Source organism: Sapajus apella, unplaced genomic scaffold (genome assembly GCF_009761245.1).
Source record: "Sapajus apella isolate SASKATOON/1434 unplaced genomic scaffold, GSC_monkey_1.0 scaffold12, whole genome shotgun sequence".
Taxonomy (NCBI): Eukaryota; Metazoa; Chordata; class Mammalia; order Primates; family Cebidae; genus Sapajus; species Sapajus apella.
Genome location: NW_022436952.1, coordinates 35,185,923 through 35,319,580, shown reverse-complemented (window position 1 = coordinate 35,319,580; position 133,658 = coordinate 35,185,923). Strand labels below are relative to the sequence as shown.

Sequence of the window (133,658 nt, the reverse complement as noted above, 5' to 3'; positions counted from 1 at the left end):
CCTTTTTTTTTTTTTTTTTTTTTTTTTTTGAGACGGAGTTTCGCTCTCATTACCCAGGCTGGAGTGCAATGGCGTGATCTCGGCTCACCGCAGCCTCCGCCTCCTGGGTTCAGGCAATTCTCCTGCCTCAGCCTCCTGAGTAGCTGGGATTATAGGCACGTGCCACCATGCCAGCTGATTTTTTGTATTTTTAGTAGAGACGGGGTTTCACCATGTTGACCAGGATGGTCTCGATCTCTTGACCTCGTGATCCACCCGCCTCGGCCTCCCAAAGTGCTGGGATTATAGGCGTGAGCCACCTCGCCCGGCACCCATTTCTTGATGATTAAATTGTTTCCTAGATTTTATTCTTGCAATTACGCTATTAATATCTTCCTGCATATATAGCACCTGTATGCTTTTTGAACCAAACTAGACATTTTACAGAAGAATAAACTGAAGCCTAGAGAGGTAAGTGGCTTGTTCCTTGTCTTACAGTTATGGAGGAATAAAGCTTGAACCAAATCTTCCAACTCCCAGTGCAGTGTGTCTTCTGCCACCCATGCTTTGTTACACTTTTGTCCTCAGTTTCCTTTCTCTGTACAACGAGATCCTATCATCCTGTAAAAATTTGTGCAAATATCACTTGCTTCACAAAGCCATTCCTCAGTCATCCACTTAAAAGAAATTCATCCTCTTCAGTGTCCTTATCTGCAGCTCTTTTTTTCTTTTTCGTTTTTTACCTTAGATGATAAAGGCAATATGCACAGTGGTTAGAATTTTCGGCCCTGCAACAGTTTGGAGTTCTAATTTCAACACCACATCCTTGCTATGAGAACAGGGGCAAGATACTCAACCTCTGGGCTGAGTTTTCTCATCTTTTTTTTTTCTTCTTTAAGACGGAGTTTTGCTCTTGTCCCTCAGGCTGGAGTGCAATGACGCGATTTCAGCTCACTGCAACCTATGCCTCCGGGGTTCAAGCGATTCTCCTGCCTCAGCCTCCTGAGTAGCTGGGATTACAGGTGCCTGCCACCATGCTCAGTTAATTTTTGTATTTTTAATAGAGACGGGTTTCACTATGTTGGCCGGGCTGGTCTCGAACTCCTGACCGCAGATGATCCACTTGCCTCAGCCTCCTAAAGTGTTGGGATTACAGGCGTGAGCCACTGCACCCAGCCATTTTCTCATCTTTAAAATGTGATTAAGTGAGATGCTAAACATAAAACACCTAGCACAATATCTGGTACACAACATGTAATTACTTTCTATTGTTTTTGTTAATACTGTTGTTTTTATTAATAATTCTTAGCAAGATGCTGAAGAACCAGATCTAGGCCAGGTGCAGTAACTAATTCCTGAAATCCCAGCACCTTGGGAGGCTATGGCAGGAGAATCACTTGAGTCCAGGAGTTTGAGACCAGTCTGGACAACATAGACACCTCGGCTCTGCAAAAAAAAAAAAAAAGATAGTGCACCTGTAGTCTTATCTACTCAGGAGGTCAAGGTGGTAGGAGATTCCTTGAGCCAAGGAGCTTGACACTGCAGTGAGCTGTGATTGTGCCAGTGCACTCCAGCCTGGGTGTCAGAGCAAGACCCTGTCTCAGAAAACCACAAAAACAACCAGATCTAGTGTTTGAGTACAAAGTGGGCTCAATATTTGGTAAATGAACAAAATTGATATTTCAGGTATGTAACCTCCCCAAATACTTAAAATAATGAAATAATGATTGGTTTATAAGAGGAGCTGACTAAATGTTTAATATGACATTGCTGGAACTCTTCCAGGTAATAATTCAAACTCACTTTGCTGTCAGCCATCCTAACTAGAAATATCTTGTCCATACTGCTTAACCACTCAAAACCCACCATCTTGGGATTGTATATGTTATCCTAATTGGACATTTCTGGTTGAGACGTAACCTTCATGAGGCTAACAGATGAAAATTTGGCTTTTGGATTTGATTGAGTGGAACATTTATTACTGAGTTGGTTGTACGTGGTCTTATTTTTGTAATCTAGTGACCAGTCTCTTAGTTTTTTTTTTTTTTTTTTGAGACGGAGTTTCGCTCTTGTTACCCAGGCTGGAGTGCAATGGCGTGATCTCGGCTCACCACAACCTCCGCCTCCTGGGTTCAGGCAATTCTCCTGCCTCAGCCTCCTGAGTAGCTGGGATTACAGGCACACGCCACCATGCCCAGCTAATTTTTTGTATTTTTAGTAGAGACGGGGTTTCACCATGTTGACCAGGATGGTCTCAATCTCTTGACCTCGTGATCCACCCACCTCGGCCTCCCAAAGTGCTGGGATTACAGGCTTGAGCCACCGTGCCCGGCCCAGTCTCTTAGTTTTAACTTGACCAATAAATTTGGATCTGAGGTAGATTTATTTTGTTGATTTTTGAAAAAATTAACAGTTTTGTACCATGAATCTAGGTCATTGTTTTAAAGTTTAAATGTTTTCAGGTAATTGACAAGAAAAAATAATGTTGAACTTGCCTTTAATAAAGCTTTGAATTTGTATTCACCTTTCTGTATGCAAATTGGTTCTTTCTTGAAGAGTCAGGCAGATTTCTGTAGTTTGCCATTTGTGAATGAATGTCTACTCCTAATAATAAAAATATAGAACTAAGGCTGGGTGTGGTGGCTCATACCTGTAATTCCAGCACTTTGGGAGCCGAGGCCGGTGGATAGCTTGAGCTCAGGACTTTGAGATCAGCCTGGGCAGCATGATGAAATTACATCTCTACAAAAAAAATACAAAAATTAGCCAGGAACAGTGGCACGTGGCTATATCGCAGCTACTTGGGAAGGCTCGGATGGGAGGATCACTTGAGCCTGGGAGGCCAAGGCTGTAGTGAGCCATGTTCACCACTACATTCCAGTCCAGCCTGGGCAACACAGCGAGACCTTACCTCAAAAAAACAAAAACAAAAAGTAGAGCATAGCACTGAAATACTGAAAGTTTAAGTTTATGAATCTTCTTATTGGTGATAGGGTCTAATGCTACGAATGCATGACCGACTTGTGTAGCTCCTGTCTATCTAATCTCCACACCTGGGAACACTTAGTCTCAACCTCAGAGTTAGCTAAAACTTCAGGTTCTGGACTTATTCCCTGCCCTCAGCTGTTGTGCCCATTCTGAATTTAGTGTAATTTTAGTATGTGACCCCATGGCTTATTTCCACCTTTTCTGTCATACTCCAGTTTTCAGAACCGACCCTTATTCTTGTGCCTAATATCAAGCTCATTAGGGACTGCTTTGCTCCGACAGTGCTGTGAACCCCCACGGCCCAGCTGTGGGTTTCATCGTCTACTGTCTTGTCTTGTCTTTTCTCTCTCTCCCTTTCTTTCCTTCCTTCCTTCCTTCCTTCCTTCTTTCTTTCTTTCATTCTTTCTTTTTCTTTTCTTTTCTTTCTTTCCTCTTTTTCTTTCTTTCTCTTTCCTTCTTTCCTTTTCTTTTCTTCTCTTTCTTTCTTTTCTTTTTTTTTTTTTTGCTATGTTGCCCAGGCTGGATTCAAACTCCTGAGCTGGGCTCAAGAGATCCTCCTGCCTCAGCCTCCTTAATAGCTGAAATTACAAGCACACACCACTACACCTGGCTGATTTTTAAATATTTTTATGGAGATGGATTCTGTGGTGCCCAGGCTGGTTTTGAACTCCTGGCCTCAAGCAATCATCCTGCCTCAGCCTCTCAAAGCACTGGGATTACAATTGTGAGCCACTAGGCCTGGCCCTATAATCCAGTAATGATTTTTTTTTCTTTCTTTTTTTTTTTTTGGAGACAAGTTCTTTCTTTGTTGCCCAGGCTGAAGATCAGTGGCACAAGAATCACGACTCACTGCAGCCTTGACCTCCTGGGCTCAAATCCTCCCACCTCAGCCTCTTCAGCAGGCACATACCACCATGCCCAGCTAAATTTTTTTTTTCTAGAGTTGAGGTCTCACTATGTTGCTCAGGCTGCTTTCCAATTCCTGGGCTCTAGCAATCCACTTTCCTCAACCTCCCTAAGTGCTGGGTTTACAAATGTGAGCCAACACATCTGGCCCTAAAATGATTTTTTTTTTTTTGAGACAGGGTCTTGCTCTGTTGCTCAGGATGGAGTGCAGTGGCATGATCTCAGCTCACTGCAGCCTCCACCTCCGAGGCTTGAACAATCCTCTCACCTCAGGTTCCCAAGTAGCTAGGACTACAGACATGTGCCACCACACCCAGCTAATTTTCTCATTTTTTGGTAGAGATGGGGGTTTTACCGTGTTGCCCAGGCTGGTGTCGACCTCCTAAACTCAAGTAATCCACCTGCCTCAGTCTCCTAAAGTGCTGGGATTATAGATGTGAGCCACTGCGCCTGACCTCCCTGTAATGATTCTTATTGAACGGTTAAACTTAGTTTCCACGTATGACAAAGGACGAACAAATCAAAGAGACACAGATTGAAGCAGACTGAAGTTAATATTTGTGTACCCCCCCCACAGGACTGCCTTCCCTGTACATTATTGAACAGCTGCTATTTCTTCTGAGATGAGGCCCTTCTACCAAATATTACATCACTTGTTTTTTCTCACAAGCTCATTAGATATGACTGAATGCTTCATTTTACACCTTCTCTTCTGGTTCCAATGAATCCACAGAAAATTTTAGGATGCTGGCAAGCAAGTGATTGAAATGATGTGAAATCTTTTATTTTTCTTTTATTGTTTGTACATGGCAAGAGCTTCTGTGAAATTCATTTCCTGTATCAGAATTTGGCTCTTCCTTGCTTCCATGACTTCACTATTTATTTGCTCCTGTTATAATAAATATATAGTAAAGGGAGAAAACAAATTTAAAAGAAAAAACTTAATTTTTTAAAATTATAAAATATATTCCCATTTTTATAAAATGCAGAAATGATATATGACTTCTTATTGAGATGTTATTTATTTTTATTTTTTTTAGAGACAGGGTTTCACCATATTGGTCAGGCTGGTCTTGAACTCTGAACCTCAGGTGATCTGCCCGCCTTGGCCTCCCAAAGCACTGGGATTACAGGCGTGAGCCACCATGCCCGGCTCTATTGAGATGTTAAAGTGAGTTCATACTTCAACACAATTCCTCTGTCTCAAATATGTAGCAATACACAAATAAATGTTTTAAAAGGAAAAATGAATATGTGACTAAAAATAGAAGAGAGGCCGGGTGCGGTGGCTCACGCCTGTAATTGTGGCACTTTGGGAGGCTGAGGCAGGTGAATCACCTGAAGTCAGGAGTTCGAGACCAGCCTGGCCAATATGGTAAAACCTGGTCTCTACTAAAAAAATAGAAAAATTAGCTGGGTCTGTCATCCCAGCTACTGTGAGGCTGAGGCAGGAGAATTGCTTGAACCCAGGAGGCAGAGGTTGCAGTGAGCTGAGATTACACCACTGCACTAGAGGCTGAGTGACAGAGCAAGACTCCATCTCAAAAAAAAAAAAAAAAAAAAAAAAAGAAAATGGAGAGAGAGAAAGCTCTAGTGGCAAGTGAGGCTGATGGTGAGACTGAGGCTCTGGGTGGAGAATCAGTGTTGGCTGGGACTTTGACCTCTTTCCTTAAAACAGATCCCCATTAGAACTCCATGGCAGAGACTCCTGAAGCTGGGAGTATTGCTGAAAGCCAGGGCCTGGGATGGGTATTAGCTTGTGAAAGCAGGCTGATAGAAGAGTTGACTGTCTGGGACTGTTGCTTTGTAAGAAAGTGGGCCTAGTGAGGGTGAGGGAGAAAAACATGGCTTTTTGACCAAAAACAGCGAAGTAGCCTGTCCACTCAAGTGACTGAATCTGTAATTAGTTTATCAGCACAGAAGGTTCGAAACATCGTTAAGTCCTAGATCTTGATGGACAGCTCTGGAGGAACAGGTGGAGGCAACTGCAAAAGTAGGATAAGAGAAAGAAAAGGGAGAGAGTTAAAAAGTAAGCAGACAATTGGCCGGGCGCGGTGGCTCAAGCCTGTAATCCCAGCACTTTGGGAGGCCGAGGCGGGTGGATCACGAGGTCAAGAGATTGAGATCATCCTGGTCAACATGGTGAAACCCCGTCTCTACTAAAAATACAAAAAATTAGCTGGGCATGGTGGCACGTGCCTGTAATCCCAGCAACTCAGGAGGCTGAGGCAGGAGAATTGCCTGAACCCGGGAGGTGGAGGTTGCAGTGAGCCGAGATCACGCCATTGCACTCCAGCCTGGGTAACGAGAGCGAAACTCCGTCCCAAAAAAAAAAAAAAAAAAAAAAAGTAAGCAGACAAAACCTTAACTTTTCAAAGATATTGAAAAAATGCTAAGAAAGGAATGACAGATCACATTTGAGAAGATAATCACTGAAGATTTTCTAGAATTCAGACCAGGGGTGGTGGCTCACATCTGTAATTCCAGCACTTTGGGAGGTTGAGGCAGGTGGATTGTTTGTGCTGGGAGTTCGAGACCAGCCTGGGCAACATGGAAAAACCCTATCTCTACAAAAAATTAGTGGGACGTGGTGGTGCTCGTCTGTAGTCTCAGCTATGCAGAAGACTGAGGTGGGAGGAACGCCTAAACCTGGCGGTTGAGGCTGCAGTGAGCTAAGATTGCACTACTACACTCCAGCCTGTGTGACACAGTAAGACCCTGTCTCAAAAAAAAAAAAAAGTTATTAAAGTGTATAACTCTGCAAGAAGAAAAGTGAATCTAGAGGGAAAGCGTGGGCATTAAGAAGCAAAAGATAGTTTCTATAATGGAAGGAATGGTCGACTTAAAAAAAAAAGTAATGTGACTATGGTAATTAATTTAGCAGGTCAGTAAGTTTAAATTATTTATTGACTCAACACTTTTTTGTGATTAAAAGCCAAAATACATATACTTTTGGAGATAGGGTATTACTCTGCAGTGGCATGATCATGGCTCACTGCAGCCTCAACCTCTGGGGCTTGGGTGATCCTCCTGCCTCAGTCTCCCTAGTAACTGGGACTACATGCGCACCCCATCACACCTGGCTAATTTTGTCTGTTTTTGATAGAAATGGGGTTTTGCCATGTTGCCCAGGCTGATCTCAAACTCCTGGCCTCAAGCAATCCTCCTGCCTTGGCCTCTCAAAATGCTGGGTTTAGAGGTATGAGCCATTATGCCTGGCCTAAAATGAATTTTGTTTTTTTGAGACAGGGTCTCACTCTGTCACCCAGGCTGGCATGCAGTGGCACGATCTTGGTCACTGCAACCTCTGCATTCCAGGTTCAAGTGATTCTCCTATCTCAGCCTCTCAAGTAGCTGGGATTACAGGCGTGCACCACCACACCTGGCTAATCTTTGTATTTTTAGTAGAGACAGGGTCTCACCATGTTGGCCATGCTGGTCTTGGACTCCTGACCTCAAATGGCCCACCTGCCTTGGCCTCCTAAAGTGCTGGGATTACAAGTGTGAACCACTGTGCCCAGCCCTAAAATAAAAATTTAAACCAAGACAAAATTGTAATGAATGGCATTATTTGTACATTTTTGCAGATCTCTTTAATGTGTGGCTTAATAGAGGTCAGCTGGATTCTCATATATGCTTCTGTGTTCAGTCTGTTGCAGTGTTTTCTGGGTTGAAGTACCTGAAGAAAATCCACCCTCACACAGACAAGTAGTTGGGAAAGGGAGTATTTTTTTTTTTTTCTGAGGCGGAGTCTCGCTCTGTTGCCCTGACTGGAGTCCAGGGGGGCGTCTCAGCTCACTGCAACCTCTGCCTCCTGAGTTCAAGCGATTCTCCTGCCTCAGCCTTGAGTAGCTGGGATTACAGGCGTGCACCACCATGCCCGGCTAATTTTTGTGTTTTTAGTAGAGATAGGGTTTCACTATGTTGGTCAAGCTGGTCTTGAACTCCTGACTTCGTGATCTGCCTACCTCAGCCTCCCAAAGTGCTGGATTACAGGCGTGAGCCACCGTGCCTGCCTGGGAAAGGCAGTATTTTAATAGCTTTTTCACTTGAAAGTGTCAATGTTTTCTGTTAGAACAAACACTGAGTTGTTTTTCTTGAAGTGACAGGGTTACTTCATTTTTGAGGAGTATCTGCCACATACCCACGTCTGTAGACCCGTGGTTGTCTATCAGTTATTCTTGCAAATAAAAATGGTATTCCATGAAAATGGCCAGCTCAGCTCAACTCAAAGAATTGTACAAATGTTTTTTTTTTATGAGACAACTCTCGTATTTCTGTGTGTGGAAGTGCTTTATGCATGCTTCCAATGTTATCACTCACAACTTTTAAAAGATGTGTATTCATAGGTCAAAGATTTATAAAATTAACAATTTTTATTCTCTCATCTGGGGCAATCTTAAGTGAAACAAACTGGCTTTTCTTATTCTGTGAGTGCATGATGAAGAATACAGTGACTACTGGGAGAGTTTGATAATACTGCCTAGATTCATACTAAGGCACCAGCTCTTTTACCCATCCTCAGGTTTTTTTGTTTTGTTTTGTTTTTGAAATAGAATCTCACTCTGTCACCCAGGCTGGAGTGCCGTGGCGCGATCTTGGCTCACTGCAACCTCCGCCTCCTGGGTTCAAGCGATTATTGTGCCTCAGCCTCCCGAGTAGCTGGGACTACAGGCACCCACCACCATGCCCAGCTAATTTTTTTGTGTTTTTAGTAGAGATGAGGTTTCACCATATTGACCAGGCTGGTCTCGAATTCCTGACCTTGTGATCCGCCCACCTCGTCCTCCCAAAATGCTAGGATTACAGGTGTGAACCACTGCACCCAGTCCAAGAATTTATTTTTTTGAAAACATTTACATTTTTTTTGCTCCAAATTCTCCTATGGCAAAAATACAGAGTTCTGCCCTGAGGACTTTTCACACCTCTGGTTCCTTCAGCCTATCATGGACTTTCTTTTTTTCAGAGACAGACTCTTATTCTGTCACCCAGGCTGGAGTGCAGTGGTGCGATCTCAGCTCACTGCAACCTCCATCTCCCAGGTTCAGGTGCTTCTGTTGCCTCAGCTTCCCAAGTAGCTGGGACTACAGGTGTGCACCACCACACCTGGTTAATTTTTGTATTTTTAGTAGAGACAGGGTTTCACTATGTTGGCCAGGCTGGTGTTGAACTCCTGACTTCAGGTGATTCACCCACCTCAGCCTCCTAAAGTGCTGGGATTACAGGCATGAGCCACAGTGCCTGGCGTTTATACATTTTTTATTGCAACCTTAGTTATAAACAAAGTAGAAGTATTTATTTTTATTTTATGTTATTATTACTATTATGATTTTGAGATGGAGTTTCACTTTTGTTGCCCAGGCTGGAGTGCAATGGTGCCATCTTGGCTCACTGTGACCTCTGCCTCCTGTGTTCAAGCGATTCTCCTGCCTCAGCCTCCTGAGTAGCTTGGATTACAGGTGCCTGCCACAACACCTGGCTAATTTTTTGTATTTTTAGTAGAGGTGGGGTTTCACCATATTAGCCAGGCTGGTCTTAAACCCCTGACCTCAGGTGATCCACCTGCTTTGGCCTCCCAAAGTGCTGGGATTACAGGTGTGAGCCACTGTGACCAGCCTATTTATTTATATTTTATTTTATTTTGAGATGTAATCTTGCTGTTGCCCAGGCTGGAGTACAGTGGTACAATCTTGGCTTACCACAACCTCTGTCTCCCTTCAAGCAGTTCTCCTGCCTCAGCCTTCCGAGTAGCTGGGGCTATAGGCATGCACCACTATGCCCAGCTATTTTTTGTATTTTTAGTAGATACTGGGTTTCACTATGTTGGCCAGACTGGTCTTGAACTCCTGACCTTGTGATCTGCTAGCCTCCCCTCCCAAAGTGCTGAGATTATAGGCGTGAGCCACTGTGCCCGGCCAATAAATATCTGTCTGTCTATCTATCTGTCTATCTATTTACTTACTTAACATAGAGACAGGATCTGGCTCTGTCACGCAGGCTAGAGTGCAGTGGTGCCATCTAATCATAGCTCACTGCCGCCTCAAACTCCTGAACTCAAGTAATCCTCCTGCCTGAGCCTCCCCAGTAGCTGGGATTACAGGCATGTGCCACCATGCCTAAATTTTTTTGTAGACCAGGTCCCGTGGCTTACACCTGTAATCCCAGCACTTTGGGAGGCCGAGACAGACAGATCACCTGAGGTTGGGAGTTCAGGACCAGACTGACCAACATGGAGAAACCCTGTCTCTACTAAAAATACAAAAAAGTAGCACGGTGTAGTGGCACATGCCTGTAATCCCAGCTACTTGGGAGGCTGAGGCAGGAGAATTTCTTGAACCTGAGAGGCAGAGGTTGCGGTGAGCCGAGTTCACACCATTGCACTCCAGCCTGGACAAGAACAAAACTTCGTGTCAAAGAAAAAAATTCTCTCTCTCTCTCTCTCTCTCTATACATATGTGTGTGTGTGTGTGTGTGTGTGTATGGTAGAGACAGGGTCTCACCATGTTGCCCAGGTTGTTCTCAAACTTCTGGGCTCAAACAATCCTCCCACCTCAGCCTCCCAAAATGCTAGGATTACAGGTGTGAGCCACCATGCCCGGCCTACTCAATGTCCTATCTAGGAAAATGCTATCTGTATCCGGTGGTAATATGTAATTTCCAATTTTTTTAAAATTTGTTTTGTGATGTTTTTTAAGGCTCTTCCTCTTTGTATAAAATAAAGATGTATTTATAAATAAATGCTACTGGGCGTGTGTGACTCAAGCCTGTAATCCCAGCACTTTGGGAGGCCGAGGCGGGTGGATCATGAGGTCAAGAGATCGAGACCATCCTGGTCAACACGGTGAAACCCCGTCTCTACTAAAAATACAAAAAATTAGCTGGGCATGGTGGCACGTGCCTGTAATCCCAGCTACTCAGGAGGCTGAGGCAGGAGAATTGCCTGAACCCAGGAGGTGGAGGTTGTGGTGAGCCGAGATCGCGCCATTGCACTCCAGCCTGGGTAACAAGAGCAAAACTCCGTCTCAAAAAAAAAAAAAAAAAAATGAACCACGAAATTGGTTCATTTCCATCTTTTTAAAAGGTAGTCAAAAATAATTGTAAGATGCAATGAGATATAGTCAGATGAGCTGCATAGGTAAGCTATAAGCAGTGTACAACGTGGGATGAAAATGCCTCTTTTCATACTTTTTTTTTTTTGAGACTGAGCTTCACTCTTGTTGCCCAGGCTGGAGTGCAGTGGCGCAATCTCGGCTCACCGCAACCTCTACCTCCCAGGTTCAAGCCATTCTCCCGCTCCAGTCTCTCGAGTAGCTGGGATTATAGGCATATGCCACCATACATGGCTAATTTTTTTTGTATTCTTAGTTGAGACGGAGTTCACCATGTTGGCCAGGCTGGTCTCAAGCTCCTGCTCTCAGGTGATCCTCCCATCCTGGCCTCCCAAAGTACTGGGATTACAGGTGTAATCCACCATGCCCAACCCACTTTTCATACTTTCTAAAACAATATTTAGGGATTTTTGTGTTAGCCACTCTCCTATCTCATTTCTCCAGTTGAAGTACTGCAGAAACCTTCCATTCTCTTTATTCTCTCATTCTTGGATAGAATGAATGTCTATAATGAATCAATAGCCTTCTCAGATTTGTTCTGAATTTTGACAAATATTTGTGTAACTCTGCAGAAAACTTTGTTTCTCTTTTCCCTTTAGAGGGAAAAACAAATGGTAGATATGACAGCTTACCTTCTAGTGTTGTTGTGAGGTTTGGCTGGCACAAGATAAAGTTCTGTGTAATTACTCTGAAACGTTTGTATTTAATAAAGAAATGACTTGTAGGCAGTTTGTCAGTAGAAGCCACTATGATTTGGAAATGTGGTGTTTCAATAATAAAGACTATATACTTTTAAAAACGAAAAAAATCAGTTCTCTCCAAATTATAAATTAAATGGTACATCTAATGATTTTCCTTAGAACTTGAAAAGCTTAACCCAAAATTTATATGAAAAGGCAATAGACTGAAATGGTTAAGAAAACTTTAAAGAAGAATAGGCCAGGTGCGGTGGCTCACACCTGTAACCTCAGTACTTTGGGAGGCCGAGGCAGGAGGATCACAAGGTCAAGAGATCAAGACCAGCCTGGCCAACATAGTGAAACCCCGTCTGTCCTAAAAATACAAAAAGTTAGCCTGGCGTGGTGGCAGGTGCCTGTAATTCCAGCTACTTGGGAGGCTGAGGCAGGAGAATTGCTTGCACTCAGAAGGCGGATGTTGCAGTGAGCCGAGATTGTGCCATTGCACTCCAGCCCAGGTGACAGTGTGAGACTCTCTCAGAAAAAATAAAAGAATGTGAGGCGGTTTACTCTCATAGCGACCACAACTATAAAGCCATAGTTGTTCTCAAGCCTAGTATAGTGCCGGACACAGACAGTAGTCTATGAATGTTTGCTCAGTATGCTGATGGGTGAATGAATGAACAATGAGTTGCTTGGGGGATATGTAAAGTGCAGGTTAACCCTGGGTCTTTCATGTCCTTTTGTAACTTCTGTTTTTTGTTTTTTTTTTTGAGACAGACTCGCACTCTGTTGCCAAGGCTGGAGTGCAGTGGCACAATCTTGGCTTACTGCAACCTTTGCCTCCTGGGTTCAAGTGATTTCTGGCTAATTTTTGTATTTTTTAGTAGAGATGGGGTTTCACTATGTTGGCCAGGCTGGTCTCGAACTCCTGACCTCAAGAGATCTGCTTGCCTTGGCCTCCCAAGTGCTGGGATTACAGGCGTGAGCCACCGTGCCGGCCCCTTATATTACTTCTTCTCTGGTGTCAGGATTAACTCTGGAAGTTGTGGGAAGGGCTGAACCTGAAGATTAGGGTGACTCAGAACTGCAAGGACCAGGGAAGTTGAGCTCTGAGAAAGGGCAGGACAGAGAGCTGACTAATTTGTTCCATTTGTGTACAGATACCCTTAAGCAAATTTTATCTTCTACAATTTGAGTATGGGGTTTGTATTTGCTTAAAATTCAGCAAGCCTTCAACAGGAATGTACTCAGTATTAAGTGTGGTGTCAGGTTGGCTGCAGTGTAGGAAAGCTTTTATTCCATGGAAAAGAAGTTCATGATTTTTGTAACTATCTATTATGCAGTTATGTTGCTTTAGATTTAGTTATTTGGATCTCATGATTGGAATAGTATTTTAAATTGGGAGCATCTTACTGTTTGGGAGAGGTTGTTTAGAAATGACAGGTGAAGAATAAAATTATCAGAGTCAAATTTGGCCATATGTAATATGGGCATTAATCATCCAGTGATTTACATATGCCAGTAACAGAATTTACAGAGGTCAGCCAATGGTGAGGTGCTGTTCTCTGGTGGCATTCTGGTAATAATCAGCTCCTGTATGGTGCTTGACAGTTTCCAAAGTACTTTTGTGTTTATATTATTTGTGCCTCCAAAGTATGTAAAGGAGGTTTATTTCAATTCAGTGACCATTTATTGAGCAGGTTTTGTGCCAAGTTTTGTACTAGATCTTGGGAAACCAGCAATAATACAAAGACCTTGACTCCAAGTTGACGTAGACAGATAATATTGGGATTTACGTACAACCAGACGTATAAGTTCGGAAGCAATAATTGAGGGAGACACATATGATTAGGATGTGGTAATGGTAGGTAGTGATGGCTTCCTAGGCTTTGTTATATTTTTTGTTTCAAGGAAGAATTGTGTTTTACATCACTTTGAAACTATATTTCATAATTTACATACGATAAAAAAAAGCTGATAATATACTTTTTTTTTTTTTAGACATAGTCTAGCTCTGTCGCCCAGGCTGGAGTGCAGTGGGATGATCTCAGCTCACTGCAACCTCCTCCTCCCACATTCAAGTGATTCTTCTGCCTCAGCCTCCCAAGTAGCTGGGACTACAGGCACGCACCACCACACCCAGCTAATTTTTTGTATTTTTTTTTTTTTTTTTTTTGAGACGGAGTTTCACTCTTGTTACCCAGGCTGGAGTGCAATGGCGCGATCTCGGCTCACCGCAACCTCCGCCTCCTGGGTTCAGGCAATTCTCCTGCCCCAGCCTCCTGAGTCGCTGGGATTACAGGCATGCACCACCATGCCCAGCTAATTTTTTGTAGTTTTAGTAGAGACGGGGTTTCACCATGTTGACCAGGATGGTCTCGATCTCTTGACCTTGTGATCCGCCCGCCTCGGCCTCCCACAGTGCTGGGATTACAGGCTTGAGCCACCGCGCCCGGCCCTAATTTTTTGTATTTTTAGTCAAGACGGGGTTTTATCGTGTTGGCCAGGCTGGTCTCAAACTCTTGACCTCAGGTGATCTGCCTGCCTTGGCCTCCCAAAGTGCTGGGGTTACAGGGGTGAGCCACCACGCCTAGCTTTGATGATACACTTTTGAAAATTATATTACATTTTCCACAGTTGCACTGTCTTTCCTCTGAAAAGTCTGGATGATCTGTTAGAACATTTAACCTAAGAAAGCCAGGCCCCATGTTGATGCCTGCAATCCCAGCACTTTGGGTGGCTGAAGCGGATGGATCACCTGAGGTCAGGAGTTCGAGACCAGCCTGGCTAACAGGGTGAAACCCTGTCTCTACTAAAAATACAAAAAATTAGCAAGGAATGGTAGCGCATGCCTGTAGTCCCAGCTACTCGGGAGGCTGAGGCAGGAGAATCACTTGAACCCAGGAGGCGGAGGTTGCAGTGAGCCGAGATTGCGCCACTGCACTCTAGCCTGGGTGACACAGCAAGACTCCATCTCAAAAAATAAAAAATAAAAGTACTGCATTTGTATTAATTACACAGACATAATTCTGTATACCAAAGAAAAGTATCCACATTTACTGCAGATTCTTTTGTAGGTTTTGTAGAATGTCTTACTTCATATGAACTTGACCTTGTAAACACTGTAACAAAAACTTTGTTAGAGGTTGGTTTCCTTTTGGAATGGGATCCCTTTATTCTGATAATTGATTCTAACAGAAGACTTCTACTCAATGTGGTAATGGAATGATTTCGGGCAACTCTACTATCCAGCCAGGGAAAGCTAGCTTCCGTGGTGATCCAGAGGTTCTGCTATCACCTTACAAAGCCAAGACATGATTTTTCACTAGGGCTGGCCTTTGTATGACATATATGTTCCATAACGACGCCTGGTGGGAGGCATGTGTTAACATGGCCTAGTGATTTTCTCTGTTTGGTTTTGTGGAATTCAGATACCGGTTTTATCAGTGACTAACCATGACGTGTGGGGACATTGTAAGGTAATTGGTAAGTTTTAGAAAATCTCACAGTGGCTGGGTAATCCGACTTCCTTTTTGTGTAGGATCTGGGGATGAGAATGGCATCCTCCTCCTCCTCCTCTTCCTCCTTCTCCTCCTCCTTTCTTTTTCTTCTTCTAAAAGATGGAATTTTGCTATGTTGCCCTGGAGCAAGAGAGAGCAAGGTGCCACACTTTTATTTTTAACACACACACACACACAATTTTTTTTTCTTTTTTTGAGACAGAGTCTTGCTCTGTCACCAGGCTGGAGTGCAGTGGCACCATCTCAGCTCACTGCAACCTCTGCCTCCTAGGTTCAAGTGATTCTCCTGCTTCAGCCTCCCGAGTAGCTGGGACTATAGGCACGTGACACCACGCCCAGGGAATTTTTGTATTTTTAGTAGAGACAGGGTCTCACCATGTTGGCCAGGATGGTCTTGATCTCTTGACCTTGTGATCCACCCTCCTTGGCCTCCCAAAGTGTTGGGATTGCAGGCATGAGCCACTGTATCCAGCCCATTATTTTTATTTATTTTTCATTTTATATTTTTTGAGACTGCTCAGCCTCTCGAGTAGCTGGGATTATAGGCGCCCACCACCACACCTGGCTAATTTTTGTATTTTTAGCAGAGATGGGGTTTCACCATGTTGGCCAGGCTGATCTCGAACTCCTGGCCTCAAGTGATTCACCTGCCTTGGCCTCCCAAAGTGATGGGATTACAGGTGTGAGCCACCATGCCCAGCTAAGGTGCCACACTTTTAAACAGCCAAATCTTGTGAGAAGTCACTTGTTTATCATGAGGACAGCACCAAGGGATGGTACTAAACTATTTATAAGAAATTGACCCCCATGATCCAGTCACCTCCCTCCAGGCTCCACCTCCATCCAATACTGGAGATTACAATTTAACAGGAGATTTGGGCAGAGACACACATCTAAAACCACATCAGGGATTAAATCATATTATCTTTGTAGTGTAGAAATTCCCCAAAGTCTGTAAACTAACATAAATGTAGTTATGAACCCATGATACTGAAATGCGTTTGCAGAAGCAAACACTACCCAGATCTCCTAGGAATAACAAAGATAAAACCCCATTGAAGATGAGCTCATAATCCATAATTACAAACACACGAGAAAACAATCCTGTAGGAGGGAGAGTCAGCAGACACAACAAACTGTAGGATCAGGCTCCCAAGAGCAGCAATAATGATCAGAAACAGATTAGAGACTTTGTTTTAAAGAATTAAAAACACAAAAGAAGGAACACAAAGCATAAGAAAATAATATGATACTTTGAAAAAGGTCAGCTTTAGAGAAGGACCAAACCAAACTTGCAGGAATGAAAAAAATATCTTTTATTTATTTTTTTCTTAAAATTTTTATTAATCATTTATGAGTAACAAAAGCCCAATATGTGTTAACATAAATAATTTTTTTTTTTTTAAAGATGGGGTTTCACCATGATGGCCAGGCTGGTTTTGAATTCCTGACCTCAGGTGATCCACCCACCTTGGCCTCCCAAAGAGCTATGATTACAGGTGTGAGCCACCGCGCCCGGCCATAAATAATTTTTTTGAAAAATAGCTATTTTTGGCTGAGGGCAGTGGCTCACGCCTGTAATCCCACCACCACTTTGAGAGGCTGAGGCAGGCAGGTCACTTGAGGCCAGTAGTTTGAGACAAGCATGACCAACATGCAGAAACCCCGTCTCTACTAAAAATCCAAAAATAGCCAGGCGTGGTGGTGCATGCCTGTAATCCCAGCTAGTTGGGAGGCTGAGGCAGGAGAATTGCTTGAACCTGGGAGGCAGAGGTTGTGGTGAGCTGAGATCGTGCCATTGCACTCCAGACTGGGCAACAAGAGCAAAACTCCATCTCAAAAGAAAAAAAAAAGAAAAATAGCTATTTTTTTCACATATTAAGACTCATGAAAAACGACTATTTTTCTAAACAACAAAAATTCTTTAGTAAGAAGAGTTGCACTGCTTTACATTTTTGCAAATATCTTTAATTTCTGACAGTAGAAGAAAGCTAGATTCTCATATCTGCTTCTATATTTAGCCTGTTACAATATCACACCAGATAGCTTTTCAAAAATTTCTCTGCATACTCAAGAACAAATGAGAGTGGAGGCCAGGCGCAGCGGCTCATGCCTGTAATCCTAGCACTTTGGGAGGCCAAGGTGGGTGGATCAACTGAGGTTGGGAGTTCGAGACCAGCCTGACCAACATGGAGAAACGCAGTCTCTACTAAAAATACAAAATTAGTTGGGTGTGGTGGCTCATGCCTGTAGTCCCAGCTACTCCGGAGGCTGGGGCAGGAGAATTGCTTTAGCTCAGAGGCAAAGGTCGTGGTGAGCCAAGATTGCACCATTGCACTCCAGCCTGGGCAACGAGAGTGAAACTCTGTCAAAAAAAAAAAAAAAAAAAAAAAAAAGAGAGAGAGTGGAAAAGGCAAATTTTGTGTTAGTATTATAAAAATAGTTTTTACCTAGAATACTCTTGAAAGGCTCTCGAGGGCCCCCAGACAATACTTTGAGAACTATTGCTCTAGATGAATCTCCTCGTTTTACATATAGGGACCCTGGGCCTCAGAGACAGTAAGTGAGAGTCGGGCGTGGTGGCTCACACCTGTAATCCCAGCACTTTGGGAGGCTGAGGTGGGCCGATCATGAGGTTAGGAGATGGAGACCATCCTTAGCTGGGCAAGGTGGTGCGCCTATAATCCCAGCTACTCAGGAGACTGAGGCAGAACTGCATTAGGCTGTGAGGCAGAGGTTGCAGTAAGCCAAGACTGGGCCACTGCACTCCAGCCTGGCGACAGAGAGTAAGTGAGAAATCACTCTCACAGCCTGCTAATGGTAGGATATTAGATGGTTTATGTCACTTCTCTTGGTTTAGGTTCTCAATTGGAAACTTGGGAAATACACCCCAATGGCCTGTCCTATTCCCTGTAAGTTGCAAAGACTGTCATAATATATTACCCCCCACCCAATTTTTTTAAATAAAAGAGGTACATCAACAAACTTGGTAAATTTTGCAACAGGCAGACTGTGTTTGAATCTAAACTACAATATTTGAATTTGGATTTCTATTTGAACAGAACACTAAGGCAAATTCGATAGCATCCTATTCCATGCAAGCTAGTAATGACAAACTGCACAGTAAATGTCATAGATAAACATGGAAAGCAGATTACCCATAAATAACATATTATTTATCATATATTCTGTGTCTGAAATACAATTCAATTACATATTTCAAAAAAATATTCTCAAGTACTGGCTGAAGGGGTGGTGGGTACATCAAGAGACTGGAAATAAACTGGTGATCACAAGAACTTTTATAGATAAAATGGAGTTGTTCCGAAATGCAGATATTTTTCATTCTCTAACCCGACCTTATTTTTGTCTTTTAAAGAAAATCAAGAAATCTTCTCAGCCCCCTAGAGATGATTTCCTTTGCATCCTACCAGATGGTTCAGATCTTCTTTAAATGGATCATAGCCTTGTTCTTTCAAAGAACACAGGGCCCAGAAAAGCTGGTCTAGTGGAGGAAATTCTTCCCAGGGAACCTCCTTCCAACTTTCATTTTTTTCAGGCTCTACACTCTCTGGTTCTGAATCATGAGTCACGTCTACTTCTCCTTTCATTAATATAGTAACATAATGGTAATTTTCCTTCCCAATGAGAGAAGTTACAACTGAGGCAAAGCGAACATGTATCAGGTGAAGAGCTTCTTCCCACGTTTCCCTTCGAGCACATTCTTCCCAGCTCTCACCAAACTCCAAATGACCCCCAGGGAGCTGGAAACTGCCAGCTCCGAAAGACCCTTTCCTCTTCTCCAGGAGGACGCAACGCGAATACTTGCAGCTGGTCACCACGACTCCGACTCCGGACCGCCACCCCTGCGGCTCCGTGCTGGGTGTCACAGTCCGAGGGAGGACCAAAAAATATGTTTTAATTTGATTAACACTAAAGTTTAGTGAACGGACCGGGTGCGATGGCTCACGCCTGTAATCTCAGCACTTTGGGAGGCCAAGGCTGGCGGATCTTAAGGTCAGGAGCCGGAGACCAGCCTGACCAACATGGTGAAACCCAGTCTCTACTAAAAATACAAAAATTAGCCAGCTGTGGTGGTACACGCCTGTAATCCCAGCTACTCAGGAGGCTGAGGCAGGAGAATCGCTTGAACTTGGGAGGCAGAGGTTGCAGTGAGCCAAGATTGCACCATTGCACTCCAGGCTGGGCAACAGAGTGAGACATAGTCTCAAACAAACAAACAAAAATTAGGCGTGAGGGTGTGCGCTTGTAGTACCAGCTGCTCAGGAGACTGAGACCAGAGAATCGCTTGAACCCAGGAGGCAGAGGTTGCAGTGAGCCGAGATTGCGCCATTGCACTCCAGCCTGGACAACAGAGCGAGACTCTGTCTGGAAAACAAAACAAAACAAAACAAGTTTAGCAGATGGATTGAGTAGCAGATTAGAAAGAGTTGATAATATAATCCAGTAAACAATCAAATGAATTTAGGAAAATTCCTTGTAATGTCGTATGGAGAGACAAGGAGATAGAAAACATAAAAGATATGGAAAAGAAAAGCAGATAGTCTTACACAGTCCAACAGAAATATAGTATGAGATACATACATACATATATAATTTAAAATTTTCTAGTACCAACCTAACAGAAAGTAAAAAGAAACACATGAAATTAATCCAAAATATTATTCCATCATGTGATATAAAAATCATGAATAAATATTTTATGTTCTTTTTTCCCACTGTCTTTGAAACCCAGTGTGTATTTTGCACTTATACCACACACAGCTCAGTTGACAGCCATGTGTGGCTAGTGACTATTGTCCTGGAGAATGCAGATCTAACTTACATGTCAAAAGATTTCCAAGAGGAAAGGGAGACAGAGAAGGCAATACTTGAAGAGATAATGGTGGATAATTTTCCAGGATTACTGGGAGGCAGGAATCTTGAGATTCAGGAAAGCCGGTGAGTCCTGATCAGGATGTAAATATTTTGTAGGGAAGCCTATAAAAGCCGAAAACAGAAAATGTGTTAAAACTAACCAAGGGGAAAGATAAGACTACCTACAATGGAACTTCAATTAGACTGAAGACAGTCACCTTTAGTATCTTTAAAATGTTGACTGAAAAGTTACAATGTAAGAATTTTACACCTACTTGAACTATCAATAGTGAAAGTAAAATCAAAGACAAGGTTATCACAACAGACTTTCACTAAAAGAGAACTGTAACACAATTCAAATACAATAAGGTGACTGGAAGTCTGTGGAAATGTGGCAATGTGTGAGAGAAGGGTTCCCCAAAAGAGATAAAAATATAATGTATCTTTTCCTTGTTTTTTAGTATTTTTCCCCCTCTCTAGAGCTTGAATGGCAATGAACGTGTTGAGTTATGGAGTCAGCACTAGTGCAACCTTAACTCCTTGTCATAAGTGTTAGGGAAGCAGGAGCCTAGGAGAGCCAGAGTAAGGCCATTTTAAAATCAACTCCATCTTTTTTTTTTTTTTTTTTGAGGTAGAGTCTTGCTCTGTTGCCCAGGCTGGAGTGCAGTGGTGTGATCTCAGCTAACTGCAACCTCCTCCTCCTGGATTCAAGATATTTTCCTGCCTCAGCCTTCTGAGTAGCTGGTATTACAGGCGCCTGCCACCACACCTGGCTAATTTTTGTCCTTTTAGTAGAGACAGTGTTTCGCCATGTTGGCCTGGCTGGTCTCGAACTCCTGACCTCAGGTGATCTGCCTACCTTGGCCTCCCAAAGTGCTGGGATTACAGGCGTGATCTACCGCACCCAGCTAATTAACTCCGTCTTTTATTTACTTATTTATTTTGAGACGGAGTCTTGCTTTGTTGCCCAGGCTAGAGTGCAGGGGCATGATCTCGGCTCACTGCAACCTCCACCTCCCGGGTTCAAGCAATTGTCCTGCCTCAGCCTCCCAAGTAGCTGAGATTATAGGTGCCTGCCACCATGCCTGGCTGATTTTTGTATTTTTACAAAATTTAGTAGAGACGGGGTTGGTTTCACTATCTTGGCCAGGATAGTCTCAATCTCCTGACCTCGTGAGCCACGCGGCTCGGCCTCCCAAAGTGCTGGGTTTACAGGCGTGAACCTCCGTGCCCTGCCAACCTCATCTCAAAACTAGCAAGGCACATTCCTTGCTAGTGATGACCCAAGGTCATAAGATCTTTATAGTTGAGGAAAGAGCCTAAAGATTACCTGCAAGGACAGACTTCTACAAAAACAGAAAGTCCAGATGTCCCAATACCCATAACAAGATTTGCTTTCAAGATAATTATGCTTTTTTTCAAGTTACTTATGCTTTGATGTACTCACACAGTAGAATGTCAAGGATAGATTTCTTTAAATCAATACCATAATAAATTTGGTCATGCTGTCTGCTCTTCTGCACATAGGCACAGCTTAGTTTAGTCTTTGTATAGGCAAGATACTTATATAAGAAAAACTTAAAGACTGTGTGTTGGCCGGGCGCGGTGGCTCAAGCCTGTAATCCCAGCACTTTGGGAGGCCGAGGCGGGTGGATCACGAGGTCAAGAGATCGAGACCATCCTGGTCAACATGGTGAAACCCCGTCTCTACTAAAATTACAAAAAATTAGCTGGGCATGGTGGCGCGTGCCTGTAACCCCAGCTACTCAGGAGGCTGAGGCAGGAGAATTGCCTGAACCCAGGAGGCGGAGGTTACGGTGAGCCGAGATCGCGCCATTGCACTCCAGCCTGGGTAACAAGAGCGAAACTCCATCTCTCAAAAAAAAAAAAAAAAAAAGACTGTGTGTTCCTCCACTTGCTTTCTGAGAACGCTCTATTCTATAATGAGGTAGCTTTCAATAAACTATCCCTTCTCACTGCACTCTGATTCTCCTTGAATTCTTCTCGTGTGAGACCCAAGAACCTTCTCTTGGTTCTGTACCAAGACTCCTTTTTCCAGTTACAATAAGGTAGGAGAGAGAAGAGAAGGAGGAGCATATGTTCTTTTATTAGCAGGATAGTACATCATAGTATTCCTTTATTTGTTCAACTTTGGGATACAAAATGTTTAGAAAGCTCAGTGAACAATTAAGAGTTACACAGAAAAAAGACATTGTTTTGGAATATAGGGTAGCATAGGGAAGATAGGGATTAGTAGCGTGTTTGGGGTTGTATGAGGACAAGAAAAAGCATGACAGGGTGAGGAGGGAGGCAAGACTGAGGATGAGGAAGCCTAAATGGGAAATAGAATTGACAATTGATCACTACTCTATTACTATAAAAATTACCTATTAAAGGCTGAGCACAATGGCTCACGCCTGTAATCCCAGCACTTTGGGAGGCTGAGGCAGGTGAATCGCCTGAAGTTGGGAGTTGAAGACCAGCCTGATCAACATGGAGAAACCCCATCTCTACTAAAAATACAAAAATAGCCAGGTGCGGTGGTGGGCATACGTAATCCCAGCTACTTGGGAGGCTGAGGCAAGAAAATCACTTAAACCTGGGAGGTGGAGGTTGTGGTGAGCCGAGATCATGCCATTCCACATCAGCTCGGGCAACAAAAATCAGAGTCGGTCTCAAAAAAAAAAAAAAAAAAAAAGAAAGAAAGAAAGAAAAAAAAGATGGGAAATCGAACTGACAATTGATCACCACTCTATTACTATGAAAATTACTTATTAAAGATTCATTTAGCCCTCCAACTGGGCTCCCTGAGGAAGGGGAGTAGGGGGTGCTAATTAGCTAATTTAATCAGCAACTTAATTACAATTTTAATAACTGCCATTGATTGAATACTTATAAATGTCAATCATAGCTCTGAAGTGTTCTAGTGTCTTTAAAAATTTAAGCTTCAAAGCTGGGCATGGTGGTGTTTACCTGTAGTTCCAGCTACTTGGGAGACTAAGGCAGGAGGATGGCTTGAATCCAGGAGTTTGAGTCTTGCCTTGGCAACACAGCAAGACCCTGTGTCTTAAAAAAAAAAAAAAAATTAAATGTCAACAAATCTGTGAAGTAAATTTTTAAAAATTGTGGCAAAATGTAAATAACATCAAATTTACCATTTTAGCCATTTAAAATTATACAGTTCTGGCCAGGTTCGGTGGCTCATGTAATCCCAGCATTTTGGGAGGCTGAGGCGGGCAGATCACTTGAGGTCAGGAGTTCATGACCAGCCTGGCCAACATGGTGAAACCATTTCTCTACTAAAAATACAAAAATTAACAGAGTGTGGTGGCGCATGTCTGAGCAGTCCCAGCTACTCAGGAGACTGAGGCAGGAGAATCACTTCAACCCAGGTGGCAAAGGTTGTAGTGAGCCAAGATCTTACCACTGCACTCCAGCGTGGGTGACAGAGTGAGACTCTGTCTCAAAAAAAACAAAAAAAAAGAAAGAAACAAACAAAAAAACCAATTCTGTGGCAATAAAAACATTTACACTGTTGTACAAATCAAATGAAGTAGATTTTTAAAATAGCTTTACTGATGATCAAACTTTGTATCAGACAGTTTAAGTAATTTGACTGTTGGTAGCAGAGTGAAGATTGAGCTCCTTCTTTGTCTGACTTCAAATTCTGTGCTCATTTTCTTTTTTTTTTTGAGACGAAGTTTCGCTCTTGTTGCCCAGGCTGGAGTACAATGCTGCCAACTTGGCTCACCGCAACCTCCACCTCCAGGGTTCAAGCAATTCTCCTGCCTCTGCCTCCCAAGTAGCTGAGATTACAGGAACCCAAAACGATGCTTGGCTAATTTTGTATTTTTAGTAGAGACGGGGTTTTCTCCATGATGGTCAGGCTGGTCTCAAATTCCCGACCTCAGGTAATCTGCCTGCCTTGGCCTCCCAAAGTGCTGTGATTACAGGTGTGAACCACAGCGCCTGGCCTCTATGCTTATTTTCTATAGCATAGACCTGCAACCTTTTGGAGGGAGATGAGATTTAAACAAGTGAAATAGGCCGGGCACAGTGGCCCATGCCTGTCATTCCAACACTTTGGGAGGTTGAGGTGGGGGGAATCCTTTGAGGCTAGGAGTTTGAGACCAGCCTGGGCAACGTAGCAAGATCTTGTCTGTTAAAAAAAATCAGCCAAGCATAGTGGTGCATGCCTGTAGTTCCAGCTACTCAGGAGGCTGAGGCAGGAGAGTCACTTGAGCCCAGTAGTTCAAGGCTGCAGTGAGCTATGATCATGCCGCTGCTCTCCAGTCTAGGCCACAGAGCATGACTCTGTCTCTAAAAACTTTTTTTTTGTTTGTTTGTTTGAGATGGAGTCTTGCTCTGTCACCCAGGCTGGAGTGGCGCCATCTTGGCTCACTGCACCCTCTGCCTTCTGGGTTCAACTGATTTTCCTGCCTTAGCCTCTGGAGTAGCTGGGGTCACAGGCGCCTGCCATCATGACCAGCTAATTTTTGTATTTTTAGTAGAGATGGGGTTTTGCCATGTTGGCCAGGCTGGTCTTGAACTCCTGACCTCAGGTGATCTACCCACCTCGGCCTCCCAAAGTGCTGGGATTACAGGCGTGAGCCACTACGCCCAGCCTGTCTCTAAACAACTTAAAATTAAAAATAAATAAATAAAAATTTATAAATTAAAATTCAATAAAAACTAAAAACATTTAAAATTGATGTAATAAAATCACAGACTGTCTTAAGCTCTAGGAAGGAAATAGAGTGATATGACGGTTACTGGACTGAAGGCGTAAGAGATTACTTAATGGGATACAGAAGGCCTCTTTGTGGAAATGACCTTTGCACTGAAACTTTTGAGGGGGAAATATAAAGGCTTTGAAGTGAGAAGGAATGTGGCATGTCTGAGACAAAAAAAAAAAAAAAAAAGGCGGGGGGTTTAGCTGAGTAAAGTGTGTAAGGGGCAAAGTGATTTAGAAGAGAATTTCACTGAGTGACTTTCATTTTGGTAATACTTACGTTAGGGAGATTGTTAAGCTATGGATGCAATCAATGACAGGCGACTACTGAGCAGTAGTTCTCGATCCCTGTAATATACAGTCTCAGTGTTATGTAATGAAGATGACCTTCCAAAGTGCTGGAATTACAGGTGAGCTAGATTTTATTTTCCCTGCTTTATAGATGAGAAAACCAAAGATCAGAAAAATTAAGAAACATGTTAAAGTTATCAGCTACTAAGTGGCTAGCCTACTCAAAGGCAAATTTTGGATTTTTCTTCCTTTTCCCTGGAGACTCTGTGGGCAAATCTCCTAAATCTCTTTTTTTTTTTTTTTGAGGTGGAGTCCCGGTCCATCACCCAGGCTGGAGTGCAGTGGCATAATCTCGGCTCACTGCAACCTCCGCCTCCTGGGTTCAAGCACTTCTGTCTCAGCCTCCTGGGTAGCTAGGATTACAGGATTATTTTGTACTTTTACTAGAGACGGCATTTTGTCATGTTGGCCAGGTGGGTCTCAAACTCCTGACCTCAGGTAATCCGCTCACCTCGGCCTTCAAACGTGCTGAGATTAAAGGCGTGAGCCACTGCACCCTAAATCTTTTATGCCATTTATAATGATTGAAAGTCTAGTCTAGTTTAAATAAAAACTTTTAATTTCAGATGTAACTTAACGCTTCTCCCCTAAGTCTCAGGCAGTTGAAAATTTGTGTTTGGTTTACAGTTTCACTCTTTTCATTCTCCATCCTCTCACTCTGCTGTTTCTGGGTCTCCTCCAGGGTAGAGTAAGTTTTGGTGAGAGTAGAGAAGTAGGTGGAATTAAAATAAGTCAAGGTCTCCTCTCTTCATGACTGTTGACATCAGAGGCAGAGACCGGGGTGCTGGTTCTTTCTTGTTGGGAGTATTTACATGTTCTTGTGTTCTTTGGAGGATCTACCTGTGGACCTCAAGACTCCCATCAGTGACTGCCTCCTGAAGTTCATACTTCCAGCCTCTTATTACTGGGTCTCCTCACACTAGCATATGGCCCTACTGAATAGGTCTCTTTAAGAAGGTCCAGGATGATCTACCTTTTCAGCATCCACTTGGTCCTTAAGAACCTTGCCATGTCAAACACAGGGAGTGGAAGCTACCCCATTGCTGCCCTCTCTCCTTGTCTTGTTGTAGAGTATGCCAGCCAGCTTTCCTAATTCAGAATTCTGTAGGCTAGAAGTGGGTGATCATCGTCATGAATGTGCACAAATGCCAAACTCCTCAAGAGACATGTCTAGTTAACCTCAAAACGTTCCCCATGGTGATCACACAGGAATGGGCTCACGTTTCCACAGTCAGCAAGAGTTACTAGCTTGGGAGAAAGATCTGGCAGACACTCCTAGTCTATTACAGGAAGGGTCTGCAACCCTGGGCTGTGGACAGCTGCCAGTCAGTGGTCTGTTAGGAACCAAGCCCCACAGCAGGAGGTGAGCAGCTGGGGAGCCAGCATTACCACCTGAGCTCCACCCCTTGTCAGATTACCTGAAGCATTAGATTCTCATAGGAGGCAAACCCTATTGTGAACTGAGCATGCCAGGGATCTAGATAGTGTGCTCCTTGTGAAAATCTAATGCCTGATGATCTGAGGTGGAAGTTTTATCCCAAAACCATCCCTTTTCCCCACATCCGTGGAAAAATTTTCTTCCACAAAACTGGTCCCTGGTGCCAAAAAGATTTGTGTCCACTGTTTTTACAGTACCCTCTCTTTGTAGTGAGTCCAGCACTCTATCCTCTCCTATGATTTCTTCTTTTTTTTTTTCTTTTTTGAGATGGAGTCTTGCACTGTCGCCCAGGCTGTAGTGCAGTGGTGCGATCTCGGCTCATTGGAATCTCCACCTCCTGGATTCAAGCAATTCTCCTGACTCAGCCTCTGGAGTAGCTGGGACTACAGGCGTGTGCCACCATGCCCAGCTAATTTTTTTGTATTTTTAGTAGAGACAGGGTTTCACTATGTTGGCCAGGATGGCCTTGATCTCCTGACCTGGTGATCTGCCTACCTCGGACTCCCAAAGTGCTGGGATTACAGGTGTGAGCCGCCGTGCCCAGCTTTCTATGATTTCTTCTAAAGCCTCCCACCTCAGCCTCCCAAGTAGCTGAGACTACAAGGTGCACCACCACCATCCTCGGCTAATTTGTGTATTTTTAGTAGAATCAGGGGTCTCTCTGTGTTGCCCTGGCTCAAGCAATCTGCTCGCCTCGGCCTCCCAAAGTTCTGGGGTTACAGGCGTGAGCCACCTCACCCCGCCAGAAGACATTTAATCCAACTCTCCATCAAAGTCATGAGTCCTGTTTACAACAACTTGAGATGTCATCTGCTTTTCATGTGAACACACCCAGGAATTAGGAAGGCAGTCCCTAACTGGCAGCTCTCAGTTCTCTCAATCACGATTTGAGCTTCATCAAATAACTCAAATCCCCTGTTTCCTCCCATATTAAAGGGGAGTAAATATCTTCCTCACAAAACATTTTTGGGAGAATAAAAGTAGATGAATATTAATGGGCTAATCTATTTACAGAGGAAGGTGTGCAACGTTAGTTCCCTTTATGGATCCTTTTATTTTTTTGAGACAGAGTTGACCTGGCACGGTGGCTCACACCTGTAATCCAAGCACTTTGGAGGCCAAGGCGGGCAGATGACCTGAGGTTGGGAGTTCAAGACCAGCCTGACCAACATGGTGAAACCCCGTTAATAAAAAAGCACAAATAAAGAAAAAAAAAAAGAGACAGAATTTCGCTCTTTTTGCCCAGGCTGAAGTGCAATGGCATGATCTCGGCTCACTGCAACCTTCGCCTCCTGGGTTCAAGCGATTCTCCTGCCTCAGCCTCCCAAGTAGCTGGGATTACAGGCATGTGACACCACGCTTGGCTAATTTTATATTTTTAGTAGAGATGGGGTTTCTCCATGTTGGTTAGGCTGGTCTCGAACTCCCGATCTCAGGTGATCCTCCCGCCTCCGCCTCCCAAAGTGCTGGGATTACAGGCGTAAACCACCGAGCCCAGCCTACGGGTCCCTTTATGGGACAGGACTTTCCAGCTTCGGATTGTCATCACCTAGAGAAAGGTCTTCCTTATATTGAATTGTCTTTGTACCCTTTTGGCACCTTTCTTAAGTTTAACCCTAAGAGGTCTCATAGAATGTCATTTTTCTGTCCACACGACATCTTCACTGATATCTCTGACTTTAGTTGAAGGGACTGAAGATATTGGGAAGAAAAATTGAATTTTTCTTCTTTTTATTTTTTGAGCTGGGGTGCTGGGTGAGTCTTCTGTGGATTCCCAAGGGGTGTTTGTGGCGTGAATGGAGCACAGGTGATGTTTCAGTTCATCACGTCCAGCGCTGTCCCAAGATGAAACGCGCGCGTGGGAAGGACCGTTTTCTCCGGCCCTGGCAGGTCTGCCCTCCTGCCCTGCTAGCACGCTGTGGGAGTCAAGCCTGGAAAGCGTGTGTGCGGCGCACAGGCTCCAGACACTGGAACGCTTTCGAATGGTGGCATTGTCTGCCACATAGCGAGCACTTTATAAGGTCACGTATCGCCCTGAATGAATGGTTAAATCGTGGAAGCTGCAAAAAAAGCCACACAGCTGTGACTGAACACCTAGCCCGGTACTCAAGAACCCCTCTCAGGGGTGCGCGAGAGGGGCCAGAATCAAGAAGCCTCTTTTGGAGTGGGCGGGACCGACCTTGGGCTCCCCCTGCGGGGCACCGCCTCTTTTCCTCTCCGCCCGCCCGCTAGGCGGCGCCATGGAGCTTGCAGCCCACCTGCGAGGCACTCCCGCCCTCCCCACCCCTCAGCCCGCGCCCGGCGGAGAGACTACAACTCCCGGGGTGCTCTGGCAGCGGAGCCGCCGCGGGAGCTACGGGCGGAGGGACGCGAGGGCGGGCTTTCCGGGTGTGTGTTTCCGGCGTTGGCGGCCGTGGCCGGGGACGGTGTGAGAGCGGTAAGATGGCGGCGGCGGCGGTGGTGGAGTTCCAGAGAGCCCAGTCTCTACTCAGCACCGACCGGGAGGCCTCCATCGACATCCTCCACTCCATCGGTAAAGGTCGCCGCGCCGCCTCCCGGGCCCTGCCGGCCCAGCTCGGCTTCTGTCGGTCGGTGGCAGCGGAGAGGGGCTGGGCTAGTCGGCTGTGGTGCTGCTGACTCACTGTGTGTGTGAGGGGGGCCGGGCCGGGGGCGCAGGCCGCTCCGATCTCCCCGGAGCCCCCCGGGTCCCACTCTTGTGGGAGGCCTTGAAGCAGCCCCCGGGTTCCCTTGCTGGCTGCTGACTCACGGGGGGTTCAGCGTGGGGTGGGAGAATGGGCCGAGCTGGGCCCCCACCCGTCCCTAGCCTCGTCCCCGGCTCTGGCCCGCACGAGCTGGTCTGGGACCCGGAGCAGTGCCGGGCTGCGAGCTTGTCACGGGCTGGTCCGAGAGTCTCTAGTTGAAAGGCCTTGGCGAAACCAGCCCAGGACGGGCATTTCCCGCCGTTGTAATCAGCACAGCCTGCTCCGGGTGGGAGCGCGAGCGCTTGCTCTTCTCTAGGAGTTTCCTTCCACGGGACGCGGGGAGCTGCTCCCTCTCCCCGCCCAGCCCCACGGCGGAAAGCTCCACTAGAGGAGGGTCTCTTTCAGAATGTGAGAAATGCAGGGGTGACACACACCTCAGATTGGCATTTGGTTTGTGGAGGTGGCCGAGACGCTCATCTGCGCTGTGTAGAGTGTAAGAGTGAGGTGTTGGAGTGGGACCGCCCGGCTACAGGAGGTGACTAATCTTTTCAGACTCCCTGTAGAGGGGTTGGAAGTGAGTTAAGGGAGTTAGTTGTCAGCCGCGGAGTTCAGGGAATGCTTTGCAACGGGTCGGCTGCATGTTGCCGGAAAAATTAAAGACATTTTTCTTAACACTGTATGATGGTCTACACCTGCACACAACAGGAAAACTGAAATGGGAATCCCAGACGGTCGCTTCCGGCAGCTTTCTATTGGGATTCAAGTGTGAACAGAAATTTGTGATGACAGAGGAAGACTTTAATGTTCAACTCATAAAGGATTCAGTTAGGGCATGGACCAGCTCTTCACCGCATGTGATGGGATCTTTTTAGTGTAGCTTGAGAAGATCTGAATTGGCTCAACAAGTAGTATGAGAATGCACCTGTATGTTGGACTGGGAAGATGTTGGCATGTGACTTATTTAGTGTGTTGAATTTTGGTGTTCCAGACCTGCACGGAGAAAGGACAATGACAAGATCCTGATACTTTGTCATCGGGGATACTAGAGAAGGAGAGGAAGTGGTTAAGATGTATCTTTGAATGAATTATGTTAGTAAAAGGTGTTTCATGTTAAAAGTTCTGATCTTGACTTAGGTCAGTTACTTTTACGGAACCGGAGTCATGTCAATCACCGTTCCTTGTGTATTTTATTATGGGTACGCTTAGAACTTACGTGAGGAGCATGAATTTTAGTTTTCTGTGCCTAGTGCCTAATGTTTTGGCATTCATAAAGTAGAAATTATGTTAAACATTACAATTAGAGTATTTCCTGTTTGCCCATTATACTGGGGGAGAGTTCCCTGAAAACTTCACTGTTAGAGCAAGCTTGAGGCATGATGGTTGATGGTCTTACTTTTTCTGGACTCCATCATGGAGTATCAAAATCTTGGTTTTTGTCAAGTCATGATGCTTTGTAAGAGTAGTAGTAACTAGTGATGATCACTACAAACTTGGAGAGACTATTCCACGTTTGAATGTTAAAATAGTTATTAACTGTTGAAAATAGGACAGATAGCACAAAGTTCTTTTCACAGACCTCAATGCATTAAAAAACAGCAGTCTCTCCTAAGTGTAGCTGTGCAGGATCACACTGGGGCTTTGATAGAGTTGTTTTTCTTGAATGGCTTTATAGAACTGCTTATCCCTAACACACCCATCAGCTGAGGCTTTTCACAGACCTAAAGTTTATTGAAAGGCTTTTGACTTACAGTCATCAATAACTTGGTCATTTGATTTTAGTTAGTGGCATAAACGACAGGCATGTTTAATATCTTCACATAACATAGTGACTAGCATGGATCTTGGCATCATAAGTATGAAGGATTTGTTTTGTTTTAATTTTGCTTTAACCACAACAGAAACTCAGTGTATGTAGATAAGCAAAATTCTAGTGGATAGAATGAAGAGACACATTTAAAATCAAAAGAGAATAATACTTTTTTTTTTTTTAATGATTTACATGGAGCATGTCCTACATATATATGATCATTTTTTTTTCCTGGCTTAGAGGTTTTTTTTTTTACTCGCTAGAATTTGTCTTTTGGTAAATATGAATTTGTAATGGGCCTTATGAGGGTGAAATTTCCTTCAGTCTTTACTTTTTGGTCAGGATTTTAAGAGGGTTTGTGTTTTTCTCTCCCAGTGAAGCGTGACATTCAGGAAAATGATGAGGAGGCAGTGCAAGTCAAAGAGCAGAGCATCCTGGAACTGGGATCTCTCCTGGCGAAGACCGGACAAGCTGCAGGTAAGTGCTACACATGGATTGCACCTCAAATGCTGAATGAAATTCCTGTCTTTTACTGGAGTAAAGAATCATGGGACTCCATTCACAAACTAAATTCAGCTTTATTTTCTTGGCAACTTTTTTTTAGCAGGAAATTAAGTGGTCTTTAAACTCAGTTCTTTCATGGCAATTTTGTTTTGCAAATGAGTGACAGTCTTATTTTTTTGGGATATAGTGATCTCTGATTTGTTTCTGGTTTTTGAATTCTCACTGTATTCCCTTACATAGAGGCAGCAACAGTCTTCAATAATTTCACTGAGCAACTCTGATGTATTTAAGATAGATAGCGTCTTAAGCACTTGATTTAAAAATGACCAGGGAGTTTGTATCCAAGTGACTCACTGCTTTTTTTTTTTTTTCTTTTGCTAATTAAGAATGAGAATGAGTAAGACATTAAATGTAGCCTTCCCAAGGCTTCTCCAATAGTACCTAGGACTTTGGGCACATCATTGCTCAAACATTCTAGTTGTAATTGAACCATTGACTGATTAGATTTGACATAATAGTCTGATGGTGGGTGTGTCCTTGGAATGAGAAGAGAGTCCTTTTGACCAGGAAGGACCTTTCATTGGTAAAGTGATTAATAGTATTTAGAGAGGAATCTGTTTAAACTTAAAATGGGTGATTTTTGTCAAGTTTAAAATGAATTTAGAACACATTTGATTAGAATGAATTAACCTCTGGTAAGTGACCTCATGAATTATTTTCCCTAAAATTATGTTGTTCAAGAGAATGATGGGGGTTAGCTAGCACAGCTTCTTGAACTTGAGAACTAAAGATTTTTTTTTTCAATTAAAGATAACTGATTTATTAATTATTAAGCTCAGTCTACAGAATTGAATAAAGATGTATGAAATTGTGAGGATGTGTTTACGTGGGCCTTATATCTTACTGAAAACATCATTAAGTATCTATTAGAAGAACCATACATAATGGTTTTTGAATGCTATGAACTAGTTACTCTTTTTTTTGTTGTTTTAAAAAAATTTTTTTTGAGACAGTTTCAATCTTATTGTCCAGGCTGGAGTGCAGATTGTGTGATCTTGGCTCCCTGCAACCTCTGCCTCCCAGTTTCAAGTGATTCTTCTACCTTAGCCTCCCTAGTAGCTAGGATTGCAGACATGTGCCACTATGCCCAGCTATTTTTTTTTTTTTTTTTTAAGTAGAGGCGAGGTTTCACCATGTTGGTCAGGTGGGTCTCGAACTCCTGACCTCAGGTGATCTATCTGCCTCAGCCTCCCAAAATGATGAGATTACAGGTGTAAACCATTGCACCTGGCCAACTAGTTACTCTTTTAAACACATACATGGTTTAACTTGATTGAATCCTCAAAACAACCTGAAGTAGGTACTGTTATCTGTTTTACACATGAGGATACTGAGCACGGAAAAGTTAAATAATCCACCCAACCTCATTCAACTAGTAACTGGTAGACTTAGGATTTGAACCTGTGTAGTCCTACTTCAGAGCTCATATAGCCACATGACATCATGGCTATTGCTTTCCTTTAATTGTCTACTTACAAATGATCACTGGTGGGTGGTGTCTTTTCATCTTAGGCTAACTTCCCTCCTATTTAACATACATATGGATTCCATTGTCTGTCAGTTAATTTGAGCTTGGGGGGTTCCAAAACAGTTTTGACAGTTACTCCATGCAAAATATAATTAATAATTTTTCTGAATTATAAAGCCAACTGAAGTGATGTGAAAGTTTTTTTTGTTGTTAGCCAGGTGTTGTGGCTCATGCCTACAATCCCAGCACTTTGGCAGGCTGAGGCAGGAGGATCCCCTGAGCCCAGGAATTTGCGACCAGCCCTGGCAACATAGTAAGACCCTGTCTCTACAAAAAAATAGAAAACTTAGCTGGTTGTGGTGTTATTTGCCTGTAGTCCCCAGCTACTCTGGAAGCGGAGTGGGGAGGATTGCTTGAGCCAAGGAGGTTGAGGCTATAGTGAGCTATAATCACACTACTGTGCTCCAGCCTGGGTGACAGAGCAAGACCCTATCTCAAAAAAAATATTTTTTTGTTGCAATATCCAAATTTCTACTTTCTTCCAGTGGCATGAATTAGGAACAAGTGTATGGTATGTAGTCAACACTTCAGTAATTTTCATCCAAAATGTTACTGTTTTGCTTGAAATTCCAATTTTTTATGTAATCTCCTCTTATTTCTTGACCTTCCTGCCTTATGACCCAATACCTGAGAAGTTTAGAAGTGTACTGCTAAGCCTGTTAGAATTTAATAGATGAGTTATAAAGAACTTTCTTTTTTTTTTTTTTTTTTTTTAAAGACGGAGTGTCACCATGATGGCCAGGCTGGTTTTGAACTCCTGACCTCAGGTGATCCACCCACCTCAGCCTCCCAAAGTGCTAGGATTACAGGTGTGAGCCACAACGCCCTGCAAGAAATTTTTTTATTTTTCATTTTTTTTTTTTTGAGACGGAGTTTCGCTCTTGTTGGCCAGGCTGGAGTGCAATGGCACGATCTCGGCTCACCGCAACCTCCGCCTCCTGGGTTCAGGCAATTCTCCTGCCTCAGCCTCCTGAGTAGCTGGGATTACAAGCATGCGCCACCATGCCCAGCTGATTTTTTTTGTATTTTTAGTAGAGACGGGGTTTCACCATGTTGACCAGGATGGTCTCGATCTCTTGACCTCGTGATCCACCCGCCTCGGCCTCCCAAAGTGCTGGGATTACAGGCGTGAGCCACCGCGCCCGGCTTAAGAACTTTCAAAAACATTTCTATGTTAACTTATTGTTTTCTAAGAAAGTTTGATGAGTATAGGTATACACAATGGGAACTCTAAGGAATTCTTGGGGCCTACATATATTTATCTGCCTTTGATATTAGTGATAGAGAGGTTTGTATTGTTTCCTCCCTGAGAACAGAAAATGTGTCTGTTCCATTAATCTTCAGTTTTGTTTTTTATGCATTTAATATATGCATAGCATTGTGCTAAGTATTCTACTAAAAAATTTAAGATAGGATCCCTGGCCAACAACAATCACTTGGGGATTACTGAATAAAACAATGTCTGATGTATAATTGTGGTTACAAGTAGTGTTGAGCATCATCAGACATGATGCCTAGGCTGAGGATTTGCATACTTCATAGCCTAAAACTTTTAAAAGGAATCTGTTGAGTTCTGTGAGGTTTGTTCTTTCTTTCTTTTTTTTTTTTTTTTTTTTTCTGAGACAGAGTCTTCAGAGCCTTGCCCTGTCGCCCAGGCTGGAGTGCAGTGGTGGCGATCTTGGCTCCACCTCTCAGGTTCAAGTGATTCTCCTGCATTACCCTCCCAAATAGCTGGAACTACAGGCACCCACCACCATGCCTGACTAATTTTTGTATTTTTAGTAGAGGCGGGGTTTCACCATGTTGGCAGGCTGGTCTTGGGCTCCTGACCTCAAATGATCACCCACCTTGGCCTCCCAAAGTGTTGTGATTATAGGCATGAGCCACCGAACCCAGCCTTTTTTTTTTGAGACCAAGTCTCACTCTGTTGCCCAGGCTAGAGTGCAGTGGTGTGATCTTGGCTCACTGCAGTCTCTGCCTCCTGGGTTCAAGCGATTCTCATGCCTCAGCCTCCCAAGTAGCTTGGACTACAGTTGTGGGCCACCATGCATGACTATTTTTTTTTTTTTTTCAGTAGAGGTGAAGTTTCACCATGTTGGCCAGGCTGATCTTGAACTCCTGGCCTCAGATGATCCACCTGCCTCGCCCTCTCAAAGTGCTAGGATTACAGGTGTGAGCCACTGTGCTCAGCTAAGTTCTGCGAGGTTCTGACAAGGAAATTCTGGTCATATAATTACAAATAATCCCAGTAAGAATAGGAAGAAGTCAGTATGATTTTATAGGACTTAAAAAGAAATTAACTCAGTATGTATGAAAATAGAAACAGGAAGTATAAACAAGAATGAATATAAAACAGTAGTAGACTAAAACAGAAGATGAACTGAGTCTTTTGAAAAATGGCATCTGGGCACAGTGGCTCACACCTGTAATCCCAGCACTTTGGGAAGCTGAGGTGGGAGGATTGCTTGAAGCTAGGAGTTAGAGACCAGTTTGCACCACATAGCGAGACCCTATCTCTATAAAATTTTTTTTTAAAGCAGCATGGGTAACATAAGGAGACCCCATGTCTACAAAAAAATTAAGAAATTGGCTGGGTGTGGTGGTGTGTGCCTGTGGTCCCAGATGCTTGGGAAACAGAGGCAGGAGGATCACTTGAGCTTGGGAGGTCAAGGCTGCAGTGAGCCACAATTGCACCATTGTACTACAGCCTGGGTGACTGAGTGATGCTCTTTCTCAAAAAAAAAAAAAAAAAGATAAAGAAAAGCAGGGGGACAACTGGACAACTAAGATCATTTGCTTCTCTCTTAGGGTAAGAAGAATAACACTCAGTGCTTAGAGAAAATATTGTAATGCTAGCAGGTGTTAGAGAAAAAGGCAGACTGCTTAGCTCGTGTTTCACCTCTGCCTTTTCTAGGAAGGAAAATGATTTTTCAAAGTGAAAAAAATAGAAATAACAGCAGAAAGAGAGAATTAATGGTAGGTGAGAGAAGACAGAGCAGATAGTCTCTGTAAGTAAGTTCAGGTCTTTAGACTCTAAGAGTTTCTTTTATTATCAAAAAATAGTTCTAACACTTACAACTATAGAGCCATATATTCTGAGAAAAATCATGAAGAGATATAAGGAAACTGAGGATGGGCAAATTTTTTTTTTTTTTTTTTTGAGACGGAGTTTCGCTCTTGTTACCCAGGCTGGAGTGCAATGGCGTGATCTCGGCTCACCACAACCTCCGCCTTCTGGGTTCAGGCAATTCTCCTGCCTCAGCCTCCTGAGTAGCTGGGATTACAGGCACGCGCCACCATGCCCAGCTAATTTTTTGTAGTTTTAGTAGAGACGGGGTTTCACCATGTTGACCAGGATGGTCTCGATCTCTTGACCTTGTGATCCACCCGCCTCGGCCTCCCAAAGTGCTGGGATTACAGGCTTGAGCCACCGCGCCCGGCTGGCAAATGTTATTCTACCTTTCAAGAGGGTAATGCAAAGAATAGATGTATTCACTGTGTGGTGTACATTGAAGCAAAATAAAGAATAGACACTATACAGGGTCATCAGTGGTAGAGCTGTGGGACAGATTATTTGATAAGGAGATGGTAATCTCTTAAAACAGTGGATTTATTGTGAATAAATTATTCCAAACTTATCTTAGTTCTCTCTTTTTTTGTTTTGTTTTGTTTATTTAAGACGGAGTCTCACTTTGTCACCCAAGCTGGAGTGCAGTGGCACGATCTTGGCTCAGTGCAGCCTTGACCTCCTGGGATCAAGCGATGCTACTGCCTCAGCTCCCCAAGTAACTGGGGCTACAGGCCCACACCACCATGCCTGGCTAATTTTTTGTATTTTTGTAGAGGGAGGTTTCACCATGTTGCCCAGGCTGGTCTTGAACCTGAGTTCAAGCAATCCGCCTGCCTTGGCCTTCCAAAGTGCTGGGATTACAGGTGTGAACCACCATGCCCAGCCTAGTTCTCTTTTGGGTTAGTTTTATCAGACCCATAGATTTTCAGAGTTCTGCATGACACCTGTTTTTGTAAATAAAGTTTTATTAGAACAAAGCCATGCCCATTTGTTTCCACACTGTGTGTGACTGGCTGAGTTCAGGACCTGCTACTAAGACCATATAACCTGCAAAGCCGAAAAAATTTACTATCTGGTCCTTCACAGATAAGGTTTGCCAGCCCCTGGATTAGAGGAATGATATAGACTATATCTCTGATGAAACAGGATAGTTGAACATTTGCCATAATATTAATATCACAAGTACAGGTTATGAATTTACAATGGGCTGAATAACTTTATCCAAAACATGTTAATAAATGAATCATTTGTCAGCCTGAAGGGAAGTCTTCAGGCATTATGTCATGAGGATCTGTCCTTGTTTTTCTGGTCAGCATCTGGAATCAATGGTTAAAGCCATTCAGAAGGCATGCTTATTTTTGTAGATGACTCAGTACATTTAGAAGATAGAATTGAGATTCACAGTTATTGCCAAAGCCAGGAAGATTAAATTCAGTTGTGAAAAGGATTAAGTTATATACTTAAAGTATTTTTCAAAACAGGGGTTGGGGGAATGACCTGTTTCAACAGTAGTCTATTAAAAAGGACTTTAATGAATTCAGTCTGAACCAAGAGAAGTATTAGAAAAAGCAAAACATGCTGTCTTGTGTTACATATGACGGCCAGATCAAGAGAATTAAGCCTCCTGGTCTACTGTCAGACCCTACCTGGAGCATTGTTTTCATTTCTGGGTACCACAAAATACCACAAGTAGTAACTTTAAAAATTAGAGTTTGTTCAGAGGAGAACAACTAAGTTATCTAGAAATAAGGACTTTGGAGGAACCATTGAAATAGCCAAAGATGTTAAGCTTGGATAAAGGGAAGTTAGGGAGATGTAAATAATAATTATCTGTTAGTATTTAAAACCATGTGAAAGAAGGTATAGATTTGTGTTTCAAAAAGGAATAATTTGGTTTGGCCAACATTGGAATAGGCTACTTTGTGAATATTTCTGTGACTAGAAATCATTTAGAATCGTTCAGGCACAGGAGGAAATTCTGTGGGAGAAGGGACATTGCACCAGACTACTTTAAAAAAGCCGTCATTACATAATATAATTGAAATAAACGCAAAAGGAATTTGAGGGGGAGAATCACTCTAGACTGGAGTTAGCAGGGAAAACACAATAGGACTTTGATGGACCTGAAAGGATATATAAGATTTGTATAGGCTGAAAAGATAGGAAGACATTTCAGATGGGATTATGGCATTAGTATCTCTTGGAAGCAGGAGTACATGCCATAGTCTGTGCCGAGGTGAATGAGGTGGCAGAATGGCAAAAAGTTTTTAACATTGGGAATCAAAGGTCAATACTGGGGAGTGAAGGGGAAAAATGAACTTTTCGACCCTATGTCAAGTTCTCAAGTACCTGACACAGTCCCGTGCATTCTCTGACTATTCAGGCAGATGAGAATTTCAGGGCCTTGAATTAGCATTCTCTGGAGGGTGAGGTTTGCTTGCCCTGAATTAGAGTTCTCAGGAGGGTGAGTCTGCAATTGGAGAATATTAAAGAGGCAGTGGCACTAAAGTAATTTTAACCTACATTCCAGAAATACCTCCTTCGTTGTTTAGTTGAAACATCCTCTAATTTTTATTGTTTGACAAACATATCTCTAATTTATTGTTTTTTGTTTTGTTTTGTTTTGTTTGTTTTTGTAGTTTATTGTTTTGAAAGATGTTTCTTTAGAGTTTGTGTACTGCCCTCTTCTATAAAGTGGGGGAAATGCTCTATGGTGGATACCTTTTTTGGTCATAGTGTAAGACTTAGGTTTTGAAGATTTATGAGGAATTTAAAAGAGATACAGTAGCACTTTAAGGGCAAAACACTCTAACTTCTATGTGAAAAGTTTATTCAGAAGAGTGCCAGGGAAGTGATATTGCAGAAAGGCTAAACTGGGGAGCACTGCAGAAAGACAGGAAAAACGCATCTGGAGTAGAAAACCTCTGTCTATTTAAAGGGAACAGCTGAAGCAGACTTGGAAAGTAGAAAAAAAAAATTACTTCTATAACCTGATCATAATTTACTGGTTGTGAGGAAGTAATTTTGTTAAGGTGGGAGGGACACAGCATATTTCATGTTCTAGAAAACTGCTTTTTTGAGATTATGAGTACTTGGCTGTTTATCTTTCATTAAGATGGATAAATGAAGCAGAGGCATGAGCTTTGCCTGGAACTTCATAGTAATCCAGTGGCTGAGTAGGGAACAGAATGAAAATTTGGTATATAATGTTAACTTATTTTTGCTACTCTGCTATTTGCTAGGAATGCTTTTTTTTTTTCCTTCTCCTTGTCTTATTCACCTTCCTAACTGAAATTGGAATTCTTTAAACTCCTATAAAGTTTCATTTAGACTGATTCCAGTGATGTAAGTACCGATTTTTATGATGTTGGGTCAATTTTTTAAATGGGTATTTTGTTTCAAATGTTGATGTTTACTTCTCTTTTTGAATTGCCTTTCATACAGAGCTTGGGGGACTCCTGAAGTATGTGCGACCCTTCTTGAATTCCATCAGCAAGGCTAAAGCAGCTCGCCTTGTCCGATCTCTTCTTGATCTGTTTCTTGATATGGAAGCAGCTACAGGGCAGGAGGTAAGTGATATTAATGACAGAAAGTAGACAATATGGAGAAAAGTTTGTCTCCATGAAAGAAATGCCTGCCTGCACTTTACTACTAATGTGGAAAGGAAAGCTGGGAGGACAGCGCAGGACTTATCATGTCAGTTTCTCTTTGTTACAGGGCATTTGATACTTTGGGTCTGTTCCATGCTTTGCTTTGTAAGTGGAGATTGTCAGTGGTCCCTGGAATCCTCATTACATCAGGGTCACAAACTGATTCTTGTCTTTGAGGTATTGTATTGCCACACCTTTGTAATGTTTTCTGTGTCTGTGGTACCTTTCATCTTGTGTCACAAAGCTCCTTCTGAGCACTAATTAAGTCTTGTCGTATCCCTTGGCATGTTTTGTACTGCATATATGCCTTTAGTGAGGGGTGACATCCATCCGTTTGTGTCTCATTGTGCAGAAGTGACTCTGGTGTTCCTGTACGTGTCCCACAAGTTCTGACTAGATCCTGAAGTATATTAAAGAGTGATTCTCTGTAATCATGGAATCTTTTCCAACCTTTTCAAAGATAACTGTATTTTCTGCAATTCAGGAAGAGACACATACCAAAATTAAACATCATTCTGTAAAAAGTGGCAGATTCAAGCAGGGTATATTGTAATTGCTTGGATCTGTTCGTAGAAGAATATAGTTTTTGTCTTTCTTATGGATATATTGATCAGTATTCATTTAATGCCTGTTATATGTTAGGCATGTTTTAAGTACTGGGGATATAGTTGAAAAAACACAGTCACTGTTGTCATGAGAATTATTTTTTTATGGGGAAGGCAGGCAATAAACAAATATAAAATGTCAGATAATGTAAGGGCAGAATTGCTAGTTGGTTATATGTCTGATTGTTTGCTGTCGCCTCTGTGGGCATGAAAGATATGAAAGGCCTTATTGCATATTGAATAAATGGGAATTTCAGAAACCTAGGACACATGCATCCCACTTGGGAATCATATCTTTTGTAAAATCTGGCCTTAATGATACTTTGAATCCTGATTTAAACACTATATACTAACTTTATTTGTAGAAAGTTCATTTGTGGAGCAGTCTTCAGATTCATGTCTCTGGCCAAAATGTTTGATGATTGTATATTAAAAATAGATGGCTATTTTGAATTGAAGTGTCAGTTATTTTAATGAATAAATTAAAAGTATTTGGAGTCTTAGACTTTTTAAAAAAATTATACTTTAAAAACTCATGACAGTGATACCATCCTTTGTTTGAAATAAAGTACCTTAACAGAGACTGATTAGTAAATGTTAATTTGAAACTGACTAATAATTATTACTTGAAAGTTTTGGGGCAAAAAAACTAATTGTGGAAGCTGTTCCTTTTTATACACTGAAGTTTCTGAAATTATCCCCCTCCATAACCTCAAGCTGTTTCAGTGGATAGAACCGCATTTTTTTTTTTTTTTTGGATGGAGTTTCGTTCTTGTTGCCAAGGCTGGAGTGCAATGGCATGATCTTGGCTCACTGCAACCTCCACCTCCCAGGTTCAAGGGATTCTCCTGCCTCAGCCTCCCCAGAGTTGGGATTACAGGCATGCGCCACCACACCTGGCTAATTTTGTATTTTATTAGAGACGGAGTTTCACCATGTTGGTCAGGCTGGTCTTGAACTCCTGACCTCAGATGATCTACCCTACTTGGCCTCCCAAAGTTTTGGGATTACAGGTATGGGCCACCGTGCCCGACGTGCATTTGTTTAATGGTCATTTCTCCTATTCCTATGTGGAAATCCACTCAAGTCACATTTTAGTGCTCTGTTAGAGTTGGCTACTAGGATTCCCTGGCCTTTTTCATGTGATTCTCTGACTGGTTAGGCTGTCCCTTAACTGTGGTTGTGTGTTGTCATTGTTCATTGCACATTACCTTTATATAAACTAGAGACCTTTCTTCCTTTTTTTAGGGTGAAAGGATACGCTTTTAGGCATTGTATCATTTTATCATCAGTGTCATTTTAATTTTTAGTAAAGTCTGTTTTTGTTTTTTGAGACAGTCTTGCTCTGTTGTCCAGGCTGGAGTGCAGTGGCACAATCTCAGCTCACTGCAGCTTCAACCTCCTGGAGTCAAGTGATCCTCCTGCCTTAGCCTCCTGAGTAGCTGGGACTACAGGCATGCACTTACCATGCTTGGCTAATTTTTGTATTTTTGTAGAGTTGGGGTTTTGTCATGTTGCCCAGGCTGGTCTTGAACTCCTGGGCTCAAATGATCCACCTGCCTTGCCCTCCCAAGTGCTAGGATTACAGGTGTGCACCACTACACCTGGCTAAGGCTGATTTTTTTTGATGATTAGCAGTTTTGCTTTTATTAAGAACCAGAGTCTTATTCCACTAAGCAGGACTTCTTTTGGTAATTTTTGTGGATTATAGGTTATTTGCTTGTTTTGGAACAAATTGTGAATCATCCAGATTGTCTCACCTGCACCTTACAGTCAATATGGACAACATCAACATCCAGTCATTTGTTAAATTTTATCAATTCAACTTTCTTCAGTGTCTGCTTCTCCACCTCTTTTGTATTTGTTCTCTCTTTACAACTACCATCTAGTTTGGTTATTTTTTACTTGGACTACTGCAAAAGCCTCATTCCACCGTAGTCAGAGATACTTTACCAAATAGCCCTCTAATAATTTTTTTATTCCTCTTCCTCTTCTCCCATAACGCAAACCTTCAGTGGCTTTCCATTGGCTGCAGAGTTAGATAATTAATGGTTTTCTACAATACAACCTTCTACAATACAACCTACTGCAGTAGTCTAATCTCCCAGTACTCTACTAAGCATATCAAACATGTCAGCCATGTTGTATGCCTGGTTGTTTGCTGAACAAGCCCTGTATGACCCTCATGCTGTACCTCCCTTCCATAGTCTTATCTCAGGTTCCACCTCTGAACTCTTTCCTTCCTGGCTTTAATGTGGTTTTAACTCTTTCAGTGACTCACATTATATTTTATACATGCTCTGTTTCTGATTATTCTGCCTCATCTGACAATTGCTTTACACTTGCCTTATCACCTTTACTGCAATATAATCTCACTCAGGTGAAGCACTGTATGCCTTGCAGTACCACAGAGCCTCATTCCCAGTACAGTTCAAATTCCTCAGCCATGGCTACCACTGCCCACATCCACTATACTAGTCTCCTTTTACTTTCTTTATGGCTATAATTACTGGCCTTATATTTCTACACTTCAAAGTGTCTGGGCTTGGAACATTTATATACATATGGACTGCTGTCAGCTTGATCTTATCAGGGGCTTTTTTTTTTTTAACATTGTTTCACGTTTTTGTTCACATCTTACCTCTTTAGAGACTTTCCTTGATCACCCTATCTAAAATACCCTATCTTTGCTTCCTTTTAAAATTTTTTTTTTTTTTTTTTTTGTGGGGTAGGTAAATCAAAAGCTTTCTTCCATAAAAAATATTTTTTACAAAAATTAGCCAGGTCCACGCCTGTAATCTCAGCTATTCAGGTGGCTGAGGCACAGAATCACTTGAACGGGGGTGGTAGTAGAGCTTCCAGTGAGCAGAGATCGCAGCACTGCGCTGCAGCCTGGGCAACACAGTGAGACCCTGTCTCAAAAAAAAAAAATTGTATATGTGTGTGTATATATAAAATATATAAATATAACTCTTGTTTAACATGTTTCCTCCTGAAGTTCCGTTAAGGTAATATCTACTTTGTCCTGTTGACTACTGTATCCCTAGCACTTAGAGTACTTTGGTTTGAAGAAGCTGCATACCTATTTGTTGAAGGAATGTATGGCCTATGGCTGTGCCTTCCCCATTGATAGATGTGCAGTGGTGTGCTCACAGCTCACTGCAGCCTCAACTTCCTGGGCTCAAGTAATTCTCCCACTTCAGCCTCCCAAATAGCTGGGACTACAGGTGCACACCACTACTCCTGGCTAATTTTCTTTTTTTGTATTTTTAGTAGAGATGGGATTTTGCTGTGTTGCTCTGGCTGGTCTTGAACTCCTGGGCTTAAGCAATCCTCTGGACTCAGCCTCCCAAAGTGCTGGGATTACAGACATGAGACACTATGCCCAGCCAGGAAATACTTTGTTGAATTAAGATCTGAGTTTATTGAATTGAGATGTAAGCATAGGGTGTTGTTTCTACATTTGTTTAGGTAACTCAAGGTCTCTGACTTGGAGAAATAGGAAATCATTTTTGTTCTTAGTTCTTTTTTCTTTTTGAGATGGAGTCTGTGTCTCCCAGCCTGGAGTGTAGTGGTGTGATCTTGGTTCACTACCACCTCTGCCTCCTGGGTTCAAGCGATTCTCCTGCCTCAGCCTCCTGAGTAGCTGGGATTATAGGTGTGTGCCACCACACCCAGCTAATTTTTGTATTTTTAGTAGAGATGGAGTTTTGCCATATTGGCCAGGGTGGTCGTGAACTCCTGACCTCAGGTGATCTGCCTGTCTCAGCCTCCCAAAGTGCCAGGATTACAGGTGTGTGTGAGTCACTGTACCTGGCCTTATTCTTAGTTCTTTTAAAATTCTTGGATTGGGTGTTGGGAAAGAATAGACAAGCAAGTCTTAGGTAGATGGCTCTCCTAGTAGTATTGAGGCCTGAGACAAAATAGGAAATTTTATTTATTTATTTGAAATGGGGGTCGTGGTCTGCTGCTCATGCTGGAGTGCAGGTGCAATCATAGTTCACTGTAACCTTGAACATCTGGGCTCAAACAATCTTCCTGCCTCAGACTCCCAAGTTGCTGGGAGTACAGGTGCGTACCACTACACCTGGCTAATTAACAACATTTTTGTAGAGATAGGGTCTTAGTATGTTGAGACCCAGACTGGTCTCAAACTCCTGGCCTCAAGCGATCTGCTTGCGTAAGCCTCCCAAAGTGCCTTGATTACAGATGTCAGCCACTGTGCCTGGCAAAATAAGACGTTTAAGAACACTGTTAAGACAGCTAGAATTTTGTGTTAAGGAGTTTGGTACTGAGAGTATGAGGGAAGGGATTTTCCTTGTTTTTTTCTATTTGAGGACTAACTATAAGACAGATAAATCTATAGAACCATCTTCAGCTTGCTGTCCCAAAAGTTAGTGTGATTCAGGTTATGATCTGTTCATTTGAATGTAAGGTTTGAAGCCTAGAAAGTGAGGGCATGTGAGTGGGGGAGTGAGAGAGTGAGGATGGGGTAGTTGTCAAGGGCTGGGGAGTAGAAAAGTAAAGTGAAGCGGAGGGAAGGAAGACTGAACCAGACTCTTGCCAAATACCTTCCAGGGATCTCTAGGGAGTAGCCTGTGGGCAACTTTTTTGGTGTAGTCTACACAACTGAAATACAATAGCACATTTTAAGAAACGTTACATCACAAATCATGCTATCAAAACAAGTTTCAGTGGAAAAAACTGATTTGTGTTACAGGATTTCAGACTTGGAATATTGTTTTCTCCCCACAGGGATTTGGTTAATAAAGTTTTTTTTTAAATGGTTAAGTACTAATTTAAAGCTTAAATATCTAATTTTGACCACATCAGGTTTTTGTACTCAAGTAAGAGCCTTCCTCCAGAAGCATGGACTTCTTTTATATTCTTATGCCCTTTATCAGTCATTGTTGGCATTAACAAAGCACAAAGCCTCTCAAACAAAACAAAATAGCCGAGTAGCAAGGGCAGTGCTTTTTAAAGTTTTCCTTAGAACTGAGGTGCTGGTTTCACCAATTACAGTTCTTTGTTATTGATAAAGGTATCCATCTAGGCATGGTGGCTCATGCCTGTAAGCCCAACACTTTGGGAGGCCGAGGTCGGCAGGTCACTTGAGGTCAGCAGTTCGAGACCAGCCTGACCAACATGGTTAAACCCCATCTCTACTAAAATACAAAAGTTAGCTTAGCATGGTGGTGGGTGCCTGTAATCCAAGCTACTCAGGAGGCTGAGCAGGAGAAGTGCTTGAACTTGGGAGGCGGAGGTTGCAGTGACCTGAGATTGTGCCATTGCACCCTAGCCTGGGCGCAAGAGTGAGACTTCATCTCAAAAAAAAAAAAAAAAAAAAAAAGGAAAAAAGATACCCAGTACTTGTAAAAAAAAAATGCTTGCTGTAGGAGAAACATCTGTGATTCTGTGATGACCTTAACTTAAGGCTGGGTTAAGATAGAAAGAGTGCTGGAGTTAGGCACAAGTTCTGGTCCCAGCAGCTGGTATATATGATAGTCCAGATATTAACTGATTAGTAGTTCTTAGATGTATGAATTCATCTCATACAATTGTGATATAGCTTGCTTTTATTTTAGTTTTTGGTTCTTATTCATTTATTTATTTTTGTTGGGGACTGAGTCTCGCACTGTCGCCCAGGCTGGAGTCATTAGTGAGATCTCAGCTCACTACAACCTCTGCCTCCTGGGTTCAAGTGATTCTCCTGCCTCAGCCTCCCGAGTAGCAGGGACTATAGGCGCGCACCACCATGCCTGTTTAATTTTTGTATTTTTAGTACAGATGGGGTTTCACCATATTGGCCAGGCTGGTGGTTCTGTCTTATTTTTACAGAATTTTTAAAGGTCAGTTGAGTTTAGAGTTGGAGATTAGGTAGCCACCAGGGGCTTTAATGAGGAGTTACAAAGGTTTTGTTGGTTCTCTTATTGACGAATCCTCTAATGTTACCTGTGTAGTGTTGCCTGTCAGTTCACCTTAGGTGAATCACTTAATATCTGGACTAAGGGAAATGGAGGCAGGTGAATTGTAGGAATATAATTCATTGTTTCTTAATTAGAGATATACTTTAAGTGACTGCGCTCTATTCTAGACTACTGAATCAACAGCACAGGCATTCTTTTTTTTGGTAGATAGTGGTGGTAAATGATTTATTGAAATATAACTTACAGAGGAATATTTCTAAGTCCCAGGTATTCATTTTTGTGTCCTTTGAAAAAACTTGCTGGGTAAAACGGGGGAGCATTTCTTACCCTTCCAAATCATGTAGAACTAAACACTTATATTTCCTTTGCTAAGACTATTCAGTGAAATATTTTCAGTTCCATTTATATTAGAAATCTTACTTTGAATTTAGGGTTTCAGAATATAACTCAAAACTCTGCAATTGTGATAAAGCTTGCTTTTATTTTAGTTTTTGGTTCTGTCTTATTTTTAGAGAATTTTTATGAGGTCAGTTGAGTTTAGAGTTGAGATTGGGTAGCCACCAGGGGGCTCCAATGAGGAGTTGTAAAGGTTTTGTTGGTTCTCTTCCTGGTGAATCCTCTGAATACCAGTGTAATGTTATCTGTTAATTTATTTACAGAGCTAGAATTTAGAATCTAAAAGCAGAAGATCCTGTCAATTTGGATTATGTCCCTGTAGTTTTTCCTTCTTAAAGCATTTTTTTTTTAGATGGAGTTTCGCTCTTGTTGCCCAGGCTGGAGTATAATGGCATGATCTCGGCTCACCACAACTTCTGCCTCTCCTGGGTTCAAGTGATTCTCCTACCTTTGCCTCCTGAGTAGCTGGGATTAAAGGCATGTGCCACCACACCCGGCTAATTTTTTATATTTTTATTAGATACGGGGTTTCTCCATATTGGTCAGGCTGGTCTTGAACTCCTGACCTCAGATGATCCGCCGGCCTGGGCCTCCCAGAGTGCTGGTATTACAGGCATGAGCCACCATGCCTGGCCAGCATTAATTAAGAGAACTTTGGATGTATATAAAAACCTGTTTTAGCAATTAGTTCTCTAGAAAGCTCAGTTTCTCGTTTCATTTCTTTTGATCTTATGCTCTGATTAGCAACCGTACTATAAAACTTTCAATAACAGAAATGATAGAAGATCTGTAGTACTTAATATTTACTCTGTCAAAGCTAGCATGTCAGGGATACCTGAGGGTGTGCTAGACTGTCTAGCATTGAGTGCTGCTTTAAATCAGTTACTTTGCACCTTACCTCACTGCTTAGGTGGCAGGACTAGGGGTTCAGAGTGCCTTTAAATAAAGCTTAAAAGCACTTTTAAGTGTTAGGCTAATTCTAATTTCTTTCTTTTTTTTTTTTTTTTTAATTAAAAACATTTTTTTATGACTAGTCAAAGTGCAGTAGTGAGAAGTGGGGAGAGAGTAGATAGGGAGCTTGATCTGTAACTGTGACCAGTCGAGATTACTCACTACCTTCAGACCAGGCTTTATTCCCTTTATTACAAGCTAAGTTACTGTATCTGTTTGTTTTAAGAGTGATGATGAATTGATTAGTTGCATTGCTTAGAATCTGAAAGGGAAAGAGCCAGCTGGACCTTTTGAGTCTTAAAAGCAACTACTAGGAATGAGGCATTAGTGCTTAGGATGAAAATTTCTCCCCTTTATTACCTGTGTACTATATATTACCATTACTATTTCTAACTTGGGAGACATCTGTGCTTTAAAAATTCCTAATCTGTTATAGATATCTACATTCATTTCATAGAAATCAGATTCCGGAAATCTATATATGTTGTTTGGAAGTTCTTGGTCTCTCTTGGGTAGGCAGAAGAGGAGTATCCATTACACGTTGAGCTACTGTGGATCAGACACTAAATAGAGCAACATGGATAATATGTAAGAAGGGAATTTAAGCTGTTCTCCAGAGCATGGTTTGTGGGAAGAATTTGAGGACATAATATTGTATGTACTATCTCTCCTTATTGCAGGTCGAGCTGTGTTTAGAGTGCATCGAATGGGCCAAATCAGAGAAAAGAACTTTCTTACGCCAAGCTTTGGAGGTATGTTTTACATTAGTACTGATTTCAGGTCTCTAAGCATGAGACAGAGGGGGAATTACCATCATTATCAAAAATATCTTCAGCAACTTTGTAATTACCTAGATACTGAAAGATTATTGATGGTAGTCCCACTTATGAGAATTGCCCTGATTGAAGTTTTGAGACAGATTTGCTACTTGACTCAGAGTAATAAGTAACAACATGGTAAAGTTAGCAGTCATTTGCTGGCCATAATGGGAGACAATACTTGGCTAGAGCTTCTCTTACGCTGAATTTGATGTTATCGTCAGAAATTGCATATTTAACAGTAACAGTTCTGTGACTGTCAATCTTTGATTTCTTTCTGTGGCTTTTTTTTGCCCCCCTTCAATCAGTGCCTTTTGTCTTTCCTAGGCAAGACTGGTGTCTTTGTACTTTGATACCAAGAGGTACCAGGAAGCATTGCATTTGGGTAAGTAAGCTGGTAATAAGTCATCTCAGCTAACTAAATGAATGTATTCTAAACCACCTGGCTACTCTTATTAATTACCTGTTAATAATTTATATTCTACTTCTAGGAAGGATTTAAGGTAGCTTATAGATCTGCATTTGTCATGGGAAAATGTCATTTGAAAGTTTAAAAAACTAGCTAGAGTTAATCTGACAAATTTAGAGGACAAAAGGGTAGTTTTAAGTTTACTTGAATTTAGAGCAGTAAGATTAACTTCATTTTAATAACTGAAATTAAAAAAAAAGTGTATATATTTTGCATATAGTACTCTGTTAAATTTAAGATTTAGGTTTTTAAATTGCAGATGTTTGACTTGCTGTCATATTTACTATATCTGTTTATGTACTTATAAATCTATTGTAAAAATCAAGAAATTAATTGGGTACAAATATATTTGGAAGCTGGAGTGGCCAACTGAAACCTTTCTCCTGTGTATACTGTGCGGCCTTTAAACACCTTGAAATCTTCCCTGCTTGGGGTTTTTTTTTTTTTGGAGGAGGAATCTCACTCTGTTGCCCAGGCTGGAGTGCAGCATTGCGATCTCAGCTCACTGTAACCTCTGCCTCTCAGGTTCAAGCGAGTCTTCTCCTGCCTTAGCCTCCCGAGTAGATGGATGTGCCACCATGCCTGGTTAATTTTTGTATTTTTAGTAGAGATGGAGTTTCAGCATGTTGGCCAAGCTGGTCTCGAACTCCTGACCTCAGGTGATCTGCCCACCTTGGCCTCCCAAAGTGTTAGGATTACAGGCGTGAAACACCATGTCTGGCTGCTGCTTGCTTTTTATGAATGGGTAGATCTGGACTAGTTTTTTCCAAACAAAAGATCATGTCTTTTATGATTGTAGGTTGAAAAGTTTCCAATATTCTGTTTTTGGACTGCAAAAATGGCACTTTCATATGGTTCAAATAGTAGCATTTAAAAAATAACTTTAATAAGATACAGTTCACTTACCATAAAATTCACATTTAAAGTGTATAATTCAGTGATTTTTAGTATATTCACTAAGTTGTACAACCATCACCACTACTTAAACTTCAGAACATTTTCAGCTGGGCATGGTGGCTCACGCCTGTAATCCCAGCACTTTGGGAGACCAAGGTGGGTGGATTGCCTGAACTCAGGAGTTCAAGACCAGCCTGGGCAACATGGTGAAATGCCGTCTCTACTAAAGATACAAAAAATTAGCGGGACGTGGTGGTGTGCACCTGTAATCCCATTTACTTGGGAGGCTGAGGCAGAAGAATCATTTGAACCTAGGAGGTGGAGGTTGCAGTGAGCCAAGATTGTGGCACTGCGCTCCAGCCTGGGCAACAGAGCAAGACCCTCTCCAAAAAAAGAAAAAAATTTCAGAACTTTTTTCTTTTTCTTTGAGAGGGAGTCTTCCTCTGTTGTCCAGGCTGGAGTGCAGTGGTACGACGTTGACTCACTGCAATTTCTGCCTCCTGGGTTCGAGCTATTCTCCTGCCTCAGCTGCCTGGGTAGCTGAGATTACAGGCGCCTGCTACCATGCCTGGCTAGTTTTTGTATTTTTTAGTAGAGATGGGGTTTCACCATGTTGGTCAGACTGGCCTCGAACTCCTGACCTCAAATGATCTGCCTGCTTTGGCCTCCCAAAGTGCTGGGATTACAGGTGTGAGCCACCGTGCCTGGCCTCAGAAGATTTTTATCACTCCAGAAAGAAACTTCCTATCCATTAGCAGCCCTGGGCAATTATTAAGGTATTTGTATCTTTGTAGATTTGTCTATTCTGGGTATTTCTTATAAATGAAATAATACAGTATTTGTTTTTCTGTGATTCGCTTCTTTTACATAGCATTATGTTTTCAGGGTTTATGTTGTAGCATGTGTCAGTACTTCATTCCTTTTTATTGCTGAATAATAGTCCGTTGTAAGGATATATCACATGTTTATCCATTCATCAGTTGATGGACATTTGGGTTGTTTCCACGTTTTAGCTCTTATGAATACTGCTATAAACAGGTTTTATGTGGACATGTTCTTCCGGGTATATACCTAGAAGTGGAATTACTGTGTCATATGGTAACTGATTAACTTTTTGAGGAGCTGCTAAGCTGTTTTCCAAAGTGGCTGCACCATTTTACATTCTCTCTAACATTGTATGGGGCTTCTAGTTTTTCCATATCTTCATCAACACTTGTTACTATCTTTTTTAGTTTAGCCATTCTAAGTAGTACTTCATTATGTTTTTGTTTTGCATTTCCCTAATGATGATATTGAGCATATTTTCTTTTTTTTTCTTTATTTTATTTTTTTGAGGCAACTTCTTATTCTGTTGCCCAGGCTGAAGTGCAGGGGCATGATTCAGCTCACTGCAGCTTCTGCCTCCCAGATTCTCCTGCCTTAGCCTCCCAAGTAGCTGGGATTACAGGCATGTGCCACCATGCCTGGCTAATTTTTGCATTCTTAGTAGAGATAGAGTTTCACCATCTTGGCCAGGCTGGTCTTGAACTCTTGACCTCATGATCTGCCTGACTTGGACTTCCAAAGTGATGGGATTATAGGCATGAACCACTGTGCTTGGCCCTTTTTTTTTTTTTTTTTCTTGAGACAGGCTTGCTCTGTCTCCCAGGCTGGAGTACAGTGTCACGATCTCAGCTCACTGCAACCTCCACCTCCCATGTTCAAGTGATTCTCCTGCCTCAGCCTCCCAAGTAGCTGAGATTTTAGGCATGCACCACCATGCCCAGCTAATTTTTGTATTTTTAGTAGAGACAGGGTTTCACCATGTTAGCCAGGCTGGTGTTGAACTCCCAGTCTCAGGTGATGCGCCCACCTTGGTCTCCCAAAGTGCTGGGATTACAGGCTTGAGCCACTGTGCCTGGCCTTCTTTATATGTATGTCTTTGGATAAATATTCATATCCTTTGCTTATTTTATTTTTTATTATTTTTATTTTTTAAAGGCTAGTCAAATGAAGCAGTGGGAGTAGAGAAGGAACAAAGAAATCTGTAACTGGTTGTGATCAATTAGTTGTAAACACCACTGCACTCGGACCAGCCCCTTTGCTTATTTTTTGATTGAGTTATTTTTGTTTTTATTTTTTAGAAACAGGGTCTTTGTCACCCAGGCTGGATGGAGTACAGTGGTGCAATTGTAGCTCACGGCAGCCTGGCAATTCTGGGATCCAGCAATCCTTCTGTCCCAGTCTCCTGAGTAGCTAGGACTACAGGCGTGTACCAACATACCCTCTGTTTTTATTTTTTTATTCTGAAGTTCTTTTTTTTTTTTTTTAAGTTTATTTTTACTTCAGGGGTACATGTGCAGGTTTGTTATATAGGTAAACTTGTGTCGTGGAGTTTGTTGTTCAGATTATTTTGTCACCCAGGTGTTAAGCCTAGTACCCATTAGTTATTTTTCTTGATCATCTCCCTCCTCCCACCCTCTGAGAGGCCCTAGTGTGTGGTGTTCCCCTCTATGTGTTTATGTATTCTCATCATTTAGCTCCCACTTATAAGTGAGAGCATGCAGTATTTGGTTTTCTGTTCCTGCTTTATTTTGCTAAGGATAATGGCCTCCAGCTCCATTCATGTTCCTGCAGAGGACATGATCTTGTTCTTTTTTACGGCTGCATTGTATTCTATAGTGTATATGTACCGAATTTTCTTTATCCAGTCTGCTGTTGATGGGCATTTAGGTTTGTTTTTTATTCTGGATAAAAGTCTCTTACCAGATACATGATTTGCAATTTTTTTTCTTTTGTTCTGTGGGTTGTTTTTTCACTTTCTTGATGGTGTCCTTTGAAGTACATTTTAATTTTGGTGAAGTTCTGTTACCTGTTTTTTGTTATTGTTGCTTATGCTTTTGGTGTTATGTCTAAGAAACCATTGCCAAATCCAAAGCTACAGGGATTTGTTTCTGTTTTCTTCTAGAGGTTTTATAGGTTTCACTCTTAAATTTAGGTCTTTGATCCATTTTGAGTCAATTTATATATATGGTGTAAGTCTGTTTGAATTCGATATTCTAGTTTGAGATGGAGGAGTCAGGGAAGAAGGTGTGTTTGGAGAACATTGGTATGTCCAGAACTCTACTTCCTCCATCAGCCTGGGTGCCTGGGGTTCTTATATAGCCTTGTGATTGCTGGAGAAGAAGAGAGCGAGATCAAGTGCCTTTCTGAACTGGATAACTAGATTTAGCATTTTATAGGTAGGGATTCCCACTGTTTTTAAATCTTAAGAGTAAGCTCATAGGACTCATGGCTCTAATGTTGTCCTTAGGAAGCAGAAAACTTCAGAGGTGTGTTTTTCTCTTGAAAGATAGCATATTAGTGGAAAATTTAATTATTGCATGGGTTCTAGAGGTAATGTTTTTTGAGTTTAGGCATTTTTTTTTTTTAATCCTGAGTGTTATGAGGGTGGGGGAGTGAGATGTTACAGTGTTTAGATATTAAGCTGATGGCCAGTAAAGGAGAATATATCTTTTCCTTCTTCAGGTTCTCAGCTGCTGCGGGAGTTGAAAAAGATGGATGACAAAGCCCTTTTGGTGGAAGTACAGCTTTTAGAAAGCAAAACGTACCATGCCCTGAGCAACCTGCCGAAAGCCCGAGCTGCCTTAACCTCTGCTCGAACCACAGCAAATGCCATCTACTGCCCCCCTAAATTGCAGGCCACCTTGGACATGCAGTCAGGTAACAGACGTAGCTATTCCTGGGATGTGTTTTCTTAAAGCTCATCTACCTTATAGGTAGAAGGAATGGGGGTTGGAGCTGGAGAATAAAGCTGGCTGATTTGGCTCTAGCTTCTTCAGAGAACCACTTAGAAAGCTACTGTTCTAACTAGCTGCTCCCCTCCAGTTAACTGCCTAAAAGGTATTAAGAACATACCTATCACTGCTTGACCAGGCAATCTGACTGTTAGAACCAAACTCCAGAGAGGTTGTACTTAGAAGACTGCCTTACCTTTCCTCTTAGCCACTTACTCAGAATAGCAGCATTTTCATTTAGGCTTACCCTAAGTCTGTTGACTCTTGGAAATCTTTGTACAATTGGTTGACTTTGACAAAGGGCCTCAAATCAGGACTGAGGAATGATAACCCAGTTTCAGCTGAGTATTGTATGTAGTTTCTGATGGAGCGTGTGAATGTGGGTCTAGGAAGCCATGAATTGGCAGGTGGAATACTTTCTTTTGTATTTAATTTTTTTACTGGAGGCATCAGTATTGAAGGAATGTTGGAATTGGAGGTGGAGGACTAGTTTAAGTGCTTGTGTTACCTCTCATCTGTAAAAGATAATGCCTACTCAACTTGTTTGTCAGGGTTGTAGTGATCTAGGATCAGGCTTTCTTAGGTTGACATTTTGTTTTGCTGCTTTCTAGGTATGTGATGTCATGAAGGGTAAACATGGCCTTTTCCTGTGGTACCAAAAGATAGCAGGACTGGAATGGTGGTGACTTGGGGCAAGTTACTTAATTTACGTTTAGCTCATCTGTAAAATGGTAATAATTGGCACATGATAGACTCTCATTAATGTTTGTGTTGAATGAGTGAGAGTCTACTTTTTGGTTTTAGTTTTTGCCTTTTTTTTGAGACGGGGTCTCACTCTGTTGCCCAGGTCGTAGCACAGTGGTGCAATCACAGCTTACCACAGCCTCAGCTTCCCAGGCTCAAGTGATCCTCCCAACTTAGTCTCCTTAGTTGCTGGGGATTATAGGAGCACAACAAGCTAACTTTTTGTATATTGTATATTTTGTAGGGATGGGGTTTCGCCATGTTGCCCAGACTGGTCTGGGCTCAAGCAACCTTCCCACCTTGGCCTCTCAAAGTGCTGGGATTATAGGCATGAGCCACCATGCCCAACTTTTGTTTCTGTTTTCTGGTTTTTTTCTGGGTTTCACCATATTGACCAGGATGGTCTCGATCTCTTGACCTCGTGATCAACCCGCCTCGGCCTCCCAAAGTGCTGGGATTACAGGCTTGAGCCACCGCGCCCGGCCCCCGTTTTTGTTTTTAACAACACACTTCATATGCCCGCCATGACACTCAGAGTGCTGATACGGCCCCTGTTAACTGATGTGTTTGGCACCAGTTCTTGGGCCTTATTTTATCTTTTTTTTTTTCCATACTTATTTTTGAGTCTGGCCTGTTCTCCCTCTATACTGGGAAATGTGGAAAAATGGAGATGTGTCTCATTTAGTTTAGCAGCATTAATAGTTTGCTGGGTTGTTGAAGGGGCTTTCCTTGGCTGCAGAGAAGAGGAGATATTCCTTGAGGCCTCTGTACTTAACAGTAGTAGAAAAAGATCTGATTCCCATCGACCCAAGGTGGGAGGTTTTTTGGGTAGGCTGAAAGAAGATATCACTCAATAAATGGTGAAGTCAGGAGGTTCCAGCTGACATTGAGTTCTTGGGATCGTGTGTCAGTAGTGTCATCCTTTGACTCTAGTATGCTAAATACTTTCTACGTGTATCTTGATGTGAAAGATGTTGGGGACGTACTTGTGGTAAACGAATGGAGCTGAGGACTGTAACTTCTTAAAGGGCTGGGGCAGAGTTAGAGCTAATATACACAAATACAGAATTTTAGGGTTTAGATGCCTCCCAAGCTTGGAAAGAACTAATTTTTACGTTATCCCAAGTGATAGCATAGGTTGGCAGTAATAGCAGGTGCAATCAAAGTTAAGCTCATTGGGAGCAACTCAACTTCGAAGCAGTAGAGAATTGGTTAGGACAACTAGGGTATATCAGTCTGAAGAAATACTGCTTAGCTATGTGTAGTTAAATTCATGGATTTGGCATTGTGTGAGAGCTGTACACTGAGTGCATTTAGGCTAAAGCACATCCATAAATGACAAATATTTGAAATCAAAATATAAGACGTTGGATTCCCTCTCCCCCCCATGAGAGCTGCATAAATATAAAACTGTCAAGCTTAGAAAAGCTATCTTAAAGTAGTTAGTATTATTAAAACAGGTCATTCAGGCCATCTAGAGATATTAGTGCCAACTCCCTGACCTGTGAATGTGATGTCATGAAGGGTAAACATGGCCTTTTCCTGTGGCACCAAAAGATAGCAGGACTGGAATGGTGGTGAGAAGCATGGGAGAAAGATGGTACAGTATGTGTTTTCAGGTCCCTTTTAAGTCTCTAATTCCTTTGGGAATTTATATTTGGCAATATGGCAATATGACATTGAGCTGGGAGGTCAGAGACCTGGATTCTCATCTTCTAATCTCAGCCCTCACATAGCTGGCAATGACAACTTTGGGCAGGTTCTTTCTTTTTATTCTTTTTTGGAGGTGCTCTCACTTTTTCACCCATGCTGGAGTGCATTTTCACTATCACAGCTCACTGTAGCCTTAACCTCCCAGGCTCAGGTGACCTTCCTACCTCAGCCTCACAAGTAAGTGGCTGGGACTACGGACATGCACCACCACGCCTGGCTAATTTTTTGTAGTGATGCGGTTTCACCATGTTGCCCGGTTGTGGTCTTGAACCCCTAGCTTCAGGTGATCTGCCTGCCTTGGCCTCCCAAGGTGTTGAGATTACAGATGTGAACTACTCTGCCTGGCAGGGCGGGTTCTTTATCCTTTCCTGACCTCATCAGTAAGTTAATGGAGTTGGGGTAGATATTTTTTTCTTTTTTCTTTTCTTTTTTGAGACAATGTCTCACTCTGTCGCCTAGGCTGGAGTGCAGTGATGTGATCTTGACTCACTGCAACCTCCACCTCCCGGATTCAAGTGAGTCTCCTGCCTCAGTCACCTGAGTAGCTGGGATTACAGGCATGTGCCACCAAACCCGGCTAATTTTTATATTTTTAGTAGATATGGGGTTTTGCTCTGTGGGCCAGGCTGGTCTCGAACTCCTGACCTTAAGTGTTCTGGCTGCCTTGGCCTGCCAAAGTGCTGGGATTACAGATGTGAGCCATTGTGTCTGGCCTCTCTTTTTTTTTCTTTTTTTTTTTTTTGAGATGGAATCTCACTCTGTCACCCAGTTTGGAGTGTAGTGGTGTGATCTCGGCTCACTGCAATCTCCACTTCCCGGGTTCAAGCGATTCTCCTGCCTTAGCCTCCTGAGTAGCTGGGATTACAGGTACCCACCACCATATCCGGCTCGTTTTGTATTTTTAATAGAGATGGGGTTTTACCATGTTCACCATGTTGGCCAGGCTGGTCTTGAAATCCTAACCTCAGATGATCCTCCTGCCTTGGCCTCTCAAAATATTGGGATTACAGGTGTAAGCCACTGTGCCTGGCCATTTTTTTTTTTTTTTTTAAAAGATGGGGTTTCACCATATTGGTCAGGCTGGTCTTGAACTTCTGACCTCAGGTTATCCACCCGCCTCAGCCTCCCAAAATGCTGGGATTACCGGCGTGAGACACCGAGCCCGGCCATTTTTTTTTTTTTTTTTTAGCAGACAAGGCTGGACGGGCATGGTAACTCACTCCTGAAATCTTGGCACTTTGGGAGGCTGAGAGAAGCAGATCACTTGAGGTCAGGAGTTCAGAACTAGCCTGGCAAACATGGTGAAACTTGTCTCTACTAAAAATACAAAAAATTAGCCGAGTGTGGTGGTGGGTGCCCATAATGTCAGCTACTCAGTAGGCTGAGGCAGGAAAATTGCTTGAATCCAGGAGGTGGAGGTTGCGGGATCTATCAAGCCACTGCACTCCAGAGCGAGACTCTGTCTCAAAAAAACAAAAGGAGACAAGGTCTCACTATGTTACTTAGGCTCAAACTCTTTTAAAAAAAAAAAAAAAGAGATGGGGTCTTACTATGTTACTCAGGCTCGTTTTGAATTCTTGGGCTCATTTGATCCTCCCGTCTCAGCCTCCCAAAGTGCTGGGATTACAGGTGTGAACCACTGTGCCCGGCCAGGGAGATTTCTAAGGTGCCTCCCAGCTCTGATCTTTTATGGCTCTATTATTTTATATGGTTCTTATTCCTTTCTTTTCAATGCCCAGGTATTATCCATGCAGCAGAAGAGAAGGACTGGAAAACTGCGTACTCGTACTTCTATGAGGCATTTGAGGGTTATGACTCCATTGACAGCCCCAAGGCCATCACATCTCTGAAGTACATGTTGCTGTGCAAAATCATGCTCAACACGTAGGTGCACCTTAACTCTGGAATACAAGAACTCAGATCCGTCAACAAGTCTGTCTGTCATGGCAGAGATGGCCTAAGCAGGGAGTGTGGCCAGTTACAGAAACAGCAGCAGCTGCAGCCTCTAGGGCTGGCTCAGGTAGAACAGGAGGATCAAAGGTGTTCCAGAAAACTTTCACTTGCTAGTCTTTCAGAATCAGGAATACATTTTAGAAATCTTCTCAGCTCCTCTTGGAGAATTCTGCTCATTGTTTAAATATTCTGTCCTCATAGGTGTACAGCACAGGACAGAGGTTCAGGAAACAGCTTATAGATCAGCCAGTACCAGCAAACTGAGCCACCCAGAATGAGGAAGGAAGGGTTAAGGAGAGGTTTGAAAAAGTGGACAACAGGGGCCGGGCGTGGTGGCTCATGCCTCTAATCCAGGCACTTTGGAGGCCAAGGCGGGCGGATCACCTGAGGTCGGGAGTTCAAGACCAGCCTGACCAACATGGTGAGACCCCATCTTAAAAAAGACAAAAAAAAATTTTAAAAAGGAAAAAAAGAAGTAAAAATAATAGAAAAAAAAAGTGGACAACAAAAGTATGACAGACCTTCTTATAAAGGAGCCTATAGAATTATTCAGTTTTTGGGGGAATAAATGAAGTATTAACTAAGAACTCTTTTTTTTTTATCTTTGGATTACATAGGGGCTATGTTTTAATAAAACCTATTACACTGGGATTTGACTTAAACTTATAGCTGTGCTTTTGGTAGGTTTAGTTCAGTTTTCTAACATTAGAGTTTTTCTTTCTTTTTTTTTTTTCTTGAGACAGAGTCTCACTCTGTCTCCCAGGTTGGATACAGTGGTATGATCTTGGCTCACTGCAACCTCCGCCTCTCGGGTTCAAGCAATTCTCTTGCCTCAGCCTTCTGAGTAGCTGGGATTACAGGTGCACACCACCACGCCTGGCTAATTTTTGTATTTTTAGTAGAGACGGGGTTTCACCATGTTGGTCAGGCTGGTCTCGAACTCCTGATCTCATGATCTGCCCGCCTCAGCCTCCCAGAGTGCTGGGATTATAGGCATGAGCCACTGAGCCTGGCCAACATTGGAGTTTTTCTGTTTTTCAGGCTGAGATTCAGTCCAGAGTGGAGAAAACCTAACTTTTGCAATGTGATGTGCATATGGGTTTAGGGTTGGGCTGATTATCTGTGTGGGCAGAGTCTTTATTACAATGGAATTCTGTTAAAAAGAGATTTGCCTAAACCTACCTTTAGAAGCATAACATCCTCTAGCAATTGACCAAGTATATCTTTTTTTCTAGCCCAGAAGATGTCCAGGCTTTGGTGAGCGGGAAGCTTGCACTTCGGTATGCAGGGAGGCAGGTAGGGACTACCTTGATTGCAGTTCTGCTCACTCTGAGACCAGCATGTTTTTATAGTCATGAAAACATGGCTATAAAACATGAAAACAGTGCTCTTCGGGTCTTCATACTGCTCTCTTCCTTCTCCCCCACCCACTTTCTGCCCTTAAGCCCATTCAATGTGTTTCCTAGACTGTTAAATTCTTGGTCTGGAAAGTCAGTGTTTGGTGCTCTTACGGGCATCAGGTGGTTTGAGGGACTTAGGGAACTGAACTGTAGCATTTGCAGTAAGTTAGTTTGCATTTGGCTTCCACCAGAAAATTTATCCACCACGAGTCTGACTTGTGAATTTAACATATGCAGAGTATGAAATCGTAGATTCTCCAGGTCAGGAGCCTGGTAAGGCCTGGTGCATATGTGCTTTAGGGAGGTCTGATTGCTTGGTACAGAAACTAGGTTTTGAGATTTACTTTTGTGCTTCTCAGAGCAGTACCTTTCTACTCATGCTTTGAATTTTAGGTGTGGTGGAAAAGAGGTCTTTTTTTCGTGTTACCTTAATGCCCATGTAATGCTGAGTGTGACTTCTGAGAGCAGACAGTTATGATCTATGCAAAGATGATGTCTTGGATGTCTGGACTTCTCCTCTTTGTATTTTGCTTATCACTAGTAAAGTAAAAGTATTCTTTCTGGATTTCAACTGCCATTATCTGTAAACACAGGTTAATTGGCTGTCTATATAATCTCACAATATCTCTGGAGGAATGGCTACACAGATGATTTCGTCCTTCTCTATAAGTGGGCTTAATTGGCTCTTTTCTTTTCTTTTTTTTGAGATGGAGTCTTGTTCTTTCATCCAGGTTGGAGTGCAGTGGCATGGTGATCTCAGCTCACTGCAACTTCCTCCTCCCAGTTAGAAGTGATTCTCCTGCCTCAGCCTCCTGAGTAGCTGGGATTACAGGCATCCGCCACCATGCCCAGCTAATTTCTTTATTTTTAATCCAGATGGGGTTTTGCCATGTTGGCCAGGATGCTCTCAAACTCCTGACCTCAAGTGATCCACCCACCTAAGCCTTGCAAAGTGCTAAGATTACAGGCATGAGCCACCATGCCTGGTCCCTAATTGGCTTTTTATCAGCAAAAGTTTCAGGTCAGCTCCTGATTTTGACCTCAAGCGTACTGGTTATTACTATAGTGGAAAATGCATGGCCAGGTACGGTGGCTCACACCTACAATCCAATCCCAGCACTTGTTGGAGGCTAAGGTGGGCGGATCACTTGAGGTCAAGAGTTTGAGACCAGCCTGGCCAACATGGCAAAACCCCATATCTACTAAAAATACAAAAAATTAGCTGGGTGTGGTAGTGGGTGCCTGTAATCCCAGCTACTCAGGAAGCTGAGGCAAGAGAATCATTTAAAACTGGGAGGTAGAGGTTGCAGTGATCCAAGATAGTGCCACTGCACTCTAAGCTGAGCAACAGAGTGAGATTCAGTCTCAAAAAAAAAAAAGATGCGGTACTCACTCTCACTATAACTAGAGCTGAGGAGACCGGCTCAGAGACATCAGGTGTCTAAGACAAGGTCAGGGAGCTAAGCAGTGGTGGAGCTAGACTTTGAACTAGGGTTATTGGCTCTACGTTCCAGGTTTTTCTCATTTGGACACGTTTTTCTGTCTATAGGACAAATGCTACAGACAAACTACACTAATGCCTTGCACCCTTTAGTCTACTGTGTAAGACACACCTGCAACCTCATCAGAGAACACGAACCAGAAAAGAAAGCAAAAAAAAAAGACACACCGTCCTTGTTCAAGCGTGTAGGCTGCTACAAGAGCAGCTTCTCTTAGACTCTTCCACCCTGATGTTAGCTTTTAAGCAGGATTTGGGCTGATCTTCCAGAAAGATGAATGTTGTACATTTTTTGCTGAGTGGAGACTTGATGGCTTGGTCAGGTGCCTTTTCTAACCAGGTTAGAAGTTGTTCTCGACTATTGATTATACCTTCATCACTCCGTGGGGTCTTAACATTTGGTGTAATATGTTAATCCCTCAATTTTGATACCCCAACCTTTTTTTTTCTTTTCTTTTTTTGAGACAGTCTCCTTCTATCACTCAGGCTGGAGTGCAGTTGCACGATCTCGGCTCACTGCAACCTCTGCCTCCTGGGTATAAGCAATTCTCCTGCCTCAGCCTCCCAAGTAGCTGGGATTACAGGTGCCTGCCACCAAGCCCGACTATGTAGTGAGGGGGATTTCACCATGTTGGCCAGGCTGGTCTTGAACTCCTGACCTCAGGTGATCCACTCACTTCGGTCTCCCAAAGTGGTAGGATTACAGGTGTGAGCCACCGTGCCTGGCCTTGATGCCTCAGCCTTAATGAGACAGACCTTGTTCAGTGCCTTGTACCAAACCTAGCAGAATGAATATTGATAAAGCACATATATAATAGGGCCTAAGGGCAGGAAAAAGTTTGAGTGGGTGTGATAATAATGAGTCTTGGGGGAAGGGAGAGGGAATCACAGTTCTGTCATTTTTCGTTTTAGCTTGTCATCTCTAGAGAATGCTGTATTAGGGTCGGTCTGTTGGAAAACTTCTATTTCCTAGTATTCTTAAGTCATTTCAGGTTTCAAAGTGAAACAGGTAGGCATATAGTGTATTCAGTACTTCCAGCTCTTCTTCCCAGGTCTCTGAAGAATGATAGTGGGGCGGGTTCTTCCTTATAGCAAAAGTTGTATCGACACAGCATACTGCTTATGAGACTTGGGTGAATGTTAGTGTCCAGCATAGATTGCTTTTATGATTTGTCTCTTTATTCCCAGACAGAAGCATTAAAATGCGTGGCTCAGGCTAGCAAGAACAGATCACTGGCAGATTTTGAAAAGGTGAGCATGATAATGGGTTCGTAGGGAATGTGGGTAGAAGAGAGGGATGTTTAAGTACTTCAAAACACACTTTAAAAAATAATTATAGTTTCACAAGAAGTTGCAAAGTGATCCATGTATGCTTCATCTACGACAGTGTTAAAACCAGGAAATAGTTAAGCACTTTTTTGTACAATGAAACTTGTTGAGTTGATATAAATTATATATTATTTATACATAATACCTTTCTGTTTCAAAAGTTCTTTCTGTCCTTTTTTCACTTTGATTTTTCACAACACACCTAATATCTGCATTTTGTGGTCAAGGGAACTGGGATTCAGGAGGACACCCAAAGTCACACAGCATAGTGTAAGAGTTTGACTCTAGGCCTAGTGCTTGTTCCACATAGCAGAGTTGTAGGTATTCCTTCAGCTCCAGAAATGCCAGGTCTGCTGCTCCTCTGGACAAAAGAGTGCGTACCTGGACCCAAAGAAACGTCCTCAGGATGATGTTCTAGGCTTTCTTTAACCCTGGAGAAAAGCCTGTCTGGGCATTAGGCTGAGAATTGTATATTCTTTTCTGAACCTCTCTCCTCTTAGTCTAAGGACCAACTTAAAAACAAAACCATCCGGGTGTGATGGCTCATGCCTGGAATCCCAGCACTTTGGGAGGCCGAGGCGGATAGATCATGAGGTCAGGAGTTCGAGACCAGCCTGACTAACATGGTGAAACCCCATCTGTACTAAAAATACAAAAATTAGCTAGGCGTGATGGCGTGCACCTGTAATCCTAGCTACTCAGGAGGCTGAGGCAGGAGGATTGCTTGAACCCAGGGAGCGGAGATTGCAGTGAGCTGAGATCACACCATTGCACTCCAGCCTGGGCGACAGAGTGAGACTCCATCTCAAAAAAATCAAAAAGCGAAACCTAGATTCAGAAAGAAAACCTTAGTGTGGATGGACACTAGACCATGTGACTTTGACTGTCCTTAAGATTCACCATTGTCCTGGAGGGCTTGTCAATTCCTGTTGTTGCCTTTTACTTGGCATGATTTGCCTGCTTCCCTTAACACCTTGTAGCACAGCTGCAATGAGGCTGGGATGTTGAGACCATTCCTGATGGTCTGTAAATCACACATATGAGTAAATGGTCTAGATCATTTTATCCCAATGTTTGGGATGTTTGATGGAACATTTTTATTCCAAGTAGTTCCATGGAAGAAGGATTCTGTGATTAGATACTTGGGAAATCCTAGGGCTAAATAAAATCCTAGGGCTAATAATAATTAAAACACCTAATTTTGCTGAGTAATTGCAGAGCTATAGTATACTGATGGTCTTCATAGAACTCCTAAGAGCTAGTTGTAGAATTCAGCATTTCCTGTTGTTTAACTTCAATAATCTTTTTCCCCGGCAATGGAGACCCTATTTGTTCTGTAGAATACATTCTGAGAAATGCTTGTGTAGTTAATTTGGTTCATGAACTGAGTTGCTTTTGGGGCTTACATGGTTTGAGCTGCTGACCTGAAGCTTGCAGGCAGAAAGATGGTGCCTAGGATGACTCCACCTTTTAGTTCTATTTTGTATTTTTTTTTCCTTTTAAGACTATCATAAAATAGCATTTTACAAAATTAATTATTTTTAGAGATGGAGGCTCTCTCTTTTGCCCAGGCAGGACTTGAATTCTTGGACTCCAGGTGCACACTACCATGCTAAGTTTACCTTTTAGTTCTTGACATTCCATTTCTTCTGCTTTCTATCATGCATCTCCCCACATGTCCCCTAACTTCATTCAACCATGTAGCTATAAGGGCCACCAGACTACCTAGGAAGCTAGGAAGTAGCATGACTTCCAAGTGATTCTCTGTGCCAATCTCTGTGACTGGTTCTTTTGGCAGGCTCTGACAGATTACCGGGCAGAGCTCCGGGATGACCCAATCATCAGCACACACTTGGCCAAGTTGTATGATAACTTACTGGAACAGAATCTGATCCGAGTTATTGAGCCTTTTTCCAGAGTACAGGTGAGAGCCCTCTGGGGACTCCATTTCTGACCAGGCATTCTCAATGTAGATACTTCCCTTCCACACATGTACAGAATGGGAACTCACTTCTAGGGGTGTCCCTGGTGGTCAAGAAGCCACAAGGAGTTTGGGCCTCTGTTGATAGAATGAACAAGAATCGAGGAGAGAGATGCTGTGGGTAGAGGCATGTGAGATTGCCCCTGTACATGTTCTGAGCAGTTTCCTCCTCACTTTTAGTCACCGTATGTGTGGCACATGTTTTTTGTATTTGGGTGTGGGACAGGAATCTGTTTATTGTGTGTAGCAGTGAAGGGCAGGCAGATGGGCAGAGCACAAGAGACTTAAGCACGGCCATGGAGGGTCTCGTCGTACAGAGACAACATTAGAATTTTGAGAAATATAGCAGTTCTCCCCCTATTCCCTCCCTTTTCTTATTTGAGGCAAAAGTAAAACTTTCAGTGTTGGTGTCTCTTTGCCTTTCCTTTTAGATAGAACACATATCTAGTCTCATCAAACTTTCCAAGGTAAGGAGTCTTAAGGCCATCTGGGGGGAGGAATGGGAAGGGGTGCTGAGGAGGGGCGGCACATGCACCTGATTGGCCTCATTGGAAAGCTCCCCAGCTTCTCAGTGGGGAATGGGCAGTGTGGGCTAAAGCGAGAGTTGCATTGTTGCTATTTTATTTTCAGTCCATTTGGCCTCAGACCCCTCCAACAAAGCTTTCGTGTCAAGGTGATCTCTGTCTAGTGGATACTGGTCCCTTTAATCATGTGCTTTGATTTTAGGCCGACGTGGAAAGGAAATTATCACAGATGATTCTTGACAAGAAATTTCATGGTGAGTAACAGTCACACAGGCAAGGGGGCTGGTGGTGGTGGTGATGAGATGGTTGAAGAAGTTTATTTTCAAAGATGTTCTGTTTGTTTCCCCTGATGGTTCACCCTGGATCCTGGGCCCTCTTCCCTGTGATGAGAATGTGTGTGTGATAAGCATGTGTACATGGAATAGGGAGATGAATTCTATTGCTTTTCTCTTCTGGAGAAAGTGAGTCAAGTAGGGATTGGACTGCTTCACAAATGCTTTTGTGTCTAACCTTATCTTTTACCTGGGTTGCCCTTGTGTTTCTTGCAGGGATTTTGGACCAGGGGGAGGGTGTCCTGATTATTTTTGATGAACCCCCAGTAGATAAAACTTATGAAGCTGCTCTGGAAACAATTCAGAACATGAGTAAAGTAGTGGATTCCCTTTACAACAAAGCCAAGAAACTGACATAGGTGAGTGCTGGCTTCAGGACCCCAGGGCTGGGCAGCTGTGTCTTCTGCGTGTCGAGACTGAAAACCTCCTCCTGGTGTCCTCATGGCTTCCTGATTGACACTGCTCTGTCTTCTCTTGCAGAGTTGGATCTGTAGCGGTCCTTTGGAGAGTGTGTGTGGCGGGAGAGTGAAACCTTGGGGGAAAATGCTAGGAGATTTCTTTTTTCTTTTTGTTCTACTTTTCGCTCGGAAAGTTTTTAAATCCTCATTTGGTGCATCTGTACTCCAGCCAATAGGTGTGCCAGTTTTCATGTAATCTTTACTGGCCCAACTTGGGAGTGGGGAAATTGCTTAAAAAAAAAAGAAAAAGAAAAAAAAAAGATTATTCTAAATAAAAGGAAAAAGGCTTACACTACCTAAAGCTGTGCTCTCTGCCTCCTGGGAGAGGGCCGCAAAGCCAGGCACCCCGCCAACCACTGAGGGGTCCTAATCCACCTGCTGGGCGTCACCTCTCCTCCTCCTCAGAATTGGGTGTTTGCTGACCATCAAAAGCAATGACTTTTTATTCTGTTTGTACTGAACCAAAACAAACAACTGTGTATAGACTGCTATTTTCTTTTTTATTTGAAATGAGGTGTTCTGGTGTTCTTTTCCCTGCCATACGGCCTGTCCACCCTTCCCTCCCCCACATTGGCTCCAGCAGAGTAGCTGAAGGTCCTGCCGCCGCCGCCACCACCACCACCACCACCACCACTGCAGCAGCAACAGCAGCAGCAGCAGCGCCTGCACAGCTCCACTCTGACCTGTGAAGGAATGGGGATGAGGCCAGGAGCTACTAGTGTCTACCACGGCCACACAGGGAGCAGTGTGGGCCCTTAGCCCCCAAGGGGCCTGCTGTGCATGTGGCTTTTTATTTTTTCACACAGTAAACTAGATTAGTCGTCAGTGTTTTACTTGCCCCTCTCTTCTCCTCTGTGTTCCTCTCCTCCCCTCTCTTCTTTGCTCTCTCTCTTCTCTTTCCTCTCAACCAGGAGACCGTCACATCTCACTGCCTTCCTCCTCTCCCCTCCAGAGGAGTCAGGCTGTCTGAAATCCATGAGCTTCTCTCCCTCTCCCACTCCTCCTCTCCTGCTTTCAGACGGATTTATTCCTTTTTTAAACAGTGAACATCGGAAATGAGACTGTGGGGTGTGGTTTTCTTCTTTCTTTCTTTTAATTTTCTTTGTTGGGTTTTTGAGCAACCTCATGTCCCCTTCCCAGGGAGCTTCTTTATTTACCTCTTAGAACTTGAGTGGATGGGCAGTAGAGCACCGTGTGTCAGCATGCTTTGTTTTCTGACGAGATTTCACCGCGAGGTTTTAATGCCATTTGGGTAGGTGAGCTTCTGCACCTCTGTTGTGCTGAACTGTGTTTTCTTCTGTCATCTCCTGTTTGTGTTTTTTCTCTTTTCCTCTCCCCCTCTTCCTGCCTCCTTGCTGCTGGCCTCTTTTTCTCTTTCTTTACCTTCCTTGGATTATCCTTCCAGGTTTTCGTAATAAATTTATATTTTGTAAAAGGATTTTGTTGTACCAGGTTTTGCATCCTCGCTGAATCTGACTGGCTTTTATTTTCCTCTCCAAAATCAGGTTTTTGTTTTCAACATCTCTCCCCATTATGTCCAGTCACTGTTTGGTTTTGGCACCATCAATATCAAATGTACAAACGGTTCTTGCTAACCAACACCAGGTATATCTGATGTTCAGATGAGTTCCAATAAAAATAATTTTTTTTTCAAAAGGTGTCTTTTCTTGAGTGCTGGAGGGCTTCCAGGCAAGCCCAGACAGCTCTGTGTAGCCTCACAGTAGTCTAGCTCTCGTCTGGCCAAAGCTGTTATCTCATTTGTATAATGGGAATCCTTAAGCTAAATTTGGGGTCCAAATTTGGAGGCTTTTGGGGCAAGAAAGTTGGTGTGTGAGTTCTGAAGTTGGAAATGAATTCAGGTATCTGTTTTTCCAGGGCAGCGTGGTCCAGTGAGCACATGTAGGTTTGGGCAGTAGCCCCCCTGAGCCTACTTCTCTTCTATTCAGTGAGGATGCTGCTTCCTTGGCAGGTGATTATGATGTGAGGCTGAAAAAGTAACAGATGTGCAAGTATCTGGAGAGTCCTGACATTCAGTTGTCGTTTCGTTTCCTTTTGGAATCTTCAAAGGCAGCGATTTTCATATTGCCTCACACCCTGGGGGGCTCTGGGACCAATGGGGGACCTCCTAAATCCTCCATAGTCTGAGCAGTTCAGCCATTGTCTGTTTTAGTATTGTGTCTCTGTATTTCGCTTGCAGACAGAATTTTGCTTCTATAAAGGACTTTTAAAAAGTACTCCAAAGAGATCTCGATCTGGAGCAGAGGGGAGATGGTTTCCCAAACTTAGGGCAGTCCTGAGGAGCTCAGGGTAGCAGCCCTTTTCTTGGTTCCCTTTGTGGGTCTTGGTCAGATGATGCCCTTTAGATCTGTGCTGTCCAATATGTAGCCGCTAGCCACTGACAGCTGTCAGGCTCTTGCAATACGGCTGGTCCGAGCTGTGATACACTGCAAGTGTAAACACAAACCAGACTTTGAAGGCTTAGTATGATAACAAGAGAAAAGGAGTGTAAAATATGTCAATAACTTTTTTATATATGTGTTGAAATATTTTGGGTATTGAGTTAAATAAAATGTTATTAAAATTCATTTGTTTCCCTTTTACTTGTGTAATATGGCTGCTAGAAAATATAAAGTTACCCATGTGGCTTGTATCTGTGGCTCACATTATCCTTCTCTTGGACAGCGCCAGCTTTAGATCTCCAGGACCAGCATTTGTGCCACTGCTTCCTCTCCCAGGCCTCTCATGAGCTGAGTCCAGGCACAGCTGGGAGGGTGGGCCCGGCTCCCTCACCTCCCTTCTGGGCTCCAGCCTTCATGGTGCCAGGACTTTCTTGTGTGTTAATGAGACTCTACTGGCGTTGGGAGCAGGGGCTCTGGTCCCCTGCTGTGTGCTAGTTATGTAATCTGTGCTGCCCAGAAGGGCCACTAGATGCTGCTCTGTGATCCCTGAAAGAACAAAGCAGACTTCCTCGGGAGTCAGAGTTCAGGCCTGCTTTATTTGGAACCCTTCCTGGATGCTGTAGCTGGCCCCAGCCTTGGCCCCTCTTCCTCGGGATGCTATGGGAAGTGGGGCATGCAGGAAGAGTGGACTCTCCGGCAGTACACGAGGAGGCTGGCCCAGCAGGGCAGCTAACAAGCAGGCTGGCCCTTCAGGCAGCTAGAGATAGGCTATAGGCTAAGTAGGCTGATTGATGGGGGTGGGATTTGGAAATCTTCCCTGCAGTTCTATGATGAAGGCAGCTGGGAAGAAAACAGCACTGCCTCATTCAACTGGGTCTGCTTCTGGGTCCTTGATTCTGCCGTTAGTGGCAGCTGACTGCCTTTTCTTCCTTGCTTCCTGTTGGAGCAGTGATAGGAGCTGGGGGTAGGGAGGTGGTGGTGGGATGACTGAAAAGAGCTACGTGGTGTCTCAAAACAAGCATAACAGGCATGGCCTCGGTGTGTAGGAGCTTCTGGAGACCCCTTCCCTCAGTTGCAGCAGCAAATGGGTTGCCAGGGCCATCCTATTCCTGCTGTGCTGCAACTGTGACTTTGCCTTGGACAAGTGTGAGGAGGCTGGTGTTCTGCTGAGAGCTCTTTTTGAAGGTGAGAGGACACAGGGTGTGGCCTGGCTTCAAAAGGCCCATGCAGAGGCATGCTGCTCTGGAGTGGGAAGCAGGTGTGTGTTGTGAGGGTGAGCTTGGTCTGCTTCCCCGTGAATTAGAATAGCTAGAACTGAGATTCAGAGTTAAAGGTAACAGTGGGAAGGTAAAGTAAACAAAGGTAACTGGGCCCAGGTTTTTCTAAGGGGTGGATCTTGGCTCACTGCAACCTCTGCCTCCAGGTTTAAGTGATTCTCCTGCCTCAGCCTCCTGAGCAGCTGGGATTACAGGTGTCTGCCACCAAGCCCAGCTAATTTTTTTTTTTGTACTTTTAGTAGAGACGGTGTTTCACTGTGTTAGCCAGGCTGGTCCCAAACTCCTGACCTCAGGTCATCCTCCCACCTTGGCCTCCGAAACTGCTGGATGCGGTGTGGCCACCATGCCCAGCCAGGGGTGGATTATAGGCTTCAAAATTTGGACATATTTTGGGAGGTGGAAAACATTTAACTTTGACTCAACACTAGAATCTGAAGGGGGGCATGAGGCAAAAGGTAGTGTGAACACAGAGCCAACTCAGGAGCTAGAGGCTCCAACTAGGGGCTGAGGAAAAGAGGCTGGGGTTCAGCTTTCCTCTGAGAAAGAAGAGGGACACTGGGTCAGGGTCTTGAAGGAGATTGTTTCTTCTGGCTACTGCTATTTTTTTTTTTTTGAGACGGAGTTTTGCTCTTGTTGCCCAGGCTGGAGTGCAATGGCGCGATCTCGGCTCATTGCAGCCTCCATCTCCCAGGTTCAAGCAATTATCCTGCCCCAGCCTCCTGAGTAGCTGGGATTACAGGCACCTGCCACCATGCCTGGCTAATTTTTTTGTTTTTTTTTTTTTTTTAGCAGAGACGGGGTTTCACCATATTGGCCAGGTTGGTCTTGAACTGACCTCAGATGATCCGCCCGCCTCAGCTTCCCAAACTGCTGGGACTACAGGGGTGAGTCACTGCACCCGGCCTCTTCTGGCTTCTTACTGTGAGATGCAGGAGGGTTGAGGACAGCTCCATTTGAAGAGCAGGTAGACTTGTACACTGAGGAACATTCAGAGGGAGGGGCACACTGAGCTGGGAGCCTGCCTTCCTCTTCTGAGTTACCAAAACAGCTGCTCTGGATGTTCTGAAGGGCTGTGGGCAAAGCAGCCCTCTGAGTATGAGCAATGCATTTTCCACTATATGTCTGTCCCCCAAGGTTCCTAAAGCCTTGAATTCCCATTGACAGAAATCTCTGGGTGGCACATAAGCAAAATCTATCACTTTCTGACTTGCTTGCAGCATCTTGAATACCAGATTCCTTTTCTGTTCCTCCTAGGGCAGTTAACAGGGCTGGCGAAGGGTGACAGCCTAGTGGGCTGGAGTGGTCAGGGAATTGGGTGTCATCCTCTCCTCTGGAGTGCCACTCCCTCATCTCTAGGTTCAGAGACGATCTGGATTAAGGCAGAGATTAAGTCTCCTGTTTCCCAGGTTTGTGGTCAGTTTTGAATCAATCTCCAGAAACACGGTAAAATAAAAATAGTAAATTAACAACGGTGAGATACCTGGATTCACATCTGACAGGAACAGCTCTTTCAGAACCAGAATTTTACTCAAATTTGGCTAGCATCTTCTTACATTATACATACTTAGAATTTAAAATGTTTAAGAAGGTAAGAAGGCTGGTCGGAGGGGCAGTTGCTTCACCTTTAATATAACAAGAGGGCGAGTGGGAACTTCGAGGTCTTATTTGTGACGGGCTCAGGCTTGGCTCGTGGTTGGCCGGAACTGCTACGGGCCACGCTTCTCCGGCTTGGATTTCTGAGACCCACCCGGGCCGCAGGCATCTACCCAGGATGAGGGAACGGAGGCCCCGGAGGGGTGGCCAAAACCGACTGGACTGTCCACTCGGGGTTCCCGTGGCACCCGGGCGGCCTCAGTAAAGGCGTCTCCTCTCCCCGCCCAGGGCCTTTTTCCTTGCACTCCCTGGCTGCTTTCCCCAGGTACGGGATGTCAGCTGTAAGGAGGGAGCTAGGGGCCCAGGCCTTGGCGGAGAGCTCCTCACGCGGAGCCTGCGGGCCGCCGGCGGCCAGGGCGGGGACTTCGCCGAGAGCGCCCCCGCGGCCGGCAGCTGCGGGCGCCGCGGCGGGAACAAAGGCAGCACGTGTCTGGGCGGGGCGCGGGCGGGGTCGGCCCTCGGCCCCGCCCTGCGCGGCGCCAGCTCCGCGTCGGCAGAGTCGGCCTGCGCGGACGCCCGGGACTCGGCGGCCTGGCTGCTGCTGGGCGGCGGCGAGGAGCGGGCGGTGATCTGTGCGGGAGGGGCTGCCCGGAGGGGCGGCCCTGAGGGGCGGGGCGGTCCGGCGTCCGGTGTCCCGCCGCTGCCGCCGAGTCCGGCTCATAGATGGGGCCCGGCGACTAGAGGCCTCCCGCTCGGTGCCACATCCTACCCGCACCGTGCGCGGCTAGAGCTGAGGACACCCACGGCCGCGGCTCACCGGCAAGACCAGGCCGGCGCGTGGACCGTGCGCGCGCCCCGCGAGGGAGCGCGCTGAGGCGCGCGCCGGGAACGGGAGCGGGAGCGGGAGCGGGAGCTGGAGCGCGGCGGCGAAGGTGCGGGCGGCCGAACGGGGGGCGGGGCCGCGGCGCCTGCAGAACCTTGGACAGAAGCTCCCGAGCCGCCGCCGCCGAGCGCGAGCCCCGCCGAGCGCCCCCGAGCGCCGCCCAGCGCCGGGACCGCGGCGGCAGAACCGCGGCGCGCATTGCGGAGGGCGCGGAGCGCAGGAACCGCCGCCTGCCGGGTAAGCCTATGCTGGGCGGCCGTCCTTGGCCCCGGGGAGTGGGGACCGGGGTCGCGGCCGCGCAGGGTGTCGAGGCGGGGGTCCTCGGCAGCCTCCGTTGGCGCCCGGGCCCCTCCCGGCTGCGCCTGGGGACCGCAGCGGCGGCGGCGGGCGGGGGTGCTGCAGTGGAGGCGGCGAGGCTGCGGCGCGGGGGCGCGGGCAGGGCCCAGGACTGGGGCCGCGGGGGCTGCCAAGGCGCTGGGCGGGGGGGCGCGGCGTGGAGCCCCGCCTGGCGTTGAGAACCATCTTGTTTTCCAGGCAGATCCGAGGGGGCAGCACGCGTCCCGGGAGCGCCCCCGTCCCTTTCCCGGGGCCGCCACAGGTTCGGTGAGCGGTTTTTTCCCTCTGGCCGGCAGGCTGGGCGCGCAGGGGCGCGAGCCCCCGCCCGGCGCGCAGCGACACCATGGGCACGGTGCTGTCCCTGTCCCCCAGCTACCGGAAGGCCACGCTATTTGAGGATGGCGCGGCCACCGTGGGCCACTACACGGCCGTGCAGAACAGCAAGAACGCCAAGGACAAGAACCTGAAGCGCCATTCCATCATCTCCGTGCTGCCTTGGAAGAGGATCGTGGCCGTGTCAGCCAAGAAGAAGAACTCCAAGAAGGTGCAGCCCAACAGCAGCTACCAGAACAACGTCACGCACCTCAACAATGAGAACCTGAAGAAGTCGCTGTCGTGCGCCAACCTGTCCACATTCGCCCAGCCCCCACCGGCCCAGCCGCCCGCACCCCCGGCCAGCCAGCTCTCGGGCTCCCAGACCGGGGGCTCCTCCTCGGTCAAGAAGGCCCCTCACCCTGCCGTCACCTCCGCAGGGACGCCCAAACGGGTCATCGTCCAGGCGTCCACCAGCGAGCTGTTGCGATGCCTGGGTGAGTTTCTCTGCCGCCGGTGCTACCGCCTGAAGCACCTGTCTCCCACGGACCCCGTGCTCTGGCTGCGCAGCGTGGACCGCTCGCTGCTTCTGCAGGGCTGGCAGGACCAGGGCTTCATCACGCCGGCCAACGTGGTCTTCCTCTACATGCTCTGCAGGGATGTTATCTCCTCGGAGGTGGGCTCGGATCACGAGCTCCAGGCCGTCCTGCTGACCTGCCTGTACCTCTCCTACTCCTACATGGGCAACGAGATCTCCTACCCGCTCAAGCCCTTCCTGGTGGAGAGTTGCAAGGAGGCCTTTTGGGACCGTTGCCTCTCTGTCATCAACCTCATGAGCTCCAAGATGCTGCAGATAAATGCCGACCCACACTACTTCACACAGGTCTTCTCCGACCTGAAGAATGAGAGCGGCCAGGAGGACAAGAAGCGGCTCCTTCTAGGCCTGGATCGGTGAGCACTGTAGCCTACGTCATGGCTCAAGGATTCAATGCATTTTTAAAAATTTATTATTAAGCAAATCAGTTTTGTGTACAGTATGTGTCTAGCAAAGCCACCAAGGGCCTCACCTTTCCCACAGTCTCTCCCTGGGGTTTTTTTCAGCCCTGCCAAGAACTCTGGGCACTTTTGAACTCACGAGCCTTGAGCAAAATCCAGAAGATGTATTCAGAGCCACCCGGGCCACTGACCTCCCACTGTTGGGAACTCAAAGGACTGACCTGCCCCTGCCGTCTGTGCCCTCGCTGGATCCAGGGTGGGCGAGGCTGCCTGCTGCACCCTGGATGGAGCTGGAGAGGGGCCTCTGGCTGCCTGGCCCAGGGAGGAAATTGGGGTTTCTGGTTGGAGGCTCTTTTCTAGCTCCTGTGTGGAGTTGTTCGTTCTCCCAGAGGCTCCTGGAGCCAGCCTCCCTCACTGAGCCGCCAATGAGGTTGTGAGGCAAGATCTCTACCGCCCTGGGACATCTTCAATCCAGGCGAGGCAGAGCCCAGCGGGTCTAGTGCAAAGATTTGACCATGCACCGTCCTGATTTGCTGTCTTTTAGGGAGAAGGGCTTTTCTTTAGTGGAGAAATGGAACTCGCCCCCCTACCCCCTTGTCTGCTGCTCCCAGCCACGTTGGTGGTATTGGCCAATGAGCTGGTTTGACTCGTTAATTTCTCTCATTTTGGGTCCCAGCTAAAGAAGTGGGGTGAAGCTGGGGACAACTTTCCTGGGTGAATTTTTCTTTTGAATAATGCAGCGCAGTCACCCTGTGGCAAATGCCAGGACAGCTGCAGGTGCCCATTAGCAACGCCTGCCTTCTGGCAGGTGAGGGATGCCATGCCTGAGACCAAGCCGGTGCCCACCTAAGGGCTCAGGCCTCTTGCTGGTGCACATGACATTTGTCTTGCAGAGCTGCGGGTTAGGTGATGTGGTGACCCCACCCCCACCTGTTAATTTAAAGCTGTTTCCAAACAGTTAAGTTTCTTCTAAAGAGGAAGCCTTGCCCGGCAAGGACCAGTGACACAGCCGGATCTTGGAGACAATTACCAGAAGGGAGTGAGACTCCTGATTGCTCTGGAAGCCTGCTGATTTCTACAACTGATCATTTGCAGCTGCTGGTTTTGGTTTCCACCTTACCCTACTGGCTGTAAAAACACAAGATGTGTACTTCATCGATTTTCTAATTCTCCTGTATTGGTGGCTTGGGACTTGGGAGAGGGAGCAAGCCTTCCTCCACAGCCCATCCCTCGGCTGTGGAGAACAAAGACGAATGTGAAGACGCTACAGAGGATTCTGTCTTCCAGGCCCAGTCCCCGGGGGAGTGCTGGAATGGGGACCTGGGGTGGGGAGGCAGAGGGTCACTTTTCATAGGATTAGGTTTGAGGTGGCTACCAGTTTCAGCACAAGCACTACTGAAATTCACACAAAAAGAAAGCTGTGAAATTGAAGTCCCAATTTAAGAGGCCCGGAGCAGAACCTGGTGGCCAGAAGCATTTCCAGATTTGGGGAGGAGAGCCTGCCCGGCCAGAGAGCATCTGCCTAGCCGCACCTGAGGCCCAGCAGAGCCGTTCCTGGGACTGTCAGATAACGGGTGTGGTGCTGGAAGGAGCCTGTGGCTGCTGGCACAGACTTCACACAGCACCTCCTCTCTGCTGGGTTTTCCACACAGCCTGTCTTCAGATCCTGCTTCCGCGTGCAACCCGAGGTGGGAAGCCCCTGGTGGCATGGAAGAGGGAGGGTCGGTGCCAAGTCTCAGGAGAAGGGGGCATGTGTGTAGTCACCTTCAGCTGGTGGAACCTGGCCTGGAACTGTGCGGTTAAATTGCATCCACAGGATTCCAGTTTCGTGTCTGTTTCCTTCTCTTCGTATTTATTTTTTTATTCTTTGGAGGAGGTGGACATTTCGGAAGTGGTTGGGGACTAAGGGAAGAACTCTCTAGTTCCCTCAGTGTGAAGCCTGTCGTGTTCTCTCTCTCCCCTTGCACTGGTCATCAGTATTGTGTAAAGGAACAACTGATATACTTGAGTGTGCAAGCAGTGAACCCATTTGCCATGCTGCTATGAAGACTACTTTTAGAACTACAATTAAAAAAAAAAACCTACAAAAAAACCTTTATTCTTTAATTGTTGCTTTTACAGTGATATTGTGCATGCAAACCAGGAGCATTTTGTGTCTTAAGAAAAATAATCTTAGAACAGATGGCTGTGAACATTACACCCATGCACAGAACAAGCCGCAGGAATAATAGTTCAGGATTTGGTTTCTCTCTCTCTCTTGTAAACCTGAAGGGTTGATACATTCTTTCCATGCAGTTATTAGAACTTAGTTTTGTTCCAACAGTTGTTAAACTTGCAATGAAAAGAAAATGTGCCATTTTTTTCACTCAGAATTATTCATAGCTGTATATTTGAAACTGCTAATTACACACATGTGATGTATGTTGGTTTTTTAGTGCAATTTCTTCTGTAGCTATTCTTTGACCAAACTGTGGGTACTGTTAATATTAATTTATAATTGTCTCATTTTGTATGTATGTGTAGTGTGTTTGTGAGTATGTGTGGTTTATAATCTGACAGTCATGGAGCTCAGTTTGGCTGTAATTTAATTCTCCTTCCCTTATTTTTATTTATTTTTGTACTGTGCTGATTCAATAAAATGCACTGACCATCCATTACAGAGACCTCTTTTTGTGGGCAGGCTGGGGGCCCCTTTAATAAATGATTCATGCATTCAGAACATAATTGGATTTTTGTTATGGGGGAGGGGAGGACAGAGTTGGGGGCGAGGGCTTAACACACTAAGGTGATTAAGAAGGAAGCACAGGTTAAGTCAGCTTTGGTTTAGCGTCCGGCTGGGGCGGGGGCAGCTGTTTCCCAAAGGCTCCCGTGGCAGAACTGGGTGACTGGAACCTCCAGCCAAGGAGGGTCAGGCTCAAGCATGGCCTGGTGAGGTCTGCCAGGTGGGTCCTGCAGGGGCTTCAGGATCTAGACTCCCTGTGTTGAGGTGTAGCTCTGAAGCTGCTGCTCTCTCATATCCTTGGGCCTGACTCTGCCCCGAGCTCCCTTCCCCGGGGGCTCCCAGGCCAGCAGGGGTGGGCTGCTGTCCATGCCGGCCAACCCTGTGGGTTTAGGTCCACATGGGTTTCCAAGAGGGAGAAATCCAGCCCTGTGGCTTCCAGGGAAGTAGCCATCTCAGCCCATAATTGCAGCAAGGGTGGGGTTCCTACCAGCTCTATCTGTGCCTGTCCTGACTGCCAGCCTGAGGCTTGCATGTGCCACTGGCGTCAGCCTCAGGAAGAGGGTCAAGGGGACGCTGAACGTGGCTTTCCCCAGGCCCTGCTCCCTGTGGTCTGGAGCTGCCCCTAAGTGCTAGGAAAGCCTTTCTTGTCTTCAAGTTGGTAGCCTGGGAGTTGTCAGCCTTGTGATCAAGGCCACTTGCTTTCCGCAAAGCTACTCCCTTCATCTGAGTCATAGACGCTACCGCTGCATGTTCTTTTCTACCAAAGACCAGTGACTGGAAGCACCCTGGCTGCAGGAGCCTCGGGCGCTGGCCTTGCCCTGTTGATCCCACAGGGCCTCGCTCCCTTCCCGCTGGAGGAGCTGCTGCTGCCGCTCACCCTCCCCGCCGCCCCCATACTTCCTTTCAGCCCCTTTCGCTCAGCTGGCCTGCCCTGTCCCCAGGCTGCTGCTGTAGGTCTCCGAGCCTTTCCTTTCTACATACGTGCTTCTGTTTCAGTAAACACGTTCCCTGACACCAAGCGGTGCGCTTCCAGAAGCCAGGGCACAGGCCTCAAGATGGCGGGAGAAAGTGCTAGGACTCACCCCACGGCCTCCTCCCCTCCTCACACCACCTGTCCACAGCTGGCGCCTTGCTGGTTTTTTGTTCAAACGCCTCAGGCAAATTATCCTCCATTTTACATTATTGGTGCTTAATTCTCCCTTCTTGAATGTAATGGTTGACTTTATATAGGCAAACATTTCACAGTTTTCAGTGACAGATAAGCAAAACGCCTTTAAAAATAAGATTTAATGCTTTATTGCTCTTGGTGGTAAATCAAAATATGCTTTAGAAATAAAGTTAATTTACTGGAAAATAGGAGTTTTTGCACCAAACCATAAAATTGCATTTAATTAAATCAAGAGAACCCGCCATTGTATACAATCACTGTGCCCGCTTCCTTTCCCCTCAGTGCCCGGGACGCGTGACCCAGATCACACCCTACATTCCTGATCTTTTTGCAGTTGCCACTTACTGTGGCTTCTTTTAGTACATTGTAAAACAGTGCTTGTCCTGTGGCCTCAGCTGGGAGGCCCCAGCACTGGGGCTGAGGGGGCCCAAGGCACCATCCAAAGGCCGGGAGGAAGGAATCCAGACTCAGACCCTCCTCCTGCCCTCCAGCCTTTGACAGGCAACTCATTTGGCATGATCTGTTTTGGTGTGTTTAAAACATACATTTGCATGTGTCTAGTGCAAAGCAACAAATCTGGGGAAGTAGGTGGGAGGAGAGAGGAAGTTCCAGTTAGATGGTTCCACTACAGTCTACTGGTAATTGGCAAACTATGCGCATTGCTAACCTGGGCTGCCTATGAAGGCAACTGACCAGCATTGGAGAATACGAAAGGGTCCCAAGGACAGGATGCCAGCAGGATTCTTTTTGTTGCACACTGCACACAGTGCAAACATTTGGGAGGCAGGGGTGGGGCGTGGACCTGAGACCACGTTGCTGGGACCACTCTGGGGTCAGGCCCTTGGTCAGCTGCAGGAGGACGCACACAGGCACTTGGTGGGTTCTACTGGGTCAGGTGGGAGGTCAGGAGCATGGCAGGGCAGCGTCTGGCAGGAAGGGAAGAGCTTCAGTGCGTCTCTCTCTTGCACCCTGCCCACTCCACCTGAGGCGTGGGCTCCCCGCATCCTCTCACCACATGGGCATTTGCCCAGAGCCTCTCCTTCCCTCAGGGCCTTCTCAGCAGCAGAGGTTCAGTGGGGAAGGTGATCTCAGGAGGCCTCTGAAGCATACGTGCTTTTGCTGGAAGGAAACCCGCAAGCTGGCAGTGCTCCCTGGCACCAGGTCCACGGGTGCAGGCCCCAAGGGGCCGTGCAGGGTGCGGGGTGGGCGTCCTGGCCTGGCCTGCAGTGCCAGGACCCCAAGCTGTGCTGCAGCGCTGCTTTCCATCATTCCCTGTGCTTCGACCCCCCCCCACCCTCGCTGTTTCACCGAGTAGGAAACGCAGGGGGGAGGTGGCCCAGAGAGAAAGCAGCCCACCCTGAGGGTTGCCCTCGCCCGGCAGCTCCCGTTCCCATTAGGATTCCTGACCCAAGTGTGGTGACAGCAGGTATCTGATTAGCCACCCTGCAAACAGCAAAAGGGCCTACAAGAGGGCCATGGCCACAGGCTGTGGGTTAGGATGATCCTTGGAGCATGTCACGCTGTCCTCTCCAGAGTGGTGGTCAGAGGTCCTGGCAGGGGCCTTGGTGGCAAAGGGAGTCTCCTGGGGTAGAATCTGGGAAGGATGGACTCAATCCTGCTGGATGGGCTGTTTTGCTCCTGCCACTGGCTCCTGGCCGAGAGGCTGGCCTTGCGGGTGACTCTGCTCACCTGGTGGCTTTGGCTGGCAGCTGGGAGTTGGGTGGGGGGGTCCACTGAACTCTGAGCAGAGCCTCCCTGAGCTGGGTCCCCAGGGCTGGCTCACCTTGGGCGAGAGAGGTGGCTGTGGGGCTCCTGGCGGTGGGGGGAACTGTGTCCCCACCCCTGCCCTCTGCAGGGTCAGCAGCAGGGCACCTGCTCAGGTGCTCTGACTTGACCTGGCCAAGGGGTACCTGCACCAACTAAAGGCACCATCCAATTGCCTCTGGGGTGAGATTGGTCTGGACGTTAGCCCAGGGTTCTGGGCAGGGCACCAGGGTCTTTGGTTTATTGAGCAGGGACCATGGACAGTCAGGACAGAGGAAGATGATACCAAAGGCAGAAAGCCAGGAAGGAGACCTCACAGGGGAGGGCCTCCACTGGACGGGGCCCTCGCAGCAGGTTTCTAGCGGGAGTGAGCGGGAGGCAGCAGCTGGACTGGGACCCAGGACGCGGAGCGTGGCTGGGCTCTGGGCCAGGCCTCCGCGGGGCGTCAGTTCCCGGGCACGCTGAGGATGAAGCCCGAGCGGTTCTTGGTGAAGTCTGGCTGGGGCTGGTTGAGCCGCGTCTCCACGGAGACGGTGCACTTCTTCCCGTGCAGGCTGCACTGCACTGGGTTGGTGACGTTCACTTGAAGGTGGCGCTTCTCACTGTAAGAACCGAAAACACCAGACAGGCAGTTAGCAGGCGGCATGAGAACAGGGCACCTCCCCGGCAGCTCCAGGCCACCATCGGCTCCAGCTTGGCCCGCTTCCTCCACCAAGTGCCCTGAGGATGCCAGAAGGGCACCAGAGAAGCTGAGGTGATGTGAGTGTGGCACTGGCCGAGGCTCCGGCCCTTGGCTCCCGGTGCAGGGTACTGCACAGAGGTGGCGCGTGAGGTTGAACAGGCTCCATCAGGTCTCTGGCTGGGCTGACGACCAAGCCCCTGGGGCCTCTGGTGTACCAAGGCCGGGGTTCTGACTGACACTACCCATCCTGTGAGAGACCCGTGAGGCTGTGTCCAGGGTAAGTGGGCACTTCCCTGCCACACACCCTGGTGAGAAAGAGATGTCTCCTGCTCCCAGCTGGTCCCTGCCTGTCACAGCCCAGCTGGTGGAAGTGGGCCTGACTTGGGTTGCCCCAAGCGAGAGGCTGCTCTCATCTGGAACTGGGCTGTTCAGCTGGTGCCCACCCTGGTGGGCACAGAATAGTGCAGGTGGTGCCCCACTGGGGGCCTAAAGGAGCCCTGTGTGGCAGGAAGCCCCGCTGGCCTGGGAGCACATGAAGGTGGCCGCAGCCGGGCGTCCGGGCTCCAGGCGGGGTGCAGAGGCAGAGGCTGTGCTCTTCCTGCAGGGCAGAGCCAGGCCCTTCCTCCAGCTCCTCATGCCGCACTGAACACGCTAAGAAGCTGCTGCTGGTTTTTTTTGTTTTGTTTTTTTGAGACAGAGTTTGCTTTTTTTGCCCAGGCTGCAGTGCAATGGCACGATCTTGGCTCACCACAACCTCTGCCTCCCAGGTTCAAGCGATTCTCCTGCCTCAGCCCCCCAAGTAGCTGGGATTACAGGTGTGCGCCACCATGCTCAGCTATTTTTGTATTTTTAGTAGAGACGGGGGTTTCTCCATGTTGGTCAGGCTGGTCTCGAACTCCTGAACTCAGGTGATCTGCCCGCCTCAGCCTCCCAAAGTGCTGGGATTATCAGCGTGAGCCACCGCACCTAGCTGCTGCTGCTGGTTTTAAAAGCAGAAACACTTGTTGAAATAGGCTGGCCGCCTAACGTTGGCTCGCAATGCAGCACAATCCCATGCTGTACCTCAGACTTGTTCCTTGTTAGCTTTGAGCTGGGAGGGGAGAGGAGAAAGGACGAAGGCCTGCTGGCCTCGGAGCGTCTGGTCAGGACGGGATGGCTCTGCTCCGTATGCTGAAAGCCCTGGGAATTTCTCATTGCTCTCGGGATGGCGTCTGGGGCGTGGGCAGGCTGAGTCCTGCTTTGAACGCCCTACTGGACTCATGGAGCTGCTATTAGTGCGGGCAGTGAATGTTGAGCTGTGGTGTCCACACGGCCAAGGGAAGGCCAGGGCCAAGGCCAGCACACACAGAGCTTCTGCCCAGCCTGGAGGTGCCTTCACCAGGCGATGAGCACGTGAGGCAATTTCTAAGCACTGGCTGCCTGGGAGGTGCCACTGCTCAGAGGCTGAGGCAGCTCAAAGGGCCCCAATGTGCAGCGGCTCCATGGGGTCAGCGTGCTGAGAGCAATGGTGTCACTAGAGCACCCGGCCCAGCACATGCTTTCTGAGGACACCCGGCGGGCACGCCCCACAGCACGCTCCGGGGTTTCAGAAGTAACGTGCGGGGTGGGGTGCTCAGGGGCTGCGCTCACAGCTACCTCCTGCCTGCTTTCTCACAGACACAGGAAGAGACCCTGGTGATCACTTGTGGGCATTAGGTATCTAATACTTAATGTCTTGTGAGCTGCAGCTAAAACCTTGGCTTAGATAGCTATTTTTAACCAGACTTGGACATAAAAATAGCAGAGCCCCGCAGAGGCAGTGACTCAGGCCCTCTTCCGCTCCTGTGGGCACCAGGGCTGCTCTGCAGGACTGATGTACGGCTGTGGCAGCGGGGTCTAGGTGGGGCCCCTGCAGCCCTCGTGCTGGGCCAGATGCCTCCAGGACCAGGCTGGTCCCTGAGCCAGGGCGGCCTCCCAGCCTTCCCTTTGTCAACCTGGCATGGCCTTGGGTCCCTCTCACTGGACTCTTGTCCTCTGAGTGCCTCCCTCCCGACACTGGCAGTGGCCTACTCCTGCCCACCCTCGTAGTGGGCCTGTGCCCTTCCTGTGCAGGGAGTCCACGCTCTGCCCTCACCCTTCCCTGCAGAGCTGCATATACACAGTGGGTTCCAGAATCACCTGGTGACTCAGTCTGAGGGAATGGGCTCTCAGCATGCCACACTCCATGTCAGCTCAAAAGAACTAAGAGAAAATGGGAAGCGTTCGTTCACCCTGACGCTCCCATGTTCAGTTAGGGCGTGCTCCTCTCTGCAGGGCTCTCCTGACTCCCGCTCAGGAGGGTGGCCCTGCCTCCACCCTCCCTGCTTCCTTTTGGCTGTCTCTCCAGGATCTGCTCCACAGCCTTGATGCAGGGGTTCAGGCTGGTGGGAAAACAGGGAGGAGCAAATGACCGCTATAAAATGGCACAGATGCAATGGCTCACGCTTGTAACCCCAACACTCTGCGAGGCAGAGGAGGGAGGCTCGATTGAGGCCAGGAGTTCAAGACCAGCCTGGGCAACATAGACCATAGTGCAGGAACCCATAGTTCTTCTCTACAAAGAATAAAAAACAAACCAATTAGCCAGGTGTGGTGGCCTGTGCTTGTAATCCCAGTTCCCTGGGAGGCTGAGGCAGGAGGTCACCCAAGCCCAGGAATTCAAGGCTGTGGTGAGCTATGATGGCGCCACTGCACTCCAGCCTGTGCAACAGAGTGAGACCTTGTCTCAAAATAAATAAATAAATAAAACGGCACCCAGGGTATCATCCTCAGGGAGTTGCAGGATAAAAAAGCAGCCAAGAATCACTGCTCCAGATTCCTGTTTCCCACACGGGCTGGGCGAAACCTTTTTCTCCTGCCCTCTGTCGTCCCTGTCAGTAGGCCCTGGGGAATACATGTTGCCGGTGGAGGCCCTTCCTCAGGGAGCGTCCAGCAGAGGGAAGAGCAGACCATGCTCTGGGAGGTCCGAGTGATCACGCACGAGTCAATAGCACTCCCACTGTCAGGCCAGCTCCCCTCCCTACCCAAGGCCACCACGCTGCTGAAATGAAGGTTCTTGAATAACAAGAAGGAAGGCAGAAGTTGGACACTGGCCCCTTCTGGGCTGTGGCTGCAGATGAGCTGTGGGCCCCTGTCTCTCTCCCTGTCCTACTTCTGCTGTGCCAGCTCCACAGCTGCTCAGTCCCCTCCCTGGTGGTGGGTACTGTCCCAGGACAGCCAGTTGGTCCTCTCCTTCCCGTTGGCAATTCTGGCTCTCCGGCATTCCACACCACAGGCCCAGCCCATGGGGCTTGGTGGAGGGAGTGTTCCTGCCAGCTCTTCTCTTTGGGTGGAGGAGCCCCAGCGTGGCAGGAGACTCGCTCCAGTGCTGACACGCTGGCAGGGCTGCTGTCTCCTCTCAGCCCCACTTCTGAACCTGCCCCTCTCCTGGACCATGGATATTGATCTGGGGTGAACATCTAATTCCCACTTCCCCAAGACATCCCCCAACTCAACAAGAATCAGGGATGCTTTAGGAAAGAAAAGGTGGCATTTAGTGGAGGTACCCATACTTCCCTTCCCAGGACTTCATTTTCTAAGCCCACTTGAGATCTCTCCTGGCTCCTTCAAGGTCTTCATACAAGAGTGGGGCCTAAGGGTGGGAGAGTCTGGATTCTGTCCTGGCATTGCCAGCTTCCTGGCTTCATTACCTTGTTCAAGTCATTTAAACCTCGGTCTGGCTTTTACAACTGTCAAACATGCATCATAAATAATGTTCTTTGCCTACTTTGCGGGTGAAGGTAAACAGGACAAATATTTCATCGATCCATCAGTCAGCCATCTACCCTCCAAAGCTCCACAAGGACTGACTCCCCTGCAGGCATTGTGTGGGCACTGCAAACACAGAACCCAAGCTGGGAGCCAGAGGCAGGGGTCTTCCTGAGAGCCTGGGAAGCTGCCTGCCCTCATGCAATTTACAGTCTGAGGCACGCCAGTTGAAAGATGTGAAGCACTGTGTGTGAAACGTACGTGAGTTTCTTGCTTCACGGAAGGAATGTTCACTGCTTTCTCAGTTAAGTGTCAAGAACCTCCAAAAGAGATGGTTCAAGAGAGCTATCATTATTGAATCAGATTATGTTCTTTACACATTTTAACATAGCTCACAAAACCATATGAATGTTTCTGATTGGAATATTCACTTCCTAAATGTTTTACACCTTGTGGGGAGGGCCTAGGATTCTGATTCTGTGTTTAAATCCTACAAGTGGATCAGGCACGGTGGCTCACACCTGTAATCCCAGCAATTTGGGAGGCTGAGGCGGGAGGACCATGATGTCAGGAGTTGGAGACCAGCCTGGCCAACATGGTGAAACTTGGTCTCTGATACAAAAATTAGCCAGGCGCAATGGCTCATATCTGTAATCCCAGCACTTTGGGAGGCTGAGGTGGGTGGATCACAAGGTCAGGAGTTCAAGACCAGACTGGCCAAGATAGTGAAACCCTGTCGCTACTAAAAATACCGAAAAAAAAAAAAAAAAGATAATAATAATAATAAATTAGCTGGGCGTGGTGGCGGTCGCCTGTAATCCCAGCTACTTGGGAGGGTGAGGCGGATGATTGCTTGAACCCAGGAGGCAGAGGTTGCAGTGAGCCAAGATCGCACCACTCCAGCCTGGGTGACAGAGCAAGACTGTCTCACACACAGAAAAAATATTCTACACGTGTCAAGTGTGGTGGTGCACACCTGTAGTCCCAGTCACTCTGGAGGCTGAAGTGGGAGGATCGTATGAGCCTAGTTCAACACCAGCCTGGGCAACATAGTGAGACCCTATTTCTAAAAATGAAATTATGCCAGGTGTGATGGCTCATACATGTAATCTCAGCAGTTAGGGAGGTGGAAGCAGGTAGATTGCTTCAGCTCAGAGGTTTGAGACCAGCCCGGGCAACATGGCAGAATACTGTCTCTACAAAAAAAATTTTTAAATTAGCTGGGTGTGGTGGCATGGGCCTGTCATCCCAGCTACTTGGGAGACTGAGGTGGGAGAATCGCTCGAGCCTGGGAGGTGGAGGTTGCAGTGAGCTGAGATTGTGCCACTGCACTCCAGTCTGAGCGACAGAGCAAGACCCCATCTTTGGAAAAAAATAAAAAAAATAAGCAAACAATCCTACAAGTTTAATGGAGCATTCACATCACAGGTACTGGTCTCCACTTTTAGAATGCAAGGTCCTGGCGAGGAGGGGAGGTGTCTTACAGAACTCCACGCGTGATGCTGCGCTGCATACAGGGGAAGCGCCCAGGTGCTGATGGGCAACGCTGGCCAGGCCATGGGTTCTGGACTTGCTGGGTCCGTGGACGGTTGCAGGCCTCAGTCCATCTGCTGTGTAAATGGCTCTCCCAGTAACACAACTTCGTCTGCTCACTTTGTCAACTTCACACACTCACTGCAGCCTCATGAATGAGGAAGATAATGGGCATGACTGGCCAAGATCCTCCTGGATGGAGACTCGCCCAGTCCATGAAGTTCCTTCTAAAGGGAAAGTGGCCAGAGCCCTGTGAAGCAGGAGGGTCCTGGGAAGGAGGCCTGCTCCTTAGTAGAGAAATACTCTGTTTGCTGCCTTAAGTGACATATGTCTGGGTTCCTACTTTTTCCCCTGGCACAGCCCTGGGCAGCCCCAGCCTGCCTGGTGCCCAGCCTGCGTGGTGCTGCTGTGAGGTCTGGGCAGAGGAGGGGGTCGAATAACTTCGTGTGTTGAGTTATCACAGAACAAGGGCAGGAAGAACCAGCCTTCTTTTCTGGGGTTCGGCTGAGCACTGCCCAGCTGCCACTCCACACTGCCATCAGCAGATAACAAAGTCAGAAAATTAGATTGAGGTTGGCGGCTTCTCAGTAAGTTAAACATAGAACTGCCATATGACCCAGCGATTCCACTCCTGGATATATACCCAAAAGAACCACGAACAGACAAAAGCTTGTACATGAATATTCACAGGAGCACTGTTTACCCTGTGATGTGTGATGATGACGACGTATGATATAGGTATCATCCACAGTTCCTAGCTCGTGACTCCCATAACCGTTGTTAGTCTTTTGTTATAACATTGGGGTGCTTTAGGCCTCAGAAGCAGGCCTCAGGAAGCAAAATCTCTCTCGCTGACCTTCTCTGGCCCAAGTCAGTTCTCTACTCTGATTGTGAGTCCTAACACCCTCATTCCCGAGGGGGTCCTGCCCCACACCTTGGAGGATGGAATGCTGCACGGAGAGGCCAGGAAGGATCTGAATGGAAAGGCCTTGGTCGGTTTAGATCAGTCCCTTTTGGCCAATCTCATTTCAACAGAGTTGTCCATGCTTCAATCATGGACAGCCAATGGAGTCTCCATAAAAAACTCGAGAGGGATGGGTCTGGAGCTTCTGGAGAGCTGGGTACATGGAGACTGATGGGAAGGTGAAGAAGAGCCCATCCACATGTCGGGAGGGTGGGCATCTTGGGACACTTCCACACCTCCCCTGTGTATCTCTTCATCTGCTATTTAACTGTATCCTTTAGAATAGCCTTCTTAATAAATTGGCAAATGTAAGGAAGTGTTTCCCTAAGTTCTGTGAGCAAATTATTCAAACCCAAAGAGGTGGTCCTGGGAACTCCAACTTGAAGCTGGTTGGTCAGAAGTTCTAGAGACCCGATTGGAGATCCAAGATGGCCAATTAGGAGCAGCTGGGGATTGCAGCTGCCAGTGAAACCATGCAGGGTGAGTGGATCCTGCATTTCCAGACAGATTTCTATTGCCCACAGACCAGGAGATTCCCAGGTGGAGGAGCCCCATGGGTTGCCAGCGCAGCTGTTTTGGCCGGCCTGGCTGTTTCGGCCAGCGTGGCTGTTTTCCGCACAAAGTACACGGGTCGGGGTGCCATTTTAGTTGGCGATTGGAGCTCTGGGGATAGAGAGTCACCCATTTAACTGATTTAAAAAGGGGGACTGAAACAGGGAGCCAGGCCAGGAGATTCCCGGGCAAAAAAGCACCATGAATCTCAGCGTGGCTGTTTCAGCCAGCGCAGTGGGTCACTGCACGGGAAATCACACAGATCCCGGTGCCTTTTCAACAGGTGACTGGAACACCTGGGAGACAGAGTCACCTGTTCAACTCAAAAAAAAAAAAAAGGGCTCCAAGGCAGGGATTCAGGTGATCAGGCTTGGCTGGTCTCACCCCGACAAAAAAACAGCAATCTGAAACGTTCTGGATTGAGAGTTTCACAGCAAGCACAGCTGAACCCGGGACGGTCCAGCTCTGTTGGGGAGGGGTGTCCACCATTACCGAGGCAGTCCACCACTGCTGAGGCAGCCCACCATTACAGAGAGAGTCCGCCATTATAGAGGGGGGCCGCCATTGCCGAGGCAGTTCTAACTCTGCCCATATAAACAGGACTGCAGGGAATTCCACACAGCAGCTGGGCGGAGCCCACAGCTGCTCAGCAATGCCTCTGCAGGCAGACAGTGACTAGGCTGCAGGTGATCCCCAGGCAAGCAGGGCCTGGAGTGGACCTCAGCAGTCCTACAGCAGAGGGGCCTGAATGTTAGAAGGAAAACTAAGAAACAGAAAGAAATAACGTCATCATCAACAAACTCGACGTCCACTCAGAGACCCCATCTGAAAGTCAACAACTACAAAGACAACAGGTGGATAAATCCACAAAGATGGGAAGAAACCAGTGCAAAAAGGATGAAAACACCCGAAACATGATGCTGAGTGAAAGGTGGCAGACAACAGGCTACATATTGTATAATTACATTTATATGAAGTAGCCAAAAGAGGCAAAGCCACAGAGATGGAAACTGATGAGTGGTTGCCAAGGACTGCAGGGAGTGGGGGCGTGGAGGGGCTGCTTAAAGGGCATGGGGTCTCCTACTGGGGTGATGAAAATATTCCAGAACTAGGTAGAGGTGATGGCTGTACAACATTGTAAATGTACTAAATGTGATTAATGATACATTTTATGTTTTGTGTATTTTACCACAATAATTTTTTTTAAAGGATATGGATTGATCTAAATAAAAAATAAGAAGTTGCCTTTAAACCATGTTTTCTCTCCTCATCTCAAGTTTAGCCAAAATAATTTTTTTTTTTTTTTGAGATGGAGTCTCGCTCTGTGGCCCAGGCTGGAGTGCAATGGCGCGATCTCGGCTCACTGCAACCTCCGCCTCCTGGGTTCAAGTGATTCTCCTGCCTCATCTCCCTGTGTAGCTGGGATTACAGGCACCCGCCACCACACCCAGCTAATTTTTGTATTTTTAGTAGAGATGGAGTTTTGCCATGTTGGTCAGGCTGGTCTCGAACTCCCCACTTCAGCTGATCTACCTGCCTCGGCCTCCCAAAGTGCTGGGATTACAGGCGTGAGCCACCACACCTGGCCTATCCAGCACAATTTTAAGACCAATAAGAGATTTCTTGTGCAGATCCTGGAGACAGAGTGCAGCAGGGCCAGGGCAGGAGACAGAGAAGATGTTTGGGGTCATGACTTCTTTCTTGTCTGAACTTCACCATGCTCTGGAAATCCATATAGAGCCAGAATTCTTTCCTTATTTTTTAAAGAAAAGGGAACTCTGCATAGATGGAGGCAGGGCGTCTCCCTATGAGGGTGCGCCAAGCCAAATGACAGCTGCCGAGGGAGGCTGGCTGCGTGGGGGAGGGATGTTTTTCCCTCCCCATCTTCTGTTACAGGATTTAATGGCTCAGCAAACTGTGGAATTTGGGGACTTTCATCTCGTTTCATCTGTTCCAAGCCATCACTGCAGGCAAATGACCTTTATCAAATTACTTTCCTTCATTTTTCATTTAGACCCTTGTCTTCTGCTCTTACAGAAACCCGGTAAATGCAGGACTTGATCCATGCGATGGACAAACATGCTCCTTCTGCCACCCGTGCCTTCACAGGCCCTGCACAAAGCGGGACAGGCCACTACTGTCCAGAAGGTGAATCAGCCCAGAACACATACTCTCCCATGCCGGCCCTGCTCAGCTGGGCAGTGCGGAGTTTTAGGCCAAAGCCAACCAAGAAGGCAGGTCCCAGGAGGTTGCAGGCAGCCTGGCTCAGCTCGGATTAGGAGACTGTCATCCGCTGGCCTGCCCTGCCCTGCCCTTACAGAAGTCAGGCAGGACTTGAAGAAATCAGTGAGTCACTGTTCCTCTCAATGGCACTCCCTATGAGAGTGGGGGTGATCCAGGTTCTAACAAATGCACTTCAAGGGGAAATGCAGTGGAAGTGGGGTACAGTGTAGTAACTTGGTGAGAACATTTTTTAGGGTACAGCAAGGAGTGCCTGAGAATACTGTGAGGCTAACGCAATGCTCTCTCATGTTTGGTAACAGGATGCGGTAGGAGGAATATTGCCTCACACCAAACACAGACACGTGCTTTTCAAAGTGGTAGTAAATGCATTAAATGCTTCCTGAGAAACTCCAGAGTCACAAAGACAGGCCCCCCTCCATCTGGATGTCACCAGGACATAAATGCATGCTCTCTGGCTCACACTGAGGACAACAGCTACTGACTGGGGCACCAGGAGCTCGTGTCTGCGGCTGTTTACTCTGCGTTTCATTTCCTCCAAGAAGCAGGTCCCTCTGCTGCTGTCAAACCACAGAGGGCATCTCTTTCAAAATCTTCCTTTAGGAAATGCTACTTCTGTTTTTGTCAGGGTCGAGTGGACACTTTTACCACAGTCACCTATCAGGGGAGACTATGAATTCAGCAACCAGGCAAGTCCAGGAGAGGTGGTGTTGTGCTTCCTAGCACACTGAGTCCATTCTGGGTCTGCAGCTGGTGAGGAATGGGGCAAAACTATTTTTATTTGGAAAATAAAACTTTTCTTTTGTCATCAACCGGCTGGGTCACGTCTGGGTGTTGCCGGCAGCCAGCATGCGCTGAGACCTCACCCAAGCCTAGTGTCTGCCTCTCCACAGCACTGAGCCGACCTGGGTTCCAGGCCCGGGGCACGATCCACACTCACCCTGCTTGTGTCCCCAATACCACTGCCACCACCCTCCCAGTCTGGGCGCCTCTCCCCCATGGCGCTCTCCTCATGCTGCCAACACCCATCCCTCCCATGTTCTCTCGCAGTGACTCATAGAGCACCCAGGGTGAAAGGGGCACTGTCCAGAGAAAGAGAAATGTGGCAAAGGCGACCTGGGCCCGAGCTCGTGGAAGCCAGAGCTCTGCAGGAAGCACCTGCTGCATGGAGGAGGGTCACCGGCCCTGGATGGCTGGGGTGGGCTTCCCACAGGAGGTGACACACAGACTGATACCTCAAGAATAGTGGTACTTTCGCAGGCGCTGTTTTGGCTTTGCTTTCTCACTCCTTAAATATTGCTTTATCTTCAGCCCCTTTCATTTTATACATTACTTCACAGTGGCATCACTCAGGCCTGTGGTTTCAGTGACAATGACCCAGTCAGTGTCCCCTCTCCTAGCATGAGGTCCATACATGTATTTTCAGCCACTTCTTAGACAAGTCCCGGAATGCTCTGCAGACAGCTGAGTCTTCATATGCCCAAGGCTGAGCTCATCCTCTTGGCCCCTCCCTCAAACTGCTTCTCTCCTTCCATCAAGCCTGTGCAGTGAGAGGCGCTGTCTTCTTGGTCATGGAGGCCAGAGAGCCGGCAGGCAGCCCAGCTCCCCCTTTTTCCACTGCTGACAGTCTCTGAGTTCTACTGATGACACATTTCGTCTGTGTTCCCTGCTGAAGCCCCAGACCAGACCCTCTTTCCTGCTTCCTGATTCCTGACACTGCCCTGATTGGATTCTCTGCCTTCAGTCTGCCCCAACCCCGTGTGGAAGCACGTCCTCTGCACAGTCATCACAGAGATCTTTTAAGGGCACAAAAGACCCTGCTGCTCCCCTGCCAATATTTCTGCCATTGTCCCCAGAGCTTTAGAAGACCCTCCACCGCTGGCACCAACCCCAGCTGACCTGGGTGTTTGCCTGCCAGCCTCTGCTCCATCTCGGCCAGAGCATGAGGCTCTGCTGTGCAGCAGGGACAGGGCTGTCAAGCCTGGCCCTGGTGAGCCTCTTCCTGTGCCGAATACAATTCTAAAGACAGAAGATCTAAAATCCAGCTGGAGGTGACAGGAAAGAACAGAAAACCTCCATGTATCAGAAGAAAGGAGAGGGTGTGAAGCCAGTATGGGAGGAAGGTCAGGCTGAGGCTCAGCTCTGGGAGGTGCCAGCCTGAACAGGAATCATGCCTGGGGCCACATGCAAGGGAAAGAGGACCGAGGCCCTGACCGCAGGCTCCCCATCTGTAAACAGGATGCCAGAAGAAGTCTGTCTTTCAGCCTGGCAAAGTGGCAAGAAGCCACTGGGTGAGAAAATAAATCAACAAACAAATTTTCAGCAAAACCCAGAAATCTTACACTTTCCTCTCTCAACCTCTTGAAAAGCAAATCCACTGCAACTCACCTAAGGCAAAGAGAAAACCTTAAGAATGCCCAGAGAGAAAAGACATGTTACTTGTACAAGAACATATAGTGCAGGGAGATAACAAACATACAGACTCTTCCAAGGGCACAAGGAAAAGAACAGTCAACAAGGAATTCTATCCCCAACCTGTCGCTGGAGGGGGGGCGGGGTGCGAAACAAAGGCTTTCTCAGCCAGGTGGGCGAGGTGGCTCACACCTGTAATCCTAGCACTTTGGGAGGCCAAAGTGAGAAGACTGCTTTAAGCCAGAAGTTTGAGACCAGTCTGGGTAACACAGCGAGAGCCCATCTCTAAGAAAAAATAAAAAATAAAAAAAGATGGCCGGTGCCGTGGCTCACGCCTGTAATTCCAGCCCTCTGGGAGGCCGAGGTGGGTGGATCACCCGACGTCAGGAGTTTAAGACCAGCCTGGCCAACATGGCGAAACCCCATCTCTACTAAAAATACAAAAAAATTAGCTGGGTGTGGTGAGCTACCCAGGAGGCTGAGGCAAGAGAATCCCTTGCACCCAGGAGTCAGAGGTTGCTATGAGCCGAGATTGCGCCACTGCACTCCAGCAGGGGCGACAGAGTGAGGCTCTGCCTCAAAAAGAAAAATGTCTTTTTCAGACAGCAAGTACTCTGAGAGTTGGCCAATCTTGGCTGTCTTGTAAAGAATTGCTGTGGGACACTGCATTAGGAAAGACACTGAATCTAGAAGGAAAGAGCAGAGCATGAGGCACAATGAGGCGCAAACAAACAGGCCAGCATATGAGCAAACCCAAACGCACATTCACCATGAGATACAAGAAAATGGCTCATTTGGAGGGTTTAAAACACTGCTGAACTAAACTCCTGGATAATGGCAACATGAAAAATGGGGTGGTGGTCCCAGGAAAGCATTCAAAGGTCCTGTCTCATTTGGGAGGAGGGCAGGGAGACTGATGAACTTCAGGCTCCCTTCAGGCAAGCTCAGATGCAATAATAACAATGATAATACTAACGATAGGAAACAGATACAGTAGACTGATGCGCAAATCTCAGAGCAGTAGAAGGAAGGGCATAAAACAAACCTGATCTATCAGATAGAAGGCAGGAAAGGGGAACAAAAGTAGTAAAGAAGAAACACGGGAACAAGAAGGCACAAACTAATAATAGAATAAGTACATTTAAATATAAAAATGAGCACAATAAATAAACCTAGATGTGCAAACCTCTGGCTAAAAGGGATTTCTCAGATTTCATTTAAAAATGCAGTTACACGCTACTTATAAAAGACAACATTTAAATCATGATGACACTTTTAAAAAGGTATGGAATATCATATATAAATCAAATACCAAGCCGGTGAAAGCATTGCTGGGGAAAAAGCTCATTAGAGACCGGGTGTGGTGGCTCCTGCCTGTAATCCCAGCACTTTGGGAGGCTGAAGTGGGAGGATCACTTGAGCCCAGGAGTTTGAGGCTGAGCTATGATTGTGCCACTGCACTCCAGCCTGGGCAACAGAGTGAGACCCTGTCTCAGGAAAATAAAAAAAGCTCATTAGATAATTGTTTTATTTATTTATTAAGGAACAGTTTACCAAGAAGATACTCTCATATATATGATTTACAAAGATAAAATAACAAGTCCACAATCATAGTAAAAATAAAAATAGGCTGGGCGTGGTAGCTCATGCCTATAATCCTAGCAATTTGGGAGGCTGAGGCAGGAATGGGTTGCTTGAGTCTACAAGTTCAAGATCCTTCTGGGTAACATAGTGAGACCCTGGCTCTACAAAAAATAATAATAAAAAAATTAGCCAGTTGTGGTGGCAGACGCCTATAGTCCCTACTCAGGAGGCTGAGGCAGGAAGATTGCTTGAGCCTGGGAGGCTGAAGACGCAGTGATCTGTGATTGTGCTACGGTACTCCAGCAGGGGTGACAGAGCGAAACCCTATCTGAAAAAACTCCCAAAAAACAAAAAACTTGGGTGTATGTGTGTGTATTCACTACATTCAACAATTAGATTGCACACATTCTTCTAAAGTACACACAGAACACTCACTAGACCACAGAAGAAAGTTCAAATAACAACCTAAGAATTAGCATCATATAGAAACCATCTTCTGTGTCTCCAGTGCAGTAAAATTAGAAATCAAAGGAGAATAAAATAACGATACAACAATAATACTATGGACTGAATTGTGTCTCCTCCAATTCATTATGTGGAAGCCCCAGCTCTCGACACAACTGTATTGTGAGATCTGGCCTTTACAGAAGTCATTAAGGTTAAATGAGGTCATAGGAGCAGGGCCTTGTTCTGACAGAAAGAAGAGAAACCAGGGTGCTTGCTTTCTCCCTCCCCACCATGTGAGGACTCAGAAAGAAAGCGGCAATCTGCAACCCTTGAAGAGAGCTCTCACCAGAATCCAACCACGCTGGACTTTTATCTGGGACTTGTGGTCTCCAGAACTGTGAAAACATACATTTCTGTTGTGTAAGCCACCCAGTCTATGGTATCTTTTTTTGTTTGTTTGTTTTGAGACGGAGTCTTGCTCTGTCACCCAGGCTGGAGTGCAGTGGCATGACGTCTGCTCACTGCAACCTCTGCCTCCCTGGTTCAAGCAATTCTCCCGCCTCAGCCTCCTGAGTAGACAGAATTACAGGCACGCACCACCACACCTGGCTAATTTTTGTATTTTTAGTAGAGATGGGGTTTTGCTATGTTGGCCAGGCTGCTCTTGAACTCCTGACCTCCAGTGGTCCACCTGCCTTGGCCTCCCAAAGTACTAGGATTATGGGCATGAGCCACCACACCCAACCAGTCTGTGGTACCTTGTTATGGCAGTCTAAGCAGACTAAGACAAATAGTAAAACAGTATACAGTACTTATGAAGTGCCTTATAGATATACATTCATGGACTTATTACAGCACGAGGTGAACTTCCTTCTCAGAAGAGGAAATAAGAAGGTCCAAAGAGCCTATGGACCTGCCTGCCCAAAGTGATAGAGCACAGCCAGGATTTGAACCCAGGGAATCCCGGCCGTAGCCCAAGTCTTAACCTTTATGCATCCTGCCCCTAAAATAGCACATCATTAGCCGTGTTCCCTGTTTGCTGTGTGCTTCTGAGCTCAGTGATGCATTGAGCACTTTCATGTCCCTATCAAGAGCTCCTGGTGCAGTGTCTGATGCAAAATAGGAGTTCCATAAATGTCTATAGAAAGAATGAATGCTTACAAAATGACATTAAGAAAGCAGCTGGGGCTAATGTCAACACAAGACATGTCTCCAACTGGGAGACATGAGGCTGGCCTCATGCATCTTCATGGCAGTGTTGTTAGGAAGTGAGGCAAGTGAGGCGGAGCCATCAGTGAGCTGGGGTTGAACACAAAGGGTCAGGTGGGGTACATGTCCTAACCTGGTACCCTGTTCTGTGTAGGGGGCTGTTTAAGTGTCGAGTGTGATGAAAACATATGAAGAGGCACTAGGGACACTCATTGTTCAAGAGATGCCTTTAGGGAACTGAAGAGCCCTTTGCAAAGTGAGTCATTACCTTGCCTTATAAACCCAAACAGCCCTGTATTAGGTGCTGTCTCCTCATTGCTAATGAAGTTCTCAGTGAAATAAAAACATTTGATAGGAAGGAAAACATTTGGACTGATGGGCTTTGGAAGCACACATGTGAGGTTAGAGAAGCTCTGGGAATTGTATCTATGAACATGTTGTCATTTTTATGTCCTGAGATTCAACGGAGATGAGCAGACACTGGCTCCATGCAGATTTCTCAGTAACAGCTTCAGAAATGTGGGCAGATATTTCCAATGATTACTCTGTTATTTGCTCGCTGGGCCTGGAGCTACTCAGCAGCCTGCCTTGTGGAGTTGTAAGGGGGTCTTGGATTGAGGGGAGAAGGTTGAAAATCACTGTCATCCATTTATTTATTAAGAATTTACTAGGTACTGTATTAAACATTTTACATACATCATTTCATTTAATCTTTATCAAAGCTGTCATGATGGGGAAAACTGTCATTCTGCTCACTCTATAGATGAGAGAGCAGAAGCTTAGAAAGGTCAAGCTCCACACTGAAATGCTGTTCTAGCTCTTGTGTGGAGCAGAGCCTCTGCAGCATGGAATTCTTTAAGACCAGGTGCTTCTGAGTCAGAGGAAAAGGCACTTTGAACCTGCTGTAACGCTGCTGAGGTTTGGACATTCTGACCCAGACCCTGACCCCTGCATAGGCACTTGCACCACTTGTATGTTTTCCTGGCTGGCATAGCTTGTTTCACTCGTTGGCCTTTGTCTGGCCAGAAGACACTGATGTTTCCAGGCACAGATGTTTCCAGGCTGCTAAAGAAAGGGGCACTCTCCTGGTGCTTGGAGAATTTGCATGTATTTTTTACTATTCTCTAGTGCACATCTTTGTCTTGACTTTCTAGCCGCAGTCCCTGAGGAACTCCATGGAGACTCCTGGTTTCTGTTTTTGTCAACCAAAAGGTTCCTGTGCTGCAGGCTTCCCGTGGCCAGGTGGGCCAGGCAGGGCCTCCGTGTGCTTGAGGTGGTCTGGCAGAGCTCCCGGGAGTGGCCTGGCGACTGCTGCGTCGGTTCTCTGCTTCGCTTCCCTCCACCAACACCAGACTTGGAGGTGGTGAGGAAGCTGCATTTTGCTTTGTATATTTGGAATCTGGACTCTTCAAAGGGTGTATTTCTCTGACCCAGCCAAAATGTCCATATTAATACTTATGCCAGGCATAATGAAACCTTTTAAAACCAAAGTTAGAGAACAAAACTATACCCACAGCTCCTTCAAATATGAGGGAAGAACAACAACCACCAAACAAACAAAAAGAAACGAAACACCACCAAACCAAAGCAAACCATGACCCTTTCACAAAATAAATGAGACAGCAGCTGTAAGCAGACGGCTGGGGCCACCAGTGGGATGCCTGGGGCCTCCAGCGGGATGCCTGGGGCGGCATCTGACCCTCAAGAGGGCAGTGGGCTCTGAAGCCTTCAGATCCTCCCACATCAATCAGAGGACATCTGTCCTTTCCTCCCTTCCTCTGCATATCTCTTCCTTCTTCTACCCCCCCCCCACACTCCTTAAATTTCTCTCACTGTTCCTTTCTTTTTGAAGTAGCATCTTGCTACTCTGTCGCTCAGGCTGGAGTGCAGTGGTGTGCTGATGGTTCACTGCAGCCTCAATCTTCTGAGCTCCAGCAATCCTTCCACTTCAGCCACCTGAGATGCTAGGACTACAGGTGTGTGCTACCATGCCCAGCTTAAAAATTTCCTATAGAGATGGGGTCTCACTATGTTGCCCAGGCTGGTGTTCAACTCCTGGCTTCAAGCGATCTTCCTGTTTGGCCTCCCAAAGTGCTGAGACCACAGGCCAGAGCCACAGTCTAGGTCTCCCCTTAACTTCTCATCTCTTGATGCTCTTACTCTAATGTCTGCAGGGCTTTATTTTACATGTTTGAGAGAGGTTTTCGCCTTTGCTGTATTGAGGTTTTTTTTTTTTTTTTGACATCTTTGCTACTTCCTGCTTATATTTCTGTTCTCCTCTCTTGACACTTCTGTTAACAGCATTTCCAAAGTTAGGGCCATCTGTGAGTACCAATGTTTATTTTCTATTCACATCATTAATGAAGGTGCTAAATAAGACTGGACTGAACATGCACCAGCACCCGCACCTTCCTCTGAACAGATGATTTTTAGTGGTTTGTCTGGAACACCATTAGATATCTGCTTATTCAGCTCACCATTATCAAGAAGCATTTAAGTTTATACTTGTGTGTACCTGTGGGTCACTGGATAGAGGAGTTAACAGGATCCCAGTCCCTGCAACCTGAGAATCGAACATTGAAAGCAGTTAGCAGCTACACACAAACACACTGGGGACATATGTATTAAAAACAGAGCTGGCCGGGTGTGACGGCTCATGCCTATAATCCCAGCACTTTGGGAGGCTGAGGCAGGTGGATCACCTGAGGTCAGGAGTTTGAGACCGGCCTGAACAACATGGTGAAACCCCGTCTCTACTAAAAATACAAAATTAGACAGGTGTCGTGGCACATGCTTGTAATTCTAGCTACTTGGGAGGCTGAGGCAGGAGAATTGCTTGAAGTCAGGAGGTGGAGGTTGCAGTGAGCAGAGATCACACCATTGCACTCCAGCCTGGGCAACAAGAGCAAAACTCCATCTAAAAAAAAAAAAAAAAAAAAAAAGCCCATTATGAAACATCTGCATCTTCTCTTCTGGGATGCATGATAAATAATAAAATGGCCTCTGTTCTCAAAAAGCTCAGAGCCTTGGGAGGGATGCTTCCTGAGCTACTAACTATATCAGCTGCAAAACAGTCAGCATCACAGAAGGTCTAGAGTGCACTAAATAGGCCCAGGGTGGAGCGAGGTGTCCAGGACTTCTGCCTACTCCCTGCAAGGGTGTGGCCTCTTGAGCTGTGTCCTGGCTTTGCTATGCAGATTCATCACTGGAATAAACTAGGCTCTCAGCACTGGGTCCAGAGCATGTCCTGATTTCTCGCCCTAGTGCTACTCCCCACAGATAGGGATAAAGACAGAGCCACTGAACAGGGTGCTGAGGGAGAGAGCCTTGTGTGCCAGGGCTGTTGGTGACTCACCTACTTAGCCAGTGTCTCTCCTTCCTTTAATAATGTTCCTCAAGTTCTACCTGTCCTTTCTCCCTGAAGCCTGACTGGGCTTCCCCAGCCACAGTGGTCTCCAAGACCCTACAGACAAGAAGGCACTGAGCTGCCCTTCAAGATAAGTGGGGGCCACATCTCAGGCACCTTGAAGCCTGACCATGCCTGGCCAAGGATACTTGAGGAGAGAAAATAGATAATCCTTTGTTTTCTTCAATGTGTTTACCAGTAACTGAAATTGACTTGTTTGATACTTGGCTGGTTAATTGTCTCCTATGGCTTCTATCCCCTGCCCAAAGGTGAGCTCAATGGAAGGGGGGAACTTGTCTGTATCCCCTGTACCTAAAAGAGGGTGTGGCATACAGTAGGTGCTTAAGAAAGAGCCCCTACATGAAACTGAGATGAAGTAGGTGGTATAGCAAATAGACTGTTGACTGATGGGGGCATTTTGAGGCAGGAAGACCACTTAGGTAACTGTAAGTCAAGGCAGAAAGGGCTGTGATCATGAGAGAGAATGGGGTCCCACTGGACAGATGCTTAGGAGAACGTGGTGACTTGCTGAATGTGGCTGATAAGAGGGAGAGTCTACCACGTCTCCAGGTTTTGAGCTCATGTGATGAAGAAGGAGGTGGAAAGAGAGAATGAGTTTGGTTTTGGACAGTGTTGAGTTTGACTTCCTCTGAGAGAAGATGCAAAGGGTTTCACTGTATACCACGTAGACTCAGGAGTACACGGGGCTCAGTGTTCTCCCTCCTTTAAAGGAATAGATGTGCCCCAGCAAGGTAGATCATATGTCCAAACAGTTTATCATATATCAAAATTGTTTCACAAAACCTATTTTTGTAAGAAAATTCTATTATAAAATCAGCACTTACAATATTACAGTGATGCTGTGCTATATTAAGTGATAGCAAATAAAGTCTGGAATTTAAATTTCGTGTTGAAATGGCAAGCACGGCAGCCTGCCCGCACAGCCGTGCCTCAGCAACCTGACTGTCATTTTCATCCACCCCAAACTCCCTAAGATTTTTCTTTCTTTCTTTTTCTTTTCTTTTTTTTTTTTTGAGACAGGATCTTGCTCTGTGGTCCAGGCTGGAGTGTAGAGTGTGATCATGGCTCACTGCAGCCTTTTGGGACTACAGGCATATGCCACCATGCTAATTAAATTTTTTTTTTTTTTGGTAGAGATGGGGTCTTCACATGTTGCCCTGGCTGGTCTTGAACTCCTGGGCTCAAGCCATCCTTCCACACTGGCTTCCCAAAGCACTGGATTACAGGTGTGAGCCACCGCAGCTGCACAAGATTTCTAATTTTCTATTCAATGTTATTCTTTTATTTTAAAAGTACTTTTCACAAAATTATTTCTAGCAATCTTTATCTGAAAATGTCCAAACTTTAAAAAACACTGTTCTTAGAAGCAACAGTGCAAATTACAAAGAGGAAAAGAAGGAGGATCTAATCCTTGCTTTGCAAATAGCAGGTCACGCTCTCTAAAACTGTGGTGACCTATACAAATTTGGAAACTAGTCAATGTCCAACAACGATCAGCAAATTATAGTTAGTTTGAGTCACGATGCAGGGGCTGTTAGCATGTCACACTGCTTGCTGAGCTTGAAAAAAGGGATTTTTCTTAGATACTAACTGGTCTTTTAGAACTTTAGTTATAACACATCCGGGAGTCAGACATTCCAGCTGGCAGCAGCAGCAGGGAAGAGATGGGGACAGGGGCCTTCTGGGTTCCGTGTATTTCTAGGAATGTTGCTTAATCAAAAGAGGAGACAATGGAGGCATAGTGGGAATATTACAAGGTTTGGAATCAATTAGCTTAGGGTTCAAATCCAGCTGTCTGGCTCTGGGCAATTACTTAATCCTTTTAAACTCAGTTTCCTTAACTGGGATAATGAACAGTGATAATGTTCTTTTTTCTAAAGGGTTTTGGAGAGAGTCAAAGGAGGAAATATATGCACAGTGGCTAGTGCCGGGCCTGGCATCGAATAAGTACCCCATTAATGTGTGTTAATGGAGTAAGCGCTTGAATGGAGAAGGCTGTTAGTGTCGGAATGCTAGCTACACGGATGATACCAGGGCTGAAAGGACCTTTGCTCAGCCTCTCAAGGCCTCTGCCCCTGACCACGGATATTCCCCTAAGAAGCAGCTACGCCACCTTCCAGGGCAAAAAGGTCTGTCAATTCCAGAAGGACTTTTTAACTTGTTCTTGGGTATTTTTAAATCCCCTCCTCCGGTGGTTTTTTGAGAGTCTCACCCAGTTTCCCAGGCATGGCCTACTGCAGTCTTCGCCTCCTGGTGAAGACATCTTCCTGCCTTAGCCTCCTAGGTAGCTGGGACCAGAAGTATGCACCACCACGCCTGGCTCATTTTTTGATTTTGTTATAGAGACAGGGTCTCACTTTGTTGCCCAAGCTTGTCTTAAACTCCTAGGCTCAAGAGACCCTCTGGCCTCAGCCTCCCAAAGTGTTGGTATTACAGATGTGAGCCACTATGCCCAGCCTTAAATCCCATTTTTAAGGACAAAGGTTAATGCTTTCTTCTTAAGGCTGATGACATCGTTCTTTTTGTATATTTTCCATCACACTGTAACTGAACCTTGCTCCCATCCAGGCAACTATAATCCACGGTGAAGTATATATGATTAGGCAGCAGGTGGTGGGGGATTTTTCTTCTGAGGGGAATTCTAAGAAGTTAAAACAGAGGCAGCTATCTCATAAACCAAGCCCAGAACACTGAGATGAAAAGAAACAAATTGCCCACTTTCTACCACCTGTTTGAGAACAGAAAGATTTACACTCAGTTATGTCAGCTAAAAAAACGTACCCTTGTCTCATTGCGGTAAAGGAGCTGCTACTGCTCAATTGCTTCTGATGGAAAATCTACCCCCTGCTCTGATACACACTTTCATGCTGGTAATAACAGAGGCAAAGCAGGCCTTTCTATCAATATGTTCTGCACACTTCCTAGCAGCTCTGCTTTTTCTATTCTGCATTTGCTATTTTAAGCGAGTACATAATGCATCAATTTTCAGACTCTTACTCAATGCCGCTGCTACAGAACTGAGAACTCAGTAATCCTGTCAGGCAGAGCAGAACAATATTCCAACAGATGAAACATTCCACACAGCCTTATTTCCCTTTTCCTGGGATGGAGCATCTATTTCTGGCCCTATAATGAGAGATGAGCCAGTGGCCATGGTCCAGTGCCTCTTGCTCTGGAATCCCACATCACAGAAACCACTCACCATGCTGCTGCTGGTAGACACATCAAAGACCCTGTGGGGGTCTCAAGTCCATTTGACTGCTCTCTTATTTTTTATTTTAAGTTTCCAGAAATGGGTTGTTTAGATCCAGGCTGAAGCTTGCGGGCTGGGAACAGGAGTGTGGGTTCTCTCAGGCCACATTTGCCCTTTTCCTGCCTACCACGAAGAGTCCCCATTTTCTCCAGGATCACCGACTGGTTTTGAGAGCCCCAGAGAAGCCTTCGTTTCCCTGGCTCCGGTCTCATAGGAGATTTAAATGTGAAGTGTCTCCAGATGGCTTCTTGCCAAATTTGGCTTGACATTGAGTGCAGACACACTTCTAGGAGAAGGCCAATTGCGTCGGATGTCTCAGTGGGCAGTTTAGGCAGATCTCCCTGCTGTGTGTGTTTACAGCTTTAGTGGCTTCTAATATCGGTCTTATTTACTGCCTGCAGGGTTACCTGGGAGAGAGTGAGCAGAACGATCTGATGCTACTCCCTACACCCTTTGGCTTGTAAGTGGATTAAATGGACACATTTTCAGAAGATTTACTCCTTATATCTGGCTGGTATAAATGGGCTGGGCCACTTAACGCCAACCTCTCCAGTTTCTGCTCCTTTTATCTTATATCCATTAACAATGGCACAACAAATTAGCGTGGGTACACAGTGATTCCATTGGAAGGTGAATAATTCAATAAAAACTCGACTCCACTGCTTTCTGTCTAAAGAACTAATTCATAGCATCGAAGGATTCAGCTATCCCAATGGGGACCTTGAATTACTGGCCCAACTTTATTAGCATGAAAACAATCAAACCAAATACATTCTTCCTCTGGGGCTGGAAGTCAGACACCCTGAGTAATATTTAGGTCATTGCTGCCCAGGCAAGTCTGAAAAATGGTTTGTGCCCTGATTAGACAGTTACACATTTGTTTCAAATGACTGTATTAGGAGGGGATCCAGAGGCATTTAAAGGCAAAGAGAAGTTCTATGAGCAGTACTGACATAATCTGAAAGGGGCTGAAGCAAAGAGCCTCTTCGTCTAGCCTCAAGTGTATCAGCATCAGCTTTACAGCTGAAATGGAATCTTTGGGTTTGGTGAGTGTGTGTCCCCACTTCCTCTTGTCTGTCTCTGGGAGCCCAGAGAGCAAAGGTTCTCAATCTTGATTGCACATTAAGCTTATGAAAAATACTGGCCCTAGTCGTGTTCAGGATCCAACCCCAGAGACTCTGCTTCAGTTGGTCTGCCTGTGGGCCTCTGAATGTCATGCTGTTAAAGCTCCCGGGGTGACTTTCCTGTGATCACTGCTGTAAACGGTCCAAGCATCACCCTCCCTCAGAACGACCGGAAGAAGAGCTGGCCCTGCTTTGCCTCAGATAAATGCTCTAATTAGCTGCCCAGGAACTGGCCTAGCACGTGATAGGATTTTCCTCACATATAATTTAATTGATTAATCACACTTATTATGACAATTCTTAAACATATACTAGAAAGGAGCATTACAAGAATGATTTGGAACAACATTCTAGAAGTGACTGTGAAGGAGGGACTAAGCCCCCGAGGGTCACAGAGCTCAGAGGACAACGTGGAGATGGGCACCCCTCCCGCCACCCTAGCTCACCCTCTGGACAGAACCTGGCCCGCCACTTGGCCATCACCCTCTTTCTTGTTCCCTTCTCATTTCTTTCTTCAACAAACATTGACTAAAGCCTGCATGCCAGCCCTCGTGGATACAGTGGTGCATAAGCCAGGTCTTGCTCCTGCCCTCATGGAGCCCAGAGCCTGGTGTGGAAGAATCTTGTAAGCATGAATTATACACTCATTATTGTTTATTCATAATTCTGTGAAGAGCTCTGATGGTAAAAGTACAGACTGCAATGGAATCGTGATGGGAAACCTAATCTAGTCTTATTTACTCTTGGGGGAGTCAGTGAACACTTTCTGGAAAAAGTGTATTAAAAACATTTGATTTTAAAGAGTGAATAAAAAATACACATGGTATAATATTCACAGGTTCCAAAGCTTTTAGAGGGAAAGCATGTTTCCTTCCCCCCCATCGCCTGGCCTCCATTTCCCTCCTCAGGAGCAACCACAGTACCACTTAGGGTGTATCAATCCACACTAAGACTGGCACACACTAAGCGGGTATCGGCTAGAATATGAGCCAATCTTATGTTTGAGGCCCATGCCGCTAGAGCTGCTATGTTGCTCCAGGACAAACAGGGTTCTGGGTGGGGCTCATCACTGTGGCCAAATCCCCAGTACCCTTCATCACCAGGTGACTGTGAATGCTAACAGCAGCACATTCTGCTCACAGAACCCCCTCCCTCCGAATCACGACTTAAAGTCTCAGAGGCCCTGGAAATTCTGCTCTGGGTCTCGCAATGCCATCGAGCCGCAGAACTCAGCAGCCGACGGGTTCTCCGCGGCCCGGGAGGGGGATGTGCGCCCTGCCTCCCCGCAAGCTAGGCCAGGAGGGCACCGGCCACGGAGTCTCACCTCCTTTTCCTCCAGCCTCCTCCCTCTCACCAAGTGACACCACTCCCTCTCAAACGGAAGGAAGAGGAAGAGGTCCGTGGGGAATCTCTTGGGATCTTAAGGGGGACTGCTACATCTCCTGGCTCTGCTTTGCTCGTAACAGGCCGGCTGGAGGCCAGCGAGGCCGCCCAGGTGAGGGAAGCAAGTTCCTGTGGGTGGCTTCGGCCCAGCACCACTTTTTGAAATACTGGTTTCATGCCAGGCACCGGGCGGGCCCGGTGGGGGTGGCGGTGAGGCCGCGTCCTCGCAGGCCCTGGCACCTGCTGCGGGAGCGGAGCGCAGGAAGGGCGGCTGCTGGGGAATCCGGGGCGACAAAGGAAAGGCGGGAGGAGGAGGCGCAGGGAAGCAGGGAGGAGGGGAGGCAGAGGAGACAAAGGGAATCTGCGCCCGCCGGGTGGGCTGCGGCAGCGGGGGCGGAGGCTGCGGCTCTGAGTGCGACGTGGTCACCAAGGCAACGCGGGCTCCAGCGCCTGCGGCTGAAGTGAAGCAGCCGCCCGCCTGAGCTTGAGTGCAAGCCCCCCTGCAGCCCCCCTGCAGCCCCCCGCAGACCTGCTGCAGCCCCCCGCAGCCCCGCAGGCCGCGCTTCTCTGCCTAGCCGACGCCCCTCCCAGCCCGCCTGCCCTCCTTCCGGCTGTTTTTGTTTGTCTGTCTTTCCCAAGAAGGTGATGATTTGGAGCTTACATCATCTGCTGGCATGTGAGCTCACTGGATTGCTGAAAGGGAATGGCGATAGGGACTTGGGTCAGCTAAGGGTATAGGATCGATATAAGACAAAAACATTAAGAGATGGAGATGCGGGTAAACAGCAGGCCTTTTTTTTCTTTCTTTTTAAAAACCAGGGAGATATCTTAGCTAGAAATAGTTAAGAAGGGAGAAGAAAGGGCTACCCCTGCAGCCATGTGAAATAGGATTAGTGGAAACCCTGAAGATTCAGGCCCACGGGAGCCACACTGCAGCAGTTTGCTTCACGTGACACTTTTCCTGCTCAGATTCATGCTCCAGAAAAAGAAAATCAATCTGTGCACCTTTTTTTTTTTTTTTGTATTCAAAGCCCCAACTCAGGGTATCATCTCTCAAACCTTATTTCAGCATGAACAGGGAAAGGCTCATGAGACTGTACTCTGAGGGTGGAAACCGGTCTGCACCGCCCCTGTAACTGCTCAGCCCAGTATGGGACCTGCCTCACACTAGCTGAGGATGATGGACCCTGCCGCTGTGCACAAAGTCCACAGAGAGAACTTCCCGAAGTCAGCCTCCAGAATGCAATAGCGACTGAGCCCAGAAACATCCTGCTAGCACGAATGCCTTGCTATGAAGTCACACAAAGAGCCAAGGGGTGTGGTTGGAGAGGCTTCAAAAACTCAGCAAATAGCAAAATGGGGGCAGGAACATATATCTTTTTATCCATCAGGCAAAGTCTCCCCTTTATGACACATCTCTCCTGGGTCTGGAGCACCTTGCTTTCTGAGATAATAGAGAGGCATGCCGATGAATAATCAGCATTTGACAGCTTGGTGTGGGCTGGCGGGGAGCTGCCTCCTGACTGCTCTGCTCGCGCTGAGGTGGGGCTCCCAGGATGCAGGGCATGGGTCTGACTGGAGTGCCATTTCCTAATCACTCTCCTGTTTATCTAGACAGATGCTCTGCATATCCTAAGAGTCATATGTGTTCTCTGGTTATCTTAGAAGCCACTGTGGTATCCCAGGACCTTGGCACAGCCACTGACAGAACAATGATGAATTAAAAAAAATGATTGTGGGCCAGGCGCGGTGGCTCAGGCCTGCAATCCAAGCACTTTGGGAGGCCGAGGTGAGTGGATCATGAGGTCAGGAGACCGAGACCATCCCGGCCAACTTCGTGAAACCCTGTCTCTACTAAATACAAAATATTAGCTGGGTGTGGTGGTGTGTGTGCCCGTAGTCCCAGCTACCCGGGAGGCTGAGGCAGGGGAATCACTTGAACCTGGGAAGCAGAGATTGCAGTGAGCCGAGATTGTGCCACTGCACTCCAGCCTGGATGACAGAACGAGACTCCATCTCAAAAAACAAACAAACAAACAAAAAAAACAAACAAAAAAGCAGCACCTTGAAAAAAATGCACTGTAAAAAGAAGATAAAAAAAAAAGAATGAATTGCTGTACTATATTCAAAGGTGACTGGCAAAGTTCATCTTCCTTGCAGGTGGTATTTGGAATGGCAGGGGGTGGAAATAAATCAGGGAATGGTAGGACTGAGCTGCTGAGAACATGGTGCAGGGAGTCAGGCCCCTTTGTTCAGCAAAATCTTGAGACACACCCATGGGCCTACCCCAAAGATCAGACCTCAGTCTGGAAGCTTAGAAGTCTAGAACTGGGCCTTGAGAAAAGATCTGACCTTGAGTTCAGCTTTAAGCAAGAACGCATCTAAAACCTTCTGGCCGGCAGCCTGTCTGTCTCCTGACTTCCTGAAGACCCCTCCCTCAGGGCCAGATGGCCTGCCTCCCTCCGCTGCCTACTGCAGTCTTCTTCCATCCTGAACCATGACAACCAACCTACTCCTTAGAAACACACCTAAAATAGGGAAGGGAAGGCTCAAGAAATGCATATTGTTTCTGCCGTCTAAAACAAGTGCCTATGATAGTGAAGAGTAGGGCAGTCTTCTGTAGAGGCAGACTTCATTTGATGAGGGCCTGTAAATTCCTGCATAATCAGGAACAAACTGAAAAGAACTGTGAGGAGGTTAAGGAGGAATTTTCAAGTCCTCATATAAATTGCTCCTATGTTTAGTGGCCATCGTGTTAAGGAATATTTAAATATAGATGACAGTGAAATTCATGATCAATAATTTAAAATGTCTTGGGAAAACATTAATTTGCTGAGATACGGGTGGTGAGTACTTCTTGGTCCATAGAACCCTAGCCAGCTAACCTAGATTAAATAAATCTCAGGGCCCAGTGCGGTGGCTCACGCCTGTAATCCCATCACTTTGGGAGGCTGAGGTGGGTGGATCATGAGGTCAGGAGTTTGAGACCAGCCTGACCAACAATGGTGAAACCCCGTCTCTACAAAAAATACAAAAATTAACCAGGCATGGTGGCGTGCGCCTGTAATCCCAGTGCTACTGAGGAGGCTGAGGCAGGAGATCTGCTGGAACCTGGGAGGCGGAGGCTGCAGTGAGCCAAGATTGCGCCACTGCAATCCAGCCTGGGTGACAGAGTGAGACTTCATCTCCAAAAAAAAAAAAATCTCAGTTTCTCTGAAATATTCCAAATATTCAAGTCTAATAAAATCTACATATCCTCTAGGAGCAAATAATTAAAATTAATTAAACAAAATATTAACTAAAAATGAGAGAGGTATTAAATAAATTCTCTTCATGGATTATGAGGTCATTCACTATCCCTGCTCCCATCTCACCACAAGAGGCCTGAACCTGTGTCCTAATGTTGAGCTGCAACCACAGAGTTCAGGGTTATAATGAAAGTCTTTTCACCAAAAATGGGTGTCCCTCATTGGTGGTCAGAATGAAATAATTCTGTCCCAATCTACCCTAGTTTCTTGAAGGCCTTAAGTTTCAGATGTTGACTTACAATGAGTTAAAGCATTATAGTACCTGGAAGGGATGTGTAGTGGACATATTAGGAAGATGGACTGCTTCCTAAATAGACAGCAGAGTTCCCAGGGGATGGGACGTAGAGCACAGAGAGGCAATGCTAAGGTGAGGAGGGAGTGGAGGACGCTGGGATGGCCTGGCACAAAGTGGGAGGGTGAGCTAAGGGGCAGTGTGAGGACCCTAATGACAGGAAGAACATGGAAAAGCAAGAGTGGGGTAGAGGACTGCACAGCCAGCTTTTGTTCATTACCCACTGAGGAGGGTCCGCTCTGTCTGTGGGCTCCATCAGGAGCATCATGTGGCCGTCAGGCTCTTCAGTCTTAGTGTCCCCCACAATTATTAGACAGCAGTGCAACTAACACCACTGCCTCTCCCTGCCTACTACATGGAAGGAAAGGATCAGGTGGGACCCAGGGCTTGCCAGTGGCCAGGAAGAGAAGGAAGGGAAAAGAGATGGGAAGGCAGGTGGGAAAATAGAAAGAGAAGAAAGAAAGATATTTAGCACAGGGGTGGGCTTTGGTTATCACCCAACAACTCCCTTTTATAGACAAGAAACCAGGCCCAAAGAGGTGGTGAACTGAGATCACTTACGTAGTTAGGGGCGGAAGTGAAACTCTCACCTTGGGCTTCACATTTCCGATTCAGTGTTCATTCATCAACTCCATGAGAGAAAAGGAAAGGACAGAAGTGTGAAATGTCACCAACAGCGAAAGAGCATGATGCAAATGAGAAACAGAAAAGCTCTCCACAGGAGACTTAGAAGACTACAAAAATCACTCCATTCAGTCTCAAGACAAAACAGTGTCTGAGGGGCTTTCCAATCAAGAGCGCCAGTCCTACCCTGGGCCACATGGCAAAAGCCCATCTCTACAAAAAAATTAGCCAGGCATGGTGGTGCGCACCTGTAGTCCCAGCTACTTAGAAGGCTGAGTCCCTGAGCCTGGGAAGTTGAGGCTACAGTGAATAGTTGATTGTACCACAGCACTCCAGCCTGGGACACAGAACGAGACCCTGTTTCAGAAGGAAAAAAAAAAAAAAAAAAAAAAAAAAAAGAGTGCTAGTCCTGGAGTGAGAGCGGCCGGGGCAAATTCCATCTTCCCCCAACAAGCAGTGAGCCCCGGTGCAAACTTCTTAACCTCTCCAAGCCTCAGTTTCCTCAACCATGAAATGGGGATGATGGTAGTATTATTTTCATACAGATTTTGTGAAGATCAAAAAGTAATGATCCACAGCAAAGAGCTCTCTCAGCACAGCGCCTGGGGCACGGTACAGTGCACAGTCAGCACGTGCTGCTGTTATTATGATTGCCACAGAGCTACTGCTACCAGGGCAAATTAGTTTTTCTTACAAGAAAAATGCAATTAAAAAGTTGTCGGTGCTTTTCTACCTATGGGAAAGCATATCTACATTCTCTGGGGCTAAATGAGTACATGCATCGTTTTGAATTTCCCACAATAAAAAAAGCATCCTTTTGCTTTTGTCTTTGGTGAAGCATGCTTCCTTCTGATATCAACTGACTCTTCCCTCTATTGGTGAGAAAGTCCCAGTCTTAGTTTCACAACTAAAGAAGACTGCTTCTTAGTAGAGCATCAAACTCCGCATGCTAACAGGCTGAGGCGTAGGATGGAAAAAAAGAAGTTACTCACTTCTACATTTCATTACTTTCTATTTCCTTTGAGACAGGATCACGCTCTGTTGCCCACACTGGAGTGCAGTGGCACCATCATAGCTCACTACAGCCTCGAACTTCTGGGCTCAAGCGATCCTCCTGTGTCAGCCTCCAGAGCAATTGGGACCACAGGTGGGTGCCCCATGACTGACTAATTTTTTAAATTTTTGGTAGAGATAAGGTCTCGCTGTGTTGCCCAGGCTGGTCTCAAACTCCTGGGCTCAAGCAGTCCTCCTGCATTGGCCTCCCAAAGTGCTAGGATTATAGGCAAGAGCCACTGCACCTAGCCTACTTTTCATTACTTTTGTTTTCCTTAGGAAGTCAACTGTATTTGGATTATAACTGAGATTGGGAATTCTCCATCTGCAAGAATTCAGGGGCCATCTGTCAAATGGGCACCATTAGCTTCAATCATTCAGAGAAGTGGGGAACTGGAGGCTTCTGGTATGATTCTTTGGCTGTCAAGTTGATAGTCCTCTGACCATTGGTCCAACAGTCTCAAGACGACCCTCCCCTCTCCCCTTCCCCACGTGGATTTCTGTGGTTATCTCACTGAGAGACCTGATCCTGAAGAGTTTTACATTCCTGGCTATTTTAAGCCTCACTAACTGTTCAAACAAGGTCGCCACATGGCATGCAGCTGTGGGAAGCAGCTGCTGTGGTTTGATTTCTAGTCAGTATGTCTTGACATTTCTTTTCAAGTGATGCCTAAAATTCCTTGGGTTTTTTCAGGTAATCAAGAACTTTTTTTTTCCTGGGGAATAAGGTGTGACATCAGAGCTGTGCATCTGATAACCCGTTCCAGGCTGGGGACAGTTCCAGAACCCTGCTAGACTTGATCTTAGCCAAAAGGCCGAGAAGCGGTCAGAACCCTGCTAGAAAGGAACATTTGTTTCACCTTTCAGGACCTTTCTCTGCCCCAGAAATATCAGTTCTGGAGCCAAGAGACACTGCAGCGGCCCTCCCTGCAGTTTCTAATTGGAGCCCATCCTGGAGTCTCAGATGCCACAGAAGAAAGTGAGAGGACTGGGCAGCTTGCTGGGCTCCCTGGAGCCACCTTCAGTGACAACAGCTAACATGGAGGAGAGGCTGGGTCACGCAGCCCGAGGAGAAACTGGACCAGACAGCGTGCTTCCTTCTGCTGTCTTGCCTACCTCCTCCCAACACCCACCTGCCTGCCCTTCTCTCTAGGGCACTCCGCTATTCATCTCTTGGTTCACTCTCATATACCTGTTTGCCATGATGGTTTTTTTTTTTTTTTTTTTGAGACGGAGTTTCACTCATGTTACCCAGGCTGGAGTGCAATGGCGCGATCTCGGCTCACCGCAACCTCCGCCTCCCGGGTTCAGGCAATTCTCCTGCCTCAGCCTCCTGAGTAGCTGGGACTACAGGCACGCGCCACCATGCCCAGCTAATTTTTTGTATTTTTAGTAGAGACGGGGTTTCACCATGTTGACCAGGATGGTCTCGATCTCTTGACCTCGTGATCCACCCGCCTCGGCCTCCCAAAGTGCTGGGATTACAGGCTTGAGCCACCGCGCCCGGCCATGACGGTTTTGCCTTCAGGCTTTTGCACATGCTGTTCTCTGCCTGGGAGACTCTCGGTCTCTTTTCCAGATCAACTTCTATTTGTCATGTTTTTCTCAATATTGGCATCACTTTGAGGAGCCTTTCCTGATCTTCCAAGAAAGGGTTAACTGCCCCTTTGAGGTATATGCCCTATTACTGTACCTAACACATTGCACTGTAATCTCCTGTCTACTTATCTGGTTCCTCCACCAGGGTGTAAACCTGGGCAGGGTCTGGGTTTTGTTCACTGTTGTATCCTCACTTCTGGCTCAGCACATAATAGGTCCTGCGTAAATATCAGGTCTATATTGTTCCGTACTCAACAAGAACTCCTTCTCTTCTTTTCCCTCCAATATATTACTTAGAATACATCAAATTCTTTGCTCTTCAAATAGCCTGTAAGTCTTCTATTTTAATGTAACAAATATCTAATCAAATAAAGTCCTTTGTAAGTTGAGTTTGAAAAGAATCTTCAATTGTGCATATGTGTATGAAAATGTGGCACCACAGACTCCTAGATGGTGTCTGTGCCTAAGATTAATACCTAAATACAAAGTGAACATCTTAGCTGGATAACTGAAAGGAGCTAGAGACTCTTTATCTAGATCTTGGTCCTTCCTCTTCATGAAGCCTTCTTTTTTGTGGGCTGGTAAGCGTGAACCCCTATTTTCAAGGTATAGTTATTATTTTTTGAGACAGGGTCTGCTCTGTTGCCCAGGCTGGGGTGCAGCTGCCCAATCATGGTTCAGTGCAGCCTCGACCTCCTGAGCTCCAGCAATCCTCCCACCTCAGCCTCCCAAAGTGCTGGGACTAGAGGCATGAGCTACCAGGCCCAGCCAAGGCGTAGTTATTCTTGACAAGGAGGCAGTATAGATGTCCAACCATGAAACATCTTCCATGGACCATCTGGAACTTTTTTTCATTTCTTTTCAAGAGGATACTTCTTACAGTAGAGAGGAAGTTTACAGTTACATAAAATCTCCATTAACGTTCCTCCTCCCTAGCCCCATCCTTCTGCCTAAGCTGATAGGAACTAATGCCAAAAGCAGCAATTATCAGCCGTTCCATACAGCACTATTGCTGGTTTCTCTACAATCACTTTTCATAAGACCACAGTGGGGGTCTTTCCCTGGCCCTCCATTACTAGTACACGCCAAGTATGAAGCATGATAGCACAGGCCACTAGGAACTGCAAGGCAGGATTTGGCCTGGGATTCAACTTTTTGCTTTAAAAATAGCCACATGAACAAGGTCACCATCCAGAGAGGGGGCTTCAGAAGAACACTGACAGCATCTGACGCTGTGCCTGGTGCACCAAACCCACCCTGTATGCTGGCAACTGGACTGTTGACGGCGGCTAGCCATGGTAGGGAGGAGTCCACGTGGCTGTCCAAGGAGTGACTAGCCTGCTGGGGCACTCCCAGACACTGGGGACTGTAAGCCAAGGAGCTGCTTTCTGTCCTTACTAACTTTAAATTCTAGAGATATCCTGACAGAGGGGCAGAGGCAAGACATTTCCTATACTTGTCAAAGCTACATAAAAGCAGCCAGGTTTGGTGGCTCACACCTGTAATCCTAGCACTTTGGGAGGCTGAGATGGGAGGATCGCTTGAGCCCAGGAGTTTGAGACCAGCCTGGGCAACATAGCAAGACCCTGTCTATATTAAAAATAAAAACAAATTGGCCGGACACAGTGGCTCACGCCTGTTATCCCAACATTTTAGGAGGCCGAGTTCAGATGGATCATGAGGTCAGGAGATTGAGAACATCTTGGCTAACACGGTGAAACGCTGACTCTACTAAAAATACAAAAGCAAGACTCTGTCTCAAAAAAAAAATTAGCTGGGCATGGTGGTGTGTGTCTGTAGTCCCAGCTACTCAGAAGGCTGAAGAGGGAGGATTGCCTGAGCCCAGGAGATCAAGTCTGCACTCTGGCCTCAGGAACAGAGAGAGACTCCATCAAAACAAAACAAAACAACAAAAGCTACACAAAAGCAAAATGACCTGATTCTTATGGGAGTGAAATGGACCCATTTGGGCTCTACCCCACTTAAGGCTTGCCCTCTCCTGCCCTGCTGGGCCAGTGGTTTTGGGGAAGAAGGTATACAGTATCCTGATCAGAGGCAATATCTAGCCTCCTCTGCCCTTTGGAGAGCTGGTAGCAAGGCACTCAGGAACTTACTGCATTTTGGGTGGGAGAGGGTGAGATGGGTAGGAAGTGCATGGCAGAGCTGGGAAGCTGGTTCCTCAGCACTCGGAAGTCAAGAGAAGCAAAGCTAGCTCTTGAGTTGAACTCAGGGGTGTGTGTGTGTTACCAGGGGGAGTTACTGGGAAGGGTAGTGTGTGATGCTGAATATGTCTCTCCGCCCCCAAATATTCACATCCTAATCCCTGGAACCTGTTCATGTTACTTTACATGACAAAAAGGCCTGCAGATGAGATTACATAAGGCTCTTGAGATGGGGAGACAGGATCATCCAGGTGGACCCTAGATGCAATCACAAGGGTTCTTTTAAGAGAGAGGCAAAGGGAGATTTGACACAAACAGGAGGAAGAGGCAGTGTGACCCCAGAGGCTCAGATCAGGGTGAAGCAGTCACGAACCAAGGGGTGCCGGCAGCTCCCAGAGGCTGGAGGGGCCGAGGAGTAGATTCTCCCTGAGAGCCTGCAGAGGGAACAGGCCCTGCCCAATACCCTCGCTCTGGCCAAGTGAGATGAATGTGGACTGCTGGCCTTAATAGCCATGAGAAAAAAACACGTCTGTGGTTCAAAGCCACCAAATCTGTGGTAATTTGTTACAGCCGCAACAGGAAACTGACACAGGTGGGTAGTGTCCTTGGATGAGACTTCTGATTTACTTCCCAAAGGCATTATGTGGTGGGACTCCTAAGTGAGAAGAACAAGTGTGGCACATCAGTACGTGCAGTGTGCAGTAGTAGCATCCAAATTCTGCACGTGCGCACACACCCCCCCACCCCCCCACCCCCAAACCCACCCCTTGCTTGGATCTGAATCTGTGTCTGTTCTTAACTAGCTTGCATTGGAACAGGGAGCTGTAAATTGAGCAGGAGACTCATGACACAAGCTGCCCCAGGTAGTCAGGCAGGGTCTCAGAAGGCATCACAGAACACAGTGAGGGTTCGAGCAGAAAGCAGGTGAGGCATCGCTCCAGAGACACAAGCAGCCTGGAGAGAGGGGAGGGGAATAAGCCCACCAGAAAAGGGGTGGGTGGCGAGGGCAGGACCTGTTCTGCAGTTTTAAGTTGCTCTCTTAGGAATAATAGAGAGTAAGGGATGCTAGACCTTTTTCTGTTACATCTGAAGACACTTTCATAGGAGTAAATTCTGAAAACACTTTCCACAGGAGTAAACTCTATAATCGCTCATGTGTGTGTATGTGCGCATGCAATGCAGAGGCAGTGAGCTGCTGGGTGTGCTTTGTGGATATGGCCAGGATAGGCTCAGGAGTTGTTGCTTTGGGGTGAGTGAGACTCACATGGATATGTGCGGGTGGGCAGGTGCCTTTTGCTTAAAGAATGGCTTCAGGCCCAGGATGCTAACGTGTTTCTGTGGGCTGTGTGAGAGAAGACAGGGAAGGGGCACAGGCGGTGAGAGATTTCCCGGATGAGACAGGAACACTCCTCTCCATGGTCACGGCTGCCTTCCAAGAGGCTTTCCAGGGACAGCGCTCCTCACTGTGGGGGAGGCCCCATGCTGAGTCCCAACAGGTAAACAAACACGGGGAGCCAGGCAGTCTTCCCACTGGACACGGGCTCCACAACCTCACAGGCTCCTGGCTGTATCTCCACTTCAACAATAGCATTTGAAACTCCTCGGCTCATTACAGTCAGCATCACTTACTCAACATTCACAAGGTATACAGCACTAGAGAAGATTTTGTGGAGTTCTGGTAGAAGTAGATGGCACAGTCTCAGTTCTCCAGGGACAATGAGACAAATACAAATTAAAAACATAAGTGACAGATATCTAAGGCATGTGACACAAAGAACAGGCAAGAGAGTCAGATCTGTGTTCATCACACCACTCCATGACACTCTGTCTGTGGTCTTGGGAAAAATCACAGAACCTCTCTAAGCCTTTTTGTCCATCTGTAAGATAGGCTTAGTACATTTAAAAATGGCTCAGAGGACTGTGAGAATTAAATGAGATAATATATGTGAAAGCCCTTTTAAAACCATAACAATTGCATCTTAACAAATGCTGTAATGTACAACACAAGGAAATACTTAAACATTACATGATGAAGGGTAGAAAAAAATACAGACTAACTGCTAGTCGAATTCCAATAACATAATAATTTCATTGTGCCTCATCAGGACACTGTGGGACATGAAAAATATATCATTCAAGACAAAAGAAAGAGTGGGGGCAGTAGCTCATGCCTGTAATCACTGCATTTTGGGAGGCTGAGGCGGGAGGATCACTTGAGTCCAGGAGTTTGAGATCAGCCTGGGCAACATGGTGAAACCCCGTCACTATATGAGAGACAAAAATTATCCACATGTGACGGTGCATGCCTGTAATCCCATCTACTCGGGAGGCTGAGGCAGGAGAATCTTTTGAGCCTAGGAGTTTGAGGTTGCAGTGAGCTATGACCATGCCACTGCACCCCAGCTTGGGCAACAGAGTGAGACCTTGTTGCTAAAATACGTGTGTGTGTGTGTGTGTGTGTGTGTGTGTAAATATATATATATATTTATATATATATATATATATTTTTTTTTTTTTTTTAAAGGAAAGAGCATCTCACCACTGAGTATAGTTGACATCAGTTTTTGTCTGCTCCCTTCTTTTAGTTCTCTGTCTTCACTCCCTTTGGAGAACTGATCCCTCCCTCACTCCAACACTGTGTGGCATTGCCCAGCATAGGCCCACACTTGCCAGCCTTCAGGATGGACGTGTGATCTACCAATCCTAGGACCCTACTCCCTGGACTCTGTGCCTTGGCCTAGGTAGAAGGCATGAGAACCAAATTGGGCCAGAGACTTTCATTGGGATTCATATATTTTGAAGTCAGATAGGCTTTCTCTTTCTTTCAGGGTACTAAGCTGACATAATGCAAATCTGGAGCTGCCTGTGGCCAAGATTTCCCCTGTGTAGAAGCCTACAGTCGGACAAAATGAGGCCAGCACACAGAGATTGAAGGTAGTGGAGAAAGACAGCTGGGTTGGAGGAGAAGAAAAAGATCTTGATGGTGATCAAGTCCTTGGTTCTAGTGCTTGAAGTCCCTAGGGTCCTGCAACAATTTGAGTTCCTTCTAGGACATTCAATTTTGGGTTTAAATTGGTCACTTCATCAGAAACAGTTCTGATTTATATAGTAAGCTTACTCTGCAATACCAAATAAAACTTGATGGAAGGCAAATAAGAAAGTTGTTGGAAAAAGATTCTATAAAGGTCATTGCTTTTCCTGACAAAATGGCATCAGCTCCGCATTTAGAGACATTAATCCTCAATTTTCTAAACCTGGCTCAAGGCATTAACCTTCTGTGTGCATCAAACCAAAATGGCCATGTGCATGCATAATTATGGATTGTGGAAAAGCTTTCAGTGAAGGTTTGGCTAGATTATTCTAACACCTGAGAGCATGATGAGCATGAGGAAGTACATTCAAAATATATACTGGCAATCATGCTGAAATGTAGAGAAAAATGATTGGGACAATATTTAAGCTTCTAGAGTATAATGTGCCACTTATTATATTCAATATTGTTTGCTTACAGAGTAGAAAAAAATTCACGTCTCAACACTAGTGTCAGGAGTCATAAAATGGCATTCACTCTTAATGGCTACGCCATCATCTGGCTGCAAACCACCATGACCAAGTAGCCAATCTGTTGGAAGTGGTAGCTAATCTGCTGTGCTACAGGATAAGGACATTCTCAAGGTCCTGCATTGTGCCATCCTTGGCTTCGATGTGGCTACTGAGAATTCAACTGGCAATTTCCAATTTAAGTGGTGAGAAGGTAGTTCTGTAAAACAAGTATCAGACCAAGGAAGGGTAAAAATAGGCCCCTCTGTGAATTGTTTTCTGATTTGCACATTTCTTCTACCTTTCAACCAGAAATGATCTGCTTTCTTTCGAACTTCTACACAAGTTTACATCTGCTGCCCTAAGCTGGCTTATTCAATGACACTAATTCAGAAATTAAAATAGTTTGTAGCAGAATAAACAGTGTAGTGCCAACGTCTGTCTCATGGTTGTAAGGCCGGCTGGCTCGCCAGGAGCTCGGACACGCCCATCCCTCTCCATGCCTGAAAATTACGTCACCAGAATCTGCACTCAGCATCTAGCTACACCACGCCCACCTCTGCCATTGGAAAATCCCGCCAAAATTTAAAAGAAGCCCCCCCAAAACCTGCCCAATAGTGCATGCACCGTCCAGTCCACTCGCTGGAAATCTCGTCTACCTACGTATAGCAGCTTGCCAAGTCCACGTCCTGTTTCTCCACAGCCAATCAGAGTGCCTTCCCTCCCTATATAACCCCATGCCTGAGAGGAGTCAGGCCTGACTTCTCTGGCCCCCATTCCCAGGACCATAGAATCTCGCCTGGGAGCCGAATAAACTGGCGTCTAATTGTTCTCATGCAGGCCTCAATTTCCTCATTTTAAACTTGGCAATAAACCTTACAGAGAATAAACCTTACAATGGTGACCCATGGCCTTAAAAGAGGTGCCCTTAGTGGGGTATTTGTATTAATCTAAGAAGCATAAATGGGGGAATATTAAAAGTAGAAGGCGGCCAGTATTGGGTGGATAGTCTCACAAAAAACTATGTAAGTCTTAAGAGTGCATGAAACTGATATGCCCATTTTACCACAGCAGGGCTGAGGCCCTCCACTCCCACTGTTAGGTGCAAAACAACTCTATTTGGCTTCATCTACAAAAGGTTATTTTGTTTGGTGGTTACAAAATGAATGTCAGCAGTCCTCTTCAAGAAGCCAGACTTGATCATCCCATCTTTTTTCCCTGGGTTTTCCAAATCATTGAATTCTGTTAATAGTTGGTTTTCTGCCAACTATTGAATAAGGTCGTGATGGCTTTAGAATACTCTCTCAGATGGCTTCCAAGGCACAGCATATTCTGGTCTTCCTACTCTTTCACCATTTCTATTGTCTCCTCTTCCCTCTTCTTCCATTTGCAGGACTTCAGTTAATTCTCTATATATTTTTTAGATCTATGGCAAAATGAAACTTTATTTTGTAAATTGATACTCAGGTAATTCCATATGCTGGTAACTCCTAAATCTATACCTCTAGCCCATTTTAACTCCAAACCTTATATTCAGCTGCCTCTTAGATATTTGCATTTGGATGGGAGACAGCTGGGTTCACTGCCTACCCATCACCCAAGCCAGAAGCCTGAGGACTCTCCATGACGTCACCTCCCTCCCATTCCACAGTGATCCATCACCAGATCCTGAAGATGTTACCTCCTAAAACTGTTCCAAACCCACCTTCTCTTCTTTCCTCCCTTACTACCACTTCACTACTCAGACTCATCAGATCCCACCTGAAGCATTTTAACAGCTGCTGCCTGCCATTCACTCTTCAAGCCGCAACCAGGATGATCTTACTAAAGCACACGTCTCTAAGCCACAAGTCTGATTTCCTGCTTGAAACCCTCCTTTAGCTCCTCAATTCTCTCAGGAAAAAGACCAAACTCCTCTGGGTGTCTCTGTGATCTGCTGACCTCTCCAGCTCCCAGGCTTCCTGTCCCTTCCAGCTCTCTAGGCTGTAGCCCCACTCAACTGTTTACACTTCCACCATGTGCTGCGCTGTTCGCTCCCTCCTGGCTTTCATACTTGCTCTTCCCTTGGATAACACACACTTTCTTCTTTGCCCATACCCTATTTGAGGTTATCCTAAAAAAAACCTGAAATGCCACAAATATTTATTATAAGGATGCTCACTGTGGCATAAATTACAATTAAAAATGGGAAATTATCAAAATGCCAATAACTAAAAAATTTTACATGACTGCATAAAGGTTTCCGTTAATAGGAAATTACTCATAGTATATTAAATGAGAAAATCAACTTGTGAAACCTGCTTTCTGTCGTAATTTCATAGCTACTTAAATAGGATAGTAGTAATTTCTGCATGGCAAAATTATAGGTGACTTAAATTTTTTCTTTATACAGTAGTTTTTTTTTTTTTTTTAGTTTTCCAACATTTCCCCATCTGTGTGCAATAATTACTTTTATTACTTTTTAAAAATTAATTAACTAATTTAGAGATGGGGGTCTCTCTCTGTCACCTAGGCTGCAGGGCAGTGGTGTGATCATAGATTACTGCAGCCTTGAATTCCTGGGCTCAAGCGATTCTCCTGTCTCATCCTCTTGAGTATCTGGAACTACAGGCATGTGCCACCATGCCCACCTAATATTTTATTTTTATAGAGATAAGGTCTTGCTATGTTGCCCAGGCTGGTCTAAAAGTCCTGGCCTCAAGTGATTGTCCCACCTTGGCTTCATAAAGTGTTGGGTTTACAGGTATGAGCCACTGCACCCAGCTGGAAAAATATATTTTAAAAGCAGAACATCCCTAAGCAAGGTAATGAGGGCACATATATATTCTATTTCTCAAGGAGGAATGTTTTATTTGGAAAGTTTAAATCCTTCATGGGTATGAGATCTAGAGGCTTATCAGTGAGTCCTAAGGGTACAAAGGGTGAAGCACAAAACAGCTGAAGAGGGTGGTGGAAGCTTCTGCTGATGCTTCTCTGACAAATGCTGGGGCTAATACTAATTCCTTGTTTTTGGGATGTGTGCTTCCATTACTGAAGAAATCCCCCCCTTTTTCTCTTTATACCCCATAGATGTGGGCTCATGCTTTGGCCCTGTCAGACCAGCTGGAGGGCCGCAAGAAGAAATAGAATTGAGTGAGCAATGTATGGTTAAATAAATCCTAAAAACCCCCAGCTGCTGTGCTTCAGTCAACAGAGAACAACAGGTGCCATTTTAGTCAATCTGTGTGCCCAACTATGTGTGGAGAATGGAAAGTTAACACACAAAAGTTTTGTTCTCTAGAAAAATGAAAATCATTCAGCTAAGTCCAAACAGATATATCTAGTAGCCAGTTGTGAGAAGTCAGTTTTTGCAAAGTAACAGAAGACATTTGGTGTGGACCTGAGAAAATTATATTTAAGGGCAGTTTCCCACCAAATCAAGCATGTATGTTATTTCCATTAGAAGTTCTTTTCAGTCTTAATGAAATTAGGAGTTTGATCTGTAAACCATTAGAAGTGAATGCCATACTTTGGGAAAGCCATTTTGCTTATGCAAAAATGTTTTAAAGCATAAAACTGAAAATGCAGCATCTTTTGCTCACTTAAGTATAATTGCAGATTAAATTTTCACTTTATGATCTAGTACATAGCACTTGCAAAGCAAACCATGTAATAATAATTAAAAACACACACTTTTTGAAACAAAGGTTTCAATCTCTTTGCAAAGAGAGACAAACAATGCATTGTACTTACATAATACTTATACAAAACTCAATAGCATTTAGGTGATATCTTTGAGGATCTCAGAGTGTTTTCCCTGCAGAAACAAGACTGTAGAAACTTGAGGGAGAAGGGCAAATTTCTTTTTTAAGTTTAACTCTATTCCTGTGGCAAGTGTTTGTACTCAAAGCCATGAGAGGTAGAGCATAGTTGTAGGCTGGGAGAGTGCAGACAGAGAGTTATGGGTCTCCCAGAATACAGACTCTTTTTTCTGGGGATGGAGTTTTTTTTTTTTTGAGATGGAGTCTTGCTCTGTCGTCCAAAATGGAGTGCAGTGGCATGATCTCAACTCACTGCAGCCTCCACCTCCCAGGTTCATGCAATTCTCCCGCCTCAGCCTCCCAAGTAGCTGGGATTACAGGCGCACACCACCACACCTGGCTAATCTTTGTATTTTTAGTAGAGACAGGGTTTGGCCATGTTGGCCAGGCTGGTCTTGAACTCCTGACCCCAAGTGATCCACCCACCTCAGCCTCCCAAAGTGCTGGGATTACAGGCATGAACCACCACGCCTGGCCCCAGGATACAGACTCTAATTCTGTTATTTTCTAGGTCTAAAAAAGGAAACCTATATGAAATCAGAAGTCATATTTTAAAGAGGGAAAACAAAAAGAAGATTCTATTGTATCAGGTTATTTTAAACTCGAAACTAACTTTTACTATCATGGCCGAATGAGTGAGTGAGTATTGGTTTAGATATTAAAATGAATCATAAATATGGCTGTTTGGGTTACATGAGTGATGGCTCTTATGTGCTGGTTTAAATTCCCAAATGTACAAGTGGATAATTCTAAAGACAGCACCAATTTCAGTTTCCCAGAATTATATTTGAGCTGGGAAATTAATGACAGAATGAATAAGAAAGTATTATTATGCATTATATTTTTCATTTTAAAGTTTGAATTATTTCTTAGAATCTGATCTGGGTCACAGCTGTAGAATTTTCCATTTGATACCCTTAAACATTGGCAACATTCCAACAATTGTTACTGATTCCTTTTAAGCATTATTACCCAGGATTTCATTTTGGTGGTTACGAAAAAAAAAGTCCCATGAATTGCATCCTTTCACAGTTAGAAATCCAAGGGTTCACACTTCTTGTCAGCAGGAAGTGGAGGTTGGGAAGAATTCTATTTTTGGAGTTGAAAGGCCACCTTTGACCCAGAAAATGTGAGGTTGGATGAAAGACGTTTCTCTGTTCTGTCTTACTTGATTTGCCCAAGGAATGGAGAAACATCTAAGAGTGCAACTTCAGCAGACTTGTTTCCTCCTTGGGCCGGAAGATGACCCACATTAATGACATCTAAAGAATTTTAGATTTTCAAGTGTTTTTTTCAGTCCTTTGTGGCCCATGTCACAGTCATTTCAATTTAGAGTATTCAAAACCTTCCAAATTGAAATATTGATAGTGTCCCAAGATATGAGGGCCAGGATTTATTCTTCTAGATCAAGGGTTGGCCATCTAAGATCCAAGGCCAAATCTGGTTTATTGTCTGTTTTTGTAAATTAAGTTTTATTGGAACACAGCCATGTCCATTCATTTCCATATTGTTCATGGCTACTTTTGTGACACAATGGAAGAGCTGAATACGTGTAACAGGGACCATATAGTCTGCAAAGCCTAAGATATCTATTATCTGGCTCTTTACCACAAAAAGTTTGCTGACTCCAGGTTTAGATGAAAAATCAAGAAATTAAAGAGAGTTATGTCAAAGAGCAGGGGCTATACATGTCAGTATCAGAAATGTTTAGTTTTCAGAGTCTAATTGCTTTTTATAATTAGTCTGAGACTCGACAAACAACATTTAAAGACTCCAATTATGACATGGCCAGTTTGAACTGAGGGTTGGCTATTAGCACAGAAGTCCATAGAAAGAGAAATGAATCCATAAGAAGGAAATGTAATCCTAGTACACTACCTGGCTCTGGAGGAAACAATGCTTATAAAATCATAGTAATATAAATGTCAGTTATTGGGTTTTGGCTTTAGAATCAATCATCAAAGTGGAAAACAATATAATTATTAACAATGTAAAAGTAAAGCTATAGGTGTCAAATGTTCAGAGGGAGAAAGGGAGCAGTAAGGAGAAAATCTGGACCACTTACATCTTCATTTGACATGATGAGTCAAGGGTGTCTGAAGTTGATGGAGTATGAAAAAAAATTCTTGTATATTTTTGTATTTCACTGTTTCTAAGGCCCCATTTAAAAAAAAAACCTGTAATATCTTTGAACAAGGAAGCTCCTTACTCTTCATGATACCATAGAAGTATAATTGGCAGTGCTGTTTTTCCTTACTGGAATAGAAAATAATGGTGCATCTTATAGTAGATGGCATCTTAGATTTGATGATTACAGTATTTTGAGTTGCAAAAGTAACGGACAGTAAGCTAAAGATAATGGAACAACTAACAAAAATTGGGACAGAGTGGCCAGAGGCATCTAAGTAAAATAAATCATCTTTTTTTTTTTTTAGAGACAGGGTCTAGCTCTGTTGCTCAGGCTGGAGTGCAGTGGCATGATCACAGCTCACTGTAACCTTGAGCTCCAGGGCTTAAGTGATCCTCCTGCCTTAGCTTCCTGAGTAGCTGGGACTACAGGTATATGCAACACTGTACCTGGATAATTAATTTTTTTTTTTTTTTTGGAAACAAAGCCTCACTCTGTCACCCAGGCTGGGGTGCAGGGACGTGATCTTGTCTCACTGCAACCTCCGCCTCCTGGGTTCAAGTGATTCTCCTGCCTTAGCCTCCTGAGTAGTTAGGATTACAGGCACCCACCACCATGTCTAATTTTTTTGTATTTTTAGTAGAGGTGGTTTTTCACCATGTTGACCAGGCTGGTCTGAAACTCCTGACCTCAGGTGATCCACCTGCCTAGGCCTCCCAAAGTGCTGGGATTACAGGTGTGAGCAACTGCACCCAGCCGAATTTTTAATTTTTTTGTAGAGATGGGGTCTTGCAGTGTTGCCCAGGCTGGTCGTGAAGTCCTGGACTCAAGTGATCCTTGAGGCTTAGCCTCCAAAAGCATTGGGATTACAGGCATAAGCCACTATGTCTGGCCTAAACCACCACGTTTTACAGTCAAAGGTCAATAGATGATGTCCACATGTATTTTCATTGCAGCCCTATTCACAATAGCAAAGACATGGAATCAGCCCAAATGCCCATCAATGACAGACTGGATGAAGTCTACATATAACCAAGAATTACTATGTGATACATATACACCAAGGATTACTATGCAGCCATAGAAAGGAATGAGATCATGTCCTTTGCAGCGACATGGATGGAGCTGAAAGCTATCATCCTCAGCAAACTAACACAGGAACAGAAAACCAAACACCACATGTTCTCACTCATAAGTGGGAGCTGAACAGTGAGAACACATGGACATAGGGAGGGGAATAACACACACAGGAGGCCAGTTGTAGGTGGGGATGAGGGGAGAGAGAGAACATCAGGATAAATAGCTAATGCATGCTAGGCTTAATACCTAGGTATATGTGTAGGAAACTACCCTGGCACATGTTTACCTATGTAACAAATCTGCACATCTTGCACATGTATCCCGGAACTTAAAATAAATAAAATAGATGATGTTCAAATGTGATTTTTTATTTTCAAAAGGCCAGGCTCTGTGGCTTATGCCTGTAATCCCAGCACTTTGGGAGGCTAACACAGGAGGTTCTCTTGAGTCCAGGAGTTTAAGACCAGCCTAGGTGACGCAGGAAGACCCTGTCTCTCTATATACATACACACAAAGCAGCATGTTGTTTATCTTTTCATTTAAAACGCTTTCACTTTGATTTTTTTAAAAATCATGTGGTATTATTTTCTTGTGGCTTCTATAAAAAATTACCATAAACTTAGTGGCTTAAAACAACAGGAAATGACTTTTTCACAGTTCTGGAGGCCAGAAGTCTGAAATCAAAATGCAAGCAGGGCCATGTTCCCTCCAGAGCCTCTAGGGTTCTGTGTCTCTTCCAGTGTCTGGTGGCTGCCAGCACTCCTTGGCTTGTGGCTTCATCACTCTAGTCTCTGCCTCTGTCTTCACACTGCCTTCTCTGTGAGTGTTAAATCTCCCTCTGCCTTTTTCTTATAAGAATTTATTAGTGGCACATAGGGCCCACCTGAATAATCCAGGATAATCTAATTTTGAGGTTCTTATTAAATCTGCAAAGAGCCTTTTTCCAAATAAGGTCATATTCACAGGTTCTAGGGATTAGAACAGGAACATTTTTTTGGGAACCATCATTAGCCTGCCACACATGTATAAGCATTAGTTTGATTTTTAAAAATGACAAGTTTTAGGTCATTCTACAACTTTAAGTCTTTCAGTTGATTTCCATAACTCACAGAATCAAGTTCAAATAATGTATTGGTTAAAAATATGGTCTCTAAACCAAAAACACAAGCAACGAAAGAAAAAACAGATAAACTGAATTTCATCAAAATCCAAAACTTTTGTGCTTCAAAGGATACCACCAAGAAAAAGAAAAGAGGCCGAGCGTGGTGGCTCATGCCTGTAATGCCAGCACTTTGGGAAGCTGAGGTGGGCGGATCATCTGAGGTCACTAGTTCAAAACCAACCTGTCAACATGACAAAACCCCGTCTCTACTAAAAATATAAAAATTAGCCAGGTGTAGTAATCCCAACTACTTGAGAAGCAGAGTCAGAAGAATCGCTTGAACCCAGGAGACAAAGGTTGCAGTGAGCGGAGATCATGCCACTGCATTTCAGCCTAGGTGACAGAGAGAGACTCTGTCTCAAAAAAAAAAAATTAAAAAAAAAAGGGAAAAAAAAATTAAAAAAAAAGGGAAAGTGAAAAGATAACCCACAGAATAGAAAAAAACTTTGCAAATAAGGAACATACGTATCTAGACTACATAAAGAACTCTTAGAACTCAATAATAAAAATACAGCCCAATTGAAAAATAGACAAAGGATCTAAATAGATATTTTTCAAAGAAGATATATAAATAGCCAATAAGCACATGAAAACATGCTCTACGCCGTTAGTCATCAGGGAAATGCAAATCAAAACTACACTGAGATACCTTTTCATATCGATTAGGATGATTATAATACAAAAGACAGATAGTGGCCAGGCATAGTGGCTGGCACCCATACTCTCTGCGCTTTGGGGAGGCTGAGGCGGGCGGATCACTTCCGATCAGGAGTTCAAGACCAGCCTGGCCAACATGGTGAAACCCTGTCTCTACTAAAAATACAATAACTAGCCAGGCATGGTGGCGCAGGCCTGTAATCCCAGCTACTCAGGAGGCTGAGGAAGGAGAACTGCTTGAACCTGTAAGGCAGAGGTTGCAGTAAGCTGAGATTGTGCCACTACACTCCTGGCTGGGAGACAGACGGACTCCAAACAAACAAACAAACAAACAAACAAACAAAAAGACAGTAAGTGTTGGCAAGGAATGGATAAATTAGAAGCTTTATACACTGCTGGTAGAAATATAAAGTGGTCACCTGCTTTGGAAAATGGTGTGGCAGTTCCTCAAGAAGTTAAAGATATGGTTTACTATATCACTCAACAATTTAACTCAAGAAAAATGAAATCATGTCCATGCAAAAACTTATGGACACTTGTTCAAAGCAGCATTATTCATAACAGCCAAAAACTGGAAACAACCCAAATGTTGATCCACTGACAAACAGATGGACACAATGTGGTCTATCTATATGGTGGAATATTATTTGGAATAAAAAGGAATTAAGTCCTGATGCATGCTACAACATGGATAAACCTTGAAAATGTTATGCTAAGTGGAAGAAGCCAGTCACAAAGGACCACATAGTATAAAATCCTGTTGATATGAAATGTCCAGTGTAGGCAAAGCTACAGGTGCAGGAAATAGATTAGTGATTGCCTAGGATTGGGTGGGGACTTTGAGGGAATGGGGGTGACTGCTAAAGGGTTTCCATTTATGATAAAATCATTTCTCAATTGATTATGGTGATAGTCGCACAACTCTGAATATATTAGAAACCTTTGAATTGCATACTTTAAGTGAGTGAATTGTATGGTATGTAAATTTATGTCACAATAAAGCTCTTTAGATAGTTAGCTAGAAGGCATCTAGAATCAGAGAATGGTCTAGTCCCAGCTCCAAGAGAATGTACAGGCGAATTAAAGCAAAAATTCATGTAAAACTTTTGCACAGAACTTGGCATGTAGTTGATCTTCTATGTGTGCACTCTTATTGTTTACCTGGCATTTGAAGCTTCCTAGGACTTGGCCCCTGCCTATCTCTGCTCCCTTTTCATCACTGTAACTCTCCTCCAGGGTGCTTCCCTGCCTCACCTGCTTAGGCAGGTAGACTTAACTCTCTGCCTTCCCTGAAACAGCTTCAACGCCTCCTGCTTTACTGTGATACTCTCTTTTCCTCCCCTGCCTTCACCTGGCTAATTCCTTTCTTCTTCCTCCTTTGCATTCAGGAAGCTCCCCCAAGGTCTCTAAGACTGTCCTTTCCTCCCCACCAGGTTCGCTGCTCCTTCTAGGAAACCGCTGGCTCCCAGAACACACATCTGTGACAGCATTTACCCTTCTCAGCAGCATTTGTCTGTGTGCCTCCTGTCTTACTCACCTTTTACATCCAGTGACTTGCACAGTGAAAAAGAGCAAGAAATGGAAGTGCCAAATAACCACGGGCTGAAAGAGGAGTATCATGGCACCAGCAGTTATAACCAAAAAAAAAAAAAGAAAGAAAGAAAAGAAAGCATTTTCCACTTCACTATCCAGACTGAAGAACCTCTCTGTCCTGTGGGGCTGAGGAGCCTGGCACACTGCAATTGTGCTTTATCTTAAATGCATGCGTGTGCAGGCCTGCTCTGCTTCTGCCTCCATGGTGCGACAGGGAGGGGAGGTCACTGGCTGCCTCGTGACATCAGTGAAGCCCTACTTCAGCTGTGGCTCAGTCAGTTTATTAACACTTCATTGATCCTCATGTCCAAACATGTGTACTAATGAGAAGGGATGTCCAGAGAGCACAAGCAGTGTGCCGTTCACACCTGGCAGCAAGTAGAAACTACATTTGCAAATCCTGTAGGAGGTAATGCTTAAAAAAAAAGCCAATGGTTGGGGGACAAGAAGGAATGAGTAGTTTCTAAATGTTTCCTGTATCATAAGTGCAGTCCAGTGAGAAGTCCAGGGAGGTCTGTGTGAATCTGCCCTCCAACTCTTAGAAGGAGTGAGTTCCCTAACCCCAGAGGTATCCAAGCAAGGGTAGGACACCTTGGGGAGCACAGCCTACAGAGGAAGCTGGATTTCATGATCATTAGCTCCACTCCGACCCTGGGATTCCATGATTATAAATTATATCTGATTATCTGGTGAGTCATTCAAAATGTGAGGGCTGCCGTGCTCTACTACCCCAGGGTGTGCTTCATGTCACAGTCTAGGTGAGTGGCACCTATGGAGTGTGCATAGCACAGATCTCGTAGCCCTAAGAGGTGGCATGCTAAATCCTGACTAGATCATCCCATACATATTAAAGCAATAATTAAATCTTTTTTTTTTTTTTTTTAAGGTGGAGTGTCGCTTTCTTGCCCAGGCTGGAGTGCAATGGCATAGTCTCGTCTCACTGCAACCTCTGCCTCCCAGATTCAAGCAATTCTCCTGCCTCAGCCTCCTGAGTAGCTAGGACTATAGGCACGTGCCACCACACCTGGCTAATTTTTGTATTTTTAGTAGAGATGGGGTTTCACTATGCTGGCCAGGCTGGTCTTGAACTGCTGACCTCAAGTGATCCACCCACCTCAGCCTCCCAAAGGGCTGGGATTACAGGTGTGAGCCACCGCACCTTTCCAAATCATTTTTTAAAAAATTATTTATTTATTTTCATGCTCACCAACGTTCCAGCCAGAAAATCTTGGGTTTTTTTTAAGACAGGGTCTCACTCTGCTGCCCAGGCTGGAGTGCAGTGGCATGATCACTGCTCATTGCAGCCCTGGCCTCCCATGCTCAGATGCTCCTCCTGCCTCACCCTCCTAAGTAGCTGGGACCACATGCATGCACTACCATACCCAGCTAATTAAAAAATTTTTTTTTGTAGAGATACGGTCTCACTATGTTGCCCAGGCTGGTCTTGAACTTCTAGGTTCAAGCAATCTTCCTGCCTTGGCCTCCCCAAAGTGCTGGGATTACAGGCATGAGCCACTGTGCCCAGCCTAAAGCTTGCTTAGTTTTATATGACATTGGCTTTCATTTGAAAAACTCTACTATCCAAATTGTACACATGGCTTAATGAAATGGTGATATATTTTAAAGGAATCTCCAAAAATGAGGAGGACCGGGCTGGTAAAAGTTCTGTTACTGACCATGTCTTAGGAAGGTGCTCTTAGAAAATACTAGCAATCTTCTCTCATCCCCAATGTTAGAAAGCCAAGGATAGACCAATACCTCTCAGGTGTGCCAGGGAAATATGCCAAATGTTTTGGAAAGTAGGTATACCTGCATATAGAAAAATAAGACTCAACTACATGTTCTTTGCAAGTATCACATCAGTCAGGCAATTGCTTTCCTTATTTTTATTAAAAGAGAAAATGGCCAACACTTGTTCATACATACACACACATACACACTCAAACGTACACCCTTTACCTTGTATGCTATTCTAAGCATTATATATATATATATATATATATATATATATATATAGCCAAATTAGTCAAATTCCCCATCTTATTGGTTGATCTGGAAAAATATTTGATAAAATGCATATTTTTAGTACTCTGTGACTTCTCTTTCTTCAAGGTTTCTCTGTTCCCTATATCTGGGCACAGACCTTGTCCGCCTGCCTTGCATATTGCTATGGAGTCCTTGCTTAGGGAGTGAGGGGAAGAGGCATCTCTTCACCTTCCAAGGTCCATCTTGTTCCATCTTGTTCCTCTCTGGCCTCTCCCCCAGGATGCCTGTGGCCCCGAGTCTGCATCTCTTTTTGGGCAGAGTGGGCGAGACACAGACCAAGGAGTCAGATTCGAGTTAGAATCCTGACTCTGCACTTCCTAGCTGTGTGTACCTCCGGCAAGTGACACAGCCTCTCCAGGGCTCAGTTTCCTCATAAAAAATGGAAGCAATACTCATCTCATGAGGTTATAGGGGGGTAACTGAGAAAACCTATGTAAAGCATGTGGCTCAGTGGCAGCACCCAGGGAGCATCAGTAAACAGTAGCATATTATTTTCCTGTTTTAGGCTTCCTTCTGCATGTAGTCAGTCTCCATTATTAGCTTGTAAACACTTTGAGGGATCAAATATTTATTGAAGTAATAGGGAAAGGAATGTGGGAGAACTGGAATACCATTCCACCTCTTATTAGGAAGACACTCACGGAGAATCATGACCACTCTCTTACTTCTGTCCCTAACTGGTCCCTGGTTAATTGATCAGACTAAGCCTACATTGTTCTGCCAGCTATATGGTAGACTTTAATTAGCAAAGATAGCAAAGTATGAAAGGTCAATTATTATACATTCTTATTGTGATACATAACCTCTAAGCTCAAATTTTATATGCAATTCGCCACATGAAATACACCTCCAATTTCTGAAGTATCCGGGTGATTATTTTTTGGTTCCACATAAGTGTCAATCTCTGTATAATACTGAAGAATAGAAAGTGGGGTGAAATGCTTTCTCCCTTTCCTCTGTACACAATAAAAATTTAAGGTCTGCTTCTTTTCCTTGGTGTCTTTTCTAAAGAACTTGGGGTACTTGGGAGTATGTATCTGAAGCCCTGAGCTAAATTCCTGTGATATTAATTTCATCGGGTTTGAACCAGGGAAAGCTTCTAGTGGAGACTCATACAATTCTTTCACACTCCGGGAATAACAGCCATTGAGGCCTTCCCAGACCACGTGGCTGCATATTCAGTCTGGGTCCCCTTCCCTTCACACACCCGCCCTGCAGCACCCTGGCTGCCTTTGTAATGGCCCTGAGCTGTTAATGGTTCTGATGCTGCACCCGGTAGAAATGGCTCCTCCACTATGGATTTAGCCACTTTGAGGGCTGAACAGTAGCTCATCCACTCTCTGGTTTTCCTTTGGAATTCAGTAATGAACTCATTAAATCACCAACTTGTTGTGACAGGAAGTCATTCAGATGCTGATGCTATTGCCATGGAAACCATCCCTCTGCGAGGAGCTCTGTCTGTCTTTGCCATGAAGCACTCCAGCTCCATAATTACTGTCACCCCCAAATAACACAGAGCCATCACGGCTGTGAGCAAGTCCAGAAGCAGGGGCACACAGAAAACCTATTTTGCTTTCAGATGATGAATCCTTGTTGGTTTTAGTATTTTTAGCACATATTTCTCTTCTGTGCCGGTTGTCTTTTTAATTCCTATGTGCTGGCTCCTTTCCAGCACCTTTCCTAGAGAAGCAGACAAAGGATTTTTGGGGGAACAGTCACCAGGGATACTCATTTAAAAAGAACATACTATTTCCCCAAATCCTTGTGCTCCCAAATATGAAAATATAAGTTCTCCTGCCTTTTAGGTGAGACCCCAAGAAAGGAATCCCAAATTTTATTAGCTTACAGCCTATAAAATGCAAAGGGAGTATCACAAATCAGTAATAATCAAATGTAAGTTCAGAGGTGCAGCTCAAAGTGATGTTTGCTTTATTTTGTTTGGGTTGTCTAGGCTATCACTGAGCTCCATTACTGAAGGCTGGCCAAGTCACAAAAATAAGGAGAACTGTTTATTTATTTTTTCTTTTTAGAGACAGGGTCTTGCTCTGTCAGCAGGCTGGAGTGTACAGTGGCACAATCATAGCTCACTACAGCCTCAAACTCTTGAGTTCAAGTGATCCTCTTGCCTCAGCCTCCTGAGTAGCTGGAACTACATCACCGTGCCCAGCTAATTTTAATTTTTTTTTTTTTTTGTAAAGGTGGCATCTTCCTATGTTTCCCAGGCTAGTGTCAAATTCCTGGCTTCAAGCAATCCTCCCGCCTCCACCTCCCAAAGTGCTGGGAATACAGGTGTGAGCCTCTGTGCCGGCTCAAGAACTCACCTTACTCAAAGCGGCAATCAAGTCTTTTTTCATATATGTTACAGCACATGGTATACTGTGAATATTCAGAGATAACCAGCACTTACTGAGCACCTGACAGACACTGTGGCAGGCAATTTACATTATGTTTCATGATTTAAATTAATTTGCATAAAAACCCCATGGGACAGGTATTTTTGTCCCAATTTTACAGCTAAGGAATGTGAGGCTCTAAGTTAGGTAAATTAAATAAATGTCATGTTTTTCCATATGCATAGTAATTAATATGTCACACTTCATGTATCCATAGGCATAAAGGTGACTTCTGCTGGTGTAGAATCACAGAAGCTCAGATTAGGAAAGGTCTTTCATGATTATCTTGTCCAACCAACCATTTCTGCAGCATCCGAAGTGATTGTCTGATCTCAGTCTGAATATCTCCAGTGACAGAGAATTCATTATAGTGGCCAGGCACAGTGGCTCACTCCTATCCTGGCACTTTGGGAGGCCAACGCAGGCAGATCACTTGAGGCCAGGAGTTTGAGACTAGCCTGGCCAACATGGCAAAGCCCTGAATCTACTTAAAAAAACTATAAAAATTAGCTGAGCATGGTGGTGCACGCCTGTAGTCCCAGCTACTTGGGAGGCTGAGGTGGGAGAATTGTTTGATCCCGGGAGGTAGAGTTTGTAATGAGCCAAGATTGCAGCACTGCACTCCAGCCTGGGTAATAGAGCGAGACCCTGTCTCAAAAAAAAAAAAAAAAAAAAAAAAAAAAGCTTGTCCTCTAGAGTATCTGGGTATGGAAGGCAGAGAAGGGAAAATGAGAAGGGGCCTAATAAGAAGGGGTTAGAGCTACTAGGAAAGGATCTGTCTGGGCTCCTCAGGAAGACCTCAGCAGGTCACTGACTCTATGAACATTTGCCAAGGTGGGAAAAAAATCTGTTTCCCAGTGCCAATGGGAAGCCATTGTGTTGCATGGGACATCAATGAGGGGATATCTGACTTCTTATTCAGTACCAGTTTTAATTCTTTTTAAAATATTTATTATTCTTTTCTTTTCTTTTTGAGATGGAGTCTCACCCTGTTGCCCAGGTTGGAGTGCAGTGGCACAATCTTGGCTCACTGCAACCTCTGCCTCCCAAGTTCAAGCAATTCTCCTTCCTCAGCCTCCTTAAGTAGCTGGGATTACAGACGTGCACCACCACACCCTGCCAATTTTTGTATTTTTAGTAGAGATGGGGTCTCACCATGTTGGCCAAGCTGGTCTTGAACTCCTGACCTCAAATGATCCACCCTCCTTGGCTTCCCAAAGTGTTGGGATTACAGGCGTGAGCCACTGTGCCTAGCTGACTTTTATATTATACACACCCACACACACCCACACACACACATACATATATTTATACTAAAAAAATATATATTCCACAAAATGCATAATCTGTATTTTTAAGACAGGGTTTTGTTCTGTTGTCCAGGCAGGAGTGCAGTGGTGCCATCTTGGCTAACTGCAATCTCTGTCTCTTGGGCTCAAGTGAGCCTCCCACCTCAGCCTCCAGAGCAGCTAGGACTACAGGACACACCACCACGACCTGCTAATTTTACTTATTATTTTTGTAGGTCTCACTATGTTGTCCAGGCTGGTCTTGAACTCCTGGGCTCAAGCAATCTACCCACCTTGGCCTCCCAAATTGCTGGGATCACAGGTGTGAGCCACTGCACCCTGCCTCATCATCTTTTGTTACAAATATAAACAAAGATAAGCAGTGAGCAGGAATCCCTGGGCTACCTTTTGAAATGCTAGGGAGGCCACAGGACGGGCATAGCACTGACTTTCTAATTTATAAAGCTCTGTTTTCCATAATGTTAATGTCATTCCTGTTTGTGGGAATTTAACTTTAAATGCATATAGCTAACATTTGGAGAGGGTTTGCCATGAGTTGGATGCCATACTTGGAGGCTTGCACTCATAAATGGTCATTTGCCTCTGCTTCCATCTAGGAACTACTTGGTGGCAAGGTGTGTGGTATATGCAGATACCAATGACCTGAATGACTTTTGTCAAGTCTCTTGATTCCCAGGGCCTCATTTTCCTCACTCTCACATGAAGGACATGGTAATTGCATTCTCTATCTTATAGAAGTATCATGAAGGAGGAGTAAAATGCAGTGTGAAAGCCTTTTGTACCCTCACAGACACACCCAGGATCAATACTTTGCATCTTTCAATCCAATCAAATTGACACTCAGTATTGACCATCACAAAAAGTATAAAAGCATAAAGTTCTATGGAACGTGTCTAATTTAGTGTTCTATGATAGTGAATACTTAAAGTAACGAAAAGCTCAATATTAATAATATGTTAGGTCAGATTTCCTTTACAATGAATGCCATTGTAAGATAAAATAATTTTCAAACTTCGAGCTATGATTTTTTTTTTTTTTTTTTTGAGATGGAGTCTCACTCTGTCACCCAGGCTGGAGTGCAGTGGCATAATCTTGGCTCACTGCAACCTTTGCCTTGCCTGTTCTCGTGCCTCAGCCTCCTGAGTCGCTGGCATTACAGGCGTGTACCACAACGCCTGGCTAATTTTTGTATTTTCAGTAGAGATGGGGTT

General features: G+C 45.4%; 3 protein-coding genes, 1 long non-coding RNA gene and 1 pseudogene across 7 annotated transcripts in view; 2 read left to right on the top strand and 3 right to left on the bottom strand.

Annotated features, from left to right (window-relative positions):
• Positions 1 to 17,900: 17,900 nt before the first annotated feature.
• LOC116552676 lies at positions 17,901 to 28,824 on the bottom strand (annotated as a pseudogene). The gene is made up of 3 exons (XR_004269487.1): positions 28,762 to 28,824; positions 28,410 to 28,498; positions 17,901 to 19,155 (listed from the first exon to the last, which is right to left on the bottom strand). The product of XR_004269487.1 is annotated as a nucleotide triphosphate diphosphatase NUDT15 pseudogene (transcript).
• Positions 28,428 to 68,259, top strand: PSMD11 (proteasome 26S subunit, non-ATPase 11). The gene is made up of 14 exons (XM_032280913.1): positions 28,428 to 29,115; positions 31,467 to 31,568; positions 39,698 to 39,822; positions 48,463 to 48,534; positions 48,928 to 48,985; positions 53,474 to 53,668; positions 57,939 to 58,083; positions 59,388 to 59,448; positions 62,239 to 62,301; positions 64,178 to 64,303; positions 64,792 to 64,827; positions 65,087 to 65,138; positions 65,433 to 65,575; positions 65,697 to 68,259. The coding sequence occupies exons 1-13, from the start codon at positions 29,025 to 29,027 to the stop codon at positions 65,573 to 65,575; spliced, it is 1,269 nt and encodes a 422-aa protein (XP_032136804.1). The 5' UTR covers positions 28,428 to 29,024; the 3' UTR covers positions 65,697 to 68,259.
• A 3,274-nt stretch (positions 68,260 to 71,533) lies between these two features.
• Positions 71,534 to 76,124, top strand: CDK5R1 (cyclin dependent kinase 5 regulatory subunit 1). 2 transcript variants are annotated; one of them, XM_032280911.1, is made up of 2 exons: positions 71,534 to 72,063; positions 72,361 to 76,124. In XM_032280911.1, exon 2 carries the CDS (start codon positions 72,506 to 72,508, stop codon positions 73,427 to 73,429), a length of 924 nt encoding a protein of 307 aa, XP_032136802.1. In that variant the 5' UTR covers positions 71,534 to 72,063; positions 72,361 to 72,505; the 3' UTR covers positions 73,430 to 76,124. The 2 variants fall into 2 exon arrangements, with proteins under 2 accessions (XP_032136802.1, XP_032136803.1); XM_032280912.1 differs by having other exon boundaries at positions 71,964 to 72,063; positions 72,365 to 76,124.
• Positions 76,125 to 77,464: 1,340 nt separating this feature from the next.
• Positions 77,465 to 133,658, bottom strand: part of MYO1D (myosin ID) — a 359,991-nt gene continuing 303,797 nt past the window's right edge. For both annotated transcript variants that reach the window (XM_032280908.1, XM_032280909.1), the window contains one exon: positions 77,465 to 79,726. In XM_032280908.1, coding sequence (XP_032136799.1) covers positions 79,570 to 79,726 — 157 coding nt within the window. In that variant the 3' untranslated portion in view covers positions 77,465 to 79,569. The remainder of the gene's footprint in view (positions 79,727 to 133,658) is intronic.
• Positions 121,690 to 133,658, bottom strand: part of LOC116553429 — a 26,112-nt gene continuing 14,143 nt past the window's right edge. The window contains exons 2-3 of the long non-coding RNA XR_004269746.1: positions 126,927 to 126,933; positions 121,690 to 121,703 (exon numbers count right to left, since the gene is read on the bottom strand). This is a non-coding gene — a long non-coding RNA (uncharacterized LOC116553429). The remainder of the gene's footprint in view (positions 121,704 to 126,926; positions 126,934 to 133,658) is intronic.

Coding starts and splice junctions, on each gene's coding strand:
- PSMD11 (XM_032280913.1), top strand. CDS start 29,025: ATGGCGGCGGCGGCGGTGGTGGAGTTCCAGAGAGCCCAGTCTCTACTC. Junction 59,449..62,238: donor TTCGGTATGCAGGGAGGCAG/GTAGGGACTACC, acceptor CTTTATTCCCAG/ACAGAAGCATTAAAATGCGT. Junction 64,304..64,791: donor AGCCTTTTTCCAGAGTACAG/GTGAGAGCCCTC, acceptor CTTTCCTTTTAG/ATAGAACACATATCTAGTCT.
- CDK5R1 (XM_032280911.1), top strand. CDS start 72,506: ATGGGCACGGTGCTGTCCCTGTCCCCCAGCTACCGGAAGGCCACGCTA.